The following is a 144,179-nucleotide window of genomic DNA, read 5'->3' as shown; positions in this document are numbered from 1 at the left end:
AATACTATGTTTATCATTTTTGTGACACATGTGACACAAAAGCAGGCACTAATAGGCTGCTGTTGCAGAAAAAGCTTCATAAACTCTGCTAAGGTTTATTTGCTTAACATACAAAAATGTTTAGTCTAAATGGAACAGCACTTATACGTGTCCATCTTGATAAGAGAACTGCTGTAATTAAGTGGTTTGAATCAGGTTAATAGAACTGCAGAAAATAAATCATGTAAGCTTATGAAAAATATCTGTTACAACAATGCAAAGCATCTTACGTCTATTTCCCAGAATACGTGTGTCATTCAAGCATTTATGGAAATGTAAGATTAGTTCTCTCCAATGTCCCATACAGCCCCACCCAAAAAAATGCATATTAAAATACTTTGTAAAAACATTCACGTGAATGCTTCCACTGTACAAAATAAAAGCTCTTACCTTTAGATAAAGCTGCAGCCCCAGAACTCCTCCACTGGCTGCATTGCTTGCAGGTTTTCCTGCTTGAATCAACCAATCACTGAAGGGAAGGCACTCCCATGCACGTGGAAACCACACGAATATACAGTATGTATGCATTTCTTATTAATATGATACTTTCCTAAAATATTTACATGTCAGCGATGACAGGAGCGAATTGGTCTGGGTTGGGCCAGGCCAATACTGCAAACAGATACAACCCCCACACACCCCAATAACGGCCAAAATGACCCTAAAAGTACATCTGTGATTGTTTCCTGATGCAGAGTTTTCCTTGTATTTCAGTTCTGGACTAACCTTGTAAACAGGGTCAGAGTGATATTTCAATGGAGATGTTTCCCCTGTAACGGCAGAAGTGAGCTAAAGCCTGAGATGCTCCGACCTGAGAACACTTGCTGCCTGCTCTCGGTTGATTCATCCTCTAACTTATTTATATGCAATTTGTCCCTTAGGGAATCTCTTGTGTAAAGGTGAGTCTAGACATGGACCTTGTTGCTTACTTGTGTATAGAGGGATCCCAACTGCACCCTACTGATGAGTCCTGTGAAGCTGGGAATGTAAGTCTGGGGTTGTGGGTTCCATTGTGCAGAGGAAATTTGCTTCATATGGCAGTCCCGGACTACTGGATTTTTCCTGTGTAATGACACAAGTGACCTAAAACTTTAGATGCTTCCAAGCAGAGACAGACTGTATTGCTGCCTGCTCTCGGTAGCGTTGTTCTCGTATTTACATGTATGTAGACAGTTTTAGCCTGCTTACTCTTGAGACTTGCTAGAAACCGTAACCTGGCACTAGACAGTTTTACTCATAGCATACCCACGTTCAGTATTAGTATACATCTTAACAGAAATGTGGATCCAAACACCACTAAAACTCCTTCTATGTCAGTATGAAAATATTTTCACCAAAAGTTTCATTTCAGTGAAATATTTCCTTCTAATTATAATAGAGTATAATCCTAGTACATACATACCGTACATACATACATTAGGGCTACATATTTGTGGGATTTATGTAGACATATACATTTGCTATATGTATTTATAACGTATTTATGAATAACAAAAATATGATATACGGTATTACTACTCATACGTGAAATATTATAGGCATTTTTTTGGCCGTGACTTAACTAGATTTTTATATAAAAGACAATGATTATTATAGTTAGAACTATAATAACTCTATAATTATAGACTAATTATAGCTATTTGTCAGGTTATTTCAGTGAAAGTTTGGCTTCCTTGCACTGTACAATAGTTATTAGAGTTCAACATGCACAGCAAACAACAATAATATGTTCATTAGGCACACTGATAATAGGTGTAAATGGGTAAATTTTACACGAATTACAACCTCAATCTATATTTGGCCAGTATTAAATGTACAATTCTTCCATTTAGAAATCTCTGCTGAGAATTTCACAGTGAACTACTAGAGAGTTGAATCATGCAATGAGTTGCATGAGATCAAGTTTGTTTTGATGTCATATTCAACACGACTCACCTACTAACCAGGCTGGATGCCTTGGGGTCATCCTTGACTGTAACCTTTCCTTCATCCCTCACATTCAGTCCCATTCAGTCTCTCGTAACTGCCCATTCCTCACCCAAGAATCCACAAAAACTCTGGTTCATTCACGTATCATTTCCCGTCTTGATTACTGCAACACTCTTCTGGTTGGCATTCCACTGTCTCGACTCTCTCCTCTACAGTCTGTCCTAAATGCTGCTTCTAGGCTTATCTTTCTTGTATGCCGCTCCTCTTCTGCTTCTCCACTCTGTGAAACCCTCCACTGGCTCCCAATTACCTTTAGTTTACTAACATATAAGGCCCTCCATAACACTGTTCCTCCATACATTTCTGCCCTCATCAGCACATACTCTCCTACTTGATCCCTGAACAGATGTCTATTTTTGGGTTAACCTAAAAAATGATGCATGTTGTGCTTCATCAATGTGGTGCTCTGCTCAGGCTGGCTGCTTATCCTTGTCTAACTTTCCTGCACAAGCAAAGCGTGCAGAGTTTCATATATGTGACCAGTGATGTCAGACACAGCGTGACAAAGAACGTTTACATCTCCACCACTTGCGCAACTACAGAGGGCCCATGCCTCAAGGGGGCCAGGTGCGACCCTGCAACCCCTTGTTCCTGTCTTCCTACCGGCACCGCATCAGTCCAGATCAAAAGGGCCCTTTCTAAACTTGTTTGAACCGGCTGGGGAGATAGGAGCATATGCAGGAAGCTGCAGGAGCGGTGAGAGGTAAGCAGGAGTGGATGTGTTATTGTGTATGTGTCATCATGGATGTGTAATTGTGTGTGTGAGCATGGATGTGTAATTGTGTGTGTGTGTGTGCGCGAGCGCGTTTGTGTAATTGTGTGTGTGAGCATGAATGTGTAATTGTGTGTGTGAGAGCATGGATGTGCAATTGTGTGTGAGCATGGATGTGTAGGTGTTTGTGTGTGAGCATGCATGTGGGGTGAGATAGAGTGTATATTAGAATGAATGTGTACGTGGGTGTTAGCGAGTATGAGTAAATGTGTGTAATTTGTGTGTGTTTACATATGTGTGCCAGAGTGTATGTTGAAAGGGGCAAAGAAGCCACAGACAAATTGTTTGGGGGCAATGATGGCACACATGTGCAAAAGTAACTAGGAGCAGAGGATAAGAAATAAAACGGCTGTGGGCCAGGGTTTTGGTTCTGACAGGTAAGGGCATAACAATAGCTTTTCAAAATGTGTGCACCATGTATTTTTTAATGTTTTAGTTGGCAAGAGTACTTAGCCAAGGGAGTCCCAAAGGGCTGTTATCTCTTCTTCAGAAATTGTCCGTGTACAGTGCACATCTAAACCAAACAACAGCACTGCAGGTGAAAATTATACGACTTGCTGGAATTAGCTGTTGAGTTGATTTGGACTCTTGGACATTTAATTAAGACAGTTACACTTCAGTTCATGTGCAACACATGTGGCTTTTAATTCAGCCTTGTTTTCTCTTAAGCATTGCTTTCATCAGCATTTCTATTCAACTACAACTCGTCAGCAAAGTTTTAGAGTTTTGAATACCTATGATGCTGGGTTTTTTTCTCGCATAGGCTGTGAAGCATTCAACTTGAACACAACTGAGTTTCTGTTGAAGATGCAGTGAATATACAAGATGCACATTTTATCTAGCTTGCTATGCAAACTTAAACTGTCAACCCTACTGCACTTTAAGTTTTTGTTTAAATAGACACCTAATTAAAGCAATGTAATAGAGAAGTAAGCACTAATTAAAACGTTGAATTCAAACACTCATTAGGAAATCTAGTATAATTTGGCTCTAGACAGTCTATGTGCAACTCATAATTAAGCATTAGCTTACCTGGGGGGGGGCATGACAGGATTGTGATTGCTGTTAACAATTTATATATATATAAATATTGTTATTGCATTTTTTGTCTAATTTTGGTGTGTTACTTATTTTTAATGAAAGTGTGCTTTTTTTGTTTTTAAAGGTGGGGGGTCATTTTTGGTTTCTGCCAAGTAAATGCTGAATTTTCGGTTTCGGTCCAGAATTTTCATTTCGGTGCATCTAAGCCAGACACTGAAGTGGTAGGCCTACACCACATGACTTTCTGCCTCAGTATATAGTGATAGGTGTTATGCTGTGCCACCGTCAGTGCGTGCCTCAGTATATAATAATAACAGTTATCTTATACCACCATCAATGTTTGCCTCAGTATATAATGATAGCAGTTATGCTGTACCACCTTCAATGTTTGCCTCAGTATATAATGATAACAGTTATGCTGTGCCCCCTTCAATGTCTGCCTCAGTATATAACGATAACAGTTATGCTGTACCTCTGTCATTGTCTGCCTCAGTATATAATGATAACAGTTATGCTGTACCCCTGTCAATGTTTGCCTAACGATAGAAGCTATGCAGTTTGGGGGAGTGCCACAAACAGGATCCGCCCCAGGTGCCAAATACTCTAGGTAAGCCCCTGTAATTAAGAAACTTATTTACTGACAATTAAAACTTGTTTAAGGGTGTTTTTTTTCTTAAAATTGGACAAACCATATATATATATATATATATATATATACCGTATTGGCCCGAATATAGGCCGCACTTTTTTCCCCCACTTTAAGTCTTTAAAGTGGGGGTGCGGCCTATATTCGGGGTCTAGCACCCGACGCCCGGGACATGCAGTCCCGGGCGCCGGGCAGGCAGCGGGGTTAGGATACAGATCCCCCGCAGCGGTGCAGGGGACCTGTATCCTACTGTCTGATACCCTCAGACAGCCTCCCCTGCCGGCACTTTCCACGGGGGGAGTGCCGGCACTTTCCACGGGGGGAGTGCCGGCACTTTCCACGGGGGGAGTACCGGCACGGGAGGTTGTCTAAGCGCATTGCACGGACGTTCACCGGCAGCGGCGATGCGCCGTTGCCGGTGAACGTGCGCACGATGCATTCTAACCCCCCCCGACTTACCAGGGCAGACTCCCAGGTGTCCTGCAGGGCCGGCGGAAGACATTACGCAATACGCGTATACAACTTCCGGTGCCGGCACTTCCGCTGAGTGCAGGCACCGGGAGTTGTACGATGTGCATAGATGTCCCCCTCCGGCCCCGTAAGACACCCGGGAGTCTGCTCTGGTAAGTCGGGGGGGGGGGACAGAGTGGCAGCATATCTCGGGGAGGACAGAGTGGCAGCATATCTCGGGGAGGGGGAGAGGACAGAGTGGCAGCATATCTCGAAGGGGGGAGGATAGAGTGGCAGCATATCTCGGGGAGGGGGGAGGACAGAGTGGCAGCATATCTCGGGGAGGGGGAGAGGACAGAGTGGCAGCATATCTCGGGGGGGGGAGGACAGAGTGGCAGCATATCTCGGGGGGAGAGGACAGAGTGGCAGCATGTTTTTGGTGCTTTTTTAAAGAAAAAAACTTTTTCTTTAGAAAAGCACCAAACTTTTAGGGTGCGGCCTATATACGGGGGCGGCCTATATCCGAGCCAATACGGTATATATATATATAATAGCCTTGTCATCATGGCAATTGCACACTGGGTGGGGCTCAAAGTAAGGAGGAATTAGAAGGCACATGCTGCAACTTCCTGCCCCTCTGCTTTGACCTGCCCTGCCCAGGTCCCCTCTTCTCTGACCAACCACCTCTAGTTCCCCTCTGATCCTCGCATGCCCTTCCTGTTTGGCTTGATGATTATCTTTTTATTGACCTTGGACTGTTCTCAGTTCACTCCTCTGTTTATCCCTTTTCGTCTTAACGTCTTTTCTGCCATCTCACGTTTGACCTTGGCTTGCTACTGCTTACCAGTTCCCCCATCCTTTTGCCACCGCTGTGATGTGGTGGAATTCATCGGACTTAAAAATTCAATTACAACCAAACTGTAAATAAAGTCTGTGAAATTAAAACCGTTTAAGTTCACAAAATGTGTTAATGCTTGGCAAGAAACTATTTTTACATTAAGTGCTATAAATAACTGCCATGGTGGTCACTGTAAGCCATACCAGCTGTCTGAGGTTATTTAACTGGATGGTTAAGAATTTCTGTTATGACAAATATAGAAATTTACACTCAAAGACAATTATATATTGAAAGCACTTCAAATCAGATAGTTACTCACCCCCCTTTACTTAAACATTTATAGTTATCACATTTGCATGCTGTGATATTCCACAAGCAAAAATACCACAAGAGATTTTATCTCTCAGTTGTTATTTTGTATAAAACTGTAATAGCTCGATTTTGGGTGCAAGAGTAAACAAGGGAAGGAAAAAAACACCTGCCACAGCACAGCTCAACAACTGTAATTAAAGGGATTGAAGGTTCAGCCAGCCATTGCAACATTTAGGAAAAAATGGGGTAGGGTATTTCTTTGCATAACACATGTTACTCACTGTATACTGCATGCTTTGCTGATTTATTTAAGAAAGTGAAAATCCCAACACCGCACCAGCTAGTTTGACTGAACTGTTGTCCTTGCTGTCCACAAAGTGGGATATTCATTGAAGAACACCTGCAGTGTAATGATCCTAATCAAAAGTTTCAGATGCTCCCTAAAAAAAAAGTTAGTTGAGAAATGTATTTTTTAAAATAGCGAATCAACAAATACAAATCAAAGCAGCATTGGATATATAAGTATCGAACATACTTTAAGTGAATGCTAATTTCCCATTTCATTACCTATATTGTTAAATATCAGCTTCACCTTTATGTGCTTTAATGCCAGATTAGGAGTATCCTAGCACTCTTCACTAAAGATGCATGCACCTTGAGGGAGCATTTTAACAGAAGAATGCATGAACAGACCTTGCACTCCCAGTGTTTTAAGGAATGTTTGTATGTTAGGGCAAGTGTGTCTGTGTAAGGGCAAGGAATTCATTTCTCCCAGTTATGCTCACCTGCCTCAGTAAAGATTTTAAGGTCCACTTGAACCTTTCACACAATCCATTAGCCTCTTGTTGATACAGGGAATTACTTATGGATTATATGCCATTCTATTGCCAGAGACACTGCATCACATGTGCCATTATTATGGTCCTTGATCAGTAAAAATTTCTCACAACAACTAAGGCTTCAGCAATTTTTATGGCATCTATTTTAGAGAGGGGAACTGCCTCTGGATACTGTGTGGCACAATGGATTATTGTGAGGATATGACACTTCCCTCTTGGAGTGGAATTCTTCAAGGGTCTATAATGTCTATAGCCACTTGGTAGAATGGGTCCCCTATAATAAGTAAGGGCTTTAGTGGAGCCTTATCTCCATGGTTCTTATGCCAAATTCTTTGCCTATCACAGGTCTTACAGTGTTTAGTCACATCCTGCGAGACTCCAGGACAGTAGGAATTCTGCGTTAATGAGCCAATCTCACTCAGTAACTATCAACTATTTACCTTTAGACAAAGCCTTCTTATTCTTTGATGGAAACACTTTTTGATATAAATGGTAATTTTGAAGAATTATACAGTATCTTAAATCTTTCCTTCTTTCATTAACTCTTGACCTTAATTTAGTTAACGTAGGATCACTGATTTGGGTCATCTGAAAGTCCTGTTGATCTTAAATTTGGGTGAAAATTGGTTACATATTGGTCAATATTGGTTACACATTGGTCTATATTTAGTTAATCACTTCCCACAGTTGATACCAGACCAGTTGGTATAGCTACCACTTATCATATGAGGTTATAAGACATTGAACTCTACCAATATCATTACTTAACAAACGGTACATCCGCTGGAATACAATCCACTACTCCTACCTAATTATCTTTCTGTCCTACTGTCCAATCTAACTTAACTTATACTAAAGAGATTCTCTTTTTGTCTTCCCCTGCTAGTACTAATAACAGTTTGTTAGGAATACATAAACCCTGGTAAGGTAAGGCTTGTACCCAGGTATTAGGGTATCGTCTACTCACATTCCAGTCACTTCTTCCTGTCCTCTAGTAATAAGATAGGAAACAACTCAACTGTTTGGTTGATTAGAGATGTTCTGAAGATGAGCACCTGCGGTAGTAAAAGATGGAGTTCCTTGTAGCTGGGGTCGAATAGTTTCATTTGGTTGCAAAAATCGAGTTATCGCAGTTATGCTTTATTTCAATCAGACGGGGAGCCTTCTCTGAGGTTGTTGGCTCCCTTTCTAGAATCCATTACACACACACTGGGTGAACATTTCTCCAAAAACTGCTCTGTGATCATTAGTTGCTGAAGACCTTCTAAATTTTCCAATTGGTATGCTTGAGTCGACTGACCACATAAATGTTTCAGTTTAGTGACAAATTCCAGGTGTGACTCATCTCCTCCCTTGTCTTTACCTCTAAATTTTCTTTGGAAGCTCTCCATAGTAACCTGGTACCTATCGTACAACTACCTCATAGTCTTCCATGTCCTCGAGAAAGGACTCAAGACATGTTATTGGCTCTTCCAACCAACTTTGCAGCTAATATTCTTGAATCATTCTTAGTTATCTTGTGCGTTTCACACATGAAACGTTTGCAGAAATCCATCAATTTCAGCTTCCTTTCCATTAGATGTTGGTAATGACAAATATTTAAGTTTGATACCAGCAAACCCCTCCATTTTCTGATTTTCTCAAACTAGCTATGCTCTCTCTGCATACATTCCGCCATTCAGCCACTTTCATCTGTTCATACTGCTCCATTATAAATTGGTAGCCATATTATGCCTTAAATATCCCGCTTCTGCCACCAATTTGTGTGATGTGAGAAAGTGTTGATTGTATTATTAAATGTAAATAATATAATATACATTCAATGATTAACAGCATATATCTTAATAAAGTAAGTCACTATACATGGTGCAGGACACATTAGCTTGGCTGCAGTTGTGTAGCGCCCAGGATGTAAGTTAAAATGTAAAAAAAAATTCAGTTGGAGGGGTTTCTCTACAGAGAAGGAACTGGCAGCTCCATGGTCTCAGGAATTATTCAGCATACTGAGAAAGGTTGTATGTAATTCTTATTAATGTGTATAAAATTATACATCCAGACTGCGTGCAGTTTTTAATTTTAACCACCCTCAACCCACTTAAATGACAATTTTGTCACTGTTACGTACCTTACTGCTGGTTCCTCCGGGTCCTTGGGTCGACAGCCGCCGCGGAGAAGAGGGAGACCTCCCGCCTCGGCACGGCAGTCTCAGCCGCCGCGGAGAAGGGGGAGACCCCCCGCCTCGGTACAGCAGCCTCAACCGCCGCAGAGAAGAGGGAGACCTCCTGCCTCCGCTAAACAGCTTCCGCCGCTGCGAGGACGAGGAATACCCCGCACCTCTACGCAGCAGCCGCCGCCAACTGGAGTCAGGTCTGGTCCTGCCGCGTGCACCACTCCTGGTACTACCACTCCTTTTATTAGACAATTGCGATCTCGCCAATCACAAGTTGGCCGCGGACCGGAAGTGACGTAACGGACTTGTTGGAATTTGGCAGGAAACTCTATTTTGGCGCCAAATTCTATTTCATATTTAAGGGACTCAGAATCCTCCCATCATTGCCTTCTGATGGTCGTACCTATCTTGATAGTGTTTACTCCTCAGTAAGCGTTCCTGTTTTGATTCCTGTTACCGACTCGGCTTGTTCCTGTTCCCCTGGCATTTGATTCCGGCTTCCTCCACGACGATCCTGACTTCTGGCTTCCTGACCTCGGCTTATTCTACGACGTTCCTGACTTCTGGCTTCCTGATCTCGGCTTGTTTTCGACCATCCTGTGCTTATTACCTCTGATCTCTGTCTGTTGGACTGTGCTCGTGCTGTTCTACCTGACAACGGTGTCTTTTGACAGTCACATTATGGGTAAGGTAGACGATACAAAGGTCTGCAACAGGGTAGATGCAAGTCAAATGATTTAAATAAATCAGAAGAGTGGCAGCTGCAGTTTAATGTTGATAGGCAGAATATAGAATTGGGGACACTGTTCTTTGTGATGACTTAAAGGTAAGTAGACAATGCAATAACGAATTAGAAAAAGCAAGCAGGGTGCTGGGTTGTATCGTGGGAAGCATTAGTAGCAGGAAGAGAGAGGTGGTTCTGCTACTTTACAGATCTCTGGTCAGGCCTTATCAAGAGTATTGTGAATGGGTCTGGAGACCCCATCTCCAGAAGGATACTGACACATTGAAGAGGGTTCAGAGGAGGGCTACAAAAATGGTAAGTGGTTTTGCAGGATAAAAATTACCAGGAAAGACTAAGGGATCTAGCATGGCATCTGGGTACAGCTGCTATGCAGATTGTACATATGGGTCCCTGGGGTGGAGCAATTGGAGAGCAGGGTGGGCCAATGCTCCGTTTCCCCATTCTGTGGAAATTCCATGCGGGGTTTTCCAGGAGGCAAGAAGTCTGCAGTATCCGGTCCGAGATTCCTATGGGGCCGGCATCAGGCACAGGTGCTGGGCATTAAAAATGACTGGAGCTTGATACTCAGAGAGACTGTTGGGGGAAGAGGAAGTTCCCTGCGCTCCCAGGGCAAAGAGAGGCCCTGAACAAGAAGGTAGAGAGGGCTCCAATTGGGAGCTAGGTTTTCTTTTTATGATTTTTTTTGGGGGGATTAAGCGGTTAAAATAAAGTGCTGTTTTGTTCAAAGCTGGTGTTCCCGACTCTGATTGCCCTAGAGGACTGTGCTTAGGACCCCTAAATGTGACATGTATGGCCCTCATGCTACAGGGTTTGTCACAGTGTATAAGTGTATGTGTATATGTGTGTGTATGGACAGGTGTTTGTCAGGGCAGTGTATATGTATATGTGTGTTTATGGCAGTGCTCTACAAACCCTTTTCTGGGTGCCTCACATTGCTTGCTTCACCATTCACCCTTACATGTAAATACAAATGCATAGTTCTGTTTCTGTTGATTATATCATGTTTTTTTGGGGGGGGGGGCAGTCCATTGATTTGAGTCCACGGCCTACAATGCTGTTAAGACGGCCCTGGTTTGAAAGGAGGAGCAATGTTAGAACAAGAGGTTATAGTCATACATAACAGACATACATACATTTTTCCACCTTTCCATGAAGGTGAGCAAAATCTAAAATAATAGTAGTTGAGAAAAAAAACAAGTGGATGGCTATGTGATCTTTTTGAACTATTAAAGAATTTTGTGGACTTTGTATGCCAATGTGGACATGTCTAGTCATGCTTCTATTGCTATGCTTTATGTAGCTTCCGAAAGTACTGCTTAAATATTTGTCAATCGATCTCCCCCTTTTATTTTTAGGTTTATTCTCAGCTCAATTTGGGCAGTTGTTACTGCTTGCTTGTCAAGAGTTTTAGTACGTCAACTTATTTCTGTAGGATTTCATCTGCAAGTGATAAGTTGACATTTAGTGACTGCACTGAGGACTATAACAATAATTTTGTTAGATGATAAGGACTGTTAAATCAGCACCATATTAGAAGTTTTGGAGACAAAGCCTTTACATGTTCTTATAAAGTAACAGTGATGCAAACAGATATGTTAACCCAACAGCAATCAAAGGCCATCTGTCAACACAATCTGACACCACAGAGCTAGCATAGGCCTGTTTTGCTTCAAAACTGTAATTAAAAAACATGACAGACGTTTGTAGAGCAATTACCATATGAAGTCCCTAGTGAGCAATTTTATGGATGTCCACGTGCATGATTATAAACATAAACCCACAACAGAACAGAGAAGAATCGATTGGTCACGCTATATAAAGACATCTTTAAAAATGAAAAGATTGCAGGCCTTCTTTGACCTCAGTAAATTCTAAATTATTAATGTGAATAGAGAACCATGACCGCAAAATCAAGCAATCAGATGTCCAAAATGTACAAAATGTAAAAACAGGTTGCAATAAACCAATATCATTTTGAGAACTGTAAAATTAACTGGTTCTGGTCCCTTACGGACAGATCTGTTTTTTTTTTATTTTCTCCCTTCTTGAAAATGTCTCTTTTAACATTATTTTTGTGTTGTGTTTTAGGACAAGAAGAGCTTTCTTTAGATGCCACTAGTTTGATCATAACATCTAACTATAGTAAAATGTGTTGAAAAATTGAAAAAAGCCCTTTTTCTGACTTTCATTTGAAAAATATTTTACTCATCCAAAAAAGCTAATGAAAAAAAAAGATAAAATATGGCCTGAGTTAAAAAATATCCAATGTTTTATGTCTTTTACAAGTTATAGGGCAATAAGTAACATATTACTATTTCAAAACAATTTGTTTTCAGTTCTAGTCATACTTCACCCATGTCCTATTTACGTCGTCCTTGGAGCCGGTCAGTTCAATTTACAAAACAAAAAACACAACAATATGTGTTCAGCAACTACTCCGAAATATAGTGATATCCACGCATTAGTTTGTTGGGTTGTTTGGGGGCTAAAAGGCCACATTTGAGAGGTATGTTTTTTTTTATTTTGATATCCAGTCAGTCTGTGTCCATGTCCTATTTGGGACATTTAGTGTTTTAAATCTTTCCATGCCAGAATTTTTAGAAGGATACAGCGCTAATATTAGGACTTCTTAATTTTTCATATTTTTGGATTTTTTTAACATTTTGTTGGAACTGCATGGTTCCACTGATGGTGACATCACTGGGGAATTTTTTTTACTTGTTACCACATTTTTATTTATTTTTTTAAATATTTTAGTTTTTTCTTCTTTTTTTATATTTCACTAATCAGATTTTGATTAGTAAACTGGGCTCCATTGACTTGCCTACATTGACTTCTTGGGTACTTGCTTATTTTTTAGTGGGTGCTGCCATCTTGCCAGAGGCAACATGTATGGTGCTTTCTTCAACAACACCACGTGGGAGAATGGTTCACCCCATGATGTGCTGGGCACGCCAATTGTCGTTAAGGGGATGCATTTCCGCAGCATCCCTGGTACATCAATTGTCATCAAGGGGTTAGCGCTGGATGTTATTTACAGGTACACATTCCTTATCTTTGTTGCTGCAACAACTTCATCAAATCTGTTTCTCTTTAACATTTAGTACACAATTAAAATTAATAGGAAGGTCATGAAAAAGTCATCCTGTTGTCAAGCACGAGCTTATCTTGTATATACATTGGGTTTTTTTTCTTACGCAATAAATACAGTATTGGGATATTTGATTTTGTATGTCTCAAACGTTAGCTGAGTGGAAAAAAAAGTCTCCTGAATTATACAACATAATGTGTTGCATTAGATAATGACAGGGTTACAACATTGTACAGTGCTATGGAATTTGATGGTGCTATATAAAACAATAAATAATAATAATATTATGCACCCAAGTCATAGGTGCACAAAACGGTTTCAAGCCAAGAAATGTTTATGGTTGAACAAAAATGTGCATCTTGTCATTTGGAGGGGATAAATATCATAATAACAACCACAAACCATATATTGCTTGAAAGCACACCCCTTGATTTCAAAGATACCCCACTTACCTTTCTTGATCAACCGCAGCAACCATGAATCTTCCAAAAACAGAGGATTTGTTTTTCTCCTCGTCTTTTTTTTCATGTTCCAGGCATATTTGAGGATGGATGCTGCAATCTGGCCTACATGGAACAAAAAAGGAAAACACAGGAAAAACATTTCCCATGCCTCCTGAACACATATATACCATATATGTGTGGTAAGTTAGTTACTTGTTCATGTGAGTCCCACAAATCATAGGTGCATAAAGCTGTTTCAAGCTGAGAAATTTGCACAGTTGAGCCAGAAATGCGCACCTCATGATTTTTGGTGGGTGACAACAAGCCTTACACACCAAAATAAGCCCCACAAATTATATATTCCCTAAAGTACACCCCTTGAAGATTTCAAATACATCACATTTACCTCTCTAAGTGGCCTACTGCAACCACAAATCTAATTGAAACATGATATTGTCTTGCTTTCCCTGGGTTTGGTGCAATTATTTTGGTGTTTAAAAGCCAACTAGCTTGCAAATAATTAACAACAAAGCTAAATGATTACATCAGGGATGACGGAATAGTGTAAGGGGTAGTGCTGGGGTTAGTGGATCCTTGCCCTTGCATTTGCACTTGGGACAATATGTAAATTAAAAGGAACTTCTCAGCTATAACTTAATACTAAGGAATTACAATTCAGATTATCCCACAGATCATCTCTAGAACAATATTATGCTATGTAACAGGGTATGGTCAGACCACAGCTTTTTTGTGTTTGTAATTACATGGTTTTCCAGGTTTGACCACTGTTGGCACCAGTGTTAATGCATACACCGACCATCACAAACATACGCACTCTGCCAACACCATCACAGATCTCTTGCTCCCTTTACCCATGTGGCCACTGTGACTAATCAGCTCCTTCTTTTATATGGTGATTTGTGCAACCATACACACACCTCTTAAGACCGACAAAGCAATTTCATATGAGATGAAGAGGAAGCAGAAGTAATGTAAAGTAGACTCAGTCAGTAAAACCAATAAACAATATATTTTTTCAAACTATATTAGACCAGCTCTGTTCTGATAAAATACAGCTGTAGACAGCGGGACAAAGAAAAAAAAGACATCCGATCCTTATTGGAAAGGTAGAAAGTACAAGGTTTGTAATCCATTTATCTGTGAAGAGAGATATACAGTTAAGTGTGTGTGTTACTCTAGATTATCTACAATGGGACAATTGATAAAATGTCTAAACTAGTTTTGCTATCACACACAAAACTAGGATGACCACATGTCCCGGATTGCCCAGGACAGTCCCGCAATGGGACTTTAAATAACGGGTCCCGGGCAGCCTTAATCCGGGACAATGCATTGAATTGAAGCGCTGAGGGGCGCCGAGCGGTTGCTGATAAAATCTTCAACAACCGGCTGGCGCCCCTCTGTCTCCTCCTCGAGACCTCTAGCTCGGTCGCGGTGCCGGCATGTCATGCGCGCACCACAGCAGAGCAGGGAGAGAGAGGCCTCGCGCTCCCATCGCAGGACCTCTGCAAGGTAAGTGATCTACAAAGGGGGAGGAAAAGGGTAGATAGCGAGAAGGGAGGGAGAGGGGGTACATAGTGAGAAAGGAGGGAGAGGGGTAGATAGTGAGAAAGGAGGGGGTGGGGTAGATAGTGAGAAAGGAGGGGGTGGGGTAGATAGTGAGAAAAGGGGGGATGTAGATAGTGAGAAAGGGTAGTAAGAATATTGAAAAAAGTGAGAATGAGTGAGAGAATGAAAGAATTAATGCATGGATGAATTGTCTGAATGAGTGAGAGTATGAATTAAGGTGTGGATCAATTGTCTGAATGAGGGTATGAATTGATTTGTGAAAAGGTAAAGATGGCACAAGCAGGGTGTTTGAGCCTTGGGGACCAAGATGGCACAGGCAGGGTGTTTATGGGACAAAGATGGCATAGGACGGGCTGTTTGGGGACAACGTTGACTCATGCTGGGCTGTTTGGGGACAAAGATGGCAAGTCCTATGTGTGTTATCTGGGTGCTGATCAGGTTCTATGTGGGCAGTGTGGATGCCTGGGCTGGCTTTGGGGTGAGCAACCTGTGATCTATGCCTGTAATTTAGTTTTTTTTTTAATCTATTCCTTTAATGCTGAGTTTTATGTGAATTCCAATTGATCTATACATGCAATGCGGTTTCCATGTGTTTAATTGATCTATTCCATCAGTTCTGAGTTTACATGTGATTTCCAGTTGATCTATACCTGCACTGCTGGGCTTGTGTGTTCTGTTGATCTATACTGCAATGCTATGTTTGTGTGTTAATGTGTTGATATATACCTGCTATGCTATGTTTCCATACATTATTTACGTATACCTGCAAATATAAGCTTTGCTTGTCTTATAGAGTTGATCTATACATGCAAGTGCTGTTTTATGTGTTGTTTATTTTATCTATACCTATTTTTTTGGTGTGGGAGCGGAGGGAGTGATTGCATGCTAGGGAGCGTGGAGCGGAGTCCAAGGAAATGCTTGCGTAGGGTCAATTTTTTCAATATAAAATGTATCGGCAGCAGGGTCTTATAGTTATATATATCGAAAGCAAAGGCTAATATATATATATATATATATATATATATATATATATTGGCAGCAGGATTTAATATTTATATATATCGGCAGAAGGGGCTAATAGTAAAGAAACTGGCAGTTCAGCTGTTATTTTGAAATAATATTTCAATCATAGTTTTTACATGCGCTTCATAGTGTGTCAAATGTGGTCACCCTACACAAACATCTAACTGGTATTAGCCTAAACAAGCATAATTAATTTTTATTAATTTTATTCCAATATTTCCAGTACATGGATTTCAGTAGATGGAGGCAGGTAGTGTAAAGCATGGCTTTAACATAGTTTAATAACAGACTAATCAGCACCTGCTTGCTAGCCAAATGTTGACAGCACTTTGTATTGTCTGTGCTATTTAAAGTAAGAGGCTGCCACATGTATTGGATTGCCAAACTAATTGCATGTGAAGGATGATACAAAACAAATGTGACATATTTTCATGACCAAATTAAGCAAGAAATGGCTGGCCCAGGGGTATGTGGAAAGTGTGTGAGTGTGTTTAAATGTGTGTTAGTGTAAGTGGGTGAGTGTGTTGCATTGGGGGTGTATGTGTGTGTTAGAGTAAGGTGTGTGTTAGTGTGTTAAAATGAGAGGAGAGGGGGCAAAGGGTCAGACTTATCTATCTCACCCGACGCTCTGCATCTGCCGCAACCTCTCTGCGAGTCCTTCCTCTGGCTCCCCATCCATAGCAGAATTAAATTCAAATTACTCACTCTATCCTACAAAGCCCTCACTAACCCCGCTCCCACTACCTATCCACCCTCATCAGCAAATATACTCCAGCCTGCCCTCTAAGATCCAACAATGACCTGCTCCTCGCATCTTCACTTATAACCTCCTCCCACGACTGCCTACAGGACTTCTCTCGCACAGCACCAACCCTCTGGAACTCTCTTCCCCATGCTGTCCGACTCTTACCAACTCTACCCCCTTCAAACGCTCACTAAAAACTTTTCTCTTCAGAGAAGCCTACCACTGAGATAATCACCAAAACTTCTCTCTCACCCACTTACAACCCTTATCTCGCCCCACATTAACGTAATTCACTACCATGCAGTCCTCACCTTCTGTTTCTTACTCCTTATCCACCTAGATTGTAAGTTCCTGCGGGAACAGGGCTCCTCATTTCTCTTGTATCTGTATGTCAATTGTTGTATTGTACCTGTCATTATCTGTAACCTTTTCACCTTGTACAGCGCTGCGGAATCTGTCGGTGCTTTCAAAATAAAGAATAATAATAATAATAATGTCAGATCAGAGCATGCAATCATCAGATCAGACTTACTGCTCGAACATTGAAAATTAGAATACAAGACGTTATATGTTGTCCTCTGTCACAAAGGTCGACTCTATGTAGTGGGGCATAGAATGTTTTTTCACTACAGGAAACAATTGATAAAACATGCTATCTCCAGTGACATGATCAAGTCTTATTGTGTTCACAAATGCCCTCAATCATTTATTTAGGGTACCTATATGCCATATGCCTATATATATTAACAGCACACCAAGTCTGTCAGGTCAGGTCACATGAGGTTAACATTCTTCTAATTATTACTGGGTAATTCCGAGACCTACGGAATTAAAGCACGTTGCCTGAGGTCACCCGCCCAATGAATAGCAGGAAATATTTAACACAGAAATCTGAGATCTTCTGGTGTCCCCTGTCCAATGGACCAAATCTCCTGATTAGGACAACAAATTACTGCATTTAATCCATACAGACCACACAAAAATGATGTAGCTATTTATTTATAATGGATGGGATCCTAGGTCTGTCTAACAAGAAACACAGCTGGACTAAGAGATATATTTGAAATATTCTGAGGCCCTTGTTATAAATGGTAAACCCACAACTCTAATCCACTTGTCAGTATCACATTTTTGGTCTCCTGCATATGGTCTTGGATTGTGCTTCCGTCAGATAACATGGAATCAAAGGTGCATAGATCTTACTTATGTATAATTATTATTTTCACAGCCTGTGTTAGCGATACCCCCTTTTTAACTTGCAGAACTCGTTTGCAACACTATAAACATACCTGTACATCCATAAACGTTGAGGCAAGATGCCCCTTAGGACATACCGATACGCCTAGCATTCTTTGTATTGGCAGGGACATATCCCTGCTGCTGCAGAAGAGATCAGGCTGTCTGCCCGTAGTCTCCTCTGTCAGCTGAAGCCAGCATTGCTGGCATCCTGTTGACAGACCAGGTATAACGGCAATTGACGCAGACACTGGTATGCCATTATAACACAAGTGCCAGATAAATAAAAGATATAGGAAGCTTGGTGATGTCACTGCAACATGACTGACATCCATAAAATATGAGAGAGATCTCCAAGAAGAACATTGCAAAACAAATTAAATTAATCTACCGCAACCTAGCACCATAAGTAAAAAATTATATTACAAGAAAAACTTTTCACTAGGCCCAAACCAGTAGTATTAACAATAGCACACTATAAAGTTTATGGAGAACATAAAAAGTATGTATGTGGGGTATTACTGTAATCAAGGGATGTCGCTGAACATACATTTGGTAATTGTTCAGCACTGGCACCTACTGTGCAGAAGAAATCCTAAGCAAAAGGGAGTTCTGTCTAAGTATGCAGTTGTTCAATAAAACAATATTCCTAACTGTGAAATTTCCTCAGTTAGCCCTGTAGCTCTCCCTCTATTGCTCCTTATAGGGAGTTGTGTCTGGTTCAAAAAGGTGAGGCTAGCCACCAGGCCAAGACAGGCCATCTGGCATACCGGGCACATGACTCCCATGACAACAGCTCCCAATGCTCACCCAATCTACCATCCCACCCAGGATGCATGAGCATAAAAAAGGCGAGTGTGGCCTCTGGCCTTAAGGTATCAGGGCTTCCTTGTGGTAACAAGTCTGGCCCTGAGTGTACCCACACAAATTATATTTTTTTTTTCAAGTCAAATAGGGCTTTACTTTGAAACTATATCTATAGGTATGTATTAGGAATAACAGATTAAAAATCACAACTAAAATTGAACAAAAAAAACCTTTTGGTGCCAAAGAAACCCAATTTATGTTTAGCAATATCCTCCAAGTAGAGTAGTTTTTTTTAGGTTTATAAGGGCCACACACAATTTAATAATAAAGGGTATCCAGGTAGCCCTAATACTCCACCCTCAGCCCCTAGATATGCCACAACCCAAAAAATGTACACAAGTTCCTATAATGGATTCCACGGGCCTTTTCAAACAATGTAATGGAATCTTCCTTGCCTGTGGAACACTAATCAATACACAGATTAGTGTTTATGGTGTGCGTCCTGGGCTTTCTGTGGCAGCAGAGTGCACTTTGAACCACTGGAATACTGTATATAATCTGTGATGCAACTTTGATTCTAATGCATATTGTGCCACATTTTTAACCACTATATAAAGAAACCACTAATGGGGTCAGTGATTATCTCTTTGCCAGAATCAGCTTGTGCATGACAAAAGGCCAACTCAATAAAGCGTATGTGTTTATCTGTTGAAAGCAATCAGGGGAATTCAAAAGATCATGATTGAGGCATTGGATAAAGAGGAAATGGTGAAGGATAAACAATGAGTTCTTATTTCAAACACTAAACCCTGCCCTCATAAAAAGAAAAGCATGGCTTGGGGGTAAAGGGCTTTGACCTTTAACAGTCTGCTTTTTTTTAAAAAAAAAAAAGAAAATAATTCATTTATTAAGACACTTGTATTTGCCAAAATGTATACAAAGATTTGCAATTCAAACCAATGTTGGTTAGTAATTAGTCCAATCTTTTAATTTACCATTATTTAAAAGAAGTAAACAAATATGGCATGAAGCCATGGTAAAAAAAGAATCCCCTAGAAGGAAAGTGGTAGATGTATACAATAAAGGCAAAGTATAAAACAGTAGGCAACTGAAACATCTTGTTTGGCACCTGTCCATTGTCCATTCTATGTATGGTAGAGTTTGACCAGGGTCCTCCTCACCTTTTGTTTCTGTAAGCCCACTTTATTATGTGGTACGCTTATGTTCTGTTTACCTATTGCACAGTACTTAGGATGGAGTGCTATTCAAATCAATAAATAATAATAATAATTCTATCTATACTAGCCAGAGTCAAGCCCAGAGGCACGGAGCTGTAACCAAGTTGGCTCAAACCCATATAGGTGCACATATGGACGTTCTATGTGTTGCATTCATGTTGTACAATCACTTGCAGCCAGTTCCAGCTGTAACCACTCCTGCTGTGCATGCACAGAAAGTTCTCCCATTGATTTTAGTGGCACTTTCCCACCACTGATTGGTTGCTTTAAGCAGCCAAGAATGGTGCGAAAATAGGACCATGAAAGGGGGTTGTGCTCTGCAGCTCTGGAGCTGCACGCGGTGTACGCTATACCCACAAAAAACTAATTCTTTTTTTAATATACTGTATGTTCTTCATATGTTTGTGCATATTTATCACTATACAGCTATAACACATGCTTTGCACACATAAGGTTAGATTTCTATGGAATGACATGTTTAGTTCCTTAAAAGTAGTGTCCTGCCTAAGCTAAATATTACAGTTTTATAATTAAATCAATTCAAGCATTACAACACCATCAAAGTATTGTTGAATGCCCAAAACACTTCCCAGAAAATTTTGTCTCATTCATATTTTTGCCAGGAATACTTAATTGTCAAGCTACAAACATGATATGTTGATATATTAAATAAAATTTTCAGCCAAAATAAAAATAATAAAATGACAGCTCTACCAAGTTTTATTAATTCTTTTTCTAAGTGGAACATTATCTTTAATATGTTCATTGATAGAAGGATGACATTGACGTTTACATTTTTTTTTCGTTTTTCTGGAATGCCATGTAGCAAAAAAGACCTGAAAGACCTTTTAAACTTTTTGTATTCTTTATAGTTGCTCCCATTAAAATCACCAGACAAAGCAGACAGCGTCATCTTCTATCTGTATGAATGCTTGTTACTGAGATGGATGAGTGGACATCACTGCATGTCCCATATACCTCCTGGGTAGAAGTGGAGTAACCATGGTTTTTTTTTATCACATATACAAAGCATTGGTGGTCTTTGCTCTTTTTTCTGACAAAATGCATGCAATAATGGTTTATTTTTTTTTTGCATTAAGTGTGCTATTATACATATATATATATATTATTTATTGTTTTATATAGCGCCATCAAATTTCGTAGTGCTGTACAATGGGTGGTCAGGACAAAACAAGTAGTATGTAACATAACAATATGACTTACAGAGACAACAGGTGAGGAGGGTCCTGCTCAAATGAGCTTACGATATTATATTTATCTTTTATGGCTAAATTTTGGTACACAGTGGCACAATTATATCTATTGCATTCGATAGCACATAACATGTATTTTAAATAACACCCTTTTGGAGATTATTTTCTAAAATATTTCTAGATGTTAGCTTGATCATTTACTATTAGATACTATAATGCCAGTCAAGCATGTTTTTAGATGTTCAAATTACAAGCATGTTTTCCCCTATACTTAGGAATCATGTTTATCTTTCATTCCAAATGAAGAGAAAAATCATCCAGGACTTTTGGTGGGGAGGGTCTACTGGATTGTTTTCTTGTATTCATTTCTACCACATATATCTTAGGTATACTATAGGTTTACGTCTTGTGTTCTTTTAACCTAATCAATTCCTTTCACAGCAGGTGACATCATGTGACTATATTATAGTGAAGTCAGAAAAGATCACCATGACATCACAATAAACTCAGTGCCAGTGACATATAAAAATGATAAAGGATAAAGGGATAAAGCAGTAAAACTGCTTAATTTTAGGGAAATGGTTACTGTCAAAATAAGGTGGGATTTATTCACTATTCATATATAGAAAGAAGCAAAACAAGCAAGTAGGTACAAATACATACCCATGCACAGCGAGCAAATCACTTCTGATGAAAAGGTTGTTTTGTTGTTGCCTCGTTCTCGGGCAATTAATTTAGTTTCCTGGCCATTTGGCCTGTAAAGAAAGCTCGGAAATCAGATCCAGTGGGCGTTGCCAAAAGGGGAGCTTCCTGACACCTCCTGGACTCACCTTTCATTAATGAAATTTAAAAAAAAAAAGATTCTCCCAGGGTAAGGACGGTCATAGAGGTGCAGCAGCAGCAGTATTAGTAGAAGAGCACTGGGCCTGGGCAGGCAGACATTGGCACATACAGCCCCATGGAGAAGGACATAATTTCACCAATATTATGGAAATGTAAAAAAAAGTTCTTTCAGAGTAAGGATGGTCAAAGAGGCCTAGCAGCAGCAATAGTAGTTGGACATCAGGCCTGGGCATGCAGACACTGGCAGTTGATAAATGCAACCCCTTGGAGCAGGACTGAATTTTCACAATATTATAGACATTTTAAAAAAAAGATCCATCAGAGAAAGAAGACAGAGCAGCAGCACTAGAGCCTAACTCACTCATTTTTAACATTGAGTGCTGGGATCACTAATTTTCAAGAAAGCCATCTGCTCATCCACATGAAGGGAGAGGTGTTTTCTCTGGGGGTTGAGTATGAGGCCTATCGTAGAAAAAAAACATCTTGCTTTGAATACTACTGGGTGAGCATTTGAGCAACTGCTTAGCCACTAAAGAGAAGCCTGGCCAGACAACATCTTTCTGTTCCCAATAATGTCGAGGGTCAGTACCAGGATGTACTGGGAGTTCCTCATGATAGACCTTTTCCATTTCAGAGGCGCTATGCTGACTTTGGGGAGCTTGGGTAGTGCTAGTACCAACCAAAGTATCAAGGTCTGCTGCCCAAATGGGTGATGCTCTGGTGGGTCTAGTGCAGCTGCTTTGCATGTGTGCAAGGGATTGGGAATGGGAAATGTGGCTGGCTCTACTGTGACTGCTGCAACTCCTATATTTCTCCACCAACTTGCTCTTAACCCTTGGGTCACAGAGGGTGGCCAGCTTGTACTCTGGATTGCATGTGACCTTTAAGCTCTTCTATCAGCCTACTGATCAGCTTTGCAACCTCCACTGCTCCTCCCTTAGTTGATTGCTTGCCTTCACGCTGCCCGTCAATCTTATGGCAACTTTCCATCAGTTTTGAAAGCCTACACTGCCCGTCAGTTGGAATAGCTGAACTTACCGACAGGTGTAATATATGTGCTGCATAACACAAACCTACAGAGTAGGCTGCCAAAATGTGAGCTGATGTGTGCGGCTCATCCATAACCTTAGCTGCCTTGAAGACCTCGTCCTTCATCAATGACAGCACAGTCATGCTAAGGTAGTGTGACAAGGGAGGTGGCAGTAGGAAGTGACAGCATCTAACAGCTGCCTAAATGGCTCCCTCTCAATCATGGAGAAGGAAGCACTAGGCAGTCATGTCACCTTATTTGAATGCTGCTTTCACATTCCCCTTAAATGGAAAGCACCAAGGTCTTCAAGGATGGCCTGGGGCAGTGGATGCATGTGCCCCACCTGTCTCTGGGAATCAGTCACACTTCTTGAGAAGGCTGAGGCCTCACCGCACCCTTTTTCTGGCAGCTGCTGCTGCTGGTGGCGGCTGTTGTAGGTCTGCTGTTGTCGCCAATGCCTTCATGTTTCTCCATGTTTTCCATAATTGTATTTGTAATGGTTCTGATGGTGGCGGTAGTAGTGCCAGTGCATGAAGGGGAACCCGTGGCCTAGGTACAGTGCTGCTGCTTCTGCACAGTAGAAGGAGGAACACATTCTACACGGGAACTGGAAGATGTGCTGCTTGACTCCTCCAAGTTTGTTTTCTTATGCAAGCAGTGTACTAATTTATAACACACATCTATTAGGTATATTCTGTCATTTTGTGATCCTTGAACTCTATTATTGTGTCCCTGACAATTCTATTCCAGGACAATATGAAGTCGCTGTAAGCTTGTGTGAAAATAAAGAACTGCTTTAAAGTTAGTTGTGTGTCCGTTGAGCCAGAACAAGGATTTGCCACCCTGTCTGGGAGAAAAGGTAATCCAATCGTAGAAGAAGTAGACAATATTTAAATAAATAATAATAAAAAGATAATAATGATATATATATATATAATTTATGAGAAGAAATGGTGAGCACGGAAAGAAAGAAAAAAGATAACCATGTACATATGACTATAAGCCATAAGCAACTGAATTCCAAAAACAAAATATGGAAGCAATATCTTGCCCAGTAATGTATATCCAGAAATGCTGACACACTTGACTTGAATATGTTCTAAAAAAGAGTGAATAGCTGACCCTATAAACCATTTGGAGATATGGACTAGGTGTGCAAGCAGGACAAGTAAACCATAAGCATTATAATGTAGGGAATGATTATACACTTCTACAACATATGCAATCTTTCTTTTAATGTCTCACTCTATTGTTTATTACAATGGCATCTAATAATATTGCACGTTTCCTAGGTAACATAAGAACCTATAGTAGGTCAGGGGCAGCCATGTTGGGTGTGGAAGGCAGATTTTGGACTGAAGGAAGCACGTGTAGTGACAGGAAGTCGGATAGATGCTGTGTGAATGGTGATATAAGGTAGAGCAGTGATGCAAACCTGTATGAACCCAGTTGGAGAAGGTTGGCTGTAGCTATCTCAGGTAGAGAGTGATTTTGGGGTACATTAGAGATGACAAAATCATGCACATTACGAGGGGGCAGTTTTTTTCTGAGAAGTCACACTTTAATATGGTATATTATATATAATATGGTACACTGACACAATACAGTATATGTTTTATATTATTCATGTACACCCAGTGTAGTGGGCATACATTTCAAATACAGCCACATACCTCAAAAATAACATCTCCCTGAGTAGAATAAACTTTTTTTTCACAATTATACAAGTGATTGGAAAGCATAATAAAGAAACAATTATAAAGACTTAAGACATTACAGCTGCTTCACTTCTTGTTTTGTGTTATATTTATTCCAACAGGGGAGGGATGGCACCTTCTTGTGAGGGGGTGCCAGGTAAAGCCAAGTGGCCCCATTGGCCCCTAGTATGAGCCCCCCATATCTTATATATGCACTAGCACACGTATTTACACAGTCTCACACATACACATTTGCACTTACCCACACAAACTTATACTAGCACACAGTTATATATATTCACTAACACACACTTCCACACTCATGCTAACACTCCCTCACACACATTTATACACATTCATGCTAACACACAGAAACGTACACACACATCAATGCTCACACACACTTACACATTCATGCTAACACACATACACATTCATTCTTGCACATATATGTTCATACGCACACACACATAGACATTCATGTTTATGCCCAAACACTTATACATTCATGCTAACAAACACGTACTTATCCATACACTCTCACTCATTTCTTACTCACTATCTAAGCCTCTGCTTTTTACCGAAAGATTGTATAGCAATGCTTTACATGACTTCTCTATGTTCCCACCTGTCAAGGTCAGACTGGCCCTTTGTAAAGACTTTTGGGCCAGCAAGGGGGAGGGGCAATTTTATCCCAACATTATGTTTATTCTTTATTTTACTGAAATAATGCTCCAGACAGTATATGAATTATAATGTATATCATAGCAGAGAGATCCCTTTAAATTTGGTGTAAAGAATCCCCCATACGCATTTGCCCATTTGATTTCAATGAGCGTGCTTTGCTGCCACTGATTGGATGCTTCAAACTGTGGTGAGATTTTTTCAGAGGTGGGGAGAGGCTTTGCGATAAGGTTTTATTTTAATTCATTTTATTTTACCCTTTTAAAGCATGCAAATTAAAGTACTTTCATATCCATTTTTCTTTGGTGAGGCTGTCTGGAATTTTAAACACAATATATGTGTTTTTAATTAATTAATTTTTTTATACTTAAAAATGTGATCACAACATCTGGCTTTTTAATGTGAGGCTTGGTGCAGACCTGGTTTTACCACTTAGCTAACCAGATCTCAGGGGTGCTATGGTAGACAGAAGGAGTGGGGCTTAAGGATATCCATGCCCGCTCCCACTGAAGCACCACCCGCTTCGACGAATCTCTTATTGCTCTCTGCTTAGTCTCAATTTTTTGTTCATGCCGCCCATACAAAATATTTTTCTTTTTAGCATCTTGGGGCTCTGCAGTCTTTGTGCTGATTGGTATAGAAAACCATTGGTGATTTAACTGGGGATAAATATTTTCAACTCATCGGAGCTTAGTAAGTCTTATAGTGTGTATGGTTAGAAGCTGACACTAAAGCTGCACATACTCATACCAAAGTTTGAATGCAGAGACTAGACCGGGGGCGTCCAACCTGCGGCCCTCCAACTGCTGCAGGGCTACATCTCCCATAATGCTCTTTCAGCTAAAGGGCTGGCTGAAGAGGATGGGAGATGTAGTCCTGCAGCAGCTAGAGGGCCGCAGGTTGCAGACCTTCCATGAATATACTGTGTTTGAACATGAAATGTGGTATTTTAATATAATTATCATGCTGTCAATTTTTTACAGAGATTAAATAAATAGTTTTACTGGTATTTTACAACCTAGTTTAGGATTATAACGTATTGGCACAGAGTTGCAAAAGTGGAGCATTTAGCATTGTAGGTTGTTATAGGGATTGGCCAGTTTTACCACCTTGCATCACATTACTCCCCATTTCTAATGTAGTTCATATGCGCAACTTTCCTTCCCCTTGAGTTAGTGAATACACCTCATACTCTTGTGTCATAGCGGTATATCCAATTTCCATTTTCATTTTTATACGCAGAGCGGCAGTTATGGTTAAACCAACCGTGCAGACCTCTGTGCTGAGCTAACCTCTGTCCTGCTCCAGCCTCCTTCAGGATGTCAGCTTTCACTAGACTGTCTCTAACTTTAAGTGAAGGAATTGGCATGCCTATTGGATCAAGATGGATACCCCCAGTGTGGTGAGATTTTATCTAACTATAACATTAGATTTACAATCTACGAAAACTTTTGCCACATACTTGTCCTTTTGTGCTTAAGCAGCGTCTACATGTCTTAGCATTAATAAAACTCTCTTTCCTCTCTCCTTATCTTTCTTCTCCCTCTCTTTCTTCTGTCTCTTCTTCCATTTTCTTTCTTATTTCTCTTCCATCTTTTTTTACTTCTCTCCCCCATAAAACGTCCTTACATTACATTTAAGCCTCTGATTATATAGTTTTAGTCCATGAGCTGTTGAGCTAACATGTTTCCTCTTTTAAATTAAAATTTCTTTGAGTGTTTAACCCCTTTGTTACCCTATGGATTTACATGGATTTCCTAATAAAAAAATAATAAAAAAAAATATATAGTGAACTCAGTGGTGTCATTGTGACATCACTGGCATTTATAAGCATATCTTTATCCATATTGCAAAGAAAAATTGGGTCATTGTTTATCAGTGGCACCTACTGTGTAGAAGAAATTCTAGGTAAGATTGCAAAAACATACCATACTAATTGTACTAAGAAGCCTTGGTAAAGAAATAGCTAAATGCCTCTACTACATCCCCTCTCACTCTTTTCTTCTCCAAACTACACCCATTGAGATCATTTAGCCTTTCCTGATAGAGTCTCCAGAACACTGTGTAATACTCTAGGTGAAGTCTGACCAGAGACCTGCTTCTAATGCCTCTTAGCTATCTTTTATAGCATCTTGCTTGCTCTTTCGATTGCTTTGTTTTTGCTTAACTTTAAGGCCTCAAAAACAGTTACTCCCAAGTCCCCCTTTTCTGTTGTAGCTGATAACACAGACTCCACAATGCTATATTTTTCTTTTTGGATTTTTACTTTCAAAGTCCATTATATTATGTTTGTCAACGTCAAACTCCAGCCCCCAGTCTTAACCATTCTCCAGCCATTACATGCACCCCAACGTATATGATAGCTGAATGTTTTTTTGAGTTGTCGCTGTTGGAGATGCACAAAGGGATCCTTCACTACCCCCCATATGCATTTGCCTCTTTACCTGACCCGAGTACTTGGCTTCCAGGAGATCTCCTGCTGCGTGCGCACGTGGGACCGCAGTGGACCAAGCGATGTGTAACCAAATATTATACATTTTTACAGTAAGTAGAGAACATGCTTACAAAGCGTGTATACAAACCAGTAATATGCTATGTGTCAGTCAAGGCGTTCAAGTGAAACCGTATTATTATTCAAAGACTGGACATGCTGAGGAATCAGAATGCAAAGTATTAGAATATTTTTGTAAGTGTACAGGGGAAGTCTCACAGAAAAAATATTTTTCTCCTTGAACATAAAATACAGCGCTGTATACAGTAATGTAAGTTAACATTGGAATAACCTGGTTTTATCTCATTGTGTTGTAAAATACCTTGTTTTGAGTGATGTGATATTTTGGGTGACTTTCCCTGCTCAAACACCACATTGAGCTGATTCTTTATTGCATTGCTAATGAAGTGCATATAGAGGGTCCAACTTGACGCTTAAGATCGAGCCATTCTGTTATTTAGCATAGAGTCAGGGTGTTTGTCTAGTAGATTTGGATCAGATAACTGAGCTAGAACACTTACAAAGAAATGGCTGGTATACAGCTGCTTAAAACATATTATCCCAAAAAATGTTTTTAAAAAGAAAATAGCACAATATTTTTGAAAACTTAATTTTAATTAAAATACCAAATTTGTTGAAAATCCCACTAGTGTATAAATTGCTTGGTTGAAATGACCCCTTTCCATTATCATTATTATCATGTCTTTATTTTTCATTGATATCTTGACAATAAAGAGGTTATATCACTCTTCAAACTTCTGTCCCTACGTTTCCATTCTATACATGAACAGTTTACTTTAAAAAGTCAAATGCCCCAGCTTCCTTGAACCTCCCCGTGTTTCTGGGTGAAGCACTCCACGGAGCTGCTTGACCCCTCCGCCTTCTAGGAGGCTAGCATGCCAGTTGTTCCCCAAGAGAGACTGTCCAGCCTGACCGCCTCAGACGAATATTCTTGGAGCCGCAATATTATCATACTTTTGTATCACTTGTAACAATACAGACTACTAGACTGAAAGCTGTTTCATAGCTCTGTGAAACCTGATGTTGCCATTTGAGCAACAATAGTAAGGATTTGATTAATAATAATATGTTTATACTACACTACTTCACTCAATGACTTTAGATTGTAAGCTTGTTTGAGCAGAGCCGTCCTCACTTGTTGTTTTGTATGTCATCTTGTTTTTTTATATACTAATTGTTATGTCCTGTCTACCCTTTGTACAGCGCTGCGGAATCTTATGGCTTAATAATAATAATGACTGGTCAAGGTTGGAATTCGCTATGCCTTGGTATTAAAATATACTCCAGTCGCACACTATAGAGATGCAATATCTTAACCACTGTATTTACAAAGCTCTAAAACGTTAGTACTGTGCTGTTATTATTATCGTGTGTGTAGCTTATTAGAAATAATGCTACATTGATGTAATATATAATTAATGGCAACTTGCTATCTCCTGTGTATCAGCGCAACCTTGAAGTGGAGAGATGTACTAGATGCTAGTGCGTGCTTGTTATGCAGGACACCCCGTTCCTCCCATGGTGCAGACACAGCAACCTGCCTGGGCTTAAATGTACCATGCAGTTCCAGGCTCCTAAACGGTCTGTATTTGTTTTCCGTTTCCAAATGGAATCAATGCTGCAATGCCAGAGCTCAAATCCCCAGCTCAGGCATGTATGGAGCCGCACCGCAAGCTGACAGGAGATTTCCTGCAGCAAGCAAGCAAGCCTAGTCATTAAGCCGAGTCCTTCACTGACTCCGTGTGGCTAAGAAAGGCACTGTCTTTAAGAGGAAAAAAAATATCCTGGTTTCCTCCCCTTGCCTTTTCTGCACCCTCCCGCCCCCTCTCCATCCCCTTCTCATTCCTCCTCCCTGTTGAAACATCTCGGTGAATTCCCGGCTCCAGGTTTTTCAGTCTGCCTCACTGTGACATGGTGAAAGCACAGAGGCTGAGAGGAAAAATCCCCAAAAAGCAACTGGATGATCAGAGGCAAGCAAGGATTCATTTAAGCAGGGCTGCAGTACTTCCAAAGTCACATCTGCACATTATCGCACATGGACTGGAAACCATGGATCTAACAATCAACTACTGCCAATTTAGAACTGCAAGAGATTAGAGCGACACCAGTGTGTGTATATTTCTATATACATATACATATATTTATATAAATGTGTGTGTATATATAAATATATATATATATGTATATATATATATTTATATATACATGTATATGTATATAAGCCTGGGCAGGAGGGGCTCGTGGTTTGTGGATTGCAAGATTTTTTCTTCCTTTTGGAGGTGTTTGGGCTTTTTTTTTTTTTCTTGGAATTTTTATGTGGTTTCCCGAGGATTGGATAGCCAAGGCTTTATAGTAGGCTGACGTGAAGGGGGGATCTGCAATGCCCTTTGCCAAGCGGATTGTGGAGCCCCAGTGGCTGTGTAGGCATGCTGTCACCCTGGCAGAGGGGAGCTGTTGCCGGGATCAGGGAGAGGAGCCGAGGCAGCACCACCCGCGGGGTACCAGGGATGAATTGGGAATAGCCGTGGCATCCTCTGCACAGGTGCCTTCCGATGACAGGGAAGTGTTGCCGGTTGATGGGAAAGATAAAGATGTGGTGCCTCTGGATTTGTGCGCCGTCAGCAATGTGGCTCTTTCACGAATTTTGCGACAGCTGTCAGATGTGGCCCGGCACGCCTGCTCCATATTCCATGAGATTGAGGTGGATGTACAGGTTACGGCGCGGCGCCTGAGGGCCATACAAGGGAAAATCGGCAGTGTCCAGCAGATTGTGAGCAGCCTGGATCCGAAGCAGGAGACAGTGCGTGAGTACCACATATTTAATCTGTACACAACATCTGTCTGTCTGTCTTCCCTCCTCTGTGCTGGTCAGTGGGGCAGCAAAACATAAATCAGGCCCCTCCGGCTAGATAACAATAGCAATTAATTAGTACTGAACTGCTAATATCATGTATAGATAACCTTACCTATCTTATGCTAATAAGTGTCCAAATGCTCCACTATCAGCTGAGATAATGCCAGGGAAGGGAGAAATCTGCATTGCTACTCCAGCAGCAAAAGGCAAGACAACAGCTGCTGGAAGTGATGAGCAATGGGGGGCGAGGGGGGTCTTTTTCTGGAAAAGTTGGCTTTATTCTGTGATGACAAAACAAGGTGAAAGCATTTACAGAAACACGTTCCGTATGATGATATATTTAGAGCTGAATGCTTCCCTAGAAACACAAATGTTGCATTTACATTAACGAACCATTGCTAGTGTGTGTGCAGTATATATATAACTGGGGCACATATATGTCTGCAGCGTTTACACACGCAGAGAAAACGTTCTATGAGTTTTAGCCAGGAGCGTGTTGCTGCTGTCCTTGTCGATGTTACGATATCCATCTGCAGTATCTCTCCATGCTGAGAACACACCGAATTCTGTGTCCGCTGCCTACCAGTAAATCTGCATCCTGCATTTTTGCTCAAGGACCAGATAGCAATATTTCTGGACCAGATGTTGTGTTTATTAGCATGTGCTTCTCGGGTAGGGTGTTTCTCGGTTGGAAATAGCTCTCTTGCCTCAGACTGTGCTATTCGACAGCCCAGTCAACTGGGAACCGTGTGTTTTGATTGAGGTTCTTTATGCAACCTAGGAGTTTCCAGCTGCTGTTCAGCTATTCATATAGGCTTTCAATATCACAAGCGATAGATACTGTACCACAAACTCCATTGTTTTCACCTTGTTTATTCCATGCGGGTTGTAAAGAAACCTGTATGTTAATACAATGTATGCAACCAAACCTGTTTTGTTGTATGACATTATAGATGATGTCAGTGGTCTGTGACTTATATAAGAAGCTTTCCCGAGGCTTCGGATTGTGTGCTTTCAATGGGCAGATGCTGGGTACTGAAATCTCAGCAACTCTAAGGTGGCAACGCTAAACGATCATTCATGCTCCTAAGCAACAGAAAGGAAGAGGGTATGGCTTACATGATGATAGGCTCAGAATAGCCAATCAGAAATCATAGCGATTATGGTAATTTTGATATTTAAAACAGTTCTGATAATACAACATCCCAGGATTTTTGAACAGTGGTGGAAAATACAGACCTGAATCTGTATATGGATTAAATTCAGGTTCATTGCAGATGAAGGCTGTTGTGTTATTGTGAATCACGTAAACCTGCCAGTGGTGGAGAGAGCTGTAAGACATGATTTATTTATTCATTGCAGGCCCAGTAGGACTCGATACAGTGTCTGTGCTGTCACTGCATATAAGTGCTTAGTGCTGCGGTTAGAATGAAGATCTATTAAAGGCATCCATTGAATATGCATATGGCAAGGGACACAGTACTGGTCCCTAGGAGAATGCTTGTTCATTTACCACTGATGCTTTTCAGCAGCATGGGCTGTTTTAAGATGCTCGATCTCAAAGTGACCTTGGATGACTTGTACGAGCTCTTTGGTGAGATGTAGGTATTATGGCTGATTTGCTGCTTTTCAATAAAAGCAGTATGTCCTCTGCTAGTGCTATAAAATGGGGAGATTGGTTTGTTAGTGATGGCTGCATTCTCTGTACAGTGGTTCACTGGAAATGAGTGCTGCACCAGCTGCACTACTCATACAACACCGAGAGCTCATTATTCCCAGAAATCCAGGGAACGGGTATTTGCATCTGCTCCTCCATTCTAAGTTTGTTGATGTGGAAGGAACATTTTGTGGGGATTAGGAAAAAGAAATGTTCCCTGAATGAAAACCCAACCACCACCCCACAACCCCATTGAAATGTTATATCATGCAGGCATCACTGGTGATGGCCGTTAAAGTGACTCATTGTTAACATGAATCTTTTTGCTGACTTGGGTGATGTCTAGGCCTGGACTATCAGCTCCAAGGCAAGATGTGCAGTACTGTCACATGCCATGTTAGGATTTTTGCAACCATGTCCTTCCCAGTTTTCTAGAAATAATGAAAAATAATAACAATAACAATAATAATATAAAAGATATCATAATCACTGAATCTGTGATAGAAAACTCTGGTCTGATTGTAAAATGATGCTGTCGGATCATTTTCACTCATATAACACCATACATTGTGTACTAACATGTTTTGCAGCCTAATTACAAGGGTACAAAAAACACAACTGCATTTCATCACACCAGGAATTGAGTGTCCTTCTACTGGGAACATACACTCTAAAGAGTGAACACCTCCCCTGAAGCTGTTACTTAACAAGACAAACTATAAAGATGTTACCAGTGACAAGTGTATCAGCACCACACCATACATTGTATTTCAGATTATTATCAGTAATGTTGCTTTTGTGAATGTTAACATTAGCACATCCTAGTCATCACATCATTTGAGAAATCTTTATTAAACTTCTTTATTACACGGAGAAGACAAAGCATACAACATAAGAACATATATGTTGCATATGGTTGCATATAGACATGGTGACAAAATAGAGAAATCTTTATGTATGGATACGTGTGTATTATCAAACCTGTAGAGTTGTACATTTTTTTTATTCATTTACATGAATGTATTGGTTTATTTTGTTAAATTAGTTTGATAGATTGATTTAGTAAGCACAATTCTTAAAGGCCCAACCATTACAATTACCAGTCAGTAATGAAATATGAGACAAAATCGACCAAAACAGGATTTGTGTTCTTGGACTAAGAACGCATGTTAAAATACTTGGTGAGTAGCGAATCATTGCCAGGAAGGCCATGCCTTTGAAATCAGTGGGAGCACTTTCAGCGCAGGTGTGCGGAGGGTCTCATTAGCACCCCCTGCAACTCTCTCACGAGTCGTGCTGTAGCTAGCTGTTGGCGAGCGTCCGCCAATTGCATCTCCTGCAGTGCACATTTTGGTGAAGCTCTATATGCATTTGCATGCGAAATAAGTTAATTTAAAGCTGGCACGCAGCTATCATATGCATTAAGGAGCATATGATGGCTGCGGTGACTGTTTAAAAGAAAGCAAGAGATCCTGCTTGTGGGATCAAAGAACATTTTTGGTGCACACCCTGTTTTGTATCTTTTTCCATTTAGCATATAGGACATTCCTTTTGAGATTGTCCAAGCCCTTATTTCTCACACATTCATCTCTTTCCAAAAATAAGATATGCCTCTATTGTTCCCAGCTGCATCAACATATCGCGCAAAGAGGCAGAACATTCACAGACAGCTTTGATTTATTTCAAATAGCTTTGTTCAAAGACTCAAACAACTATTACAGAGCAGTCCAGGATATTCTTTTCATTTGGGTGGAGCTCTGAGCTGGAAATTACCAGCTTCAAATTCTGTACAGTAGCTAATTGTGCTTGTTTTCGTTATACATACCGGCAAATTATAGCTCTTTGTTTTCTCAAACACACACAATTAAATTATTAATGCAGGAACATATTCCTGAAAACCCAGGTTTGTAGTATGAATTGTTGATCTGCGTGCTGGCTCCAGTTTACACTTTGCCAATTCATGCTTGGTTGCTTGGCCACCTTCAGCGAGGGTTCTCGTAAGTCACATTTTTATGCTGAAGCGTTAGTCCAGAGATTCAGGGAGTGTTGGGAAGGTTTGCACCTGCGTACTTTCCCTTCAAATGTACTGAATTTATTGTTCACAAAAAATAGTTGGTAGGCAGATACCAAGATGTTCTCCTCGACTGTCGTCTAGAGGTGGACATACTGAAAAAATCAAATGAAAAAAGAGATCTGCTATAAATCTGGCCTTGCTAACAGTTGTCCTCAGACTTCACTTCATACTCATTGCCATTCCAGACTCCCTGGAAGACCACCGTTCAGCATAGCAGCGTAATAAAGCCTGTAAAAATAACATCATTGTGCCCACACCCAGGAATTCCATCCTTTCTTCACAAACTCCACAGAATTTAATAGGGCTGGGAATTGGGTTTCAGCCATGTGAATGTTTAAACATATGAGCATAATGACAGCTTAACTTTTCTTGGACGAGTTTAAAATACGTCAAGGAAAATAATACAATTTACTTTTAGATCTTTTTGCCTGAAATGCAAAGCTTTATTTAAAAAAAAATTCTGCTGTTAGCTGTAAATAGTAGATCAGGTAGATGTGAAGTTTAAAATGAAAATTGGTCCATGTAAGCTGTAAGCACACACTAATTTGCTGCTAAAAGTAGAGCAGTCGCTATAGTAACCAGTGGCCTGTACCTACTGATTGCTTTGCTTTCACCATCTTGGACCACAGTTGCATCTTGCGGCTTTTAGAATGAATGCCAAATCTAGATAGTAGACATTAGTGTCAAGTGGGAGAAAACCATATTCTTTGTTGTGTGTGTGCGTTTCAACTCCCCCAGGAATGTATGGGATTTATGAGTCTATTTATAAGCTCAGCAAGGATACAAAACAAGGATATTGGAATAGGCAGGTGGGAGATTACCAGGGAGGAAGAAAAAAACATTACGCATAATTGTTATGTATGTATATACAGCACAGTTGATACCAGGTCCTTCTGCGTAATGCCAAGTACACATATGGTTTGTAGGTGATGCTGTTGCATTAAACATTGGTTGGTTTTCACCATGTTCCTCAGTTTCTTGCATCATAAAACAGTTCAAGGCCATCCATACCATTTATTTTGGTACATGGAATAGATATGTAGTCTTGTTCGTGTAAACCTGCAAACCTTAAGTTCACAAAGTTTAAAAATGTTTGTTAAGGAAAAATGGAGATTTTCAATAAGGAACGTTTGAATGTTCCCTCTGGTCTATGACTAAAGGGCATCTCTATAAAACATTTATTTAGTTCCGTGAGTTTACCAAGCAAAACATAGATGTGTTTGCCCTAACAATCATTAATTGTGTTTAAATGTGCATTCAACTCATGAGTACACTCTGAGTACACAACATTTTTTACAATGTAAGGGGTCATACTGCTCCAAGGAAATAAACTCGATCTACCCTTTTCAGGTCTCGCACAATCATTGGAAGTAGAATCACTTTGGAATTTGTTTAAAATGTATTCTTTATTTTTTTGTTTAAAAAAAACCAAACACATTTACAATTGCAGATTTGAGATTGTAGATAGTAGAATAACATCCCCACCACATCCCTTTCTATACTGAAATATGCCAAGCACTGAAGTTGCAGTTGCCCCTGATGAATAGACATATGTGTAGAGCCTGCAGGCACCTTTATATCGTAAGAGTATGGTTACTGGTCTTATGTAGTATGGCTGGTAGCCTCAGACATGTTACATGAAGTGTGGCACACAGTCAGCAAGCAAGAACAATGATGAAAATGATCTTATTCAACAACAGTGCTATCTAGAGAAGAGGAAAAATAATTTACTCCCACACCATGTGTATTATTTCAAGTAAAGTTGATACATCCTTTTTACATAATATTCATCCTACTCACATAGTTCTATGGTCTTCAGAAGACAAATGTGAATCAGTACTCCCAAGGTCTTTTAGGCAAAAGAACACTATGTTCTGATTTTTCCCAGGAGTTTTCCTTGAGGTGTTTAACGTTATTTGTGGTTCATATGTCTAGTATCCTTGTTGCGACCCCAGAGCAGTATTCGTGCCCTTGGGTTCTACGTGCCTTCTGGCTTGAGTTAGGGTGGAGGGTTGTACCTTGAGTGCTTACATCACATACCGTACCAGGCTGCTTTGTGCTTTTTATTAATTATATCTGAACCCCCAGGCGTCTCTGTTTATAGATTTCGAAACTGGTTTTAACGCCAGTATTCAGCTTCTAATGACTTTGCTTGATGCATATTCTCTTTGTCTGAAACAGAAAGGTTGTAGGTGCTTTTGTGATTAAAACACTAGAGACTAGCACTGCAAGGCTTATGTGCACCAAGGCTGCTATTGTGTGTGCGGTGAGAATCTAATAAAACAGCACAAAATTCTGCTTAGTAGCAGTTTGAATGTATAAGAGCTTTGGAGGACTGATCTCATCAACATGATAGTACATAATCCCTATCATCTAGATGTGTGTTTTCTCTTGTGACAGTAAAGAGGGGAGGGCTGTAACATTTGGGTTGTTTTTAAATATTTGCATTAGGACACATATGAGCACAGATTCTACTTTCACGCGTAGTTTATAGTGATGATTACCCATGTGTTTAGACTAGTACAAGAAATCAGAGAAGTTTAACCCGTCTTGTTAGGTTTTACTGCTACTCAAATTGAGCCCTCAGAAAAGGGTTCAAAACAATTTGTCCTCCTAGACACCCTCAGTGTTAAAGGTCCACTTGGCTTTAATAGCCATGTGCCTGTGCTGTTTACATGGGCAGGGCATGTGATCACTTGCACCCACCAGTTGTAGCCAGGATAAAATAAATAAAAGCAATGTAAAGCGCTGCCTTTCACACCTCTTATGGGACAAAACAGCAGGGAGAGCAATAGGGGTGCTAGTTACATGATAGAATAAAAGGAAAGAAATGGCAGTATGTATAATATACACAAACTGTCTAATTGCCCTTAAATAAACAAAAAAAGAAGCATTATTCATTAAATTGTATAATACTTCAGGCCAAAGTGCGTCTCGTTCACACCCTGCTCGCCTTGGATTTAGAGATGAACTCAGCACTAACCCTAATAAAAGATCAGATAGGTCATAGTTATATTTCTAGCCAGCAGCTTTAACACCTGGATTAGGATCAGTAGAATCAGGCTAAATCAATATGTGTGTCATCATATTTATTTTTATATTGAATTACATGAATATCGTGTATAATTTAGCTGTACAAAAAAATTATAATCTCAAAAAATGATCGTCGTTCATATCTCTAATCATTGTTCTCATTTCTTCGGTTCTTTTCCTTTCTTTTGGTTTTCTTTTCACAGGTTTCTTTTTCTTTTTTTTCTTTCACTGTGTTTAATATGTGTAGCCCTTAGCTATGAATTACACCCTTTTATATTTCCAAAGACCTCAAAAGCTCTCATTAGGTTACCGAAGTAAAATATTTATTACCAGTCATTTGAAAGAGGATAACTTGGTTATTCACAGCATAGTGTCTGTTTGTTTGCCCTCCTTTACTTTGTTTTGGAGGTCATCTGCGAAATTCCTTTAACTTGTTCACTGCCAAACCTCTGTCCTGGATCGTACTGACTGCCAATGCAACATCAAAGCTCCCAAAGGGTCAATAACAAATGGAAACATTTGTCAATCAAGCAGGGTGTCATAATGAATGAGAGTGAAGCATTAATTTTTTATTTTTATTTTTTTACTGGATTCCTCTTTTCTCAAACACCTAGGAAGCGGGGAAGAGGTGATTACAAAAAATAGTTCACATTTTTTCCTTTCATGCTGTTTGGGCCCTCCGGCACCTGTTTGGGTAAGAACAAAATAACCATATTTTCAATTAAAATGACTAAGACAGACCATTTACTTTTTACTTTGACGACATTCACTCCCTCTGCCAGGTAAATGTCTTTGGCAAACTACTTATATATGAGTAATCAGGATGATGTCACCTTTACAGTATCCTCTTAATATGCGGTGGACAGAAACTAAGAAAAATAAAGCTATCTGGAATCTTGAGGAACCTTGAGTTTGTACAGCCAGAAGTCAACTAGAAGGAACCCAGGCAGACTGGCTACCAAAATGTGTTGATTGTACCTTGTACCAAACATATCCATCGATAAAGCCTTTTCTCTTACACCTGGCGACTTCCCCCAAAGCCTATATGGGCAGTGACATATTTTGGTTTTAAAAGTTTCCATTTGTTAGTATAAGAATGGTATCTGTCCAAGCCCAGTAACAGCCCAAGTTTTTGTTAGATTTAGCTGTAATACCATTTAATTATTTTTTAGCGCCGTCTTCTGTGCGTTTTTGAAACTTTAGCTGCATCCTGATACATAAAATGACAGACCAAATCACCCCCAGCTAAAAATGCATTTCAAATTACGTTAATCCTGTTGTACAGTGCTACAGCATATGAGGTCCACAGTCCCTGGCAGAAATTCGCTTCCATTGAAATCCGTGGGTGCGCTTTCTGGACATATGTGCAGGGGTCACATTAAACCTCCTGAAACGCATATGCACTGCCACGCAGGAGATGCATTTGGCCAATCAGCAATGCAAATAGCTTGGGGGACAAGTGATTTTGCATGTGTTAGTATGCAAAAGTTAGTTTAAAGGTGACACTCGGCAGTCATGCATATGATGGCTGTCGTGTCCCTTTAATGGTACATTTGCCTTTACGTTGACGGTAGGGTCTGCCTAAGGTTACGGGAGTGCACTAATGTTTGAAGGTATATTTTTATCATGGGAAATAATCTTTTGTGTAGTCAAAGACACAGATCATATTTCACAAAATACCTGGCATTCTAAGTAGATTTTTTAAAGGTAATGAACCAGGAGTCTCTGGTTTCCTTTTCTTAAAGTAGCGCTGTCTTCCTTAATGCCTCCATGCAGCATGAAGGCACACACGAGTAGTACGTATGGGATATGGTGGCAAAGGTAAGCATGCTATGGCTTCCACTTCACATGCAGTAATTCTGGACTGGTCCTGAGTATGTAGGCAAACAATACAGGAGACTTCATAACTTAATACCTTTATTGTAAGAATAACATCAGCGCAGTTTCACAGTATGTTCAACCTTGAGGATGTTTGTGCCAAGCTAAAGAAAAGAAGCTTGTGCAATGTGGGTACATCACATGATATACTTACTAAATAATAGTTTTTGTATTTTACTGATAGGAAACGGAGGAATTTGGCTTCATGTGCTTAAATAGATATGCAAATACCTTTCTTTGTCAGAGTTCCCACACATTCCTTCCCCCCACACCTCACAGTGATCACCACTGTTGATAATACAATAGGGGAGATTTTCTAAGGCAAAAGCTATTTAAAAGTCCAGAACGTGTAAACCTTTATATGCCAGAGGGTTGCTTCACACAATGAAAGAGATTGCATTGCTCATCCGTCTATTGTGCAGCTGGTGAGGATTGTGCTTGGCTTCTCTCCATATTTACTAAACTTACTCCAGATGTCTTGGTAAATACTGTATACGTCCAGTGCTATGCTGCCGTCATTTTAAAGTACATGATATCCATATCTGAGAAGTTCTCAATCCTGGGCTATTACCACCCAGTGAAGAACCATGACAAGATAATTAAATTGCATCTTGCAGTCTAGGCGGAGTCCTCTTTGGTCACTATATTTTCCCCATGTGTAAAAACCTGGTGTGGGATAGGAACATGGACTGGTTAGGATTTGAGTCAGGAAAAACAGGCAGACTAGATGGGCCAAATGGTTTTCATCTGCCATCGGATTCAAGTTACTCCATAATAACTTCCTACAACAGAACTCCAACCCTATGGATTTTGTAAGTTCTTATGACATATAGAGCAGCTGTTTAAGTAGTTAAAAAAATCTTACTGGTACGAGTATCCATTCGATTGCACCAGTGGTGTCTAAACAATCAGCAACCCTTGGTTGGCCTTCAGAATCTTTGACAAGTATTTTAAAGATTGGTCCCTATAAACATGTTTTGTATTTTAATGTTTCTAAACAGTCATATATACTCTTCTGGAAAAGCTTGTGCTGGAGTGCATATATTTTATAATACAACCTCTGTGACTTCCCCCAAGGCTTCTTGGTGGACACTTGCTAACTGACCCATGTTGCTTATAAGAATTTATCAGTAGACACTCAAAACATTTTCTGTAATTATTTGTGAGTGCCTTATTTAATAATTATTATAGTGGATGTTATTGTATTTTGTTAAGCATTATCACAAAATCATAAATGTCTTCACCTCTCATAAATTAACAATGAGAACAAGGACAAAAGCAACGGAGTCCAACTACAAAGAATTTACTAATCAGATACCACCTTCATGGCTCCATAATTTGGCTTTTTCAAACTGTATAAACATGTTTTTGGTTTTAATTGTGGATATCATATTTTTCCCATATTTCTCCAAACTTGTGCAGTTTTTGGAAAGGCACAAGAAATGAACCGGACATAAAATAATAGAAGGAATGTATCATGATTTATCAAGCAGAGACAGCTTTTATTGGACCTTAGGCCTCGTGCTTAAATATCCTGGCAAGAGTTTGGTGAATTGAACTAGAACTGAACTCTGGGAAGAGAGACTAGATTAAGTCGCATGCTGATTAAGTTTCATTTTCAATTGATAAATTATGTTTGTGAAGGGAAAATAAAGACACATTTTTTTGGTAAGACTAAGACCCAGCCCTGTTACCATCTCCCATTTGGATGCGTGATTTTCTCACAATCTGATTTTCTGTGCAACGATCATATCTGGGCTCATATCCCAGCAAAGCAATATTACTCAATCATCTGCATGTTCCTCCTGGACTTTTCCTTCATAAAGGGGTCATTGTGGGGTTGTACATATAAAGCAACTCTGGTGGGAAGAGGGGAGCAATCAGTAGTATCATTTATGTGGTTGGCACGGTAATTACCCCGCTATTACCACGCCAGAATTGTCCTTTGTATATAACCTCCGTTGTACTTTAAAAAAGGGGCAATTATGATGCATTTTTAATTAAGGGACATCAAAGCACGGCACACTTGTGTTCTCCTAGTGCATTGGGTCCGTATGGCCTGGCTCAGACATGACTGACAGCAGACTACTGTGCCTGTACCTGCGCCTGCGCAGCGCGTTTCATATAGAAAGGGGAAATGGCGGACCTAAGTTGTTTTAAAGTAATGAATGTTCCATTCATACAAAACAAAATTGCTTTAAAGGTTGGCAAAATGCTTGTAAAATATATGAGAGAGATGTGTGATTGTGTGCATTGATTATATATTTGCGCATGTACATTTGCAGCCTGTTACAGCTGGATGTACTTTTCTAGAATATTGTGTGAAATGTGCTTAGCAGAACCGCTTTTAGTTATCACTAATTACAAAATTGCATACTATTAAGGAGAAGACATGCCTATGCACATTAGGAAAGCACAGTTCTGCTATTAACAAAAAGAACATATCTTTCTTTTCTAATCCATGAAATAAGAATTTGGTTATTTTTTTATTTATTCCCAATACTTTCAGAGTTCTATACAGAATCTCTGAATATGGAAAATAAATCATGGTTTGGGTCATGTTCCTGTGATCATCTGTTGTTGTCTATACCTTTAAGGACATTCAAAATGTGCAGTGCTAATCCTAACTTTTTGATTTTATAAAATTTGCATTCAATAGCATCCCTAAAGGCATTTTAGCTAATAGTGCTGTTATTATATTGCCGTACAAGCTGCTCCGCTCCAAGTTGAGCAGATCATGTTACTGAAGCAATTAACTCTTCAAAACTCTTAGTATACGAGGGCTTTCAAACAACAGGTGCTAGCATCACAACATTAGGTTTATATATTTTTAGCCCCAAGCATGGATTAAGTTAATATAGCACTGAATTGATCTTTTTGGAAAAAAAAAGATTTTTTTTTAGCTGATTACTTTAAAAAATTGCACATACTTCAACATACCGATGTTGTAAGGCCGTAACGATTATATTACTTTAGTACGTACATGCTTTGGAAAAAAAAACAACAACAACATACAAAATATATCTCAAGGTCACAGATGCTGCTGATTTCAGTGTGAAGCAACAGAATGTGACATGACTAATGAGTTTCCCTATCTTTGTCTCTAGTAGTCCAGGGGTGGTTAATCAAGGAGGAGGCAATGAAAGCAGATACCATAAAAGAATGTAAGGGCGCAAACCCCCATGCAGAAGCCTTACTAAGATTTCTCTATGGATGACTTGCTTGGACAAATCACACTTTAAAGAGTAGATGACCACCATGTGTTATCTCCTGTTAATGGCAATAAATGGCAATGTCATTGAAGTTTGCTGCATAAAATCTATGTTTATGCAATCAATGTATAATTAATGTTCCCCTGGACCAAGAAAGCAAACCCAACTTTGGACCATACCATACTATACCATTAGTATGCCACTTTGTTGGGTACTTAGAGTGAAACGTTGATGGGAATCTTTGTTGGTGTACAGAGGTAATCCTGGTGCCTCCCTGTTTGAAATCCAAAATAGCGCACCATTCTTGCTAGGCGCTTAGTATGAAGTTGCCATAAGGTCAGAGACAGGGTCTTCAATTTTATGTGTGTTTTTCTTTGTATGTACTTGTTAACCACCCCATATTCAGCTTTGAAGAATATATTGCCAGTTAATAAATAAAAGTTTCTCATAATCATATATTAAATAAAATAGAGGAATGGTTTGCAACATTTCCTACATTTTGGCTGTTTCAGCAACACAACTCTTGAAGCTGCCTGTGCAAATATTTTTTCAGCAGCGCATGGACAATGCCTTGAAAAATGTCCCAATTGTGAAAACATAAAGATTGATTCTAGCCATTATATGCTCAGTACAGAGTAAGCAGTCTAGATTTCATGATTTAGAACAACAACTGAATTGGCAATTACAATAATGAAAATATGCCATAAAGACCTTTGCTTCTTATCCAAGGACAGTTGCCATGGACGTTTGCAATGGGGCCCATTTAACAAAAACTAATGAACAATTAAACAAGTTTACTTTATTCTCGTTTTTACTGATGTTTGTAGACAGAGATGCTATGTAGCCCGTGGATGGAGACGGATCCCACTGGAAGGCTTGTTACATTAGCTGAAAATAGACTGCTCTATAGATAAAGGACATTGAACGCAAGTCTTGGATCCCACTGACCTTCTGCCATAACAACAAAAACACCTCTGGGTAAATCCTTATCAGTGAGATTCAAGAAAGGAAGAAAAATAAAAATGTCAGAAGCTGCTAATAGTATGTCCCTTATCTTAATTGTTTGTTGAGGTTCACTATAAGTTTACTCCTACATTAAATGGTGGGATGGCATGTGCAGGGGCCACCCAAGCCTTCTCTGTAAGTTAATTTGACCTCAAAGTGAAGGGAGGAAAAAGCCAAAATAAACATGACTGCTCCATTATTAGGACCTGTCACCTTGTTGATTTTGTGTCCTCAGAGCAGAACCACACCACCTTAACCATTTCAGGTAGAAGATACAATGACAAGTAACATTTTTGTTGCATACTCTTCCATATATATATATATATATATATAAATATATATACATATATTTGCAGTTCAGATTTACTATTACTTGTTTGCAGTGATAAGGACTTTCAGATATCATGCTGTTATATGACATTGAAGACAGTAAACATAGGTTTTGATCTGCATGTCTGTGAAGTGGTATAAAGCCAAAGTTCATTTGAGGTCTGTCCAGCACTGACAGGGTTACAGAAACGAGTGCATGTGAAATATCTGTTCCGTTGCCCGTGTTTATGATTTGCTCTGAGAAATCTGTCATGGTCCTGACATACATCCTTCCATATTTAGTAAAAACGTTGCGTGCTTTCGCAGACCGTTCTGCATAGGATATGTCGAGCCTATAAGCCACACGGATACACACCCTCACAGTAAACTCCGTGTTACCTTATTCTGGACTAAAGTCTAAGATTATAAAACAATACAGTGGATGTATATTAAGTGCAGACATAAAAGAAGTACTGTAATCCTACAGACATTTTGATCAGGGTACAATAGGTATAAATACAGTAGGAAAGGATGTCCTTGTGCCATTGAGTTTATAATCTAAGAAGCTGTCTGTGTTACAGTGCTACGTGGCTACAGAAGGCTAGGCTTTTTTTAGGTAAACAATACGTACAATAATCCTTATAGACAAACAATCACGAGACATTATGTCTCCCACACGACAACGAAATATGAGAAATATTTTGTCATCACCTATATCTGTTGTATCTTACATCTGTTTAAGTTTGTATTAGCACACACCTGCCAGCTCAGTCACCTTAGCATTGCTACACCTGTCTCTGGTTTGATGTAATAATGCAAGAAAACTGAATAAAAAAAAAATTGTTTCTCCAAATAGTTTAAACTGGGTCGTACACATAAATACCATGAGTCTCTATTCGTCCTACTCCTCAATGAGGGACTACCCCTCCACCAAAACTGTAATAAATGGGGATAGGAACCTCGTAACATAACGTTCCTAGTAAGACAATACAATTTCACGGCATTGTCTATAGCCCTTGAGCCCTTTCATCTCACTGCTTTAACTATCCATTATCAAGTTTATTTTGTAAGGATGGTGAGTTAGCCCTGCATTTTGCATAATTCAATTTGGGAATAAATCTCACTATACTGTGCATTATTTATACCCATCTTGGGTCTTTGCAATGTTACTGTTTATTGGATAAATCACCCAATGCTTGTATATCTCTGCAAAGAGTGGATGTTCTCTAATCATGTTGTAAGGAATAAAACTGCAAATCAACCAAATAATATTTTTAATTCTCTATTTAATGGTGAATTAAAGGGACAATTTACTGTCCCAGACACCCCCACTGTAGAAGAATGCATACCAAAGCACTCAGTGAGTACTTTTATATGTGTTTTTCCAATACAGAAAAATATTTATGTAGAATTATATTAGAATTTAGCCCATGTGGATATAAAACATCCACTTTTATGCTAGTGGTTTTATTGTTACATCTTTTCTGTTCATAGCGTTCCTAATTTTTATTCTGAATTAGATATAATTGTATACTGCTTTTTTTGTTTATGTGTTTATTAAAGTTAGTAGAGCTTAGAATGGGTCTGGTCTGCTATAGTTTATGTTATATTATCCATGGATCTCAGGTAAATTATAATAATGGAGGCATAGACACAGAGGTTGGAAACAGAAACCAGGCATGGAGAAACCTGCCGTTGACATGGTAGGAGATATTTTTGGTGGTCCCCTTACTTCCTAATTTAGTTATATGAATAGCCTCTAATGCCTTAATGTGAATGAATGAATGCAGCCAAGCGTGTTTTCACTCAGCAGACCTGGAATGTCCTTTTGCCAATAACAATACACCCTTTAAGTTCCCGATCCCTCATCTTAAGCTACGGTGTGTGAGATACACAAATTGCTCTTTTAATGCTTCTGAGGAAGGGCATAACAAGTGGGAATGAATATAACACATTTTAACACAAACAGTTTACCGTCTGACCGGTTTATTAGCAAACACCATCAATAGACATTTGTCAAACAAGCAGTTATGAAGCAAAATAAATTAATAAATCACAGATCCATGTACCCCATAGACCTGTCTAGCATACTTCGACCATGCTCACCTAGTTTGCTCTAGGACACATAATAAAGGAGGGCGAATCCTTGTATCAGGGTAGATATTACCTCCAACAAAGCCTGTACTACTACCCTTACACTCTCATTTGCTACATTTTGACCTCAGACTGATATACAGATAGTGACTTCTTTCTGTATTCATGTAGCAGAATCTTCAGATCCTCCTAACCCCCCACATGGGGCAGAATGGTTCCAACGTGTGATAGTTATAGGGAGGAAATTAGAGCTTTTTTTAAATGATTGTGCTGATTGCTTTGCTACGAGCTTTATCTCGCTTGGGTTCTGGGGCCTAATTATTAAGGAATCAGCTCTAAGTAAGCTCAACTTCCTTGGCAAGTGTACTTCTCCTGACCCCTAAGTTGTTAGGGCCACAATGTTAGTGTTAGTGAATTGACTGTTTAATACATCGCTAATGTAAGACATAAAGCCATGATCAGTTGGGACAAGTTCTGATTAAAGCTGTTTATAAAGAGCAGTTATGGTGCAGAGGGCCAAAATTGGTATAACTGAGCATCATTCGTTGCAATGGGTTCTCCACCACTATTGCATTTTTGCACAGTGTGTCTTTTCATACAAACTCTCATTCTGAGGCTACATGGCATCATGGGAATTTAGGAATTACATTCTTCTCTTGCTTTTGTCTGATGATTTAATCTACCATCATATTTGACAGGCAACTTCAATTTAAACCTCCACATAATATAAAGACATAAAAATAGTGATTATTAACAAAAGCTAAGTGAAGAGATCCAGACCCTAGGAAGTAGTGGCTTCTCTCAGTCATTGTGCACGGGTTAGTCAGAGAATACTTTGCAACCCCCCTGAGACTAAGATCAGGTTTCCACTTGCTACCAGACACATGAACTTAAAGTAAACAGTGATTTTGACAAACCACATGTCTCTGTAAATTATAAGCATGTGATATGGGAACTAATATCATGTTGGGAAGCATTTTATTCTTCAAATGAAAGGGCAATACACTGAATTGAACTAAGCCCTCTACTTGAGACTCTGTTTTTTAAGGGATCCTAAGTATCAACTCTGAACTCTTAATGCGGCTGTGAAGTGTTGCTCCGGAAGATAGTTGAATTCGGGCTGATAAAATATGGAATATTGGTTTCAATTTTGCGACAAAAGAGAGAATTTCCAAGTCAGCATTTTATGAGTTACATGTAATAAAATCTTGCCAATAGATACTCCAAAATAGTCATTGTGTCTTGCTATGTCTCCTTCTGTAAAATGAGATTATACATATTACATGAAAATGAGTAGCTGTGAGAATCTGACGAGTTTCAAGACGATTGTCAGAAATAATAGATGATGAATAAATCATAAAGGGATGATCATAGTTTGACTCGTGTCTTCAAGTCATATTTTTTAAATAATCGGGAGGGTGACTTTGACTTTATAAGAGAATGCTGCGTGTTCCGGAACCCGTGGCATCAGGCATTGCTCTGTCACTGAAGCCCCAGTGCCCTGTATAAGCCATATGAACTACATATTAACTCTTCAGGCCACTGTCCCAAAATCCCTGTGTTTTTTCCTACTGAATGCTTTTGTAGGCGAAGTCAGACATTATTTAAAATTATTGAAGAACAAAAATATTTTCCAGATGAAGTCATTTCTGTTTTTCAATTACTGCTATTGCCCAATGATGCTACCAGAATGTGTTGCAGGTGCATATTTAAGGACAATCACTGCAAAACTGTCATTAACGATTATTTTATTGAAAAGGAAAAATGTGGCAAAACCCTCATTTTCAATTTTGTCGATTCACTGGCAAATCGCAACAACTCATACCTCTGACACAAGCAGCATCATAATGATACAAAGACTGCAGAACCCCCTCCTCTTGCCATGTCTACGGATGCTGTCTTCTTATTGGCCGATTTATCCTCTGTATTATGACCGAAGCCAATGAGGAAGCCGACAGCGGCCGATAGTGAGATGCGCAGAGCTCCCGGCTCTATCTCTGGGGAGAAGCCTCTGCATCAGAGAGATGGCTGTAGCTTGACAATGCAGCTTCTCCAGGAGGTGGGAGATGGCTGTTATTTCTTCGTAAAGTAATGATGTTGAAAATAAGGTTTTATTTGCAGCCTGCTTTGTGATGCTAGTGTGTTCAGGTAATAAATGCAGACAATTCTCATGACCCCAGGCACCGTTTACTGAGTAACTCAATGAAACCTACATTGTATGGTGCACAACTCTTTCATGGAAAGCACATGCTGTAAAGTAATGTTGGTGCTTATTATAGGTCTTTCATGGAACCTCTCCCACAATGAAAGGGTGGAGGTTTACATTAGAATGCACCCAACACAGTCTTTTGTTTTCCTAAATAAAGCCCATTATTTCACATCAACTAGGTCATTGGATACGGACAAGAATTCAATGTGACACTCTGAAAAAAATCACGCTCCGCCTACAGATAATATAAATATGGAATGGAACTTGCTATACCAAATCATGCTGCATTGTTCGAGTGCATAGAAGGCACCATAGTTTATTTTCAAAACCACATGAATTAAATATCCAGGAATAATTAAGTTAGTCATCCCATGGTCCCATAGTTAATTTATAATAGTAATCAGAGACCAGGCAAGAAGGTTCATAAAGAGTGGAGGAGAGGGGCAAGAACATATAGTGATGGTTCTGTCTTTAAATGCGTTATTTAATGCAGTAGAACCAGTAGGATTTTTTAATTAAAATCTGTAGAGACCAATTTTCTCTGTTGGCCACCCTTTCAGAATTTTTTTTTTTCCTAGATGCCAGTAGGACATATCCACCAAATGTGTGTGTGAACATTTACTGCAGGTATATAACTTTATAACCTTGATTTGCTAAATGGTCTCTTATTGTGGCATTATAAAACGTGTACTTCAAAAGCATGTTTTTACGTTTTTTTTAATAACTGTCACATGATACCGAACGCGTGTGATTTTACATTGAAGTTTTGATCTTGCAGTTCCCCCCAGCTTCATATCAAAGACTGCTTCGTGCTGCAGGAGCCACGTGTGATTCATGAATGAGCACTGGATATTATATTAGGCACTTCATAAAAACAGGCTTCTCATAAGAGGGGAAAGTCATACATTTACAAACAAGTTTATTGCAATGAGGTATACCAACTATTATTAAACTTCTAAACAAAAGAGGTGACACTTTAGCTGCAAGCATTCTTTGCTGTTTAAATGGTGTTACGCACCTTCTACACACAAAGAGTTAATGAAGTTGGTAGAATAATTTACATATGTGCCTAAAATAGGTTTCATATGGTATACTGTATTAAGGTCCTTTGCTGCTATGTCTGTTAAAATCTGAAAATGTTTATTTTATATATTTCAAATGAACTACTCTTAATTTAAATGGAGACAATAACTTATTTTTTCCTGTAGATGGGTAACTGACCAGGTTATTACGACGGCACCTTGGGATTTATCCATCCTGGTGTACTGACCTGATAATGATTACTCTCCATTGCATTTGGGTTCAAGAACACATTTTGGTGGTGCATACTTTTTAATGTTGTACACAGCGTATGGTTGGCATAAGACTAACTTAAGTATGAATGATGTACGATGTGGGCATGAAGGATTGTCATGTTATCATCACTATGTCATCACTGAGTTAGCCTATAAAAGATACCTCACAGGTAAGACTGCTACAGCTTTCCTTGTATCCATTGTATGTGATGCCATACAGGCCTAGGGCTGCAAGGTCCACCGTGCCGCAAAACCAGGAAGCGTTGTATTGCTGCTTTATAGGGCAGTTACAAGAGAGATCTCTATTCCAAGCTGGCACAACCCTCCATAGACTGCTTTAAAAAGGGATTGTCACCTTTAAGTCACCGATGACTGCAATATGATGTCATGTCCCTGTGCGCTGTACTGAGGACTGGAGTCATGGAGGGGACAGTTCCTGGGTCATGACCTTTTGTAACTAGCACAATGTTACTAGGTGTAGTTGAGTCAGTCTCCAGATTGTTGCAGTGGTGAGACTTTGTAGCAATCCTGTTAGGTGGGGTCAGGATGTTTTGCTTCTCACGCGCACTCTTATTTAGTTCACATTCATCATGTTTTGGTTTTCCAGAGAACTAACCAGCAAAAGACCCGTATATTTTCTGTAACAACATTGCTAAATACAAAGAATAGAAATACCCACAGAAGATTTACTAGTGCAGAAAAAAAGTATTTAAGTTGACCTGTTGCACCCTTTCCATCTGTGTGGGACAAAAGAATCCATTATGTTCCTTTTATCACTATAAATACAGGAAACAGGTTTTGTTACAATGTATATTTTGTTGGCATTACCTCTGGTTATTGACTTTCAGCTGATGCATTGTTAAACAATCCCGATTAGCTGCAAAAAATATTTTTTATGGCATATAGCAAGAGAGCCTGGTAAAGACGTCAAATGTATAGATGAAGGAAGGTAAAAACCACCAATAAAATAGTGACATTTAATTTCCAAATCTCCACACAGTTGATTTTAAAAAGAAGGAACGTGAGACTGACCTGCATTAGGACCTGCATCAGACCTCACCTGTGTCAGGGACAGACAAGCCTACCCCTACCCCGTCATTAGACGATGCATGAGGAGTCTTTCAAATTCATTAATCTTCAGGTTAGGACAGAGCTTGAAACATTTTTCTTTACATTTTGACAGATGACAAGTGCCAGCATTAAGAAAAAAATCAGGATATTTGGCACATCTTCATTTATCTGGACAACTGTGCCTTACTGTATACAGAATGTTTAAAACACGTTGCCTTGTAACTCAGACAAGTGACCTGGTTCCACTCTGTGCTGAGGAACATAGGAGTGAAACGTTGCAGTGTAGTCCTTGAGGACAACAGACATACGATTTTTTTGGATAACATAGAGCCTATTGTTTATTGGTAGTGGTCTATTAACAAAGGAAGATCCAAAGACGACATATATGCTCTCTGACCTAATTTAGAGTCCTCTCCAGGATCAGATGAAATAAAATTATTTTTTTAGACAGATGATAGATAAATATAAGGGAATTGGGATTTCGGAGCAGCATTTCTGAATTTAGAATTTTATAACTAAACACAACATTCACGTTCCTACAAATAATTATTTTATTGTGTGAAATTAAACCATAGCCATCATTCTTCAGGAAATGCTTAAATGTCACATGACACAGAATCAGGCCCTGATAGGTGCCATGGAAACTGAAGAGGGTTCTTAAGTTGTTTTTTTTTTGTTTTTAAACTGGCGGATGAGAGAGCAATTAATGTTTTATAAGGGATCCATTTCAAATCTGAAGGGTAGTTTGGCAAGGTCAGCTATGGTAATGTGCAAGCACTACTTGTTCCCCTCTAAAATTTACCATGGCATGCATGCAGAGAGCACTGACATCAGATTCCATGCAGGCCAGCCAATAATGAGGAGTAATATAGATTCATGACAGAATGGCAGGCAGTCAAACGTTTTAGTAAAAATGTGCATTTAGGCATTCATCGCTGGGAGGGGACGCGTCCCTAATAATCATGTTAAACGGCCTAGAATTCAAACGAGTATAGTTTCCTTTTTACTTCCCTTTTAGTTTTCTAGGTATAAGTTACACGGACGTTTGGCTGCCAGACTGTCTGACCACATCACTGTGCTTGTGGTTTAAGAGCTAAATTTCAGTCATTTTATTAATTTTGTGGCATATGCAGGCTGTTCTGTTGTTTCATTTATCCTCATTAGCTGATGCCTCATGAAGGTCAAGGGCAAAATAATCATCATTTTCTTTGGAATGAGACAAACAAGTCAAGCTTGGATAACTGAGATAAAACTAAAACAAACAAAGCTAAAAAGACCTGCTTTAAAAAGACCCTGTGATCATGCATACAACACATTATAGCACATACATCATATGCACCGTTTAAATGTTCATATAAAAAGGTGTCGGTGTTTGTATTGGTACAGGAATGATTAATTTAGTCAATGACCAGTGAGAATCTGAATCCCACTACTGAGCCCACCGCTTCTGCATCCTGGCTCCACATGTGAAAAATACAATGCTGTGTCCTCTGCTAACAGGATGGGTCTGAACTATCCCACACATATAGTACTATTGTGTGATGCCTTTACCTAGAGCATAGGGATGCTGTCTTTGTTCTGTGTTTATCAATATATATATGTATATATATATATAGATTATTCTTCTTCTTCTTCTTTTATTTATATAGCGCCAACAATTTACGCAGCACTTCATACAATACAATATTCAAGGGGTATGACAATAGTAGAATTGACAGACTAAGACAAACCGATACATTAGGTGAAGAGAGCCCTGCTCGCAAGCTTACAATCTTGAGGACGCCTGCAATAATGCTGAGAACGTTCTAAGTCTGTGCCAGTAAGTCTAGTGTCCCAATTCTGCTATGATTTAATAATACCGTCCAGGATTTAAGCTACTGACTAGTTATGCTATTGCAAAATCTGGTTCTGTTTTATAGCCCGTAGGACTGATGTTACAACGGTGGTATGGGTGAGTGTGGGCCAATTTTTTCAGTTATAAATCTCTGGCAGCAGAAAATTAAGAAATTAAGGGTATTCTGGGGGAGTGCTAAATTTGGAGCAATCAGCAGCAACATTCTATTATTTGCTATAGTCACTGCCCTGTGTTTACCACCAAAATACTCTATACATAAACCCCACAATGTGCTATAAATAACTAGAAAATAATGCTTGCAGTACCGTGGACGGCATGATAATTCTTACATATCAAATACCATTTTGACCTAGAGTTTTGTTTATGCTCGTTGCCAAACCTTCTGGAAATTGCCTTCAAATTCAAATCAGCTTGGTGATCATAAAAAAAAATACACGGTATGTACTTACAGTATGACATACTGCAATAATCAACTAGTTACCCAAGTCTATATTTATATATAGGTACAGCATTCCTCTGTAAAGGGCTCATGTACCCTTGCTGTCTCTATAGTGCCATTTGTACAATGCCCCCACACAATGGGAAACCAGTTTGAATGGCTCTTTTTACTAGTTATGTTCCTTTTTTGTTGAGCACAATGCCATGCTGTGCTATCATTATAATCAAAGAAATATGTCAGAGACAAGCCAGAAGAGGCTTCTTAAAGAGCAAAATCCAGCTGTACCATCTGCTGCCAACACCAGCTAAAGATAGTAGACCCCTAGCTACAGGCTGTAAAAAGAGGTGTTAAGTAGCATAAGACTAAGGCTGTGATATAGTGAAGCTTCAAAATGCATTTTTTAAACCCTGCGAATCAAATCTGTCTACAGGTTTTCCAGTTCCCCAGTGTACTGAAGCTATAAATGTTTAAATATATGGATAGAAGATACCTTATTAGATAGGGTATCATTTCTTGTTAGATAGGATACATCATAGGGTCAAATAGCCATAATGCAGTGTAACCTTTTCTATACACACACAGTTTTGTTAACGTATGCCGAGGCATAACAAAAGTGCAGTCCCTTTAAGTGATGACTGTTCTGTAACAGGTTTCCAGGAGCATTTGCTACTCCATTGTTACAATTCTCAGTTTTCCTAGGAACTGTTTAATTGCCGAGAAGTGAGAGAGAGAATCACACCAAATGATATTACTTAACATTTAAATGAAGTACCTGAAGTAACACAACCTGCAGTAACCTTCTTCACAACACACTGCACATCCTTGCTTGTAGTACACTGCATGTGCTCACATCAGATGTCATCAGTTTGATCCGCGATGCTATGACAGCGGCTGTACAGAGGGTTTTTAGTGATCATTTGCATACGTTACTACTATCTTAAAAGTAATTAATACTTGGCTGTACGCCTCCGACCCGTTTTTTTTTTTTTTTTTTTCAACCGTCCACATTAGCGGGGAGTGTTTACTTCTTTTTGAATGAGTGGCAAAGAGGGGGACGAACACCCTTGTGTATTTGTGGCTGAGAACCTTTGAGCAGTCAGTACAGGTTCAGTTAGAGACCTAGGGATACACTTTGATGACATAAGGCACCATGGTGTTAATTCAAGCATAACACTATGTTACAATGTCTGGATTACTGAACTGTTACCAATTTGGAAGGAAGAAAGGTGAACTAATGCATTCTAACAGTAATAGTGTTCACGCTGGTTTCAAATTTTCTCTTTGTTATTTTTTTCTCAGCCTCACAATCAACTCCAGATTTCCCTCTGGTGCCATTCTGATGTTTTCATTGATAAATCTGGCAGCAGTTTGCACTGTTTCAGGACCGGAGAAAAACACTTTGGATAAATCCTTCTCTCCTTTCCCACATATCAAACAAATGCTTGGCTAAGCAGTGGTATATTTACGTTTGGGGCCGCCCTAGGGCAGCCCCCCAGTCACCTCCGCCTCTGTGGTCGGATCTCCGGTACATTCAAAGGCAAGGCTGGTATACGTCACTGTGGCTAAGTAATATTTTCTCCGCGCCTTTATGTTTCAGTCACTTTCGCTTTGTGTACAGAAACATCAGTTGCTTTTAAAGACAAATCCTTAGGCATGTAAAGAATTTCTGCTGGGCAAAACAATCAGGAAAGGAGACTTTTAGAGAAGGGAGATAAGAAATTGGTTCACCTTTATGTCACATTGTCCTACATGTCATTTTTTGTAATTAGCTGATGGCATCTTTTCAGTTTTAGAACCACGACTTTGAGGTGAAGAACCAGTTATGCTCGATCCATTGGATTACATGGATTGTCATGCAGTTTAGGTGCAACAATAAGGTCAAGGCAAGGGATTTACTTTTTATAGCTTGTTTTCGTCATACTTAACATTTTGTCTCCAAGCTATTGTCTCCAAGTGTCTTAGGGGGACTTATGGAGTGGAAGAAAAGGCGCCAGCATACACAGAGACATTGTTACTGAGAAAATTGTGCTCACATAATCTGTTCAATTTTATTACGGCTTTAATCCTTTTACCTGTTTGGACGCAAAGTTTTATGATGTGTCCGCTGCAATTGTCACTGTGAGCAACCATAATGCAAATTAATGGGCTTGTTAAATGGAAACCTTCTGTATGGTGTCATTGATGTGTTTTTGGTCTGTTGTCTCCTGAGCACAGCTGATGATCATTTTAAATAAACATTTTAGAGTTATTTTTTTATTCCAAGGGCTCTGGCAGGATCATTGTAGAGTTTGTTAAGATTGTCACCAGTTTCTTTAAATTGAAGTTGTAAGCAAAGACGAAGAAAGAAGGATACACACTAGAGGTGGATAAGCTGGCCAGTGGCCCAAACCAGACCCCAGGCTCAGGGTGTTGAGCTATCCACAAGCTCATTATCTGTAATGTAAAGAAGAAACCAATATAATAAGTGGGAGAAAGAGATTGTAGCAATGTGGCTTTGGCTTGCATTCCTCCTCTCTGCTCTCTAGGTCAGGGGCGTCCAACCTGCGGCCCTCCAGCTGCTGCAGGACTACATCTTCCATCCTCCTCAGCCAGCCCCTTAGCTGAAAGAGCATTATGGGAGATGTAGTCCTGCAGCAGCTGGAGGGCCGCAGGTTGGATGCCCCTGCTCTAGGTGTTGAGCTTGAGCTCACCAACCTATAATAAACGTAGTTGACTTGTCTTGGCTCTGATTCCATCGCAAGTTTTTAGCTGTTCTCCAGTTGTAGCAAATGGTATTACTTATTGCTATGGCCAAAAGGAAAACAAGTGAACAGAATATTGATCCACAGATTTATGGGCATATTTGACCATCCTGGATTGTTATTTATTTCCATGTGTGTCTTTTGTTTAGTAGTAGTGTTGTGGTATCATTCCAACAGCAGGATCACAATTTGTCTTTGAACCAGCGTTTATTTTCTTATTAAAGGATTCTGTTTTGTGGATTTTACATGTATGTACTTGTCCCTTCCACACTTTAATGGTTTTTATTTGCTGTAAGTGACTATATTGAATATATACACACTGTTATACCACAAGGCTTTGCAAAGTGGTTTCCTAAGTATAACACTACACTTGGACTGTATTGCAGCTGGACTATAGCAAAAGTTGTCTCCTTGTGGGAAAAATCACCTAAATTAGAACTGTCATCATCACAGCTCTTAGCAATTTAAGAATGAGTGAGTGGTAACATAATGGGAAAGAATAACCAGATGGAGAAAAAAGGAAGTTAAGATACCTTTCCCCATGGTATACACATAAGTTGGGATTTTAATAGATATGCATGTGTCTGTATAAACTATACTATATATATATATATATATATATATATATATATATATATATATATATATATATAGTTACATGGGTTAATTTAGTGATTTTTCTGTTTTATTTTTGTATTCAAAGCACCACTAAGCTCTCATTCTTGCAGAAGTCATTCCTTGTCATGCCTATATTGATTGTAATGTAACAAGCTCCATAGTATCGGTACATGTAGTAGTTTTTAACATAGCCAGTGTAGCAGTGGCTGCAGGTAATCTAATAACTGAGATATTTAAGTCAGATACTACTTCTAAGTTTTCATCTTCTTCCGTCAAACTGGTTAAAAGTATCCATGCATGTCTATTGAGATACAGCCTCAATATATTTCATCCACAGCTCATTCAAACAGGATTATTCTCCATAGTTACATCAAAAATTGCTGGTTTCAGCAGGTGGCCAATACACTGCTTCTTTCTATGATTATCCTTGATGATGAGAAAACCATAAGTATAGCAGTTTCCTAGAACAGTGTCTCGCAGTCCATCCCTAAACAAATCCAAACAAAATCTGCTACAGGGAACTGGCACAAGAAATTTAAAAAAAAAGAATTTAATATGTACTGTAGTTTACCCAGTAAACTGATTTTTTTTAGAATGTAAAGTTTAAGCAGGTGGAGAAATTGCACTCCAAACCAGCATGCATATTTTCTCGACATGCAGCTTTTCCTGCCGCCGCATGTTTAATGTACAGTTTAAAATCCTTTCATGGGTATTACAAGCCACCAGAGTTAGCCCCTTCTACCTATTTCCAGCAGAATTTTGATTCAATGATACCATTCCTGCTAACTTTATTTGAAAACAAGAGGTTGTTACTAGAAATGTAATTCTCATGTAGTAGACACTGTAAAACAAATAATAATACAGTAGGCAATTGGTGCAAGTGAAACCCAATGTCTTCTAGATTGTAAGTTCATTTCGGTAGGGCTCTCCTCTTCCTTTGATTGGATCCAGATGTCATGCGCTAGTTGTTATGTCCTGTATGTCTATTGTACAATACAGAACTATGTAAATCAATTAGTAGTAATAATGACACGGTAGTTATACACATATACACATCTAAGCTAAGGTCCAGCATGGCTTGCGGTGGTCTCCATTATGCAATAAAACAAGCTGTGGCAGAATACTAACATTGTTCTGTAGATGTCAGCACTAATTTCCTGGCATTGCAGATTGCTGTGCGACAGAGAGCTAAATACAGGGGCTCTGAACAGCTGTTGTTTAAAAACACTACAAAGCCTTCCATACACATGCAGTGATTTAGTAGGTATTGTCAGTTTACAGGAATGTTACTATTAAGCAATTTTTGACTTGCTTTTGTAGTATTTGCCTAAAGTGAGTGTGGGTGTTGGTGATAATAGGGTGAGGTGCTTCAGATGCACAGTTCTAGATATGCTTGAGGTTGACCACCCAACTAACAAGAGTTCCGGCTTGAAGACTTGTGCTGTAAATACTGTTCATTTAATTGGTGTCTTTAATGTCTCACCAGCAAAGGGAATGGCTTCTGGCTATTTTGGGTGGATTAAAAACCTCTTGAAATGTTCCTGTTTACAACTTCTGACCAAGACACAATAATGTGTCTCCCCTCTAACAGCTGCATTTCTAGAATGTTTTCCCCGCTGTACTGTTAGAATACTCCATGGAAGACTAATGTATTCATATTGACATTCCCTAAGTTAAAAAGTGACCAACCTACCATGTTCATTGGGATTTTTTGCCAATTTTATACCTGTGCTATTTGTTTTTCATGACAACATTTTCAGTTGTGTATATACACTGTATGACCAAAAGTATTTGGGCACCTCACCATCACAGCTTGTTGGATATCCCATTCCAAAACCATGGGCATTAATATGGAGTTGGCCCATCCTTAGCCACTATAACAGCCTTCACTCTAATGGGAAAGTTTTCCACAAGATTTTTGACTGCATATGTGGGAATGTGTGCCATTCAGCCAAAAGAGCATTTGTGAGGCCAGGCATTGACACTGGACAAGAAGGCCTGACTGCAATTGGTGTTCCAGTTCATCCCAAAGGTGTTCAGTGGGGTTGAGGTCTGGGCTTGGACCAGGCCACTCGAGTCCCTGCAAATCTTGTCAAACCTTGTCTTTATGGACCTTGCTTTGTGCACATGCTAGGACAGAAACAATCTTCCCCAATCTGGTGCCACAACTTTGGAAGCATACAATTGTCTAAAATATCTTTGCAAGCTGTAACATTAACATTACCTTTCACTGGAATTCAGAGGCCTAGCCCAAACTCTGAAAAACAGCCCTAGACCATTATCCTTCCTCCAGCAAACTTTACTGTAGGCACTATGCATATGTAGGTAGTGTTTTTCTGGCATCTGCCAAATCCAGATGTTGCTCCCTGAGGTAGTTTTGGAACTTTGTAGTGAGTGATACTAGAAACCACAGGGCCCTGGTTCAAAAATTGCCCATGGGCCCCCCAACTTCACCAAGTAACATGTGCTACAGTGCCACCTTTGCCTTAAACAGCTTGTGGCCGCCACCTTTGCCCCAAACAGCTTGAGTGCCTCCGCCCAAGCAGCTGATCAGTGCCACCCTAACCCCCAAAATGCCTGTCTGTGCCATCTTTGCCCCAGCTTGTCAGTGCCCCCAAACAGCTTATCTGTGCCACTGGACAACTCAATGCACACTTCCATTTGATAAAACACTGCTATAGAAGTAGATACAGATGTTACTTTAAGGGGAACTACCACCATGGTTATTAGTATCACAAATATTGGTTCATTTACACTTCATAAAGGGACCCTTTTAAACACGGCTGATATATGTTGATATACAGTATTCACCAGAGTCATCTTTAAAAGACTATGCTTTAATTTGCCTGAATAGCTAATGGTTAAATTACTTAAATTTGCAGCCATGTTCTAATGCATATCCCCTGATTGAAAGCAACATTTTTATTTTGTATTTGTGTGCTTCTGTTCTCGGTTATTTTATTCCTCTAAGTAGGCTTAGCATTGCAAGAAGTAACTTGATATTTGATTACACACAGAGGGAATTTCCATCGTGACGGATTAATATGTTTGATGTCCCAGTTTGGCTGGGAGCTTGATATTTTTTCTCTATAATTAAAGCTCATATTAGATGTCCTTATTATGGCAGCAATGACCATACCATATCGCAAGACCAGCTGAGTATAAAAGCTTCTTGGACTGGACAGCTAATTAATATCCCAGGGTAGGCAGTTTGCATTTGACTGTCCCCATGCTCTTATTTCCCATGCTTGTTTCTCATGCATTAAAACTTGTTCTGGAAGATATGTGAACACTGGATCTGGGCTTATAAGCAATGCTTGGTTAAAGCTAGTCAAATTACAAAACTAGAGTTTTGAGACAGGTTTTTAGTTCCAGTTGTAAACCAACATAGTGGTCCCTTTAAATAATTAAAAAAACATATATATATATATATATATATATATATATATTGTATATATTTTTTGTGATTAATAAATCCATTGTGTTACAAAGTCCTGGAAAAATTGCAATAAATACATTTATGGCAAACAAACCTGACATTTCCAGTTCGAGCAAGGAGTCTCATTTTAGTGGCATGTCTCATGTCTAGTAAATAAAGCACATGCACTGAAAGGCATGCAGTAAAATGCACTGCAGTCAATGACTTAATATAATAGGGCTCAATTGGACCTCTTAGCTTTTCTCTTGAGTATTTTAGCAGCAGAAAATGAGCATTTGGGTGTGGCCAATTTTTATTTGTATTGTATGTTATTTTATTTGCTCAATGCTGTTTATATATATATATATATATATTTATATATATAGTATACAGAATTAGACTAACAGACAGAAGGTACTTAGCGATTCAGAAATGTGCCATCGTATTTCATGAAACAATGTGAATCCACTCTATTACGCAACAGGCACACCTATAGATTGTATTACAGCGCGACTGCAGTATGAAAGAGGTGAGACTTTTAAAATGATCTTTACTCTTGAAATGAGATACTGGATTCTGCTTTATTTAAGCAGCGCTACATTGATTCTAGATGAAAAACATGAACATTGTAGTGTCAAAAGCAGTTCACACACACACGGAATAAATCGTATGAATCAGCTCATATTTCTTTGCTGGCTCAGTATCGGGGAGTTTTATTATTCAACGAGCACATGTGAGGCCCATTAGTTCATACATCCTAGCCTTTAGTTTGCTGACGTCTAGGGAAATCAGCGGACCATTTTCATTAACGTATCATAAATGATGAGGCACAGGTGTATAGAAAACACAATAGTCCACAAAGGAGAAGAAATATTTCTTAGAACTCTGGCTTACCAATGGTGTTAGACTATAACTCCCATCATATTCATCTACATTTCCCTCAGTCCTTTAAGTCATTATCTACATTGTCTTGGTATGAAGCCATATGTGTTGATATTTCAAATCACGCTATATTCAGTAGAAGGCTCTGTGGGTTGTATATTAAAGATTATTATCACAAGGAAGTTAATATGCACAAAAATCAAATTTACTTAATCAGTCAACACTTTCGTTAGATGGCATCTCTAGGACTAGATTAACTTTTAAATTAGTGTTGATATTTATAGCAGTTTTTATTTAATAAGGCATTTAAGAAACACAGAGCAATTGAGACCTGCCCTGCCTTCTCATAGCCTCCAACCCAAAAATCCAACCAAAGCTACATAGACAAGTTACTTGGATAAAAATCTTTATTATGTTCACAATAAAAGGTATAAATAACAACATTTCTTGAAAAAACTTAAACCAAAGCTCCCCTGTGAATTTGGTTCAGTTGACTGCAGTTGCGTCTATTAGTATAACTCCCGACTAAAAGTTGAGAATGGCAGAGGTCAGGTAGAACAACAGACAGCATTTGAGACACTGATTAATCCTTCTGTGCTCTGGGCTACTCACATGTAACTGTGGAGAGAGGACCTGCATATATATATATATATATATATATATATCCTTGTACACAAGGCCAGTTTTTTTAGTCGCAAGTGAGATAGTCATTGTGGCCGAAGAAACTAATCATCTGTGTTTGAGAATCTCCAGTTACATAGATCAAATGTTGCGTATAAATTTCTCCTTAAGCTGGCAATAAAATGAAACAGCATGTTTTAATAAGCTATAGATGCAAAAAGAAAACTCATGCCGTCTCATTTTGTAATATGCTATCCAGATTAATAGTTTAGGGAATCTTTTTTTTATAGAGTGTCACTTCCGGACAGAGAGAACTCAATCCAGTAAATTGAAACTTCTGGGAAGTTCTTGGGCTCTACGCCACGGGCTGGGGATCATTAAAAGTACACCTCTTCAGAAAATATTTCTGTGCAAGGCTCACTCAAGAAAAACAGAAATACTGTAATGTAAATATTTGCCATTCTTATTTCTTTTCTTAATAAATTCTTAAACACATAAACCACAAAAGAATACAGATTAGATTTTGTATTTCCAGAGCGTCAAAGCAAATCAAGAACTGAGAACATGCAGATATATTATTTCTTCACTTGGGATCATAAACAAAAATATCTCCATTAATGCTTAAGCCACTGAGAGGTTTTTAAAGATGCGGTTCCACTTAGACAATACATTACTTCAATTCTTTAGCATGTTGAATAAAATGTAATAGATCTGCAACTTCCTTTGAAGCTTTAATCATGTGAAAACAATACAGAAACTTGTAAGAAAATGTCTTTAGCTTTTATTGCATCATATGACAAATGTTCCTGACATGTTTACATAATGATTTTTTTTTTGGGGGGGAGGGGGTGGTATTGTGTATTCAGCAGTGCTAGGAATGATGTCTCTAATGCAGAACCTAGTAATAAAAATGAGTAAGTTGAACAGCACCTTTAATGATCAGTAGTTGCACAGCTATTACTAACGTATATTCACATAGTGGGCACACACAATGTCATACTGGTAAAACTGGCCATGTTAACTTTGGAGCATGAACTGAGTGGTAGAATCCGGCTAATTGTTCCAAATCCAACAGTTTGCCCCAGGACAGTGTGTGCTTGGTCACACCACGCCATATGTATAAACAATAATTATGAACAAAGATCCAAGATGACCACACCATATATAGAACAACAATTACTCGTCATCAAAATGGTCCATTGGAACAAAAGGGGAGGAGGTAAGCAGTGATTGTTACAAGGCTTGTGGACGTTTTTTGGTTCAGATTTTGTAAAATGTCACAAAATAACTTCATCGTACCCTTTTGTTTGTGGTTTTGACTTATTTATTCCTATTTTTACGATGTGGAGGAAATATTTTCCGGCACTCATTGCATGCCAGCAGTTAATCCCCAAAACTTTCATCCCACTTTCGCAACAAACTCCACAAAGCATGTTACTATTTGCTCTATAAAATATTTCATCTGTATCCTCCTAGTTAGGCTCGGGTTTGACATTTCTAAACTGAGCGTATGGGCTGCACATTTTTAGAATGATGTGAATATTAAATCCCTAAAATTGGAGCAGCTATCAGACCACTGGCGTGAGATATAGCTCTTTGGCAAAAGCTTGGTTGCCAATAATTGGCCGGTTCATATACTGCATCTGCCAATAACTAGCAATCACCGGCAACATGATTGGTCATCTAACTCAACAGAGTGTCTACTTCATCCAGCCCTGACACGGAAAAGAGTGATAGAAAAGGTTAAGCAAGTAAATATGAAGAAACATTTTAAAGTTCTTGCTCAGGTGCAAATAACACGGGATCTCTTAATAAACTATTTTCTGCTGCCATTGGAAGGAAAGCTACTTATCTTGGCAGGGGTCTCTCATGAGAAATCTTGTTGAGTGTGGCCAAATTTGACATCCTTAAAGAATACTTTCTGGACAGGATATGGTCATTCAAAAAAAAATAAAAGGAATGCCCTCTTAAACTGCAAGCCTTTTTTTAAAATAAATATTAAATAGCAAAACTTTTCTAGGATAACCTTTCTAGATCTCAGAGCTGTTACTACTATCCCTTTTCTTAAATAAATGGTTTGGTAGGAAATGATTATTAGAATGCTTACTTGGTAGGCAGTGTTTGGGTGAATCTTTTACAAGGGATATTTAATTTGTTATTAGATTGAGAGGCCCTATTCTTTAAAATGTTCACTCTAACTCTGCTGGAGTGCGGGTCTAGATCCCAGATATCGGTCATTTTTTTGTTTAAACTTTTATATTAGGACATCAGCACCATTAATTGCTTCATAAATGCTATGATTCATTTTAATATTGAATTTTTTATATTGAAGTTTAATACTCTAGTGTTCTTGTTTTTTACTTTTATATTGTTATCTTGTATTGTAATATTTAGCTGTATACAGTGCACGTCACCTGGCGGAATTCTTCACCTTATAACATTCTTCCCTATCTTGGCCAACAGCTCTTTTCTCGTCATTTATTTTTACGAGTTCTAAAGCCTTTCCAATACATAGTTTGCAAGTCTTGCATGGAATCAGAGAAGGCGATCCTTTATTAGAAACACCTGTTGTATGAGTCTTCTTAAAAAGAAAGTGCCATCATTTTTACTGGTACCAGATAAATATTGGTTATATATATATATGTCATGTTGTCATCTTTTTTTAGCAGTCCTAGTTTATAATAATAATAATAATAATAATGTTTTAATGGCAGACGACTTAGGGAGTTATCCATTGGTGAAAGGTGTCTTGAAATTTGCCTGTTTTAATCAAAAAAATGCATTGGTATATGATATGCATGTATGATCACCAACTCCAAGTCCTCTACCTTGGCCTCTCTTTTCCTTGGCTATTTCCTAAAACTGGCTTTTCTCAGACCCACCTACCCTGCATAACACGAGCACAGATGGAGAATGGGAGCTTGGCAGTTTCTTGCAGCATCTTACTTTTCACGTTGGGAAACAAGAACGTTTAACAAGAAAAATAAAAATGTAATTTACAGAGCACCCTTTAATTAATGACTCTGTTGATTTACTGAGAAAATGTTTTGTAAATAGTATAGTATGAGAAAAAAACCTAGGGACTTTCCATCAAATTTCTACATGGGTGCTTTCTAAAAACATCGATCTAATTAAATGAATTAAGTACAAAGCTAGTTGAGGAGGTCGTGAAAAGGTACAGTCTCTTATAAATGAGTGTGCAAACCCTAAATGCATTCATTTGAGACCATTCTGCAACAGGACCACAGACTTGTGCTTCCTAAATCATCTTATGACACAACTGAATTATTTCTTTAAATGCCTGATTCCACACAGATTTTCTTATTACAACAGTAGCGCAAGGGAGAAAAAATATTAACTCGCCCTTGCAACTACATACATTTCAAAGGACAAAAATGTTTTTTTGTTATGATTGTATTTTTTTTGTCTTTCGTCTAAGACATGTTTGTTTTAATTTTACAAACACGAACCTACTTTTTATTTTATTATGAAAAGCGTAGTCATTTATAATTATCAGGAATGCAAATAGGAACATTGTGAAATGATGGAGAATAATAGAAATTATTTTGTTTTTAGAATATTAATGCGTTGTGATTTGGGGAAAGTATATGCAAAGTATTTAATAATGATAATATCAGACTTTTTTGTTTTCTTGACTTATCATAAGCTCAGTTTAATTTATGTTCCCCTTCCTCTTCTAAGAGCTTAAAGGATTTGGGGAAAGTAGCGTATGGTGTTTTAAGGAAGGCTTTACCGAAAACAACCCTAGGCTATTGAGCGGCACCAAAGAGATTTCAAGGCTTCAGTGAGGGGCTACAACTGAAGGTTTAATGAAAGTCTGTCCTTTTTATCCCTTAACTTTGTGTTTCAAGTAAACTCAGCTGTGTGTCGTTTAAACATAACAACCTTTTACGTGCAAAAAGTAATATATATATATATATATATATATATATACACATGTGTAAGATTAACTTTTTAGAAAAAAGTCAAAGCGTACATTCATACTTGCCACAGTTCAGTAGTACAAGTACCTTTATGTAATTATCGGTCTCTAATGCTAGCAAATATGCAACAGGTTTTTCAACCACAGAAACCATGCTACGCCAAACAAATGTTTAATATCGACTACGTGCACATAATGTAAGTTCTTACAGGTGGATGAGCAAAACAGGCTTGTCTGTGGCAATACCCAGAATGCTATATTATCTATGTTTGTTATGTTATCAGGTAACAGAACAATAGAAGTTTAAGCTTCTAAAATAAGGTTAACTGAAATGTGGGAAAATCAGCTATGCACATAAATCTGGCTGCTCAAATCAGATATGAAATGCAATAATATTATAAAAAATATAAATTATTAATATAAAACAGGTATATTTTGCCTTTTGAATTAAATGCTTGTTTTAGGATCAAGTCTTTTGAGTCATTAACATGTAAATAAGAGAATCTCTGAGGAAGAATTATTATTACTGCCCTTTATTTATTCAGGGTCAACATAATACACAGTGATGTACAATTTAAATATGAGGTCGTTAATAAATACATATACCCTGTCCGTGAACTTCTAATCTAGCCTTATGGCACTTTTATACAAACATCATGGCAAAAGTGATGGTCCCAGTTCATGAGCTTACATTCTGAAAAGAAGATGTATTGTGAATACAATTAGGGCAAGCATATGCTCTTTTATTGATTGGGTTAAGATAGCTCAATGGTAAGACGATGTTCTTAACATTCATCAAAGCAGCTGATGATCATTGTGATGTAGGATGACCTAAAATGTATGGAGGGGGGTATTTTAATGTTGTCCTAGGGCATAGTCGTCTGATCTTAGTATTAGTAATGTTGTTTCGAATCTTCAGTGGTTTGAATGAGGGGCCTCAATAGAGCTCTTATACCCAATGCCCTGAGCTTCTGTACAAGTGTGTTATAATTGTTTCTTTTGTATGTTCATGTTGAATCCCACCAGCTGTCTGCTTGCAATAAAGTTAAGTCCGAGTCAGTGGCTCCCAAAGGGATGACAAGTAGGATGTGTACAGTTGAATGGGACATTGTGAGCTCTCCATTGATCCTTCTGGCGTGGGTCTGGATTTAGGCCATAACTGCACAATACATAAGGGATAATGCTTTTCCTGTTAAAGAGGCTGTGGCGCAGGCGTTTGTGTGCCGAGGTTAGACACACAGTTGCAAAACCAGACAGATTTGCCAACAGACGCTTGTTTGTTTGTATCTCCTTTTTTAATTACTAGCGTGACCAAACGCGGCAAGACCGTTATTTTCTGATCAAGCTGCGTCTTTGAGGTATCAAGAGATATGTAGTTATAAGGAAGTTATAAAGTAGCCCCTCCTTTAAAGTAGGAAGACAAACAAAATATTGTATTCTTGGTCTCGCTTTAAATAGTGAATTGGCCTGCTTTCCGCATCCACCTGTAAGAACAGAAATGATGTGCACCTTTAGTAGATAACATACATTTTTATGGTTACTCGCTAATTTAGGAAGTAAAAAAACAAACCTCATAACTCTACGTTTATCAAATTTAAGGCAGAAATAAAACTCGGATGAAAAATTCACAGGCGTCTTTGGAGAGCTGCCTAAAGGGAATCGTTTCATTCACCGCAAAGTGGTGGTCTGGAGACCACAGTTTGAGAACCGATTGTTTGTTACATGGCTTTGCTGAATTGCATGCGTATATTCATCCCAAATGCTTTGACCTTCCAGAACAAAGACATAATCATCTTGCATTATTGTATAACTTTGGACATGTATTTGCTTTCCTGTGAATGTTCTGTCAGTGCCTGAGGCACGAGGAAGCACGGCTGCTTGCAAAGATTTGGACAAAAAATGATTTTAAGTTGCTTACTTCAAAGGCAATATTTTAATTGACGGGTCTCGGTAGTCCAAATTAAATATTGTATTTTTGGATAAAGTCACTTATCCTTCCATTGATAATTTGACACATTCCTACAAGATTAACTAAAACATTTGGATATTGAGTGTGCGGGGAGAGGGTAGGTGGAATGTTTGATAATGGAAGCATGTAAAACAAAACTAAACATTATGTATAAAGGGAAAGGGGGATTTGAGGCTAAAAGAGGGACTTTTGGAAGGAGTGCAGTAGTTTGGGTTGTCATATGTGTAACATATATATTTTGAATATAGCAAATATAGCAAAACAGATTCGGCTTTTTAGCCTCAGAGGGGCCTGCCTGAGCTTTCAATTGTATTTTTTGTTTTCAAAGCAAATAAAAAATTCTGGGTAAGCATATGTTCCAAGAATTATTAATATTGCAACTCTTTTAATGCTATGTAAGCAGTGCACATTGTTGATTTTTTGTTCTTTTTACTCTCCTATTGGATTCTGGAGCACTGTTTGTGGAACACACAGATACATTGTAGGGCTCTCTTGAGCTTGAACATACTGAGCAGGATCTGCTCAGGAAAGTGTTAGTGAGCCCTTTATATTTACTTTTAGGCTCTTTTGGTAATTGTATATATTACACTATATTATATGTTTCTTTCTTTCCACGTGATATTCGATTTAACTTATTGGTTGTCATCCCTTAAGAGGATTCATATCCCTTCCTATACAGGGTAATTACACAGTGTGCAAGATATGGGTCAGCGCACCTTTTCAATTTTTGTGGCTACCTCATTGTTTGCATTGTAATACATTGAGATAATAACCTATAGATAATGTTTATGCTGTAACTGCACTTTGTTACAGAGTCATGCTGTTTTTCTAACCTATAAGCATAAGCCAATGTCTGCAGATCTCTAAGAGCTAGGAACAGCATTTAAAGGGATAGCCATATTTGCCACTGAACACTATGGATTATTATATGTTGTGATAATTATAAGGAAACAATGTAAATGCATAGAAATAATGAATACTTTTAAGCTTTTTCTCTGTCTCGCTGGTGTTGCATTTTCCATAGAGCATTATGTTGCATGTTCCATTGAGTGATAAAAGCCTGTTAATAATTAAAATTGCTTTTGTAATAATGATTGACATGATAAAGAAAATGAATAGTACCTAGACTCAGATTCAAAGCCATATTTGGTGTATTATAAATTACAGAATGATAGAATATAGGATGCGTTGCTATGAAGTCTAAAGCATGTCAAAAGCAGCTCGTTACAAACTAAATTAAATTAATCAGTATTTTCATAGAATGCTGTTATTATGGAAGACAAGTGTCCTACAGTTGTTTGCTTTTAGGTTTAATGTCTTGATCTGCTCAATATCACAGTCACCTCATTTACCACCCGATATCAACAATACTAGACTAATAAACAGCATATGGAAACGGTTGCACAGCAGATGGGGATTGGATGGGAGCAAGTAGTGGTCTGGTGAAGTCCCTAATTTTGTAAGATGCTCTGGCAATGTGTAGGTGAAAATTCAGTGTGTGCAAGTAACCTTTGACTTTAATCCAAGGAATTTACCACTCTCCACATTGATTGAACACACAGAGTAATGTGAGTGTTGTATAGGGCAGCCGTCATCTTCATTGATGAAGTCACAAGTGCTCGAGCCGCGGTACCTCCCACGAATGATGCAGAAAAAATGATATTGTATAATATGGTATAATCCTTTTTTGCCATTTGCGTTAAATCTGTGCTTGGTATTGAATTTGTATTCCTATAAAATTCTTGATTCATACTGCTGCATCATGCTGGTCTACATCAGCATTCATGTCATGTAGACCTGCTCCAGGTCTATGGAGATGTCTGCTCCCTCTAGTGGTGGTTGCAGAAATGAAAATACCTTAAATGTGTCTGTTTCATATACAAATTGGATTTTCTAAGTGCTTTAGAACTTAACCTCAGGTTCATTGCATATGTTGCAAGAGAGGAATTTAAAGACACTTTAGGCTTTCCAGAAACGTACAATCCTCCATTTGTCATATACATATATATGCATCTGTGGCTTAATGCCTTACACGTATGTTAAGGAAAGAAATGCACTTGAATCCATTTGTTGTGCTGAAACAAGGCAGCTGGAAGCATCACACACAGCATTTGAGTTTATTTTTCATTTTGCATATATTTTGCAATACGATTTAAACACAAAGCAGTTTCCTGAAACTGGGCCAAAACAGGATTTTAGAACTGGTTGCCACTTTGTTATTTCACTATTAATCTATCAAGCTGGCTGAAAAGCAGTGGAGAGAACATGACCACTACTTAGGATGCTGAAAGGCATCAGTGCTCCTTTAACCACCTCCTTTACCTTGACCTCATTCTTCTCTAATCTTGGGACTGTGATATTACTAAAATTTGAAGTAAAAAAAAACAGTGTTACATTTGTGAAGAAACGTTAACAAGGTCAAAAACGAGCTGCATGCGTGAATTTCACTGATTTTTACTTTAATAGAAGGACAGCGCTTTGGGAGCCATTTCAAAAGGGATACCTTGTGTATACACTCTGTTTCACAGTCCATACGAGCTTTCATATTCTTCTAAACTGCACATTGTTCTTTCAGACTTTTCTTTAACAGCTGTTGTTCGTTAAAGGATAACAGTAATGACTACAGAGATTCTCCAATTAGTTCCTCACACTGCATCCTCAGATAACTGGGGGCTAATTGCTCTTGACAATTAATTTGCAGGGTTTATCCCCACAAATCACACTCAACAATGCATCCCAGCAAACAAATGGAAATGTGTAGCTCCAACCTATTTATATAAATAAATAAAAGCGGCACCGTTTATATTTCAAGATTAGCCTTGGGGGTTTTGTACAAGCGGTATACTGCCTGCCAGGACAGGAGAAACTTTTGACGTTACTTTTTATGAGGGATTTACGGGAATCAAAATGTCGTGAACGAAAATGGATGTGGACGTCCTTTGTCTCTTCTTAAGTGATTTCATCTATGATAGAGGATACTTTTTTGATAAGTCTGTGATCCCTACAACCTGATAGATTAAAAAAGGGAGATGTTATTCTGTTGAACACATTGACCATATTTTAGTAGCACATAAAAAGAAGGTTGCTAATCTCAAACTTAAGAACTCTATAGTTTCACATGAGATTAATGTACATGGTTTGGTTCAAATGGTCGAGTATATCAGTCTTTGCCAATGTTCTAAGTGCGATACTCTGTGTGGTCTCTTTATGGAGAACCATCAGCCAGTAGTCTCTCCATCAAGCTGTGTTCTATCAATTACAGAAACAACTGACACAGAAGAATCATAGGGGGAGGGAGGTCATATAGCTGAACCTACATGAAACATCTGCCATTTTTAGAGGTGCGGTCATTAATTGTCTTTACTGTTTTTGTTTTTCATTCATTTGAGTTTGTGGTGCTTTGTTTAAAAATGAATAAATTACCACCCTATTGAGTATATGCCATGTGTTCTTGCACTGCATGTATTGCTTCTAGTTACGTTCCTTTAAATAGATTAGAAATATGTACACATAGCTGGACAGCTGGAGAATGAGGAAGCTTAAGCTCACCGCTATTATGTCTAGATCCTAACATTACATGTTAAAGGACCCAATGCTGACTTTCTGTGCAAAAAAGCAAACCCATGTGAGTATCCAAACATGAAACAGGGACATATTATGTTTAATTGCGTACCAAATGTAGAGGTCCACAGCGGCCTTATTTTCATGTTGAGTACGTGTCAGAGTCCATTTAGCGTGTTACACCCTGCATACATTCATTAGCCATTGGAGTTTCAGATGAGTCTTCTGTCTCCGTTAACTCCTCCCTCAGCTGCCTCCACTAAAAGCAGGGTGCATTTATACGTGCACCCCCATTTTAGTCAGTGTGAGGTGAGCTCCTGCTGAAATAAATGGGGGTGTCTGCAGACAGCGATGTGTATGCTTCTCTGAATGTCTGATGCTAGCTTAAATGCAATTGGCTACTTCTACTTCAGGAAGTATGCTTCCTGCTTACACTTCCTGGTAGTAGTGGAGGCAGCCAGGGGAGGAGTTAAAAATAAAAAATAATATTAGGGACTAAACATTAGTATGTTGTTGCTTTACTTATAGTTTGAGATTGTTATAAGGTAGACCTAAGCGTATCAGGGAAACCCCATATACAGACCACTTATTGTGCTTCAAAGCGTGAGCTACTCCTTCAGAAGAGGGCTCTTCCAAGCAGAGTTGACCACTTTGCCCACAAATATTGTTTGGGAGATTAGTGCTTTTTATTCTACAAAGGGGCGAACCATAAAGGATTTCTTAAACGTTTCATTTTTAACATCCTTTTATACTATTGTTTGTTTTCTTAGGATATCATGGTGTTGCTCACACATCCAATTAGCAAAAGAGAGAGCATAGGTCACTTGCTAGATATTTGAGGTCCATTTAAAAGTAAGCTCTCTGCTTGTGAGTTGTTTTTCTAAGCCCTATTGTCATTAAAAGGAAATCAGCCCCAGGGAGGATTGGTAATGGCTCTTTAACTGCGGCATGGAAATCCTTCATGTTAATAACTCTATATTTATTTTGTCAGTATGCTGCCTTAATGTGTTGATCAGTCTGTCAGCAAAATCTATGTCCCTGGAAAAGTTTGTTGATATGGATACAATCCAAAGATCTCAACAAGGGGACTGTAAGAAAGCATTTACATTTCTACTTTTAGCCTATTTGCCTGTAGGTTAGCTTTCACTATAACGTATTTATATATAACATTTTGAAGGGTCTTCATAGGATTCCTGGTGTCACTGTCACTCAAAGTCTTTATCAGTACTGTTACTTTATTGCCAAAAACAAAGCAAATTTTGTGGCCTTTTCAGCAATAACCTTTGTATGAGATGTTGAACATCATGTGTAGCATCTGTATGTACAGTATGTGATTACGTCGCACTGGATTGCATGTGGCATAATCACTGCTCCTATCTCTTGGAGGCTTCTAGGTCACGATTGTAAGAATAAAGCCAAAGTATCATGATTAAGTAAGTACTAAAAATTAATTAATTATGGGGTTTTCAGATAAAGGATCAAGAATGTATTCCTTACATGCTCTGTTTACAAAAAACTATTGCCAGTAATGATGAGAGTTCCTCTTGAGATCGTTACCGAACCAAAGCCCAATCTTTGGTGTTGAAACTTGTAGCAGTTTATAGTTAAAATATAATAATTAATCTCTGCACCTCAAAACACAGTTGGAAGTATACATAAATTCTGCCGATATTAAGTTTATTACCATAGCAACCCATGCTGACTGGATCGTTCCTTTTGATATTAAAGTGAGAAGACCAATGATCAAACTTTAAACCAGACTCCTTCTATGTAACACCCAACACATTGTCTGGTGTAGTCAATAAAATATTGAGCACTTGGCTTCCACTAAAGTACACACTGTAATATTGATCCATGTAGATATTGTTTCGCTCCTTTGGAAATATGTTTTCATAGATTAGTAAAAAGCATTACATCATACACTGTTGGTATCCTGATCCATGGCATGCTTTATTGGCTAATCATGTACATTTTTTGTGTTTCCCATGGGATATAAGTACTGCTGTTTCTCAAGCAATTTTCTTGAGAAATATGTAAATGTGCTCAGTGAATCATATAAGGATATAATACAGCTATGCGAGAATGACTGGGAATCATAGATCGGAAAAAAACTGTAATGGCCCTCATAACCATGGCATTATTATGGTCATAAAAATATATTTTTTACTGCCTTTTGGGTAAAATAGCAGTGAGTGCAACTTTAATTATGGTCTACACCTCCATACTGTTCTTAAGTGGTCAGGCAGGTATGATGGTACTCAAAAAATATATTTATTAGATAATACCAGTGTTTCAAACCTGTAGGTTTTTGTAGAAAATGTGCTCCTAGAAAACTGACTAATGAGCTGAGTATAACAAAAATAGCCCTCTACAGGGTTAGAAAAATACAGGGCTGTAGCATTTTAGTTTTAAGAGCTCCTCATTATAAAAAAAAGTGTGAATAGGGCAGCTATAATTCATTGCCTGATTTCTGTGCCCTTTTGCTTTATTAGCATGCATATTTCAGATTAGTGACGGGTCTCAGTCTACATCACAGGGAACAGAGTCCAAGGTTTGAAGTATCTGCCCTGACCTCCGCTCATGGTAACAAAGAATACAGTATCATTTGCTTAGGAATCCCCATAAATCCATCTGTCTGTTTGCTGTCTCAGCTTCTGCTTTGTTTCTTTGCCCCCAGTAACAGAATGCCAGCGTGAGGATATGTGCAATGATACAGCTTCCCACGGCCCACTCGCTTTGACATGGCATGGTTCTGGGTGACCTCTCTTCCCCATTCTGCTGAAGATTTATATGAGCTACAGTATCATTTGTTGAGGGTAACCAGCAGCCTATTGAAGATCACTGTAGGAAAGCCTGTTTATAGCTAGTGTTTGGAGCAAACAGGTGTAACAATCTAGGAGACCCATAAAACGGATATTTACAAAGCTGTAAAAGTAACCCCCAGGGGCTATGTACAAAGCTTCCAAATGTTTTGGTGAAAGATTGAATGAAGCCACTTGTTACTTAACGACACACAGAAATATTATTTTATTAAAGCAAAGACTTTTTTTAAGTCTAAGTTGCAAACTTCTTGCTTCCTGGTTGGCAGTATATAGTCTGGCTGACAAGATCTCACCATGTCATCTGTGTTTCTTTAATGAAGGAGAGTTTATGTAGTAGGTCTTATTTGCTGTTGATCTCCTATTTAATTCTTGAGTGCAAATGTTTTCACAGTAATAGTAGTAAAGAAAGATTGGAGACAGTGTTGGATATATCCACTGACATCATACTACTAAACAGCATATAACAATATAATGTGAAAAAAATACCGACTAAGAAGGTTTGCTTATTTAAAAGATGCTAAATGATGTCCCTTTTTGGGACATAATTATATATACATAAATAATTCTTATTCTACTATTAATGTTGTTTTTTACATGTATTTGATACACTACGAAGTTCAACATGATTTACATTACTTCCCACCCAGTAATGCAAAGAATGAAACTAAATAGATGAGATTAAGACCAAAGCAACTAGTATAGAAACCTACTGAAAATCTCATAGATGTTCCTATACTTGCAGTTTCTACTGATGTAAGCTGTCAAATTGGCCGCCTTTATAGAATGTATATGCAATATTAATTTTCTCCCTTTAGCCATCATGGTATTCACCTGGCATCTTGGTTTATAAGGACTCCTACATGAATGCTTCACAGTGGCTTCACCACTGAGAGCTTTTGTGTGTCCGAAGCAAAAATAAGTACAGTGTTAACAGTTACAGAATAGAGATTGTTAGATGATGAAGTGTTCCCCTCCCTTTGTCCACTTTCATTGTCCTTTCATACAAAGAACAGCTTGGCACAAATCTAAATAAATAAGTGACCGATTACTGAACATGAAAGAAGCGAGATTGAGTGTTTGCAAAAAGTCAATTAAACTTGCTTTGATAAGTAGTAAGTTGATGCAATCTTTGTGAGTTATGTTAGAGGCCCACGATTAGAGGGATGCACTATGGTGTGAAAAGTTGAAAAATAAAAACAATATTGGAAAATGTGTGTGATTTTAGACATTTCAAATGCATATTGAAGGCTGGAAAATTCCATTGCAGCAGTTGGGGTAGTGCTTACTTTTTGGGGATAGTGGGCATTCACATATCATTTTAATTCTAATGATAAAGATAAAAAATCACATATACATCACATTATATATCTTTATTAAACAGGAGGAGAATATCTCTATACTTAATATCATAATATCCATACACAGATATGCAAGAAAAAGATGGTTTCTTTGTAGGGCTGCCATCATAGGGTACAGCCGATACAGCTGTAAGGGGTACGGCCTCCAGGACTATGGGGAGCCAGGGGACAGACAGGTATGGCACTGGGGGAGATGCAGTGATATATATACTGATGTAAGAGAAAGGCCTCAAAACTCCAGATGAGTGCATTATACTGCTGGAAGTAACCATCATAAGATGGGTACACTATGGTTATAAAGGGATGGACATGGTCAGCAACAATACTCAGGTAGGCTATGCTCAATTGGTACTAAGGGGCCCATAGTGTGCAAAGAAAATGTCCCCCACACCATTACACCATCACCACCAGCCTGAACCGTTAATACAAGGCAGGATGGATCCATTATTTCACGTTGTTTAGGCCAATATCTGACCCTACCATCTGAGTGTCGCAGCTGAGATATCAGACCAGGCAATGTTCTTCCAGTCCTCCAGGAGTAGCACCCGGTCTTCTGCTGCTGTAGCCCATCTGCTTGAAGGTTCGACGTGTTGTGCGTTCAGAGATGATATTCTGCATACCTTGGTTGTAATGAGTGGTTATTTGAGTTACTTTTGCCTTTCTGTCATCTCGAACCAGTCTGCCCATTCTCCTCTGACCTCTGACATCAACAAGGCATTTTCGGCCACACAACTGCCGCTCACTGGATATTTTCTCTTTTTCAGACCGTTCTCTGTAAACCCTAGAGATGGTTGTGCGTGAAAATCCCAGTAGATCAGCGGTTTCTGAAATACTCAGACCAGCCCGTCTGGCACCAACAACCGTGCCACCTTTAAAGTCACTTAAATCCCCTTCCTTCCTCAATCTGATGCTCAGTTTGAACTTCAGAAAGTTGTCTTGAGCACATCTACATGCCTAAATGCATTGAGTTGCTGCCATGTGATTGGCTGATTAGCTATTTGTGTTAACATGCAATTGAACAGGGGTACCTAATAAAGGGGCCAGTGAGTGTATATATATATATATTACATTAATATATAATATATATTTTTTAAATGCTTTACATTTTGATTTTAGCCACAATTCAGAATCACGGTTAGTTGGCAAATAAGCAATCCTTTTTTTTTCTTTTCTATTACTGCTATTTACGTTGACTTGCATTGAAGACTGCTTGTACTTTGATCTCACCTTACCCTGTGTAACTGAAAAATGATCAAGATAGGCGTATCCACATGATTAATGTGTTTGTGTAACAACTGACCGTATCCCCTCATAATTAAAGACTTTGTTTACAAATCATGCTAATTTAAGCATGTAACAGATTTCATAGATTATTAAAGAATGCACGAAGTAATAAATTGTGCAAAGAAAGGTAAAAAAAACCCCTTGACATTATCTGGCTGTTTGTCTTGTCACTGACATCTTAAACCACCCATGGGCTTGATAGCAGCCAAATGGATCCAAACTTTTTTGTTCCTGAACCGCGGCTTCCTTTAATCAGGTGATTTCATACGAGAAAATTCCTCAACCAGATATAATTACTTGGCATGGTCATGAAAACAACAAAGCCAGCCGGTCAGCATGATTACTTATTTTTAAAGGACTGACTGGTAAAAGGCCACTTGATTAAGGTTGCCCAGCTCTCTAATCAGATGCAGTCCTCAAAATATTTTGTGTGGTTTTTAATTTTCTTGAAAAAGCCACAATTTTAGTATATTATTATGTCATTGATTTGGTAGACTTTGGCTTAAGATTTGTGTGTTTGATTGACACTTAACCATTCCAGTGGTTTGGTTTGATTGACACATCACACTACCATCACAGTGGCACATGGTCATTCCAATGATTGGGTAGTATTAATCTAGCTTAGTGACCAATAGTAATGATAGATGCTTAGGAGTCAGATGTAAATACGGAGTGAAACACAGAACTACATATTTTCATATATGTATCCCCCCTTTTCTGAATACCATGTTGTGGAGTATACACTTCATAGTCTTTATCTCCATCCACTAGAAATTGTGGAAGGTATCACTGAAACATAGAGAGGTGGTGACCTTTTTGTGAACTCTACTAAGAATAATAAGGGCACGTGAAGTGTGCTATGCGCTGTATGGACTACTGAAAAATTCCATACAGTTCGAGTAGAGGGTAAAGGCAGTGGTATTCAGCTGTGTCAAGGTCATTTATACACTTTAAAAGGACAGTATTTGAAGAATTAATAGAATGAAAGCAAGACTGCAGGAGGTTAATAAGGGAATACAAGTGTTTGGAGAAGCTACCAATAAAGAATGCAAAACCTATAGTACAGAATGGGTCCTGGGACATTTCAATCCAAATACAAGTCCTGAGATTTGAGGTAACAGTTAACTACACTTAATGTAGCGGGGACGTTAGCAACCAATTTCTCCATTAGTCATGAAATATTGCATGTGATGCCTTCTGTCTGGGGGCAGAAATTTACTTCTAGAAAAATATCTTGATTTTTTTTAGATAAAATAGAGTAGTCTTGTGAATGCCACTTGTGACTGATTTGCTTGTTTAATCCCTGTTAGCATTGCCAATGAAGCCTAGTGCTTGTGAAAGGTTTATTTACCCACAAGTTCCAAATTCTGTGCTCTGGTAAGGTAAAACATGCTGTGTGGTTCAGTTTAATGAGGGAAGGATCTGGGAAAAAGCTTGTATCATGATTATCAGATAACATTTTTGCCTGTCAGAACTAAGCCACCAATATACCATCACAGTCCTGTTTTAGCATATGGACAATGTCATCTGACAAGCAGTGACTGCCCTTACTTGTAAATGTGCCAGGCTAATGCCAAAGGTGAAACGGCTGCATTGGAATTATACTTGACTTGTGACCTCGTTGAGCTCCCTTTGGAATATAGTGAAGGTCTGGTTACTGCAATGTGATTTAGAGCTTCCATAAAGGTATCTATTTTAGTTGGGTACTCATACCTTTTCTTTTGTTTCCACATACATGAAAAATACAGAGAAATGGGCTTATGATAAACATTCTAAAGTTATCAGCCTCACCTGTTTATGTACCAATAATAGGCCTGTGTTCAGTCCAACCAAATTAAAGAGGACCCCATATGATTTAATGAGAAAGCAAAGGAAGGTAACAAATACAATGTCAAGGTTTGTCTTAAAGTTAAAACCACTGATTGTTCCCCCTGGTTTGTTGTGAAAATGTCCATATTGAAACACACTGAGATTTACCCAATCAAAATCATTATCAAGAGGATAATGAATTTGCATTTGTGTGTCAAGGTATCATACAGGATAATGTCAGGTTGGCTGTTTGCTAGCTAGAAGTTTGGAGATGCAGCAGGACAATGACCTAAACATCAGAGCCCAGACCTTAACCCATTATGGATGACCTCACACCAGACATCCCAGGAATATGGCTGAGCTTAAGCAGTTCTGTATGGAAGAATGGTACAACATTTCTCCTGCATGCTGTGCAGGTCTGATCTGAAGCTACTGGAAGTGCTTGTTTGAGGTGTGTGACCAGTTACTAAATCGAAGGGCTCACTCACTTATTCCACAAGCAATTTCAATGTTTAATGGGTGTGTTCAATAAGGACATGAAAGATTATTGTTGTTTATGTGTTATTATCTTAAGAACATTGGATTTGTCTATACTTGTGACTTAGATGAAGATCAGATCACATTTGATGAATAATTAAGGCAGAAAACCAGGTAATCAGAAAGAGTTCGCTTATTTTTTTCTTGACACTGTATATAAAGAAACTTACTTTATGAAAATCAGAACTACAATAGTGAATACTTCCTAATTAGTTACTGTACTGATGGGCATTTTCTTAAGTATTTCAGTTTTGGTTCAATGTTAAATAATTCTGGTGTACAATGTAGGAGAATCTAAAAAGAAATCCTTCACACCATCAAACCAACACTTCCTATCTTCCATGCAAACAAATTGCATCTCCACAGGGAGTTACCATAACAAAGAATAACCTTTAACCACTATAGTAGGAAGTTCATGTAGACAGTAGATATCTATAGATCTGTGCTTTGTTTTGTTACTTGTCATTGCTATTTTCCATGATGCTTCATGCGTTTTAGTAACATTTTACCATGTCTAACTGTTTCAGTGCAAGTGTTCTTAGATGCATATTTTTATTAAGTCTATTTAATGCGTGGCTGACTTAGTCTGTGGCTGTTTACTAAGCAGCTAACACTGAGTTATATGAAAATATGTTATATTAAAAAGTCAAAGCACAATAACTAGCTCCAGAACCTGTTTCTGTCTGCTTTTCTGTAAGCTTTCGAATCTTAAACCACTTGTTTAAATACCCGTCTAAGTTAGTGTTTATGGGATTCAGAGTAGCCGTCAAAATCAAAATGAATCAGTCAAAAGAGAAGGCCACACAGGATCTAAATAATTACAAGTAATTCCAAAGTTTGGGCAGGAACCTACAATTGGAAGGGTCACAAGAGTTACCCTTTTATAATTGCTCTGATGAGAGGAAATTGTAGAGATGTTTAGTCTTCTAAAGCAAAGCGCTACCTGCTGTGTGTTGGAAGGGAATCGTGTTAACAGTTCTGGAGAGAGCTACCAAATAGGTCTAACTATTTATTTGTTAAGGCAAGTCCTTAGATATCTTTTTTTTCATAAAAGACTAAAAGTTTTATGCCTTCTATAAAATATATATTTTGCGTGGATGTTGTTATTCATTGTAAGGCTGCTGTTAGTGTGATTGTCAGCAGTGTAACGTAAATTCTTCTAAAGCCAGTGCATTGAAGCCTATATGCTGTCTGCTTCAAAGTAGATACATCCTTTGAATGGACAACTGCCACTTTAGGGTCTCACGGGCTGGAAAACAATGGACTGGATTTAATGCCAAATATAAATCTGTCTCTACTAATAGAATATATATTGCATTGGAAAAAAGTTACATACGGTAATAAATTAATGAATTAATAAAGGTGGGCAAATATATTTGAGTTTTTTCTTGTTTGTTTTTTAAACTATTTTTTTCCATTGCATTTAGCATTTATGTGAAGATTATGTTTAGTTGCTTGTGATGTATTTCCAGGATTGAATCCAGCTCAGCGTTTTACAGCGGTAATTTAAAACTGTGAATTACAGATCTTATTACTTATCTCATTGTACATGGTAATCATTAGTTTTCCACCCAATTGGAACATGTTTTCCAATACTCAAGACCACATAATTATTCTTAGGTTCATGGAGTAAGCTATTAATTTCCATTATTTAATTATTGTGGTGGTAGATTTTTTTCTTGTTCTAATTTTTTTTAAATAAAAATATTTTATCCTAGTCATGTATTTTTTGTCAGGTGTAGGGAAAAAAAATAGATTCTATGAGATTCTTGTTTCTATGTACATACAGCACACAAGTGTCCTAAGACTGGGTTTGCTTAAATTTGTTTTGACCCACTAGACTTCTAAATCAGTGGGCAAGAATATTGCAGCTTTTGTAAAACCACAGTGTTCAATTTGTGTTTTCTGTTCATTATACAACTTTTAAGGATTCTCATAATTACAATTTAAGATGTAGAGTTTTTTAAGACTGGAGAAGTGGGTCTCATTAATCCATTTTATTTTAACAATATGACTGCATGATTTAAGTATCAAGCCAGTCATTTTAATTCCTTCTTTCCAGCGAAGTCTATTAAGAATAGCCGTTTTTGACCAAAGCACGCATACCAGAGTATGTATTGTGATTTATTTGTGCCTTGCTCCTTATCATAAAACACCTGTGTTCTGGCCTAAAGTCTATATATTTGTTATTTTTGTGTGGTTCGATACTTAAAAAAATAAGCTTAATTTAAGGGACATATTCATAAAATAATAAACTGTAGGGTGTTACTGTTTGTGTAGAAATGTTTTCTTACCAAGTTTTGAACGTAAGAAGGATTTCTGGACGTGCCATAATCCCACAGTACGTCGCAGGAAACCACAATGCTCTTCATTCATACCCAGTTGACACTAAATTCTCCAATGGTGAACCCTTTTGATCTTTAATAATAAAGTATCCTTTCAGTGTCATGAGAAAGAGATTTTGATTCTTTCACATTATAAGCCTAATGGGACTGGATTCTGACATTTCCAACATGCGCTTGCTGTTTGTGGGTTACAGTGCGTATTTCCACGATCATGCATTTCTCTAGTTTCCATACACTGCTATTTTCATGAATATAAATGCATTTATATAAAGAAAAACACAAATCCTGATTTTAGGTTCACATATTTTAGCAAGTTCAGGTGTGTGATAATGTTCACTCTTAAAGTGGTAATAATGGCGATGGGTTTGGTTTGGTAAAGATCCTTCAAGACAACCTCAAAGCCAAAGACATTATTGTATTATATATATGTACATATCTGTCATTACATATCATACGGGGCATGTAACCTGTTCGCAAAGCCAATTTAAGGATTAAAATTGGCCTGGCACTAAGGCCAGCAGCCGATAAAGTCATGTATGTGCAGCTGCCTGCTGGATACACACACACATGCTGTTTTTTTTCAGTATGTGGCTGTGTATATCCAGCCAGGAAGAACATACTAAAGAACAGGATCTCCTGCATGAGCAGCAATAAAGTAACATGGAAGGCGCTATCGGGGTTCACTGGGCATTTGTCCTGTTTGCCCAAGGGCCAGACAGGACCTTACTGTGAGTTACGTGTGTATACCCTTCATTTCGAACGCCTGTCAGAAAAAAAATATTTTATTTATATTTTTATATTGCTAGTATTGCTCATATTGCAGACATCAATGAGCATTGCAGGACATAAGCTATTTTTAATGGGAAAGTGGATTGGGAGCAGGGCGTGCTGCAACGCCTCTCCTGCTGCCCGGATTTTTCCCCTTAGTGACCCGGAAAAGCCGCAAGCCGGAGCTCCCAGTGTAGGACTTGTAAAAATGAGGTGCAAGAACACCACACTTATTTGTAATGTAAGCCGAAATGTAATATAATAATATGATGTAAACAAGATTGTTAAACTGTATTAAACAAAGCTTTCCATAATAAGCACAACTAAACAGTCCTTTAGGCTGGCCCCACAGTGCTCTCTTGGTACAGATGTAACGGAAGTTTATTGTGCAGCTGGTAGAGATAAATGTAGGAAGGATGTTACACGGAGAGGGGATCAGTAAGCAGAGCAGGTGGGACAATATATGCGTCTGAGACGGGACAAGTTAGGTAGAAAAAAACAATGGTGGTGCACATGGTTTTCCCTTACTCCATGACAACTAACTTTGAGGTCTCTGCAGCATGTCCACGGAACACAGTTTTACCAGGACCCAAAAACGAGACAACCGGAAGGTCCAATAAGATCTCATAAAAGGCAGGATACCTTTGAAGATGCCTGGAAACAGCTGTTTGGAATAAAATGAGTTAAAACTATCCAGGAAGTAGCTATTGGGTATTTACTATTCATGCTTCTAAAAGAGAAAAAAAAAGCAAGCAGTGTCTGTATAAAAGAAGAGGAAATCCGGGATTTCATGTTATGTCATAAATTGCTGGTTTTGTCTGTTAAAATACAGGTTCAGTCATTTAGACAGCACTGAAAAAGAAAATATGCTTGATTTCAGTATGACAGTTATATATAAAAAAAGTAGAGCGTGGAACCAGAAAGATTCAGTTTCTTGCCTGTTGCAGGGACAATAATTCAAATAATTGTGCCACATTTGCAAAGGCCTAATATAAAGATGGCAATAAAAATGTATTTTTTTTAAATTGCATAGCACATAACATGGCAGCAACTCAATTCTGGGCTGAAATTGGATGGATAACAAGTCAGCAGAACCATACTGAACAATAATAATTAAAGAACAATAGGAAAGAAGGAATGAAAAGTTCAGCCTGTCTACCTGTCTGGATGATGTCAGAAGGATTAAAGGGATCTCGGTGCTTTGTTTGCTGGGATACACAGCTGCTGGGTGCACAATGCTGGGCAGGGTGGCAGAGTGCAGGGAGACCGGAAAATGTCTGCTGATTCGGTTAAGTGGCTGCGCATTTCCATGGCTGAGGGGATCAGTGTGTCAAACAAAAGGAAAGCTACTCAAAGCAAATTGATGAAAGCCCTATGAAGATCATCCTTAGCATATTGCTGGAGGGAATGTATGCAAAAAATGAATTAACAGGGAAATAAGCACCCCTGTCCCCAGACAGCAGAGTTAAAAGGGTGTATGAGGCCATCTCATGAACATGCTAATAAGCACCCTCATTCCTTTGCCCACCTACCCCCCAACCATTGCGCTTTCCTGCATGTGGGGCTACCTAATTCTTGTTTTTTTCAATACATATATTAAGCATAAAGAGCTGTAAACATATCCTTTAGATATGAATGATATTTACTAAAGACAGAAAGCAGTGTCTCAGATCCATTCATAATATATTGGCAGTGGAAAATCTGCAGATGTTTGATATTGCCATTAACTCAAATAAATACTTAATAAACATAAGTGATCAGTAGCACAGTGCATCGGAACCTTAGCTCATTCTACTACTTTACTTGAAGATCCATGGAATCCCATCACTTGTATAATCCTGGGCTGATGTGAAATCACTGTGCTCTTTTAGAAAAAAATAAACATGGAAATCGGAGGTGCAGCAGGAGCCTAAACAATGTATAGGGGGCATGCACAAGAAATCTTTGCCTTCTTTAAAATTCAAAATATATTTAAAAGACATGCTTTGTGCATGTGTGGGATGACAAAGAGGGCATCATTTGGTGTCCAGTCCTGGATGTTAAGTATGATTCCTTGCTTGCCCACTGCTTTCTGTCTAGGGTGCAGGGAAAGACATTGATGCCCTTCAATAGCAACCTTGTGAGGTTATCTCTAAAGGGTGGCCTACCTGACCTCAGTACTGTCTGTAAGGTCCCAAGTATTTAAGTGCATTTGTTACCATGCCAAATTATCTCCATTACTAATATCACCAGTAGACATCTTAAACTAACAAAGATGAGTCTCTGAATTACTGCTTGTAAGGGGACCACCCTCATCCATGTGGCAGAGCAGGATATTCTTCTCTCAGTGAACCGAATCAAGGTGAACATTATGCTTTCACGTCTTTTACTGTTTGACATGTTTATATGGTTTTAGCAATTAGGTTTTATTGAGCTATCATAATTATTATTCTTAATGTTTGCAGGTCTTATCCTGCTGAAATGCTAAGTAATCGTTTCATTGCAGCCCAAAGCTTTTTTTTTTTTAAAAAAAAAAGTGTTTGTGACCTTATATGTTACACACGTACATTAATTCCATAGCCCCAGGTTGTCTGATTTTTCAACTTTTTTCTTATTCTGGAGGAAGATTTCCCTATACTTAAATTATAATCATCAATGTATATATATAAATATACCTTTGGGGTTGCTCTAGCCCTTACCTAGGGTGGTGCCCCAATTTTAAATTTTCCCCACATCTCATCAGAGGTCCTTTATAATAAGGCCAGAATTCTGCATGGTCAGACGAATGAGCATTGACCAATACGTGAGAAGGGGAAACCCTTAGCTATAAATAATATGGCATCATGTTATGTGATAGTACTGAGCACCCACCTCCATGCCCCTTGTTTCTCAGGAAAAAGATAGACGTGCCCCTTTATTCAGCAGCTGAAGCCAGGGCAGGTGGAAACCCTAATTGAGGCATCCCAGGCAGCCGTCTGACATGCCTGGTACTAAGACCGACAACTGGGCAGAATAATCTCGTACCACTATTCTCAAATTACTAAACATTCAGTGTTAACATAGAAGGGTAAGCACAGTGCTTCACAGTGATAGGTTCTATGACAAGCAATTTTTTTTTGTCCCCAGGCAACGGTGAACCTCTTTCTGTGAATTGCTTTTATTTCTCTTACTCTATCATAGTTAACCTTCTATGTAAGGTAAAAAAAAATTTGCAATTCCACTAATGGGATATTATATCTTTTCCTACTCCTACCAGTCCCGTATCAGTCTTCTATATACCTTGTAATGGTTGTATGACAGTGGGAAGTAGAAAAGATAGACTTTTAGGGAGCAGCATCAGAAATTATAACTCATTCTTTCCACCAGGTCTAAAATTCCAGCTACTGGTTTGGTTTCCAAACAGGTGTTGACACACAAAATGATCCTTTTCAGTCAGTTATAAAGATTTCTCCACCAGATGTGACTGTTCTTTTTATTTATTTTTTTTTACTTCCCTCCCTCCACCAAGCAGAAGAAACAAGCCCAATGTTATTCTGTGGGAGCCGTAGCAGCCAAGAACAATAGTAATGAAATGCTTTTATACATAAAGCACTAAACTTGGCTCACCGACTTCACATACCATTTAATTTCTCCAGTTTGTAATGGAATTATGACAAATGACTTCCTGTCTGTAAATTATTTAATGGCACATTAACAAAGTTTTTTTCCTGTAAATTCTGATTTATACTGTTGCATGTGAGTAAAGTGATTCAGCGAGCAGGCTACAGAAATTGTTATGACTTTGCTTGGAATTGTTATGTGTTGAGTGGGCCTTTTAATATTATAATATAAAATAGCACATTGTGATCTAATTTTTTTAAATGGATGGCCATGTACCTTTGAGATGTATGAGCTTGGGGATGAGTCATTAACTGTGTACATTTTATTATTTAAGGAACAGCCATGTCATAAAAAAAGTAACAGAGTAAGTTTCTTCAGCCTCCCGTTCCCTGTAGGACAGTCTTATGACTGGGAAATTTTGGTTTCGGCTGTGGAGGTCCTGCTGACATCGGTGGGACGTCCCACTGTTGAGTGGGCTTTGTAATATATCCTAGAACATTGTGATCTAATGTATCTAATATGGATGACCATGTATCATTGCGATGTATGAGCCTGTGGATGGGCCCTAATAAACGTATCTGGGAACTCTCCGGGTGAAGCGCTGCTTCTCTGGGTCACTGCGAGGAAACTCCGATTGCAGAAGCGGTCATGCGATCAAAAATGGCGTGTGTTTCACGACGTCAGCCAGAGCCAGAATTCATAGGTATCCTAATAAGTTAAAACACGGCATTATCCATTGTACACTTCTACAAACCACTAATATGAATGGATTGTTTTTTGACAGAATCACAAATAAACAAATCATAAAGCCATAACAGCACGGTAAATGAGGTTAAGATGCAATGAATCCAACAGAAGAAAAGAAAATTACAGTTCTTTCTAAAAGAGGAAGGAGTCAGTCCTTGACTCAAAGGAAAGGGCATTTTAATCCCTCTATAAAATATACATACCTACTTTTCTAACCATACTTATATATATATATTGATAACCACACAAATATGATACAACTATTCAGGCTGTGGCTGTTTTATAGAAGTAAAAAAAGGCTTTACTGGGTGGGCCGGCTGGGACTTGACAACTACAAACGTCTACGTTTCTGGTTAAGCGTTGATTTCCTTGTTTTTTAATGATCCTGATGACCATGAATGTGGTGTTTGGTGTGTCTGTATTACATAATCACATTTTTGTTGGTTACCACAGAAAGCGCTAATGCGTGGTAGCTGCTTCCTGAGAACAGTGCAATAATGTTTAACTGTATCTGGGCCAAACCGTATGTTATCATTGCATAACCCCTAGAAACCTCCTTCAGGACACTGTAGCCAAGATTATGAGCTCTTTGTTTCAAACCGCTGAATGTATAGCTGCCAAATTTCTGAAAGTATTTATGGGAGGTTTGCTGCTGACCGAGGAATAAAACGAGGTAAACCAAGGTTTAGGCAGTATAATATGTAGATGAAGCAAACGAGATTTCCTGAACATGGGTGGTGGCTCTACGTCTGTTAGGTCTCATTAAAACACCCAGAACCATATTCTATATGTAGTGACCACAATACTTTGTAAAAAAAAGTTATAACTAAATGTTATTCCCTATAGCAAAAATCATATATTTAAAAAAAAAAAAATCACATTTGATATATAACAGCATTGTTAAGATTCCATAATGAACACAATAGTATGTGTGTATCACATCAAATAAAAAATTACGTAGCTGCATTCAACCTGCAAACATATACCGTATTGGCTCGAATATAGGCCGCACTTTTTCCCCCCACTTTAAGTCTTTAAAGTGGGGGTGCGGCCTATATTCGGGGTCTAGCGCCCGACGCCCGGGACATGCAGTCCCGGGCGCCGGGCAGGCAGCGGGGTTAGGATACAGATCCCCGCAGCGGTGCAGGGGACCTCCCCTGCCAGCACTTCCCGGGGGGGGGGTGCCGGCACGGGAGGTTGTCTAAGCGCATCGTGCGGACCGTCCGCACGATGCGTTTTACTTCTGCCCCCCCCCCCCGGACTTACCGGAGCAGACTCCCGGGTGTCTTGCGGGGCCGGCGGGGGACATCTACGCAATACAACTTCCGGTGCCGGCACATCCAGTGCCGGCACCGGAAGTTGTATACGCGTATTGCGTAGATGTCCCCCGCCGGCCCCGCAAGACATCCGGGATTCTGCTCCGATAAGTCAGGGGAGGGGGGCAGAGGAGGACAGTGGCAGCATATCTCGGGGAGGGAGGACAGTGGCAGCATATCTCGGGGAGGGAGGACAGTGGTAGCATATCTCGGGGAGGGAGGACAGTGGCAGCATATCTCGGGGAGGGAGGACAGTGGCAGCATATCTCGGGGGGGGAGGGAGGACAGTGGCAGCATATCTCGGGGAGGGAGGACAGTGGCAGCATATCTCGGGGAGGGAGGACAGTGGCAGCATATCTCGGGGAGGGAGGACAGTGGTAGCATATCTCGGGGAGGGAGGACAGTGGCAGCATATCTCGGGGGGGGCAGAGTGGCAGCATGTTTTTTTGGTGCTTTTTTAAAGAAAAAAACTTTTTCTTTAAAAAAGCACCAAACTTTTAGAGTGCGGCCTATATACGGGGGCAGCCTATATCCGAGCCAATACGGTATATGTTGGAGGATAAATATTAATAATCTTTTTTTTTATTAATGAGTTATATAACCTCAAACTTCCTTTGAGCTGCTGATCATTAGTAAGCCCATCTGTTTTGGTATTTAAGAGGACAGTGCTGCTGGCATAATCTGTATGAAACAAGCCTTATGTTTCCATGAGATATATAACTTCTCTGCCAATAATGCTAATTGAATAATTGCTGGTAAACATTGCAGTAATAATAAATACTGCTGTTAATGTTCGCTAGTTGTGTAGGAAGATAGTTCGTCTTTGGCACTTGATTCCTCGCCTTCCTTTCCACCTCTGATGTCCCTCATTTCCAGGGGTTCCGAATATTTGCTGGGGGTGAGTGTATCACCCTGTTCTACGGCTCTACATGTCACAACAATATGAATGGGAGCAGCAGAAAATTATTAAAGGTCATTAAAAAGAAACAAAGTTCCTTCAGCGTCCCGGTTCCCTGTAGGACAGTCTTATGACTATACCTAGGAAATTTCTGGCTCTGGCTATGGAGGCCCAGGTGATGTCTGTGGGCCGTCCAGTTGAGTCACAGGGTGGTCCAGCTGATGTCAGTAGGCAGTCCTGCTAACAATGCAGACCATCCCGCTGATGTCGCGGGCCACAAGCTACTGGTGGAGGGGGAGTGGGGCGAAACTGAGAGGTAAGCTTATGACAATGTCTGGAGTGCTGCTAAATTGTCATCTTTGCTTCTGGGTTCCCCACTAATCCAGTGTCAAAAACAGGGCACCACTGGGCTTAATCCTGCTTCCAGCCACTATGGGAGAAAGCTTTGGGAGTGACGAACGCATCAGAGGGGGACTGCACATTTCAAATTTACTACTAAATTATCTGGTTTCCAATGGCTGATCTGGCAACCCTGTTTTGACATGCCAGACACAGGGTTCCTTTCCACACTTACGGCTAAATAAAGTAAGCACATGGAGATTGGTTTCTGTAAAACATTGTCTGGTTTTTAATGAAAAGCAACCATATGGAAATATACTTCTTAATTAATGCAGGGTTGCAGGTTGCCCTCCCTCCCTAAATACATACTGATTTAATTATCTACTAGCCTGCAGTAAGTAACACACATTCAGTTGATAACTGGGACAGTAATGCCATGCTGAATTCCGGGGATTCCGCTATTTCTGGCCGTATGATATTCCCATTTAACCAATTAATACGGCATGTTTTTTCATGTGACATTCTTTTAAAGCATAACGTATGTCATTGACGGACGGACGTTCTGGCAGTTTGTTAGCATTTGACCTGCGCATCAGTGGTGGGTGGATGTACTCACAGGAATTGCCATCGTGTTCCAATCACCATGGAAACCTGAGCATCAGAGTCTAAAAATGTAATTATTTACACATTAAAAAATGCGTGTGCTGAACCTATTACATGTACATTTTCTGGCAGGATTATTGTGAATTACTACAATATAACGAGATAACTAAGATGAAAGTTTAAAACTTTCTCTATACTTCCTTTATCTTAAATGTGAACAATTTTGATGTCTAGTGAGGAAGCCCATTCTGTAAATCTTTAGAAGATGCTATTGATCAAAGTACATAAAGAGTGTCGTATGGATTCCATGAGTTTAAAATGCATAGATAATATCATGGAAAAAAAGATCAGGATCTTGAACTTAACGAATATTGACAGAGCAGCTACTTTAGTATGAGTCCGACAAGCTGCAGGATAGTCGACTACATGTGAAGTTCATACAATGAATGAATTTCATTATGTCAAGTGTATGAATTCAATATACTGTTATCTGCCGCCTCACAGAATCGAGCATTTAGTAATATCAGCTGCGGACACAGACTACGTCATTTGCAACACAATGACAGGAGCCCAAAATGGTGCGTGGTTGGAGGAGGCCAGGTTGTGGCTAGAGGCAGAGCTGGGGTCAGAACCTGGCACTTGCCTTACCACCTTGCAACTCAGTAAAGCAGAACGTTAGGGTATGTCATATCCCAGCACACAGTTTCATTGTGTCGCAAAAATGCTGTGATTGAGGGCCAGTGGTATAGTCAGGGAAAGTCCTCTGATCTTCCTAATCAGCCAGTGATCCTGACTGCCTTAAAAAAGGAGCATAGTGGGGCAGATCAGTAGAACTGTGCCTGAAATTTAGGGCTGTCCAGCGTACTTTGGGAGTGTTGAGAGATAGGTATTAGTGACATAGAAACACTGAATTAGATGGCAGATAAGAGCCATTTGTCTCATCAAGTCCAGGGGTAGGCAAAGTGTCGATACAGGAAAACCAGTATCCATCACAAGACTTGTTAAAGTGCATATGGGACGATAAGTATTTTGTTTTCTACCTATTAATTACCCGAGATAAGACCACATACATTACTTTACAAGCCTTATGTTCAGGATAGCCTTTTGCCTACTCAGTATAGAAGTCCTATACCACTTCTACTGGATGGCCATTTCACTTATCCACCACACTGTTTGTGATATCTAAATATTTTCTACCTGTATGTTTAAAAATGATGCCATACCGATTTTTAGAACCACAGTTCACTTCAAGCAATATATGAGAATCTATCCAAGACACCAGTAACCATGAGTTATTCATCTTGTGGTGGAATCATGCCTTTCATCGGTATTTGCATTTAACAATAACAGTATTAAATAATAACCTCAAAGCAAAAGCAAGCATAGGTATTTGACATGCTAGCTGGCCTACTTTTATATCTGAGCGCTTTACTAATGACATCTTAACTAATTGACTTGATGTGTAATGGTAGGGAGCCAGAGGCTAAAATAGGATTAGAAACTCCTAAGACTTTAAAGCTTTGATGTGGCTGAAATCCTATTAAAGTTTGGATAGTAGAAAATGACTGTGGAAATGTTGCATTTCTTCCACAAATGCCTTACAAGGTAAACCTCTTACCAAGAGAAAACAAGTAGCGTCAAGTGGCCCTGGCTATAAAGACAAATATAACCTGCTTTGCCGAAATTATACAACATTTGACCTATACAGTGTGCACCTCCTGGAAGGCAAATACCTGGAGTGGGAGAGAGAGAACGTAAAAAATAAATATAAAGCTGTAACTTTATATGCAATTAAGTGCATACAATAACTAAATACTTATATAGCTTTAGTGTACGTGGGCATGTAGACCATTTTGGTTGTACAATACACTATAGACTCACACTAGCATAAATATTGCAAGTGATAGATCATCACCCGCAGGAAGATTTAATGAGATCTAGACCCATTTTGGTGTGAAGCTATAATCAACATGTTCAGTAAATGGTGCTATCAGGAGTATAGCGAATACATCAGACTACATTGCATGTATGGGATCCATGAGCCAAGCAAGACTTTAGAAAAAATATGTGTGAATGAATAATGCCATTCTTCACGTTATGGCGTATAACATTATTTTACTTTGCTATGAAATAAAGCCGGTATGTACTCTGATGTACAGTAGTAAAGCACATCTCTGTTGACAGCTTCAAATAACTAGGTTAAGAAACTCCTCCTTGGTGTTATTTCTTCTGCAGCCAGTCAACACACGCTAGTTTTTTTTTTCCATTTCATCTCATGCAGTGACCTAAATGAGAATGGCATTCACATCCTTATCTGTAAATAGGGCTGCTCTAGGGTGGGGGTCCTGGTGTAACACATTATAAAGAACAGTGATTTGCAGTATGCACGCTAGAATAAAAAGGGGGGTTACAGAGAAACACACAGAGCCTGAGAGGGGCCAAGGTAAGTGTCCCCTTTCATGGGAACAATCCATAAAAATAATGCCATTGCTGTCCATTTGATGCCCCGACCTTCAGTATTTTGTACCTTTTGCCGCACAAATGTTTTAATATGGGTTACAGAGGGTGAGGACATGGCAGAATCCCCCATCCATTTGGAAATTGGAAACAAGGGGAATTTAAAGAGTTATCATGTGCGTTATGCTGCTGGAATGTCCTTTTAAAGGTAGTTACTAACATCAGATGATAAAATTGGATGCACATACTAGGTTATTTCAGCTGTGTATACACCTTTAGATTATGTGTAACTGTAGCCCTTCTTCACTTGAAACTGCGGGTTTCGCATATGGAGCCCTAAAAACAGAAGCTCCCTCGGTTAAAAAGGAATGGAATGGCTCAATTGTGGAAAGTTCCAGGGAGAGGTTACAAAGAATTACATGAATTTTCCGCAAGAGCCTTGTGCTGTCTACACAACTGCTTGTGTGGCTTTCGTGGCTGCATTCACCAGACTAGACTGCAGAACAAGATATAGATGAATAAACATGTCACGGGGACTTCTAAGACAAAACATCTGTAGATTAACGCGGGAGTGCTGTGTTATTTGCTAGTCACACTTTTAATACGTTTGATAATACTTTGTCAGGTTTCTGTAACTTTTTATTTGCAGACAGTTTACTATAGCAGGTTACAAATCTGTGAATTCATGCCTTTAAAATGAGTTGAGGAAGCCTTTATTCCAAAAAAAGGCAGTTGTAATGAATGTAGTGTTGATAGTACCATAGTCATGAGCTGCTGAGATTTACGAGGAATTTAAATCCCAGATATAAACGTTGGATTCCTAGCCATTATTAACAACATTATGGCATCCTGCAGCAGAGAAATAAGTTAGCAGAGATGCCACTGTCAGCTTTGAACTCCATAACATATCCGAACTCCTTTAAAAAGAGCTCTGTTCCGGCATGTTACTGGATTTAACAATTCGTTTGAAGAGGTTAGACTTTTTTTTAATTACAAACCTATTAACATGAGCCTTACTTTCAACATCCACATCAACAATTGCTAGGTTAAATTTTCTCTAAAATCTATTTTCTGCAACAAACGTGTCTACCTAAAACAATGTGTTACTATTTAGAGCACATGAATTATTATTAATATTATTATTTTTACATTATATACATTTATTTAATCTTTTAAATGACAGCCCCTCCACAAATATCTGTGCTACTATTTATTAAAAATTAAGTTACACTGTGTCACTATGGCATATCAAAAGAAAGAGTTTTAAGAAGCCCTTAACCTTTAAACCACTGAAGCAGTTGCGTCATCTGATGCTTGTTAGCTCGTCTGGCAATTATGTCATTGCAAAATTGTGCTGAGTGGGCAACTGGATGACAGGTCCACTTTAAAGAATTTACTTTGAGATGAAATGACTGGGTTAAAGGAATATAAGTATTAGCAAATCATATGAAATACTTTCATTCATTTACTTTTGAAGATACACAGATGAAAAAGGAACACTCAACTAAAACAATTGCTAAGAGAGTATTCCATAAACCTTAAATAGTTTCCTTTTTTCCGTATACCCTGGGGTTATAGCTGATCCTACTTGCCAAAGTCACTGAATATTTAATGGTTTTGCAGAGAACATAGTCCTACACTATTGTACAGCCAATATAAGGTACTTTTTTGTATATCTTATGCAACACCGCCATCTGTATTCACACACGTTACCCATTCATTGTTTTGGTACTCTGGAATTATGAGTTGTGGAAGTCAGAATCACCGCCAGACATCAGCAGATGATCATGGGAATTGTAGTTCAACAGCTATTGGCTGCTCATGAGATATGGCCAACATCATACCAATGTGCACATAGAAATTCAACTCATGCCAATTTGAAAGGCCCTAGTTGCATATGTATGTAGTGGTCCACCTACCAAATAAACACAAATTCAGGTTTTGTGTTCTCCTTTCGGTTCAGAACAAGTCTGAACATTAACATTTTCAATGCCTCACTTGCAGCTTTCTATTTTTCTCATTGTTAGGATGATTTTTACTGCTGTCAATGAAGCATCCCCTGACTGGTTGGGAATAAAAGTAGAGATACGCCAAGCAGTGTTCCTCACTTTCCTTTCTACCACGAAGGCTTAATGGAGATGCCTTGGATTCTTGCGCATTCACTGTAACCGTGCACAGCTCCTGTACAAGAGGCTTTATGTGATTTTAATTCCACTGAATTAGTGGCCAAGGCTAAGCTGAATCATAATAAATAGCAACCACGCTGAGATCACAGAAAGTAGGAAATAGTACTCACCTTTAACTGAATAAAACAGAGAGAGAGAGAGCGAGTTTAAGTGAGAAAGAGAGATCAAAATAAAATACACTAATGTCGATATGAACATGGTCTAATACAGTAAGTGGAAAGCTCAGGCTCATGCACTTCCAACCGTTATGCATTGTTCAAAATCATTGTCTGTGTTCTCTGGCAAGATGCCAGAGTCACCTAAATTGATAACTTGATAATAGGAAGTTTATATTAGTCATAAAATTAAATGTTACTCCAATAAATACAACATCAATACTGGTTTTTTTAAAAAATTTATAAATATATGATAAAATGCCATAATTGACGAAAGACAGCACTCAGACTCTGGCTTCCTTCTTTAATTGGAATCATGGAACTAGTGCTTCCTCTCTTCAGGAGAACCGGCAGCACTTCCTTTTCAGCATTCTGACCTGTGTTGTAGGCCATCCCTCTTTGTGTGCTAGTTGATGGTTACCTGTTTTGTGATTAGTAACTGACACAACTATAGGGATATCAGTATGGCTATATTTAGTATTAATATGTTCATCTCAGTACATATACATTTGTTAATAAGAAACAATCCCACAGCTGAAATATACATAAAATATATACTGGTGTAAGGATAAATGGAAGCCAGTGTTTACATTTTTTAGTACCATCCTTGGCACTCTGGATTGCTATTTACCAGGCAGCGGCATTTGCATATGACACATACCAGGATACAGCTCATGTATTCCATTGTTGTTATTAGAGCCAACCCCATTATTTAAAGAAGTCACCACTTTCCACTCTAACAAAAGCTGGAATGTTACAAGGTATCAAACCTAGCCTACAAAATCCTTACTAAATGCTGTTGGTTTATAAGCCAGGAACAGTAAAACCAAATCAACTCTTCTGTTTCTCGAGTAATTTATTGCTGGCATTGTGAGGATCCTTCATTTTTAACCTTTGTTTTTACTCTCAATGACCCATGAAATTGTAACTTAACTTTTACACATGGCTAAAACATTCTGCTGTTAGGCTATTAACAGCTGAAATTTTACCTTCTGGCATTTCAGCTAACTGTCCCATGTAAATCACTGCCCTAAAATCAAAAGGTTGTGACCCCCAATGTTGTGTTAAAGTGCAAGGGGCAGTGGCTTAGTTACTTGTATTTTTGGTGGACCTTCCAGATTGTGGCTTATCTTGAGTGCCTCTGTGATCTTATACACCCACACAACTGTGTTTCTCTTTGAGCTTTGACAGGGTAATAACTATTGCATGGGGAAGATTAGATATGAACACGGTAAGTATAGTTCTAGAACCATCTTAGGCAGGTAAAAAAAAATTAAAGAGCCACTATAACTAACACAGATGTCCTGTGTATGGAAGAGTAAAGTGTAAATCATCCTGCAGGCTGGTTGAAGTGTAATTGCAAAAAATGGTTTCCAACAACCTACTAGAGATGGCAGATCCATCAATTTTGAAATGTTCTTGCATAATTTGTATTGCATTATATATATTTACTGAATCACTGTCCGATATAAAAAGGGATATTGAGTAGTGTCTGCCTTCAGTGGTCATTTGTGGAAAGTTCCACCAGAATGTTTCACTTCCAGTAATTTAATTTTAATGACACTTCCTTTAGTAAAGCCCCCTCTGTGTATTACTAGTTAGAACTACCTCATAGGAGAAATACAAGAGGTTCCATCGTTTTAATTTTATTTAGATACATTTTCCATAAATTTCAGGAGTAACGTCTTACCAAATAGAAGGTCTCATGTTTTAATGTAACCTGACAAGCAAACAGCAGCATTTTCAATGCACAAATAACTTTCAGTTGTAAGCTGATGCTAATTCTTCTTAATTAGGTATGGTTTTGCACCAAAGAACCAGAGAAACTCTATGTTCCACACATTTTCTTTGCTTAGTGGTAATGACAAAAACAGAGTAGCTTGTTGCAGAAGAAAACAGTTAATGAGGTTAAGGTTAATGGCTCCTGGCTTTGATCTTTTCATTTCTGATACATTAATCAAAGAAAGGAAGCCATTTTGGAACCATGAACCTGGGGTTAGAGGTCAAGGGTCAACACCTTCGCCATAGAGCTAATAACCAAGGTGTAAGTGAAGGTGCTAGTTAAAAACAGTTGTCTCCAGGAAACAACAAAACTGGCCTTGGTAGATCAAAGATTCACAGCACCATTCCTTTCCATAAAAAGGAGAATTAGAACATATTAGTGGCCCGGGGCACAATTGTTCCAGTGGCTTCAGAAGGTGATTTAGAAATAAGAATCATTAACTCAGTAACAGTTATATGGATGAGTCCTATAGGCCTTTTCTATCATTGGCTGAAAATTCAGTGGCTACAGAGTAAGATAACCTAACCTATTAGGTAATAAAATGTTCCTCAAGGTTGCCTGGTGTGTTTACCTTAGGAGTATACACTTAAAATCTTATATTGAGTACATTATGAATGTGTATATCATTCAAAATACTTTATAGTGGACTAGTTATATATAGTTTAACATTACATGATTACTTGTGTTGAGTGTTTTTCTAACAGGGAAAGGGAACCAGTCCAGATACGTTTCAATCTGTTGTTTTGACCCATCTCCGTATTACTGGAAGTTTTCTGGAAACAAATATGTTGTTTGTCTGGAATGAAGCAATGTTTTTCTCTGATAGAAGTGGTAGCATCTGATTGCCCTCTGCTGGTGACTATCAAAAGTAGTTGTAGTTTGAACTTCAGGCTTTTCTGTTCAGTATCAATACCACACAGAATCATAGAATTTGACGGCAGATAAGAACCATTCAGCCCATCTAGTCTGCCCATTTTTCCTGATGTAAAAACTCAGGTCTTAATCAGTCCTTCATCTTGGCTTAAATTCCAGATAGCCTCATGCCTGTCCCGTGCATGTTTAAATTCCCTTACCGTATTAGCCTCTACCACTCATGACTAGCTGTAATTTGGTAAAAGTTTAAATTATTTTTGCTGTCTGATTTGAATACTGTGAAGTGTTCTGGTTAGATCACATATTAATTAATACTGGTTAATGCCTTTTGGCTTATACATGGGTCGGTTTTGGGTGTTCAGAGTACTTTCACTAAAAGAAGAAAGACTTGACGAGGGTGTAAATGATAGATAATCACTTTTAGTGGAAAGTATCAATTTGCGACTTGCTGTATATATGACCAGCCCTAATTGCAGAAATCAACACAGAAGCAAGTCAGTCTGTCCACATCAAATGCATTTTCACATTTTAATTCTGGATTAATTTTCATCATTATTAGTGGTGTCTTAGTTGCCCACGTTACAGCACAATCTGGCTCAAAACTCTCATTGTAAGAATTACATAACCTAACATACTTTATTTTTATTTAGCTTTTGTCAAATACTGTATTTTTTAAGCATAAAAGACAAGAAGCTGCTAGCCAGAAGACTTTTTTTTCCCTCAAGACAACGAACATGTTTACTGTTCAAAGAAGGTGCTTACTGGGTCTTAGACATGACTTTGTATGACTAGACACAGGTGGAGTTTATTGTGTCTAAAGAGGTAATAAAGAGATTTGAGGGTGCGCTTTAGTTTGGACACTTCACAATTTTAACAAAGTCTCTGCTTACCTAACAAAGATTGACAGGGAGATTTACAGAAAAAAAAACCCAACCAAGTGAGGGCTTCTTCAGGCTCAATGCAAAGCTTCATTTGTGGGGTTAAGCAATACATACAGCTCTTTCCAGTCCCTCGATTTAAGATGTTGTTCAAGGGGTAGATTTACCTAATTGCAATATCCGTGGGCTATCTGTTGAGTTGATACTTTCATGATCAGACAAGAAAATGGACCAATGACACCAATTGTCTGTCTGACACAATAACTTCTGCCACTCTAGAAGCCATAAAAAGAAATAAGGACTAATCATCATTTAGGACTCAGACCTGTGGTCTAATAAAAACATCAATAATAGCGCATAAAAGTAAAGCACTTTTACAGGGATCCACTATGGAATGTTTTCAGATGCGCTAGAAACCAGCTGTGAACAGTTTATGTTCAGAAGAGCCTGAGGCAGCTTTTCTAGATAGCAGGACTATCTTCAGTGCTAATACGACTTTGATCAGTCCTCATCTAGAGTAGTATTTTTTATGTAGCAGATTGCAGGTTCTTTAGTGAGTTTTGGATTTTAGGTTTTGGATAGACAAAGAGACCATTTTTTTGCGGTAGACAAAGTTGATTTGCAGCCACTTAGACCCAGGCATCATTATAAAGTGAATGCTTATGTAAGAATCTTAAAAACCAGCATTTTGAATAATACAACAATATTTTTTATAGTTTTTGTGTACAATAATGCATTAAAAGTAGTTTGTAGCCTTGATTAACTAACACAAGCAAATGAAATGTAAATATAGCGTTATTAATGATATACATGTCGGCTGGCTGCAGATTCTTGGCACACAGTTGGAAATCCTATTCCTTTGAAGAAACTCCAAAATGTCAGTATTTCACTTCTGGAACCAAGGAAAATATTGGGAGAAAATAAAGCCAGAAAGTCAGCATGTCTCACAAGTTAAATTGTTAATATCATGTTTCTTCTAATAGCCTATAGCAGTAAGGTCACAATCAGTCCAACCCAGGCCCAGGCCCAGGGTGGCAGTCCCTTTAGTGTCCTGCCGAACAAAAACCCGGTTACAAGGGAGATCTTTGATCCCCAGCCAGGTGTTGGCCCGGAGTCTCCGGGCGAAACCTGGAGAGTTCCCAGGTATGGTCATATCACGGCACTCCGTTTCTTAAAGGCATAGCTCATTTTAGTTTACCCAAGATTATTTGGGTTCATATGCAATTGTTGAAAATATGGTGAACCCTTAATTTGGCTGCATTCAGTATGGAAAGCTGTGCAGGTTGAAACCCCCTATGTCTAAAAAAGATACCACTGAGATCTTGAAAGCTAATGTCACTACAATTGTTTTCTATGTTGAGCCCAATTAACAATCCATCTCCCCCTGGGCTAATACAGCTATATCCATTTTCCTTAATCTCTGTAGGACAAATCTGACCCAAAGAAAGCTTGCGTATAACTGAGGACATTAGGATGTGTATTTTTTTTATCACGCAATACGTGCATTTTGCTTATTATATAAATGCGCATTAATAAGCAAACCCAGCAGAAATATAATCATACCATGTGGATATAAGCCCTGGTAGCCAGCTTTTAGGCTCTCTCTTATAGTATTATAGCGGCTTATAGTATTTCCAGTCACTAGATCTCTAATGTATACTAGTCGTCTCTCAGTTATTTCTTAGTTTTTAATTTTTGGAGAATTATTGTCCTAAGACCCATGTACAGCTGCCATCTGTCATTTGACTGACTTCTTCTTTCCAGACCTCAGTATCTAAATCCCCAGTACGTCTATTCTGTATACATGCCTTTTATTTCAGTGGGGGTGTTTACAGGATAAATATATTAGTAGACCGTCTAACGCCCTGACACATATGGTCATATATGAAATCCCTGCCATGAGTATTGTGTGATCTTTAATATCCATAATCTGCGATTCTTGTGCATGTGATATATTTCCCATTTTTTGGGAGACATTCCTCAAATGTTATTAAGTCTGGACCCCTGTGAATACACCATACATTTGTATATAGTTATAATTAGCCAATAAGGCTGGAAAGCAAGAAAAGTCGATGAATAGATTTTCTCTTCATTCATTACTGCTGTAGGTTTGATAGACATGGTTAGCAACCCCAATGATCAAGAAACACTTGATTCCAAGGCTCATTGGTCCCATGAGTTGCATTATCATTTGCAACCCTTTGAGGGCCAAAATCAAATGGATGCATCCAAAAAAAAAGATTAAGTAAAGTAACCAAGTCTTGAATTATTATATGGCTTATTAGTGTTTTTGTTGTTAAATATAATGGGAAGCTCTGTAGATAAATGCATAGATCCATGTTTGGTAAGGTTAAAAATAGTCACAAATATATCAAGCTCAAACATTCCCATTGGAGTTTTGTTATTGATCCAGAAGAAGGCAAGCTTCATTAATCATGCACTTTATGAGTGGGTAATTATACATCACAAGTGGTTGCAGTGGAGCTGCACCTCACACAGCAGGCTTCAGTGTCCGCACAATGCCGGCTTCCACATCTTACACACAGAAGGACAGCACACGCTGAGCGCTCCCGTTGCTACAGATCACAGGCTGGAACTTATTACCAGCGGCAAGCAACAGGGAAAATTACCGTGGCTACCTCCTAAATAATAGCGAGACAACACAGACACCTCATCATAGCAGCGTGCGAAGAGGATGCTGGGAATCTTCCCTCCATCAAAGCTATAGATAGAGCTTCAGAAAAATCAACGTAGAAAAAGTATTTTTTTTCAGCAGATTTCTGGAAACACACACGGGTGGGTAGCATGATTGTCAATCACGAAAAATTTTACTAGATGCACACATCATTGTGTGAAGCCACGTGCGAACACTTAAACATACTAAAAGTACCTTGTGTAAAGTAACAGCATCAGTCACGTTTATGTGGGTCTAGGTTACTCAGTCCTTTCATTAGTGGGGCTAGAAATTGGTCCCAGTGACTCCGGCCTAAGGCCTGTGCTTACTTTGGCCTGTATGATGGTGCATTTATATTGCATGGAAAGAAAACACACAGCTGAGCGGGGTGTTTAAATCCAAGCTTTTAAAATATGAAACATTTCATGCTGATAAGAGTCGTGGTTATCTATCCTGGCCCAAGAGTGAACCTGTTTCCTGCAACGAGACATACAGAGTAGTGGAACAGCCTGCTACGTTTGAGAAGAATATTAGAGAAGGCATTTCCATTCCACATAGAAGCTATCTGGGAAGCAAGCCTCCATAACGTGCTGATGGAACGATACAGAGGCAGAAGCTACGCATTAATCATTTATGTGTACACTGCAGATTACGCTTCAGGGGACAGCACTGAGAGAGCCACACAATTACCAGCAAACTTAAGGAAAGCTTTTCACCCAAACCCAGCCCTCGGTGGAATAAAACAGGTCAGTTGTGAATATTAAATTAAGTTCTTGGCTGCTCTCCAAGGTGATCTGGCCTAGTTATGATTCATGTGCTTGAAAGCTCTGCTGCTCGGCATCCTGAGTGGAGGAAGGGGAAAGTGCACAACTTTCCGACATGCTGGTTCATATGTTTTTCATTGGCATGTGCACCTTCAGGGATTGAAAGGTTGGAAGTAGCTGAGAAGTTCACTGACATGCCATGGTACCTAAGAAAATGAAGCATTACTGCTGTATAATAACATATTATTTCAGTGCGCTATCATTTTCAAAGAATGTGCAGAAATATATCTCAACCTGCTTTGAAAAAATTTGGGGGCTATGTATACAAGTTTATTCCAGTACAAAGTTGGCCTTATGACTATAGAAACCAAAGAAATGGTCCATTCAGCAGAAACATTTCAATGGATAGCCGCGGAGCATTTGTTGCACCAGCATCACATTTTATACATAGATACACAGCTTGGCTCATATCCAATTAACACCTTCTTCAAATTACAAAATAGCTTATTATAACAATGCTTCACACATGCACTTGACTTCTAAGCCTTGAATTGTGGCTTATCAATATATCTAGATACATTTTTAGTCCCTGTGATGAAGCTGACACTGATTGTGCCACTGAACACACATTCTAACCTGGTCTGAGATGTGGCAATTGGTTAAAAGAACGCACTAAAAAGTACTTCAAAGACTTACAATATGAAACGTTCTATCATTTTTATCCTGGCCCTGTTCTTTCAGCAGATAAAGCATCGCCAGTAGCTGGACAGCAGGAACAACCGGACCAAATTATTTTTGGCTGAACTTCACTGTCCTGTTTTTTAGACATCTGGTTGGATTGTGCAAAGACAAACAGGAACATTGCCATGTATAACAAAAAAGTTATATTTCAGACCGTTTGTGACCAGAGTGGGTTGGATTCAATGCCAGATATAACTATCACCAGTGATTGAATATCAGTCCTCTTGTAGATTGCAATGGAATAAATGAGCTGAATAAATGAATCTGGGCTAGTATAGCTCTGTTTTTAATCTAATTTTCCCATTACCATCTATGTGGTGATAACTCTGTGATTCAAACACTATATAGATTTATCTGAGACCCTGAATCAGCCCAGTATGTTTTAGACAGATGGGACACATCTGGCAAAGGTCATGTCTTGTAAAGGAATCTGACATTCAAGTCATGTACTATCGCCTTAATCAAAGATGATTTTGGGTACAAATTGGCTGCACGCCTTTAAACACCACTTGCACTTATATATGACAGGTTCTTGTGAACAGATGATGAAGCATATTTTGATAATTGAAGCACAATCAAAACAGTCTCTGATAAAGAGAAACAAAGAAAACCTTTGGGATTATTCTAGAATAAAAGGTTAGATAGGAACTGCCAATTTATGCAAAAACCCCCATATAGAAAATGTCCACTTTGCTCTGTACTCTAAATGATCCTCTTCCCCTATATTAATAGAGTCCAAAAGACAGATGTCAAGTGGTTAATGTGTCTCCAAGGTGTCTCAGGCAACCTTTGGAATAATCAAAAATTAAGAGTTGTAGTTTAGCGACAGCTTACATATTGTCCAGCTTTGCTGTAAATGGTAAGAATTCCTGTTCAAAATCTGGTCTTCTGATGTTTTAGACTACAAGTCCTATCATGCATCATGGTCTTTAAATGGACGACTGTTGTTTTCAATAACATTAAAAACACAGTTAAATGCAATTATATATATATATATATATATATATAGTTGATTTAAAATCATTGTATACGTGGTTTGGAGAAGGTGTTTAATTCACGACTAACAAACTTTTTAGAAGGTGTTTTTTTTTTTTTTACCCCAGAGGAATCACCTAAGTACAGGAGTGAGTTAACCGCCTTGAGTGATTGACTGTAAAGGCTGGGGGATTACTGCTCACTGCTCTGATTTGCCATTCTGCTGGACTGTGAAAAGATTAGAAGGACCAAATTCTTGGGCTGAACCATCTGCATGCCTGGCAGGGGTGTTACTAGGGTTTAGCAGATGTTTTGACATAAACATTCCATGCCTATCCCAGCAGGTAATTCCGCTTGACCCCCTCTCCCGCTTGAGACAGGTCAGCCTATGCAGAAACACACACAGGCAACACTCAATGATTCTCTCTGGGACCTAGCGCATATTATGGATAAGACTGAAGAATTCTGATGGTCATTGGAATGCTTCTTAAAAAAAAAGGCATAAATGAATTCTCCGCCATGGCCCTAGGATGCTGTTTACTGAGGAACAGAGGTACTTAGCTTTAAGCACGTAGATGTAGTTGATTTCTTATAGTATTTTAGAAGTACTGCTTCAATGCTATTTCACGGATGCCTGCATCACTTAACAAAGTTGCAGAACATCAAAGAGTCTATTGACACATCTCACTGAACTGCAAACTTACATACAAACATACAAAGGTGTGAATTATGTAATGCCGACAACTGATGGGAATGAAACTGCGAGGCTAACACATCAAGATGTTTGTTATGCTATGCTTTTATATCTGATTACAGGGAAACAAATCATTCAGCTTTTCGTGATTTCAGTTCGCTAGTATCCCACTTAGCAAGGAGGGGGGAATATTAGATCCCCTTTGATTTACTTTGATGCTGTGGCATGTTGTTTGATTCAGGCTATGTTAGTAAATGTTGTAATCATTTGTATGGTGCATCCACAGTTCAGCAAGAACGTGTGCTGATGCAGTGGTGCTGCTTACAAACAGGGATTGCACACCACTGTCACAACAGCCATTTTTTATGTCCCGTCAGCGATCCTTTGGCTGAGCACAGTGGGAGTAAAAATCCACCGCCTACCTCAGTGGCACAAATCACCCAAACTGTGCTAAAATTGAATTCCAAAACACCTAATTCTTCATTGATGAATGCATCCCAGCCAGCTTATATAGCGCTTGTATTCTTGTATACACTGTAAAAATATGTTCTACAGTCTATGTGAATACATGTGAAATATGTATATATATATATATATATATATATATATCACATAAAATCAATAACCAGCCATACCCTATATATCAGTCACACCTCATCGTAAAGTAGACGCCCTTCTTTCCTACCATCATGGTCCCTGTCATCTCTCTGGATATCTGCTCTCTGCATCCCCATACATTGGTTCTGTTTTTCTTACTTGTCATATCTGTTGAGGACTAATGAAGACAATAATTTGTCAAGAATGCATTAATGCTAAGAGGACTCCACACTATGGCAGTCACATCACCTTACGCTGCGAGCGCTGCCAGAAATGTTGGCAGTACAAGATATCAGGATCACTGTAAAATCAACTTTCATTTGTTTCCGGCGTATCATATTATTACGCTAGGTCTTCGGCTGTATATGCTGCAGGTCTCAAGCTTGTAAATTCAACTCTACTTAACATCTATTGGATTTTATGGCACTTTTTCTTTGGAGTCGTTAAGTCAAGTTAGAACTTGTGGGCATGGTAATAAAAATTGTTATGACGCAGAGGTCTTAGCTTGTTTTTACGCTTCAAAGACAACAACAGATTTAGTAAACTCGAGTCCTGCTTGACCTATTCCTGTTAATTTTTTTATTTGCTGTACTCATTCTGTGTTTATACTTTTCCAGTCCCCCACCAATGTTTGGTTTTCATTTAGTCTGGTTTAAAGGAATTTCTATAATTGACTTAAAAGGAGGCACTGATAGGTTGTTGCCATAGGAACCGATAAAGCTTCTTAAAGGTTCTGTGTTGTTCTTATGTGTTTCAACTTTCAATGGAAAGAGTAAAGTGCCAGATCTGCTAAGGTTTATTCGCTTACTAGAGAATGTAACCCTAAATACCGTACAGACATTTTAATCAAAAACATAGGAAGTCATAGTAGCCAACGAAGGCTATGCATGTTAAATGGTTACATCATCTACACAATTATAGTTCTTTAGTACAATTATTGTACTTTATTAAACCAACGCCTTAATATGTATAGTGGCTTTGTGAATATGTCCAATATTTGTTATGCTAGATGAAATTATGATGAACTCAGACCTCCAGCATGCAGAAATATGACCCGGAATCTCTGACAAAAACCCACAGACGTACTGTGTATGATAACAGAAGCTGTGGTTAAATATGGATAAAAACAAGCTTTTCTTGGCATTGCTTGCATAGGAATATTATTGGCCCATTTTTACTATCCAGACTAAATAGACCACATTAAGGTCAAGTGGTTGTGCATGGCACGTGTGCACAGACCAGATTATATTTATATTTATTGTTTACTTTAAATGCAGGGCTAGACTGAGGATGGCTAAGCATACTTGGCACCACCAAATGACGTATGTGTGGCTGGATAAATGTCCACCATGGTTCACTGTTGTCTGCAAACACTCATTTTTGCACTGCTCGCCATCCCCAATCTGCCTTCTGCTACAGCCAAATATTTTAAATTTTGACTCATCAGTCTAGAGCACCTGCTGCCATTTTTCAGCACCCAAGTGAATAGTTGAGTCGTTTTGCCTTTCTTCCACGTCGGAGATATGGCTTTTTGGCTGCAAGGCATGAAGACCACGTCTGACCAGACTTCTCTCAACAGTAGATGGGCGTACCAAGGTCCCACTGTTTTCTGCCAATGCTGAGCTGACGGCACTGCTTGACATCTTCCGATTGTAAAGCGGAGTAAACATGATGTGCCTTTCATCAGCTAGATTAAGGTCAACCACTGTGAGTTTGGTTGTTCCTCATTCAGCTTTACTCTTCCTACACAGCTGTTTCTTTTTCTACTTAATTATTGTGTTTTAACTTACATGATCATTAGCACATCTTTGGTATAATTGTTTAATCATGCACCCAACTATACGCCTGCAAAATCCCTGACTTTGTGCAAGTGTACCTAGAACTATTGATGCTGTTATGAAGGCAAAGGGTGGTAATACTCTATATTGATTTCGATTTTTATTCTGTTCACTCACTTTGCTTTTTGTTAAATGATAAAAATAAACTATTAACATGTCTATTTTAAAAGCATCCTTACGCACTTTTCACATCTGCCTAAAACTTTTGTACAGTACTGTATTTACCAGAGATTACCAAGATAGTCTCAAAGAAAATGGGTCATTTATATGGTATTTGTTTTTTTGACAGATGTTGTGCTATTTCTCTTATCTGATTTTGCCTCTAGAAATCTTTTTTAAGGCTTGCATTGATAGACCTTACTATGTTATGTAAACAAAAATAGATTGCCTCTTAAGAATATGCCCTTAGGTGTTGAGCCTCGGGATATCAAGGATTTTATACTTGTAGAAATAAGAGATATAATTATACGTTTCCCTTGCTTTATTAGGTAAATAGACAATATTTCAGTTTAGAACAGCACTGCACTACAGCAAGAGATAGTGAATAAATGTAGTGGTCCAGTCATTGCAGGGCACATTTATTTTAACACTGTAAACCTACAGGTTTTAACCTCAAAAGCTTGACTGTGATGGAATCCAATATTCAGCCCTGTAGTCCCTTTGTCAGTCCTATACAAGAATGCATTCTTTTACTTCTTATCTATTAATGGAGGCATTGCCGTTAAACATAAAAGAATGTTTTCATCAGCATATGTTTACTTTTTGGAGTTCACAAGCTGCATTAACTGATGAAGAGGTTTGATCTCCACAATTGCTGGCATTCCTTCTGAGACAGGTGCCATGAAACTCACCACAAGCAGATTGTCAGGTTGTTTAAAATTATGTTGGGCAAATGGGAGCATTATACAAGAGACAACGTTGATTTGGTAGATCAGTATGGAGTAATTCACACCCACATATTGACGAAATATGTACCGGTATGTATTTTGAAAAAATATTCAGAGCCTGTTGGTGATAAACACATAGTAACCTAAGGTTAAGGGTTTATTGCAAGCTAGAAGACCCAGACTGTCAAAGACAGTTTTATTTTATTCAAAACAAAAAAGTGTAATCTTTCAAAGACTGAAAAAGTGCCAACAAAGTGTTATTTTTCTACTGCCAAGTTCTCTAGCGAGACATTGCTGACTTTACTAGCTCCAAACCAAAACATGACAACCTCAAGAATAAACCACATTTAAAATCTCGAAAAATGAGAAGCAAAAAATGTATTTCTCCCACAAGCAGTGTTCATCAAGCCTGGATACTCTGATCATTGGCAAGCAGGACAGGGTATTAAAGTGCCTACATTCCAGGACTTCACTTCTGGCCTTAGATGGAAGTAAAGAGTCATATCCAAGGCATTACTGAGGAATATCCATTCACGCATCTTACAAACTGGTTTTTTAAGACTGGGCAACAGCTTCCAGGGCTTAGGGTTGTGTAACCACTGTGTTGAATGAGGGAAAATTGTACTTCGTTTAATAATTGTTTCTGAGAATAGTGTGTTTTTGCATGTAACAATACTTGGAATGATGTTTCTAATTCAGTTAGTTAAAACAAAAAAGTGTTAAATTCAGCAGAGTAGTGGAGAGCCAATGACATATCTTGCCTGTCCCCACCACCTACATTCACATCCACTATTCTATATGCTGAATGTTGGGATATGATGTCATATACACTGCATTTTAAGGTTCACTATGGAGAGTATGTGCGGTTAAGACTAGTGATCCACACTGTATATGGGACGATAATAGGAGAGATCTCTGATCTCCTCAACTGGCCCATGGAGCAGTGCCACTATGGGGAGCCTAGGCCACCCTAAGCCTAGTCTGTACCAGAATAAACAGACATCACAACACAACAAATGAGCAAAACATATCATTCAGTATATTAGGTATACTTGTATTAGTTGTTTGAAATGAGGGATGCATGTAGCTTAGTCAAGAACTGTCAGGTCTAGCCACAAGGCTAATGAAGGTTTCTGGTGTATCGGGGCATCAGTTTCTTTAAATTCAGATGTTATCTTAGCTTGATTTTACTGTTTACTGTCCCTTTGTTCTCTGATTTGTAAATTGTGTTCATCCTTGCCTCCAGAAGGTCTCTGGTCTCAACAACCCTGGAGTCATTAGTTAGCTCCTCAAGTCAAATCAAAAAGTCACCTACGATTTGGAGAATTCCAACATAAGTCTACAACAGTACACAATCTTGCATTAAAGGCAAAAAATAGAATGCTCCATAGGATACTTTCCTGGATTTGCAGATGCTTTGGCTAGATCAATACTACCCATTTTTATGGTTTCGAAAGGAAAGCGCCACGTATTATCCACAATGACAGGCTGTTGAGTGGGGAAGTTGAACTTAGCCAATTGTTGATGTAACACAGTAGAAATGTAGGTTTGTTTCTCACAGACAAGGAGCCATACATACCACAGTCAGTTATTTGATTGCTCTAAAGTAATGGAAAGACTGGCAGAAAGACAGAAATGATTTTACTGACTTTAGTTTTTTTTAAATTTAGTACACATTATCCATAATGTAGCAATTGAGTGCATGAATACTGTAGTTTGTTTTTATACCACAGATAATTAAAACAGTAACGCGCTACATGCAGGGTTCCAAGGGGAACAATATTGGTCTGCTTCTTCTATTACAATAGCCACAAACCCAAATGAGAAACACATCCCATCATATCTAACTTAAAGCCCTGGCACTGGCTAAAGCATTAAGGCAGGATAGGAAACATGCCATGAAATGTAGCGTAGGCATTTCTTGCAAACATCACGTGTAACTTGTTCCAGTGATGTAAAAGCAAGTACTGAGGTTGCTAGGGTATGGATGCTGCTGCCCTTAGCAACCAATGGTCTTGCAGGTTCCAGTATGTGGATGCCAACCTCCATCTTTGTGCTTCTGTCACCATCGCACCTCCAAATCACAGGTGACAATTATTTGTAGATTACTCAGTAGCATACGGGAAAAAAAACATTTCGCCATCAATGAATTGGGGTTCATTTTTTAAAATCCCTGTTCGGTGTATGGCAGGATTATTCCCTGCTTTGGACTGCTTCTGATTGAGCAGTGACTGTCACTAGGTAAGAAAGTGCAGTGCTGCATGTGTGCGTATTGATGGAAGTTGTAGAGTCTTTTATATATATATATATATATATATATATATATATATGTGTGTGTGTGTGTATATGTACCTAACAAGCAGCAGTGTAGTGGTAATTACTGTTGAATGGCAGCTAGCAGATCTCCTATCCTCCAATGCATTTCAGTGATTTTGTAATGGTATTTATAATATGTGTATTAAAATATACTTTTGCACTTATATTCCGTGTATATCCCGCAGGTAGGATATATCCCACTGGGGCACTGCTCTAAAGGAAGATATTAGCAGCACAAGTGACTGGTTTACAACTCTACATTATATGTAGCACCATAAATTAGCCTTTCCTATTAACTTATCACTGCTTATTGTTAAAGGGATACTCCAGTACTCATATGTACTTTAGTGGGTACGATAGCTAAATCTCATGTTTAAACCATGCAAATACAGGGGGGGGTAATCAGAATCACCTCTATGCACCTGCGCTGTTTGCCTGCCACCACCTCTTTGGCTTACAGGAGATGCATTGGGCCAGGGAGCTCTTGAGTGTGATCTGCTGCCGAATACTGTGGATATCCTATATGTACCAAACCATTCTAATTGCTGAATGAGCACAATGGGGCATGGACTTCATAGTAGCCATAGTGTTGTAAGTGTTGTTGCTGGTGGTAATATTTATAATAATGTTAATAATCATGTGCAAGGAATGCCATTGATTGCATACTTTTTTGAGAATTAGTAACAACCCAAACAGAAGCTGAAGTTCCAGAAGCTGTGAGCAGATAGGTGCCAAGGAGATGAAGGGAAGTGTCTGATCTATATTTAATGTCCTTGGACCAGGTTTCTTTCTCCTCCTTTCAGCTCCATTAAGGTTAGACATTGTGTTTTTCTGTCGTTCTAATGTTTGTTGATTCTGGGGATAAACCCGGCCATTTTAGCAGTAGCTCAGGAATACAGCAGCATGTACCAATAGGTGTCCATTCCTCATGCTGAAAGACCACTGTGACACGAAGAGGAGGATGCAGAGAACCATAGCAACCCCTCTCTTTACAGGTATCCTAGCAACAACACAAGAACCAACTCGAAAGGATAAGCATTATTGGAAGTGCAAGAGGAAAAGCCATTAGAAGGCTAGAAAAAAATGTATAATTGTTGAATGCTCTATGAATAGGAAGAGCTATAATATAGGATATACATATAAGTGTAGACAGAATTCAAAAGCACAAATGTGATGCCAATCGAAACCAAATCTTTTATGTACCTGCCAGTAAAACCATGTAAATTCCTCATTGTAACATTAGTTAGCACTGATATATATGTACTTGGTGAGTGATGTTTGCAACTTGCAAATTTTGATAATAATACATAAAAGGGATGCTGTGATGCAGAAGACTGCAGTTTCTCGGGGTTGTACCTGCCTCTTGAATGCTAATAGGCCATGCTGCTTTATCTGCGATATTCCAATAGTTTCTGATAACAGAGACGAGGAAATGTGTGTTCGCCGGCTGCAATAATAGCAAATAATTAAAGAATACAGCTTTCTTTTATGAATGAAGGTATGACACCACAAACAAAGACAGGGGAGATATATGCCACGCAGTGTAATGCCAAGGTTACAAGTGGATTGGATAAAAACCTTTATCAGGTTACTGCACGCCGGCTGGGCTCCATTCCTCACACATCCCTGCACAGACGTGGGTCGGATGGTATGAATTGTTATGGACACAAAGGTCTCAGTGAGACTGCCTATCAATGTGACAGGCAATCCTTTACGCATATATATTAACATTATCCTGTTTTTAAAAGAACAACCTTCCAAAGTTACAATTAAATATACAAATCCATGTTTTTAGTAAGTAATTGCATCCCAGTAAATGGAAGTGGGTAAATATGCTGATCCACTTATTACTCTTCTCTAAAAGTTTAATGACACAAGGAAACACAGAAACATTTTTTAAAAATAATGTTTACATTTGTATGGCAACAACCGACCAGTGCGTGTTTTTGTAACAAGCATAAAAAATTAAGGATCAAGCAAATTTTATTATGATACGTTATTTCAGGGAGGAGTTCAGGCAATCCACAGTAATTGGGAATGCTGTTTTTAATACTACATTTATTTGAAATGGAAATGCCTAAGCGGCCCTGGCCCTTAGCATCCGCTAAAAGATGCCACAAAAGCAGCCATGTGTAAGTATGCAGTTCTACATTGCATTAAAGGTATTCAGCATAATAGGTGGAACAGCACCTTTAACCGTTTGATCATTTGGCCAAATGCCTAGTTATTAGTTCTACTAATGGTTCGTATTATACGCAAACTCCTGATTTTATTTTTCATCTTGTTTAAGATAAATCAAATCTAGGTAGTCTGATCAATGCACTGCAAGCATTTTTTCATTCATTAAGCATTTTAAATCACCAGGCATTTTTTTTCTTACTTACATGCCTAAATTCATGTACTTTTAATTACAAGCTTGGTTTTTGTAGAGCAGAGAAGGTTGGCTCTGCATACATTATTGAATGCCTCAGAGTTATTAATACATAAGCATGTACTATTCTTCGGTGCTTCCTGTCACACTGAGTTAAAAGACAGAGGCTACAAGGAGATTAAGGGGAAATAAAGAAGTCTAAAAGACCTGACGCCGCGGCATCTTTTTTAGTTTTGTTATCAATGGTAGGATTTTCATGTACTGAAGGAAAACGGACACATGTTCTGCAAGCCAAGGCGTAAATGCATTGGGGGGAATTCTGGGGAATTTGCAAAGGAGACACAAATGATCATTTAAAGGATTATTTAGCTATAAACATTATGGCCTTAAATATAAGATTTTTAAAAGGCTATTACAGACAGGATTTGTGATCAATACATACAAATGTGAGATTTGGAGATTGTTCTGCTTGATTTATGACATCGTGAGTAAGACTGTGAGATGTATGTAACAGATGAAAATGAATGCTTTTTTGGGCAACCATAAAATGCTAAAATGTTTGGTAAAAAATGTCTACCAGACAGAGCTGTGGGGGGAACCCAGAAAAGACAGCAAAATAAACAGAGCGTAAAGACTTCTTGCTTGCCCTTTGTATAGTTATTATTAGAACAGATACGCTTGAATGATCTAAGAGGCGTACTACCTTCCAGCGTTTCTGTACAGCAGGAGAACTGCACGGCTGCTTCATGTGAGGTGTATGCCCCACGCACAAAAATGTTTTACCAATATTTACCTTTACTGATGACATCATTTGGTTTTATTGTATTGTTTATGATTTTTTTCATGGAATGGCAAAACTTTTGCATTTTTTCCCAGGCTTTTTTTTTTTTTTTTTTAGCTCTTTCAAAACAATTTTATTTATGAGAGTAGTTAACAAATCTATCTGCAAATCACTTGAGGCAGCATAATTAACTGACTGTCTTGGAATGGCAAAACTTTTCAGGTATATCTTATCAACCACTAAGCAAGAAATGTTATTTGTGTTTACTTTAGAGTGAACAATGTGCAATACCATTAACAGCTATTTGACTGCACAAGAAGCAGGGGAGGATGAGCATCTTGTGGCCGAGGGGCAAGTAAAGAAGGGTTAGCCCCCCACACACCTCAGCCCCACCTATAGGACATACACTTAGCTTGTCTGGAGCAATGCACATGGTGACCACAGGGGCATGTAACATTGTGTTGTGTCACCCCACTGAGTTCCAAACTGATTACATCTTAAGCAGCCCGTCCCTGATGGGAATTACATCAAATTAATATCGGTCTCATATATAACTGTATCCTGTGTAAGCAATAGCATAGCCAGTATTGTGGAAAATAAAGCATGGTGTAAAGACATGGTTTTATATATAGACAATATTATTTTATATCTAGTTTTTCTTGTAAATGCTTTTGTCTAATACCCTCCAGTGTTAAATTGTAAGACTGAATACAGATATCTGGCATTACAATAATTGGAGTTTCTCACACATATTACGCAGCCATTTTATATTTGCCAAGTGAAATAAAGAATAATAATAAAATGAAGGGCTTTATTGTTTGTTTTTGCAAATGATTATTTGGGTGCCAAATAGGCACTCTACCTCATGGGAACCTGACAAGATGTGACAAAAGTCCTGACAAAAGTCAGAGGATTGCCATTGAACCATTTCTTCTTCCCTTGAGGTGCCTGACAGGTGCCGTATATTAATCAGGTTCTCTGTGTAGTGACACGGATATATAATTGGGAAATAAGGCATTACGATTTAGTAATCCCTCCCCTTGGGGACTAATGAAGCATGGTATAAGGCCAGGCCAGACTCCATTAGTGTAATGTCTGACATTGTTGTGACGAAGGAAAGCCTGATCATTTACAAGTGAAGGAAGGGAGAGTGGAATGCTATGTTGATGAAAGGATAGTCCAGACAGGGAATATATACACATGAATACACATGCCCAAAACCTGCAATGGGAAGAAAGGGCTACTTTTTTTGGTGCGACTTACCATTTAACAGTTGAAAGAAAAAGGATGAACTAATTGATGTTTTCCAACCTATTTTGTTGGTTTTGAGAATAGCTTTCTACCTAGGTGCTGAGAGATGCTGATTAAGAAAGTGATCCCTGACAAGATGATCCATAGCATAAACATACTGGTTGTAAAGATATTCTTCGGCTTGCACCATACTAGAGCATTTATTCCTAAATAAACATTTATATTTTGTACATGTGCTGTGTAGTATGTGAATCATTCCAATTCACAATTTTTTTATTTAAAATTTTATCATTAAATTAATTACATTTTATCATTAAAATGTCAGTCTTTCTTCTACCTCTTTTCCCTTTTTTCTTTCTTTTCTCTCTTTTTTTAATTATCTGCACACAATACTAGCCAGCAGCACTTCACCCCCTGCACACAACACTATACAGTAGACAGACTGGGTTTTAGGGAGGCTCTAGAGGTGGCTTGCCCAGGGGGCAGATTATCATTGTAAGTGAACATGCATGAAATATTGTGTGGGTGTGCAATCTAACTGTACATCGGTTGCAAACCATATGGTGAATAAGTAATGTATACGTTATATGATTGTCATGCTACAAAATATAAACTAAGAAGTAAATCTAAAAAAATAAACCCCTTAGGGTCAAGTAAAAAAAATATAACATTTTATATATTATATAAAACTTGGGGCTCCTGATGTCACTAGGTAGAGGGCACACAGAATATAGGCCTTGGGAACAAATGTCCATGTTCTTTTGGGACATTCTCCCTTGCTTGGTTCAGCAATGGATTGAATTGAAATGAGAAAAGCCTTATAAACCGACTCAAGAAGAAAATACACAACTCTTCCTTGAGTATGGCATCATGGTCTGAGCAACAGTGACCTTCCACTCTATATGTACAAGATACTATTACATTGTCTGCTAGAAACCCAAGCTGACTGCTATTGATGTTTCTTGATAAAGTTGCCAGTAATTAGATGTAATTTGCAAAGTTAATTCAAGAAAGCTGGAACAGGTGACACCCGTATGCACCTCTGTGTGTCTCTCTATTCTTGCTATATGTGTATTAAACATAATGATCATGATACAGCAGATAATGTGCTATTGCTTCTGTGGTAAAGTGTATGGGAGAGTGGTTGATGGGATATATATCTCACCTGGTTACCTCAGCCAGGCATGGTAGCAACCCTAGGTGCTCTCAGGTGAGGCTTCCTAAGCTCGTTACTGGGGAGGAAGCCTTAAAAGAGAGGGCTGTTAGGTTTGCAGAGAGGGGGAGAACCTGAATGAAGGAGCAGCTACAGCCAGCGCTGCAGCCCACCAGGTATGAAGCTTTAACCCATACAAAACTGGTTGCTTTGCTTTGCGTCAGACCTTAGGCTGCTAGAGAGGTATCCTGCTGTTTAGTTAGAGCCGGACAGGCTTATAGTTTGTTTTGTTTACAAGGTGCTCTGTGACTACAACGTCTAAATAAACACGCTTTTACGTTGGAAACCTGTGTGAAACTGTCATTGCCGCCCCATGCGTGAGCTGTCCCCTACAATTGGTGGAGAATGCGGGCACAGTTGTGCTAGGAGCAACGGCAGGACAAAACACAGCATCTGAATTTTGTGGACATTTAAAGGGCCGGAAGCATATGTCCTGAGTGAAGGCTGCAGCACTGTAAGGCCCATCCGGCACAATGGAGGAAGTGATAAAGCAGCTGATACAGGCTAACCTGAGACATGAGCAGGCCTTGGAACAGCAACGGAAGTTTCATGCAGAGGCTTTTCACGCCCAGCAACATGCACAACAGCAGACTATGGCCCAACAACAGGAAACGAATCGCCTGTTAATGGAGCAGATTGCTGCGCTCAGAGAGACTGTTGTGGCTCAGCCCCAAGTGGAGGCAAGCCCCCTTGAGACTGTCAACGTGAGGAGGGCCGTTCAGCGGGGCTTACAAAAAATGACACCCGACGACGACGTTGAGGCCTACCTCACCGTATTTGAGAGAGTGGCGGAGAGAGAGAGACTGCCAGTTGCAGAGTGGGCAGAAGTGATTGCACCCTTCCTGACTGGTGAACCGCAAAAGGCCTACTATGACCTCGGGGAGCAGGATGTCCGGGACTTTACAAAACTAAAAATGGAGATCCTTGCTCGCCTGGGTGTTACGCCCGCTGTTCGGGCCAAGAGAGTCCACTGTTGGAAATACACCATGGACAAGCCTGCCAGGTCCCAGATGTATGATCTGATTCATCTTGTACGCAAGTGGCTGGAACCAGAATCCACTACACCAGCCCAGATTGTGGAAAAGGTGGTAGTGGACCACTACCTCCGCGCCCTCCCGGCGGAGCTACAACGGTGGGTTGGGCATGGAGACCCCAGAACTGCTGAGCAGCTGGTCAACATGGTGGAAAGGTTCATAGCAACCGAGGACTTCCTCCGTGAGGTCCCTGCGGCACCAACACCTTCCAAGACTGTCAGACCCGCGACATCTTTGGGTAAGAGAGTTTCAGCTGGAGGTGTATGGAAAAATGTGAGAGAGAGCAGGGCTCTAGAGGTTGGGCAAGGGCAAAAGACTGATCCTGAACCCCTGGGACCCCACAATCCTAGAAAGGGCTCCCTACTAAGGAGGCCAGGGACCCCCCAGTGCTGGAGGTGCCATGAGTGGGGACACATAGCCGCCTATTGCCCTCTTAACTCAGAGCCCATGGTGTGTGACGCTAGTCGGCGTCAGTCCCTATTTGCAGAACCTGTTTGTGCAGCCATTCCAGAGTCAGAGACTGAGCCACATTTTTGTATGGTGACAATAAATGACTGCTCCGTGAAGGCACTTTTGGACTCGGGTAGCCTGGTGACTTTGGTTCGGGCCGGCCTTGTGGCTATGGACTACGTGCCGAACAAGCACATAAGAGTGCTATGCATCCACGGGGATATTGTCGCTTACCCTGTGGCCCCCATTAAGTTGGTGACCCCATCTGGAACTGTGACCTACGAAGTCGGAGTTGTAAAAAGACTTATGCATCCGGTTATATTAGGCCGCGATTTCCCATTGTTCTGGGAGTTGTGGAAAAGGGGGAACGTTTCTGCAGCGGGGGAACAAACTCCGGCAGAGTCTGTACCCTTCCCTGTAAATAATGGGTCATGTGAGACGGCCATTGGAAACAATGATACCAGTAAGGGGCATGATGAAAAGGATGTAGGCCCACCTGAAATGTATAGTGAAGATTCTTTCCCCTTGCAGGTGTTAGCTGGGGAGGAAGAAGAAGAAACTTCCCTACCCGGCCAACAGGTCTTAGATTTAGAAATGTCTCGGGGTAACTTCGGGACCGAGCAAGTGAGAGACCCCACTCTGGGAACTGCACGGGCAAATGTCACCGTAGTAAATGGGGTACCACAGGAACCCGAAGCTGACCAGAAATTTCCACATTTTGCCATGAATGGGGATCTAGTGTACCGGGTCACCAAAGTTAACACGGAAATTGTGGAACAGCTTCTGGTGCCGAAACCATACCGACACCTGGTGCTGGACATAGCTCATAACCATGTGTTTGGGGGGCACTTGGGGACTAATAAAACGCAAGAGAGGGTCCTCCAAAGGTTTTATTGGCCTGGGGTGTATGAAGAAGTAAAAAGGTATTGTGAGTCATGCCCCACATGCCAGAAAAGTGCCCCAACACCACACTTCCGTAGCCCCTTGGTGCCACTTCCCATCATCGAAGTACCATTTGAGAGAGTTGCCATGGATTTGGTAGGGCCCATTGTCAAATCTGCTAGGGGACACCAATACATTTTGGTTGTATTGGATTATGCTACCCGGTACCCAGAGGCGGTACCCTTAAGAAACATGGCCTCCAAAAATATTGCTAGGGAGTTGTTTTACATGTTCTCTCGCACGGGGATCCCTAAAGAAATTCTTACTGACCAGGGTACGCCCTTTATGTCACGGGTCATGAAAGACCTGTGTAAGTTGTTTAAAATCACTCACCTCCGTACCTCAGTGTACCACCCTCAAACAGACGGGTTAGTTGAGAGGTTTAACAAAACCCTCAAGCATATGCTAAAAAAGGTGGTAGAAAGGGATGGCCGGGATTGGGACTGTCTATTACCCTACCTCATGTTCTCTATCCGGGAGGTGCCCCAAGCGTCTACAGGGTTTTCCCCCTTTGAGTTAGTCTATGGCCGACATCCAAGGGGTTTGTTAGATATTGCCAAAGAAACTTGGGAGACCGAGGCCACCCCATATAAAAGTGTTATTGAACATGTGGCTCAGATGCAGGACCGAATAGCGACAGTGATGCCTATAGTTAAAACGCATCTGCAAAGAGCACAGGAGGCCCAGAGCAGAATTTATAACAGATCTGCCAGGTTGAGGGCCTTTAATCCTGGGGACAGGGTCCTGGTTTTAGTGCCCACCGTTGAAAGTAAGTTTTTAGCCAAGTGGCAGGGTCCCTATGAGGTTGTAGAGAAGATGAGTGAGGTGAACTACAAGGTCCATCAACCAGGCAGGAGAAAACCCTTCCAGGTTTACCACGTAAACCTGATCAAGCCTTGGAAAGATCGGGAGTCTTTGGGGGCAACCCAGGCAGGGGTCAAAGAAGTGGGGCAACCCGTTCCCCCAGTAACAATAGGAGAGGCACTGTCAGTGCCCCAGAAGCAGGAGGTGAGGGAGTTCCTGCAGGAAAACAGACGCAAGTTTTCGGACCTACCTGGGCGTACCCACCTCATAAAACACCATATTAAAACTGAGCCTCACAGTAAAGTGAACCTGAAGCCATACAGGATACCAGAAGCACGTAGGGAGGCGGTATCCTCTGAGGTCAGGCGCATGCTTGAATTAGGTGTGATTGAGGAATCCACTAGTGAATGGTCAAGCCCCATTGTGCTAATCCCAAAGCCCAATGGGACGTGGAGGTTCTGTAATGACTTCAGGAGATTAAATGAGGTCTCAAAGTTTGATGCGTACCCCATGCCCCGAGTGGATGAACTGGTTGAGAGGCTTGGGAAGGCAAGGTACATCACAACACTTGACCTTACAAAGGGCTATTGGCAGATACCGTTGACTGAGGAGGCTAAAGAGAAGACTGCCTTTTCCACTCCAGAGGGCCTGTTCCAGTATGTTGTAATGCCATTTGGGTTACATGGGGCCCCTGCTACCTTCCAGAGGCTGATGGATCTGATTTTGAGACCGCATCGTGATTATGCCGCTGCTTACCTGGACGATGTGGTAATTTTTTCGTCTGACTGGAAAAGTCACCTCTGTAAGGTACAGGGCGTGTTAGACTCCATTAGTGATGCAGGCCTAACCATAAACCCTGAAAAATGTGCAGTGGGTCTGGAGGAAGCAAGATACCTGGGTTATATCATTGGTAGGGGGCTGGTTAAACCCCAGATCAATAAGATTGAGGCGATACAGAACTGGCCTAGGCCAGTAACAAAGAAACAAGTGAGGGCTTTCCTTGGCATAACCGGGTACTACCGTCGGTTCGTGCCCAACTTTGCCTCAATGGCAACACCATTGACAGACTTAACGAAGGGTGATAAGTCAGTGATGGTAAAGTGGAACCCCGAGGCAGAGAAGGCTTTTCAGAGTCTGAAGTCTGCCCTATGTGACCAGCCAGTGCTCGTTTCCCCAGATTTTAGGAAACCATTTCTGGTTCAGACAGACGCGTCTGCTACAGGTTTGGGAGCAGTTTTGTCGCAAGTGGTTAATGGGGAAGAACACCCAGTGCTGTACCTGAGTAGGAAACTGACCCCAGCAGAGGCAAATTATGCCATAGTGGAAAGGGAGTGTCTCGCCATCAAGTGGGCGTTGGAGTCCCTGAGATATTACCTGCTGGGCCGGGAATTCGTGTTGGTGACTGACCATGCTCCTTTGGCATGGATGAAACAGAATAAGGAGAGAAATGCAAGAGTGACCAGATGGTTTCTCTCCTTGCAAAATTTTAGATTTACAGTGGAGCATAGACCAGGGAAGTTGCATGGGAATGCGGATGCGTTGTCCAGGGTGTACTGTATGGTTGCTGACGCTGTCCAGACCTCTGGTCTGGAGTCGACGGGGGGGATATGTGGTAAAGTGTATGGGAGAGTGGTTGATGGGATATATATCTCACCTGGTTACCTCAGCCAGGCATGGTAGCAACCCTAGGTGCTCTCAGGTGAGGCTTCCTAAGCTCGTTACTGGGGAGGAAGCCTTAAAAGAGAGGGCTGTTAGGTTTGCAGAGAGGGGGAGAACCTGAATGAAGGAGCAGCTACAGCCAGCGCTGCAGCCCACCAGGTATGAAGCTTTAACCCATACAAAACTGGTTGCTTTGCTTTGCGTCAGACCTTAGGCTGCTAGAGAGGTATCCTGCTGTTTAGTTAGAGCCGGACAGGCTTATAGTTTGTTTTGTTTACAAGGTGCTCTGTGACTACAACGTCTAAATAAACACGCTTTTACGTTGGAAACCTGTGTGAAACTGTCATTGCCGCCCCATGCGTGAGCTGTCCCCTACACTTCATATAGCCTTTTTTTTTTTTTTTTTTTTTTTTGGCTAAAGCTAAAAATGTCTTAATTCTGTGTTCTTGACAGCTGTATCGAACCTGGATGCAGAGAGCAAGCTGAGTGTGTATTACAAGTCTACCTTACACCAGCAGAGGAATATCTTCCTGCCATCCACCCGACCTGCATGCGTGGAAGAGCTGCACCGCCATGCCAAGCAAAATCTGCGCTCCGTGCGGAGGGGTGAGTTGTTTATTTCATATAGATCTTTGGACTAGATTTACTAAATGACTCAAAACCATTCTAAATAACTATTTATGGCATTAAATACTTTTATACGCAGTACCAACATTATCATGGTTGTGGTTGTTTTATAAAAAAAAAAATATTTTTGTTCTAATCATGTGTCTGAAGCTAGGATTTGTAGAGGATAAAGTAGGAATTATGTAGATCACATCAAACATCCCATGACAAATTAAGAAGATAGAGTATACGGAGGCATCATTTGGAGAATATGTGCTAAAATGGTGTAAAACAGGCCAATATAAAGTGGAGCATAAGTAAAAAAATATATATAATGGACAAAAATGTTGTTTGGACACAGCTATTTGTATGGTGATGTATGTCAGTTGAACACCTTTGCGCTCTGTAACAAAGAAACAACAGTATATTGATTTTGTGATTACTTCATGTGAGTGGTCACCGTGCCAGTTACCTTGCAAGGCATGACTAAGTTAATCCCAGCCTTGTAGGGGCAATTATACCTCAAGTAAAATGCATTTTATAAGCTTTTCGATTTTCTGCTGCTGTAAATTATAAAGAAATGGGCATCTAAATGTGTATGTAGTTATTGCAGTAAAAAGAAAACAGCTTAGAACAGGGTTGTCCAACTGGATCCCAAATACAGCGGGATTGTTATAACTCAATGGGCATTGATTTCTGCAGCGCATACAGGAGGTTGAACCATTTCTCAGAGCAGCGAGGTATCGTTGGTATTTGAAATGAACAGCTGAATGACTGATTTGTTGAGTGAATGAAATTGCTTATATACGGCAATGTATTATATGCTATATTCTAAATAGACAACATGACTGTGTCAATCACAAGTGCATCACTTCTTAGTGCGACATCACACCAGTTAGCTATCTTTTTCCTGATTCATTTATCCAATCTGAAGAGAACAGTAAAGTCATAGCTATGGTTTTGTTTTTACTTTTGTCATAATTGATGAATAAATGAATGTATTAAGGAAGAAAAGAAAGGTAGAGCCAATAGATTATGTCGTAATAATAGAGTTGTAATCTGTATCTTTACAACTTAATGTGTAGGCTGATTGATGTCTTTACCAGCAAAGGTTACAAAAGACAGCTTTTTGTGTCCCTGTAAGAAGTGACAATGCTTCTGAATATTGAAACAGCTATGGTACAAACTTACATACAAAAGTACAAAAGTACACATTTAACAATTTCTACCCCCTGAAAAGTCACTTTAATTTACTGCCATCTAGTGGGCAAAAATGGAATCTAAAGATTGAAATGGATGCCAATCATTTTGTAAATATAAAATTATACACACTCAGAATAAATTGTTATGACTGTGATGAGATTTGTTATTGTGTTTCCATTACTTTTTTAAAATAATCTGAATGTGCTCCTTGTGAAATTCGTACAGCGGATTTATTTCCACTTTGCTCCCTAATTCACAGATCAGAGGGCTCGAGCGGATAACAGGGAAAGGAGGTTTGTGGGCTCTGTGTTTACAGCTCCCCCATTCCCCACATTTCCAGCAGCTCATACTCTGAAGAGACGAGAAATTAAGGAACGCCACCCTGTACCAGTAAGATTGTTTTTTTAATCTCTTGGAATTAATCACTCACACTGGTATAACGCACTGAAAAAAACAGGAATCTCGCATGTACATCCTTAAAATGTGGACCTTCTCTTGCATAACGCATAGTTAAATCAGTAAAAATCTCACTGATTTTAACTATGCATTATCCGGGCCATTTCAGGAGAACGTCACTAAACCATGTCGTTTCTATACTTTTACAGGTGCTATACACAGATTCGATTGGGTTCCATTTGATTATTACTCTTTAACAGAGGTGTTTATTGCTAATACTCAGTGACTACAAGTGTCTGATTTCGCAGTGACTGGTGTATCTGGGTTATTTATTAATATGAATATAAATCCATATAGCTTTGATACATGCCTGAGTAGGCTATATATAATTTAGATTCTCTTGTGCATGGTGTGTTTGTCTAATTATGCTATATGCCTTCAATGTATAGACAGAGATGTGTGTGAGCTATATTGACTCACAAGTGTTAGTTAGTAAGCAAGTTACAGGAGCAAGGATAAAGCCACATCCGCACGAGAGGAAATTTGTTGATGGATAGATTGATAGACAAAGAGAATGTGACAATATAAGATCATAAATAAGATTTAAAGTGACTCTATTAGTTTTTTCCATTTGTATAAGCTAAACAAAGTAATGGTGTTCCTTATTGAAATAATCTAATAAGGCTACCTAATTTGCATACCATGGGAAATCTTAATTTCTTCAGCATCTGTTTGATTATTTACCCCTTTAAGTTCTGTATGTCCTATCATTACAATTAATGCTGACCCTGCCACATTCATATTTGAATTGAGTTGAGAACCCCTTTAACAGAGCATATTAAGGTATTAAGTTAAAAGCATTTTTGTTTTCTTTTGGCAGTATCATATACATTGTAAAAGCATGTGCCATACTTACATATTTATTTTTACCATTTGCATGTTTTAATTTATTTTCCCACATTTTATATTCTTAGTTTAACAGAACCCGTCCGCCCTCCCCCACTGAATGTTGCCATTTGACCCCATGGAGTAGAAAGGTATTGGAAGATCAAACACATTGTGTTCCTCTGTTATAGTGCTATCCCTTTCTTTAATACTGCCCTTTCCCACTATCTGTCTTTACGTCTTAACTTTCTTAACTTGCTAAATGACAAATTGAGTACAAGTGCCTACTGAGATGGTGATAGAGACGGGAAGTCTTGAAGTTCTAGAAAAAAAAACACAAATTAAAATGGGGATAAGCCAAGCCCAGTGAGTGAATGGCATTGCTTTGAGTGTACAAGGAAGAAAAAAGGTAACCTAGAAACAATATTGGAATCATTCAATGAATAAATATTGGCATATGATATAAATGAGGGATATAGAAGCCAAGGAGAATGAAAATATGACAAGAAAATGAAGAATTCGTAAAGTTTTACCTGTATATGCAGTACTGTGTCCCTTTAACTTAAAAATGTATGGATATTCAAGTGGTAATATCTGTTAATCAGAATTTTTATTCAGCAGATGAGCTACTTTAACTGGTACCCTTAAGCTCTTTAAGCTGGTGTTGATGTGTCATGATTACATAGGTATTTTATCCTCGTGATATTGGCAGCTCAGGCAGGCATTAGTTGGGTTTCCATGCATCAGAGGTCTGGTAGTCTTTTGTTAATCAGGGTAGGAATCAGCAGCAGCATTCAGTCCGTTCCCCTATAGGAAACCTTTTTCCTTCAAGTTACCTTGGAAACATAAGTCCTTTGTGCTTGAAGTTTGCATGAGCTATTCATGTTTGCTGGGAATGAACACAAAAGCTGCAGATGGACAGAGAAAGCGAGAAAGATGTAGACTTTTCTGCAAAGTTACATTAAAAATGCCATTTCACGTGGTAAGGTAAGTGCCACAATGCAATGCTTTTATACCCAAATGTGTTTCGCATTTGTGACAAGGGCAGGGTGCCACAAAATCTCTGCGCTGAATGAGAAAAGATTATGGAGTGTCTGCTTGCAGAGCTGCTGTCAGAGCACTCTGTAGACAAGCAAGCACCAAGTGTAGCTGTAGGTAAAGGAGCTGTCATCTCAGCAAACGTATATTATGCGCAAGCTTGTTCGACATCCAGCGATGTTTGAATTTAGTCCTTTTATTGCCCTAAACGATTGGGACATACCACAGGTTTCTGTCTTGTGTAAACTCAAGTAGCTTGTACTCTCACAAGTAGAAGAAGACAATTTCTCACCACGAGCTTTGGTTTTCTGTGCTGTATTTCTCTTCTACCTGTTAATATTCTGTCCTTGTTTACTAACGGTGTAATGATAAATAACACTAATATTCATTCTCTCTTCTGTTCCTATTTTTAAGCTCTTCATTTTTGCCCTTGTTTAGGTGTATGACATTTAGATGTTCTTACTTTTTATGTTTGCTTCTTTATACTAGTAATGCCAATAATAAAAATGTAATCGGTTTCACCATAAACTGATTATATATATACTTTACGTAATTACGTTAGTTTGGTTTGAATGATTTTGCATTTTGTGAACATACAATTAACAGGATTTTTGTTGCAAAATAGAGCTGATGCTAAGTGCGTTCATTTTACAGGCACATCCCCCGCCAGAGGAAGATGATGTACTTTTAGGGCAGAGGCCCAAAAACCCAATACCCAATGTCCCATCTACACTGGATAAGCAAACCAACTGGAGCAAGGCATTACCCCTCCCTACTCCTGAGGAGAAAATGAAACAGGAGTCCCAAGTGATCACTTCCTGCATTATCCCAATTAATGTCACAGGTACAATCCCACTGGCTCTGCACTGTGCGGCTTCACTTGCACATTGGTACATTGACGTTACATTTGAGGGTTTTAATGCAGTGGTACTCCTTTTTCTATTTATGTTTCTAGACTTCAAAAAATCAGACACAACCTTCTAGAAGAATTCAGATGTGTTTTGTCTGCATGGCCACTGTAGACACTTAACACTGATTACTGATTGCTCTATTAATACGGAATCAAAAAAAGGGTTCTGCGGTTGTACGTAATCATTTAAAAACGGTACATGACTATTATACCTTGTCCATAATACTCATATCTATGAACTATTTGGGTTTGACCCAGAGTCTCTAGGTGAAGCAATGTTTCCCTGGGTCACTTGCCTCATTCTCTGGTGCGGCGGGGCAGTGTTTGGCCATACCTACTCCTGGCCCAATCCTATTCCCAATCAATTTTATGATATTTGGCGCTAGCCTCACCCTTTGCAGGGATTACTACACCCCTTTCGTCGGTATCCTCACCCATCACAAAGCCACTTCCTTTAGAAGGAGGAAGATCTCAGATATGATAATATTCTAAATTACTTAGTTCAAACAACCCTTTTTTAAATTTTATACAGTACATCTCAATAGTGCTACAATATTTTTTGCAGCTTCAATGTGTTTTCCGCTGGTGTGAATTGTTTGAGATAGGCATGTGTTGTTTACATGCATAGATTTTTTTTTTTTACCAAAACAAAAGCAGTCTTTTAAATGAAACATAATAGGAAGTTAGTGTAGAAGGTCATCTGATCATCACATGGAGATTCAAAACAGAATAAACACAGAGTTCCTGGTTTAGTATTGTGTAGCCTGGCTTGTTTGCTTTGGAATACATTAAAATCTCCAATGGACATCATTAAGGTAGGAGAACCATGGATCACCAATATCACTTTCTTCCTGAAATGTACTTAATTATAATATTCAGTTTCCTTTTTCTCTGAGAAAGAGCTTATGCACAATGTAGTCCAACATACTTTTTTAAAAAAAATCTGTCCATAGACCATCCTATGTATTTTTATGTCAGTTTGAGTAATGAGAGTAACTATGAGTATTATTAACTGACAAAGGTTAATGAGTAGTATTAATCAACCTTTTCTTTAGCCATTTTATAATATAGTTAAAAGAATGTGCTTTACTTCTGTTCTATAACAACACAGTTTTCCTGACCTAATGATTTCACCATGACAGATCTCAGTTGAATAACTACATAGGCAAAATCTTTATTGAAGAATGATGGGAGTCACCCCCCCCCCCCTTCAAAGGCTTAACCACATAAAACAGCAAATATAAGAAGCCTTTTCCGGTCCTATAGCAATACGAATCTCATCCAATCAGTGCCTGATCCTCGTGTCACACTAAAAATTAAACATTACATTCGAAAATATGAATTAGACAATGGTAGTCAATATTTTGCCTTGTTTATAATTCTGTGTGTAGTTGCAAATCCTTGATATTTACAATGCATATTCAGTCTTGCTATTTGGTGAACCTTATTCTGCAGTGCTGTACCAAGGTGTACAAGTACATGAGTAGAATTAAGCAAAGCTGTACAATAAATTATTTATCACTACTACTATCTCTAATATTCAAAATACATATTCTACAAATATCTGTCTAATTCTCTATATGGATACAGAGGAGCTTATGATTACTGCCAATGATATTCACTTCCTGTTGAGTTTGATGATCTCATAGTGCCTTGTACAGACAGTAGGAGTGCCAAGGTTGCCTGCTGCTGGAAGGAGCAGCTATAACCTCGTATGACACATATTACATATCACGAAATACTTAATTACAATACTTGTATTTCAATTGTTTGTCAATCATGTTAACTTAGCATAAGATGTTGAACTATTAATGATATTAATAAGAATAATTTATAGTTTTACTTGTGCAGGGGTGGTCCTTCTATTTTACACTTTTTTCATTCAGAGAGCGGAATGCACATTGTTTATGTGAAATCCTAACTTGCCACAAATATGAGGACTAAATTATACTATTTTATTTGTTTTTCAGGTGTTGGGTTTGACAGAGAGGCTAGCATACGCTGCTCCCTGGTGCATTCACAATCTGTTCTACAGCGGAGACGGAAACTGAGGAGAAGAAAAACCATATCTGGGATTCCAAGAAGAGTTCAGCAGGAAATAGGTGGGGAATAAAAAGGCATTCAATAACCAAAGATCTCTAACACATAACTAGACATGTTCAATGAGTATGTATGACTAAACGAGAGGTTTCACAAAATAGGTTTACTATAAAAAGCAGTGGTGGTGTGCAAGGGCAAGGGGGCAACTATCTTTGGTATGATGACACAGCAAGTTGTATAAACATGGCATCTAAATCTCTTCCTGTGAGTTTTATATTCTCTGTAATTGTCTCAATTAGGTATAATTACACATACATCATACTTTCAGATTATATGGTGGAATTTGCCACATTGTTAATCATTAAGGCTATAGACCCCTAGCAAATACATTGTTTAAAGATATTATCAATAAAACCTCTAGCAAATGGTTATTTTCCACCCTGTAATGTATGTAGCTAAAGTTAAAAAAAAAAGTTGTTCAAGAGGAATAATCATAAAACTTGTATAAAGATATCATCAATAAAACATTCTTTGTACATTAAATACAGATCACAAACACTGTACGCCAATACATATATAATAATAATTATACAATTATAACAATATTTGTTTTGTTTGCCCTAGATTCAGATGAATCTCCAGTAGCAAGAGACCGCAATGTCATTGTTCATACCAACTCTGACCTTGCCAATTCTGTAAACAGAAGATCTGGAACCAGAGATACAGAGTGCCAAACAGAAGAAATTCTTATAGCCGCTCCCTCCAGAAGAAGGATTCGTGCTCAGAGGGGTCAAAGTATTGCAGCATCGCTTTCTCATTCAGCTGGAAACATTGCAGCACTTACAGAGGCTGGTGATCAGATGTTCACCAAAACGTTATCAAACCGCATTCGCTCGCGAAGTCTTCCCAGAGAAGGTGCTAGAGCAACCAGTGATCATAGCCGTGGTGCCCAGTCTTCAAGCTATAAAGATGATTGCTATATAGCCAGTTCTGATAGATCACTAAAGAAAGATGATGATAGTTTGACTAGCCAAACATCTCCAGAACATCATACTTTAGGTTTAGCATACTCCCAGCACCACCATAGCCCACCATTAAACCTAAACGAAAGGGGCAGGTCAAGGCTTTCAAGAATGGCGGATTCAGGTAGCTGTGATATATCTTCAAATTCTGATACATTTGGGAGCCCTGTTCATTCAATTTCTGCAGCAGGAGTATTGCTAAGCACTCACATGGACCAGAAAGATGATCATCAGTCATCTAGCGGGAACTGGAGTGGAAGTAGTTCAACATGTCCTTCACAGACATCTGAAACAATTCCTCCAGCTGCATCTCCACCACTCACTGGGTCTTCGCACTGTGATTCTGAGTTATCTTTAAACACTGCTCCCCATGCCAGTGAAGATTCTAATGTTTTTATCATGGAACCATACAGCGATGACCACTTGGACAGTATTAGAGGTCACAGAGCCAGCTCCTTTACATCTACGGTAGCTGATTTGCTTGATGATCCAAACAATAGCAACACCAGTGATAGCGAATGGAATTACCTTCACCATCGTCATGATGCATCATGTCGTCATGATTTTAGCCCACAGCATTTGAAGACAGATGGCTTGGGTTGCCCAAGTTTTACCAGTATGGGCACATATGACAGCTTTCTTGAAAAGCCAGCATCAGAAAAGGCAGATACAGCCTCTCATTTTTCGGTGGACACAGAAGGATATTATACCTCCATGCATTTTGACTGCGGTCTTAACAGGAGTTACAGTTGTAACTATGCACCCACAAGGCCGGAGAGTGACCATGACACTGGTGTTTCTTCCATGAATACAGACTGTGTTTGGCAACGTTATGTGGATCACAGAAGACATGCATCAGAGAACATCTCATTTAAGAAACCAAAGGCAAAGCCGCCACCACCAAATCGCTGTTCATCTTTGAGGAAATCTGACAACCACACAGATGTTCTTGAAAAGAAAGAACCAAAGATAACAAGTGGGCAGTCAGTGCTTCACACCTCAAGGGAAATGATGTTGCCACTTGAGATTTCAAATACACCTTCAAAAGTGGAAAACTTTGCTCCACCTAATGAACATGAAGTAACATGGGTCAGTCAAGATGACAATGAATTAAAGAGCACCCCATTTATCACCCCAGATGTTGCATCATCTAAAGAAGAAGGTGGTGATCAGACTCACTATGCAGATCTCTGGCTTCTTAATGACTTGAAAACAAGTGATCCTTACAGGTCCTTATCAAACTCAAGCACTGCTACGGGTACTACAGTCATAGAATGCATTAAGTCACCAGAGAGCTCAGAGTCACAGAATTCTCAATCTGAATCACGAGCCACAACCCCCTCTCTTCCTTCTGTGGAGAATGAATACAAGTTAGCTTCCCCAGAAAAGCTAGCTGGTTTGGCATCACCATCAAGTGGTTATTCCAGCCAGTCAGAAACACCTACATCATCCTTCCCAACCCCTTTCTTTTGTGGGCCTTTGTCACCTGGAGGCAGCAAAAGAAAGCCAAAGGTTCCAGAAAGAAAATCTTCTTTACAATATCCTCCTTCAAAATGCGGTAATATTTTGTTAAGCAAAGAACTAGAACTGCCAACTATACCTCCTACCCATCTTGACCTAAGTGCCCTTCATGTGTTACATAAACCATTACCTTACAGGCCCCAAGTGCATGTTCTCAGTCATACTAATCAGAATGTGGCAGAGGACCAGCTTAACTCAAATCCCTCCCAAGCCCTTACTGTAACACCCTCAGTCTTGAAATCTGTTCATCTTAGATCTGTCAACAAGTACCATAGAGAAACCTGTAATAAAGAAAGAGACAACAAACTTTTGTGCATACAGGATCCCACAATTATTGTGGACTCTTATGTTCCTGATAAAATGAACGTGTTGTCAACTACAAAACCAATATTGCGTCAGTTTTCTACAGAAGAAGCCATGCTACCATTTATTGATGCCTCACCAGTTGATACAGGCCCAGAGAATATGTTTTTTGAACACACTGGTCTTTTCACTGGACATGGGATTTACAAACAGGAGAAAATAACACCGCTGAATAGTTTAACCGAACCGGAAAAACACCAAAATCCACTAGATGAAGATGTAATAGAAGAAACTATTTTTACAGCAAATCCAGAAACCATTAGAAAATCTTTTCAAGAGTACTCAATGAGTAATAGTGAGCTTGTTGTTGAGCAAAGCTTTTGCACCCAAGAAAATGACCAAGCTAAGATGGAACAAGAGCAAGTACAAACTGAGCCTTTAAAAATATCTGAACCTGGGAGAAGCACAGCTGAATTTAAAACGCCAGATAAAAGTGGCAAGATGCTTACTGAGCTCAACAATCAGTCTGATATAAGCAACAATGACAAAGTGCCTGGAAATTTTCCCAGCTTTCAAATAGAGATCTCCACTGTATATTCACTCAGTGACGAATGTCCAGAGCAGGAATCTGAAACTGCATCAGGTATTCCAACCAAAAGTGCCTCGGAGGATATGAAGACAGATGATGCATCAGAGATCATGGATGACATCTCCTGGAAAGGTAATTCTATATATCTGCTTTGATACAATAACTACCATTGAAGGTTCTGTGTGGGGACAATACACAAATAGATAGTATTTCAATGGAGTGTACCCATTCTACTTGAAATGTATATATTAAAAAAGTTTCAAAACAAGAAAAGAAACTGACTCTTATACTCTACTGCCAGACTTCAAGCTTATTCTTAAAGTTGCTGTGAAAGTGGCACATTTCAAAGCAGAGTTTCAAAGAGTCCTTTGTGTGGCTAGTTTACAAAGGTATTTCCTGTACTAAATTAATCTACAATACAAATGGTGTCCCAGTGTGTTTTACAATATATCAATAAAGACTAAAAATACCCAAACAATAAACGTAAAGTAATTGGCTTATTAATCCTAATGACACTTTATTGTGATCAGGTATTATACACACTCATTCAGCTTTGTTTCATACTTACTATTATGTCTCATTAAAGGCTGACTTGTTTCTCATAGAATCATCACAGAGTGAAGACTCGATAACTTCACCATTAAGTGAGGATTCCCAGGCTGACACAGATGAAGTCTTCGTGTCACCGAACAAACCTCGCACTACTGAGGATCTTTTTGCCGTTATTCACAGGTAAGTTAACTGGTTTGACACAAAACAATCAAGTTAGTCAATGGGATAAACCCTTGTTCTGTTACTGTTTTGTAGAAGTATAGCAAAATTGTAAGCTGCAAATGCCTTGTCGGTTATTTGCATCACTTAACAAACATTACAAGCAGCACAACCCTATGTCATTAATACATACACTATATGGACAAAAGTATTGGGACACACCTCTTAATTATTGAATTCAGGTGTTTCAATCAGATCCGTTGCCACAGGTGTATAACATCAAGCACCTAGCCATACAGTCTGCAATTATAAACATTTGTGAAAAAAATGGGTCGTTGGAATCGCTCAGTTATTTAATTAATGCCACCTTTGCAATAAGTCAATTGGTTAAATTTCATGCTTGTTTGATATTCCATGGTCAACTGTAAGTGGTATTATCGGAAAGTGGAAGCGTTTAGGAACAGCAGAAACTCAGCCACGAAGTGGAAGTCCACATAAAGTCACAGAGCGGGGTCATCAAATGCACAAAAACTGTGCAGCGGGCGCTTCATGGAATTGCCAAGCAGCTGAATGATTCCATGGCCAAGCAGCTGCATGCAAGCCTCTCATCACCAAGTAGAATACCAAGTAGCATTGGATCGAGTGGTGTAAAGCATGCCGCCACTGGACTCTGAAGCAGCAGAAACATGTTCTTTGAAGTGACAAACCACACTTCTCTATTGGGCAGCCTGATGGGCAAGTCTGGGTTTGGATGATGCCTGTAGAACCTTACCTGCCTGACTGGATTGTGCCAACTGTAAAGTTTAATATAGGAGGGATAATGGCATGAGGCTGTTTTTTCAGGGGTTGGGCCCTTTACTTCCAGTGAATGGAATTCTTAATGCTTCAGCAAACCAAGACATCTTGGACAATGCTATGCTTCCAACTTTGTGGGAAAGGTTTGCAGAAAAGACTTTTCTATTCCAGAATGACTGAGCCCCAGTGCAAAAAGCAAAGTCCATAAAGACATGGTTGGATGAGTTTGGAGTGGAAGAACTTGACTGGCCCACACAGAGCCCTGACCTCCACCCCATCGAACACCTTTGGGATGAACTGGAATGGAGAATGCAAGCCAGGCCTTCTCGTCCAACATCAGTGTCTGACTTTGCAAATGGTGTAATGGTCAGGTGTCCCAATACTTTTGTCCATAGAAAGAGTGAAATAGAGAGACTCAGAGAAAGATAAATTCCTACAGACACCTTAACAGAAATTGTACTTTTGATAATTCAGGAAAATTAGAGCATATTATTATTTGTAAGACAAACGTTATACTAGGTATTTGTCTCTTTAGCTCTTACTTGAATGTATTTTTAATTGGAATTTGTGCTTGTTTTTGGTTAAAAAAGCAAGCAATTTGTTTTCTTGGTCTAAGATTCTCTACTGTGAGACATACTAACATTTCAAGCTAACTGCATGGTGACTAATCCTTTACCTTGTTGTGGTTACATTGTGACCTATTGTGTACTCATTTTAATACAGATCCAAGAGAAAAGTACTTGGAAGAAAGGATTCTGGAGAGTCTTCTGTTAAAAACAAATCAAGAGCTTTATCTGCCAGCAGCACTGCCACCCCAGCAGGTTCCCAGAGATCTCCAGGTCTGATCTACAGGAATGCCAAAAAATCCAATACATCAAATGAGGAATTTAAATTGCTACTTTTGAAAAAAGGCAGCAGGTCTGATTCCAGCTACCGCATGTCGGCTGCTGAAATACTGAAGAGTCCGGTAACACCCAAATCACTTGGTGATTTTTCACCTGACTCTTCTACTAGCTCCGAAGAGTCTTTACAGTTATCACCTGGTGGTGATGTATTTTCCCCTATATCCCCTTGCACTCCTCGGGTCATGTCTGAAGGTTTTTCTGCTAAATCTGGCCCTATGTCTGCAGCCTCCAGAGTCGGGAGGTCCCGAGTGCCCCCAGCTGCAAGCAGCAGCCGTTACAGTGTCAGGTGTAGACTCTACAATGCACCGATGCAAGCGATCTCAGAAGGTGAGACAGAAAACTCAGATGGCAGCCCTCATGATGACAGGTCCTCGCAGAGCTCGATGTAGGAAACTCATCAGTATCACAGAAACAGTATGACACCCACAAATATTTTCAGCTCTCTTTAAAATTATCCTCATAACAGCTCACTAAAAAAAGGATAAAATCTTGGGCAAATAAAAGGATTCCCTCCAAACAATTTTCTCCATAGCCATCTCCTAGGATTTGGACAAAGGAGATGAGAAGTTGGTTTGTATTGAATTTGTATTTGTATTGAAGATCCTACTTCCCAATGAACTTTAAGAAAAAAAGTCATCATTAGCAATGTATGTGTGTATATATATATATATGTGTATATATATATATATATATATATATATATATACAGTGATTGAAATGTCGGGATCTGAAAAAACTATCCAAATGGGCGAAGCTACACTAAGGATTATATTGGTAGAACATTGGTACATTGATGAACTGAAAAACAAATATTTGTGCAATTTTGATGGATTGCACTTATGTGGTTTATTTTAGATAATTTTTTGTTTACCTTATTATAATATCAATTATAGAGATTATTCAAATCCACTATGAGGGACTATGGGGATGCATACATAAAAATAACATTGCAATAGAAACAATGTTAATACTGTAAAAATCATAATCTGTAACTTGCTAAAGTGCTTCCCTGGGAAACCGAGAAGATAAAAAAACAACAAAAAAAAGCAAACTAAAATGGAAATCTCGAGAATAGATATTTTTGTATATTAGTAAATAAATAAAGAGTAACATTTCAAAGAAATTAAGAAACCCTGTAAATATAATATTTTTGATAATGTTGTAAATAAGAATATCAAACTAAAAGTGGATATGCATCCGATAAATGAAAATATGAAAATAAGGCATTGGACATTTTTGAGAGTGTTACTGCTAAATATGGTGTTGCAGCACTGAAAGGGTTAAGACGAAAGCATGTGATAAAGTTGCTGTATTCTGTGAATACCATCGTTTTACTCTGAGTCACAGGAATACATGTCCATTATTGACAAAAATGAGAGAGCCTCAAATTTCTTTTTGTACATTTTTAGAGCTCAATGGCATACTGTTTTTAGGGTTTTCTTACGGAAAAGCAATTTAAAAGTACTGTAGTTTTCATATTATTTTTTTTGGCAATTAAGTTTCTGTTAGACAGCAGGGCAGAGCAAATGCCAAATAAAAAAAAAAAAAAAACACAAGTTGTGCCAACCAGAACAGATATTATCATGAGATCACAGTTGACTATGTGACGAGTATGTTAATATCTGAACGTATTGACTACTTAATATATGTAAAGTCAAAAGACTACAACATACTGCTCTTTTAGGATGCTGGAAGACATGATCCCATTTAATACATACTGTAAGAGTTGGATACATGGCAGGTAGAATGCTTTAAAGGTCACAGTTTTAAAATGGAAAACACAGAGTACGTTTACACTGAACAGGTACATATGCGCTGTTATTGCATCTTATCCAGCACATTTCGGGGTGCTGCGCATATTCCAAGGGTCTCATTGTACAATATTTTGTAAAATATCACTGTTTAAAGGTTTCTTAATTGAAAAGCAGCCTGATAGAAGTGCCATTACAACAAAGAAACTGTGACAGAATGCGAAAGAGCACAATTCTGTTTAAAAAGAACTATACGTATAATAAAGTAGACCTGCTGACAATACTCACAGCACTGATTCATGCAGAATAATGAACCTGATTGGGAAAATGATACAGAGTGGAATTCCAAAAATAGCGTATTTAGTCTATAATGCTAGAATGGGTATATATATATATATATATATATATATATATATATATATATATAATGTAACTGTTGGTCATGTGACATACAACCTGCACGAGTTGACATTCGGAACGACTCTTTCTAAACGTGATTTATTTGCACGAATGCTGTAGAGGTTTTATACTGCTAGTATATACTAACCCTAAAAGAAACAATTTACGGCAGTAAGACAAAGCACAACACTTTGCATCAAACGTAAATGTATTAGGGTGGATATATATATATATATATATAGAAGGTTGGTTTAAATGTTTTAAAGGCCTGTCCTGTCTGGTCATACCTAAATGTAGATATCATTTTCAATGTGTTTTTTTTTAATCTATCTAAAATAGACATTTTACTGTTCTTGAAACAAGGTGCCAAGTTAGTACAGTAATAAATAAAACACAATCAGAGTGTCCAGCTAAACAAAGATGGGCTAGTTCATGAGATTGTTTGCTAAAAAGAACTGCACCGCAGCTCCCTTTCAAAATGATTATTTAACCCCTTGTTCGCCAGAGGGAGCCAGTATCGAGCAACTTTCTAACATTAATTAGCATTAATTGCTTGGTTTTTTAAAATTATTATTACTGTTTAACTTTAAACTTGAATAGAAGGAAACAGAAAGTGCATCGGACAGACAAAAGCAGAGTTGCGGAAGCTAAAGTACTTGAATTTTCGCATGAAAAAAAGTGATTTGCACTTTTGATAAAGTCAAATTGATGTCAGTGGATAAACTCTTTTTTATGAATTAAAATGGGAGTAATGTTTACATTGCATATGTTTATGGAAGTGCTTTGAATGAGCGCAGTAAGTTGTCGGGAGGGTGTCGGGCATGGTTTGGTTCAGACTGAACAGGAATCGTGATTCATCATACGTGACGTGCAGGGAGATGAGGCTGGGACAATGCTAACCAGTGCAGAAGAACGTCAGCATTTATCAGTACTGATACATTCACAGCTTTACACTTTACAATCTGTAAAGCGTGCATATGGGCAAATAATAGAGAGGCAGATATATATATCTATATCTATATATATATATATATCCTTCCACTGGGAATTATACACCTATATAAGCATTTTTAACAACTGACACTTTGCGGCAGATATTATTACAGGGAAAATGTATAAATAATCTCACATTCTTACCCAGCACTCGAAAGGTCAGAAAAAGGACACGTCAGATGTCAGTATGTATTTTATATAAATACCCTGCGCTGTGAGGCATCCATCCTGCAAAACTATCGCTGCACTTCTAAATGAGATACATCGGGCCATACTTAACAAAAAAAAAAAAGATTATGTTCATTGAAAACTAATCAGCGGCATCACTTTTTTGGTTTCCTCTGTGTTTTTTCCATATGCTACACGAGGCTTAAAATTTGCCCTTATATATAAATAAATATAGCTGTCCTATGTAAAAATGAAAAGAAAAAATTAAAGGCAATTACCTGTTTAGTTCACTGTATGTGCCACACAGCTGGGGCACTTGACTTTTATCATTTTCAAAATAAGGGAGTGAAGTGAGTTAAAGAGGTTTGTGTCTTGTCTACACTAGAGGTTTGGTATGTATGTCTGAAGGCATAGCGTGTGTGGAGGGGTAACACAAGAGATTACTAAGAGTTGAGTGCACAGTATGGGGAATTTTGTTTCTTACTGTAATTTTCACACCGGTAATAAGACAACACAAAAAAGGGGGAAGTATTGTTTGCAAGATACTTCTTTATTATTCTTTCCTATATAATTTTATTTTGGTATATTGGTTGTCTACACTTTTGTACACTTCTTGTAATTTTCACACTGCCAGGCAATCAGCATGACGATGCAGTGCATTAGTATCCTACAGTAAAGCCAAATTGATACCCAATTAGACCAATTAGTTAAGTGTTAAATCATAATGTTTTTATTTGTATGGTGCTGGGAGATGGACAGTTTTACTGTCGCTCTAAAGGTACATCTACTAAGTACTTTAAATCAAATGTTTTCAGATCCAACTTGGAACATGAAACATTTACATGCAGTCATTAAAAGCTACTGATGAAAAGCATGTGGCCAAAAGTCTTATTATAATTAAAAGAAGATGTTGCCAGTACTAGTGTAATAGGATTATTAATGTTATCGTTCTGGCTTGTAAAGCCGTCTTAGTGGTAAACAATGATGGTTTTAGAATAAAATAAAGATTATAGACTGATTCTTTTGAAATAAAACATTTTATAATTTAAGAGTTTTACTGTAATCATAACTTAATTCTACCATCATGCTTCACAAAGTTAATAAAATTGAACCACTTCTTTAATAATGCATATTATATCTCTCATTGCCAACATATTTGTGAAATGTGTCAAAAATAAGAAATGATTAGAAAAAAAAGAAAAAAAAAATAGAAAATCAGATCTGGTTATCTGGCAGTCTATACACAAACTTGGTCTCTCCAGCTGTTTACGAACACCTGTTTAATTCAATACAAGATCCAATACCTTGTATTTTACATAGAATAAGGCAGGAATGGCATTTGTATATTTGACTTGTTAAATATATTAAGAATTTTGATTTCTCAAAAGTACACCTAGAAAAGAAATATTTGTAGTTGATAATTTGAGTTTAACTAAATGTATGCATGCTAAAGAGAACCTCCCTAAAAGTACCATAACTATGGAAACTTACCTATCTGTGACTTATAGAGTCATTGGAAAGGGTATGCAATAGAACATTCAGTCACAAGCCTCCAGCTTACAACACATAATGGATCTCTATTATGCCAACATTTCTATCATGTAAAAATATGTAACACCATGTGATTAGCTTTTCCTAGGTTTCTTTATCTGCAACAAATTAACTCTAGAGACTAGGATATTACTAAACAATTGATCACTGGAAGCCACTGGAAATCATCAGATTTCCATAGAAAGAGAGGTTATTAACATAGTTTTGTTTATAAAGTAGAGCGTGTTGCAGTATGTGGTAATTTGTGTGATAAAGTCTCTTGTTTTTCAGCTCATTTAAATTCTTAATATTATTATATTACATGACAGAGGCATCACTAACGTCTACAGACGCTATCCTTTTAGCTTATCCCTCATTTTAACCAGTTCCTTTGCAGTGGAGAGCTGGCAACCATCATTCACGGGGATGCCCGGCCAGATGGCCCAGAAAGAGTCTGGCCCAAAACAGATCGCTAATTTCCCATAATCCAGTCCTGTCCAAACACATTCAACAAAAGGGACTGTAGACACAGCCCAATAGGCTAGCACAGAAACAACTGAGTTACAGAAGGCATTATTTTAACCTAAGTTGAAAAACACTTTTGTTTTGAGGTTTGTCGCTGCCTAATTAATATACAGTAGCTAGGCCTTAACCATCTATACAGATATATCCATTCTTGGATTGGCGTTAGCTCCACCATGCATACCTTCTCATTCTTTCAAAATTATTGCGTTACAAAAAACACATAACTAGGGAAACATACCAGACTCGTGATAGCTTTTAATACATGCACAGGCGATATGTATTCCGGAGAGTTTTCAATTCATAAATGATGTGATTTTGAAAAGTTTTTTTTCATGTGTTTTTATGCATTACCAAGGTTCTGCAATCAAAATGTTTTAAGGTTACAAATTTAAACTGGAGGCAACTTGACATTTTTAATCAATGGGTTTAAGTACTGATTTGTCCCTTAAAGCAGGCTATATGTAAAACATATCTATAAAATGGCGCAGCATCAATCCTTACAAGTGATTTACGTTGGATGTTTTGTTGACTGATTCTCTGTGACTGCCTTCAATGACCTTATTTACCATCCTTCCAAATTGATGTTCTGTTTGCACTGATGTTACAGTTTTTTTCTTTAATTATGCAACTTTGTTTTCATTCTAACACTTTTTTTTTTACTTTATATTGAAGCAAGTAGATTACAAGAAGGATTACAGTATAGAAAAGTACTTTTAACTTGCCAAATTTGCTGTGTGGATTGCTGCAGCAGTGGCTGGAGAAATAATCTCTTAATTTGTGAGGCAAAATGATTTACAATGTATTAGGAATTCATAGGGCATATTTCTGAAGAACGGTTCTGGTCGAAGGCTTTAAGTGTGGACGGTCACCTTGCAAATCATAGAAAGGTATCATCTGACTGTTCCACACTTAGTATTTTGCCAAATACATTTTTTTAAAAACACTCAAAGTAGTAAAGAAGAACATTCTGTTGGGTTCCAAGGTGATAGTTCCACATTTATCCCCAGAATTGGCCATTATAGACAATGCCCATATTGTCTCTGGCCCCCTGGCCACTGACGGGTGAAATCATAGATATGCAGCTTACATAATAAGTGTGAAGTGTTTAAGGAACATAGATGAAGTTTAAAGTGTCAGTGGTTTGGTACAAGGACAGTACTTGCTGGTGGAAAAGGCAGTGTTTAATGGACTTGCAACCATTTGTATTTTTGTAATATCTGTAAATATGGACTTTTTAAATTGTTGCAAAGATGGTTTCTTTTGTAAAATGTTTTCAGAGTTTACATTAAATCTAAGCCTTTGTATATTTTAGAGCTGTGCAACACTTTAAGTCTTGTATTTATTTTTTAGTAAAAATGGTGATAATTTCTTTTGTGAACCCCTCTAAACTGTGTCAGAAAAAAGTTTGATTACATAGAAAGTGTGTATAGAAGCTGCAAATAAACGTGACTGCAATTAAAAAATAACCGTGCTTCTGTTTTTATTTTAACAAACAAATGTTTCATATGTGTGTAAGTGGAAGACAGCATATGTTCCAGGGTGAGCACACATAAGATAGGGTTAAATTCCTTAACAATACTATACTTTAATATAAGAGAAATTACACATTTACAGAAGTAGGATATACTTTTCTCACACCTGGTCCACCCATGTTTGTGGCTAAAACTCCTGTGACCTTCATCAGCATTCTTACCAAAGGTCATAGGAGTTGTAGGCCAGAAGTTAATCTGTCAGTAATAAACATATTATGGCAATTTAAAGTCCCAGTAAGATGTTTTTTTTTGCTTTTGTGCAGATCATGTGCAATATTTTGTGTATGGGTCCATGACAGGGGCAAGCTGGACAGGGGCAGCCTGGCCGGGGGGGGGTTCCCCTGGGCTGGTTCAAAATTGTTCACAAAGAACCTTGACCGGGCCAGTCCAGGTGAAAGTATTTGTGTGTTAGCCTGTATGTGTAACTGTGTATTAGTATGGATGTCTATGTGTAAGTGTGTGTTAGCCTGAATGTGTTAGTGATTGTGTGTTAGCATTGATGTGTAACTGTGTATTAGTATGTGTAAGTGTGCGTTAGCATAGATGTGTTTGAGTATGTTTTTGGTGTATTAGCATGGATTTCTGTGTGTGTATGTGTAAGTGATTGTGTGTTAGCATAGATGTGTAAGTGTTTGAGTGTTGAGTCTGTATATGTAACTGTTTGTAGCTGTTTGTGTATTAACATGGATTTCTGTGTGTGTATGTGTAAGTGATTGTGTGTTATGCTCCTTATGCTCTGTTCTGATCTTCTATTACTGGTTTCTAGTTCTGCTCTTTGCTTCAGCTCTGTTTCCTTTATAGGTGTGCCCCACCCGTTATGTTTGGCTCAGTGATTATGTGAGGCTGGAACAACGGTGGAGTCCGATATGCAGGGACGTAACCCCAGGAGGTGACAGAAAGCTAAATGCAGCATAGTATAAGGTGCAATGAAGTAGCGGTAGTCAGGAACGTAGCCGAGGTCAGGATAATAGAGAGCAACGAGGTCAAAGTCGGAAGCCAGAGTCAGGAAATTCGGAAACGCCGTTTAGTAGCCAAGGGTCGGGGACAGGGGAGCAGAGTCGAGGAAAAGCCAGGTTCGGTACACAAGATAACTCTAGGAGATAAATAACACGCACAGGAAGCTCAATAGGGAAACAAAAGAAATGCATCTCTGCAGCCTGGATTGAGCCTGACAAGGGGAGAGGAGGCTCCCCAGAAGCCCTGAAAAGACAATCCCTGAGCCAAGTGTGCAAAGTGTTGCATTACCTGCCTGGATCTGTGTGTTTTGTTTGCAGGTTCTCCAGAGCCTGGCTTAGCTAGGGTAGCCAGCATGGTGCCGTCGTTAGCACCTGACGGGGACTGCTAGCGACGGCACAATGCCGTCGTTAGCAGTCAAGGGGTTAAAGTCCCATTGCGGGACTGTCCTGGGTGGTTCCAAATTCGGCAGGGGGGCAACAGGGGGGGGCAAGGAATAACCTAGGCCTTGCCCCCCTGTAGCGACGCCACTGCACATGGGCCAGTACATGGGTACAGCTGAAAAGGGCATTGGGAACACCACCAGATGCTCCAAACACTAGTTGCTCATAGACAGAGCAGACGCCCAAGGCTAAGTCTAGACAGACAAACCTGAGCACAGCCTGGATTGATTATAGGAAAGCCTGCGACTCAATGCCACACACTTGGATCTGTGAATGCCTGGAGATATATAAAATCAACAGGATACCAAGGACCTCCCTCAAGAACTCAATGGGAGCGTGGAAGACAACACTGGAAGTCAACTCAAGACGGCTAGCGCAAACGACCATCAAATGTCCCATATACCAAGGTGATGCGCTGTCCCCACTACTGTTCTGCATAGGCTTGAACCCCCTCAGCCAGGTAATTACAAGGACTGGATACAGGTACAAGTTCAAGAGTGAACTCTTGACATCAAGCTGTATGCCAAGAGTGAACAAGACATTGACTTGCTGATCCACCTGACATGGATTTACAGTAAAAGACATTGAGATGTTATTCAGACTGGAGAAGTACGGCCTCTGAGAGGGAATAAACTTAGGACTGATGGAATGGAACTATCAGCAGGGTACATACAGTTGCAATCAAAATTATTCAACCCCTGTTGCAAATCAGGTTTATTGTCAACATTTACAGACTTTCAGCTGTTTACAATGAACAAAGCAAACAAAAGCAATGGAAATAGCTCAACACAACAAATGCTTTAAGTGGTTTCCACACATTTAACTGAAAATGCAGCTTCTCCAGTCTCACAATTATTCCACCCCTTCATGGCAAGCATCTTTTGTACTCCAAAATGGGAGATTGTGGAGAATAGCAGGGCAAGATCCTGTGGGACTTCAAAGTGACAGCAACATATGGAAGTAGTATGAGAAGCTGGAGAAGTACCAGTGCCTGAAATAAGAACTAGATGTGGAGAGTAAAGGCCAAAATGGTCCCAGTGGTCATAAGAGTACTCAGGCTGTGACTACTAAGCTGGGAGAGTGGCTCCAACAGATTCCAGGAACAACTTTAGAACACTGTCCAGAAGAGAGTAGTACTAGGAACCGCTAAGATAATGCGCAGAACTTTCAAACTCGTGGGCCTCTGGTAGAGGACTCAAGGTTGAGGAAGACACATACCATCCTTAGGGGTGAGAAGGAATCTTTTATATGTAGCATTTTTTGCCATAGGAATTGCCAGTCACATTGAACAGGGCATAATATACGGTCCAATTGGTCCCTGTCCTGGCTCACTGTTTGAATTCCTACAGCGACCACCGCTTTGTACGTATTGCCCCTCTGCTCGGTTCCTCCTTTCATTGCCCTGTCTGCTGTACCCATCTGCTTCCTTCCACTCTGTACTGCCCCTTCTGCTGCACACTACTCCTCTCTATTGCCCTCTGCTCTCTTTCTCTCTGTCCCCTTATGCTCTATCCCATTTGTGGAGAGAGTGTAGGAGAAAAATGGGTAGGAACAGAGTGGGTCAGAGAGGTGAATTAAGCAAAGAGAGAGAGTGAGTTGAGAGAGGGTTTTGGAGAGGGTTTGTTATATAGAGGGTAAGTAAGGCGAGGTGATGTGGGTTTGGGGAGGTAGGTAAGAAGAGGTGAAGTAAGAAGAGGGTAGGTAGAGGAGAGGAAAGGGTACAAGATATATCTGGGGACATACACAACTGGCACTCTAATGGTTAAACAAAAACTGCAAAAGACCCCAGGGATGTCACCATGACATTATTGGTACCAATTGGCCATATGAGATTCCTAAATTCTTTAAAGACCACAAAATAATTTGTATACAAAATAATATCATATTATCCAGGCACCACCTATACTTGTGAACAGGGGTGTACCTAGAGTATTTGGCACCTGGGGTGGATCCCGTATATGGCACCACCCCCCACAAACACTTCAAAACCGCATGGCTCCGCCACTATATACTGAGGCAGACATTGACGGGGTACAGCATTACACCTATCACTATATACAGAGGCAGACATTGACGGTGGTACAGCATAATCCCTATCACTATATATTGACCCAGACATTGATAATAGTGCAGCATAACTCCTATCACTATATACTAAGCCAAACATTGATGTGGTTTAGGCCTACCACTTCATTGTCTGGCTTAGGGATGCACTGAAACAAAAATTCTGGACTGAAACTGAAAATGCAGCATTTACCTGTCCGAAACTCAATATGAACCCCACCATTATAAAAATCTCACACTTTTATTAAAGTAAGTGACACAGCAAAAAAGGACAAGGAAATTCAATAACAATATTAACATATATATATATATATATATATATATATGATTGTTAACAGCAATCACACTCCTATCATGCCCAGGCATACCCAGATTTCAGCATGTACTAGCCGACTTGGCATGATAGGAGTGTAATTGCTAACAGCAATCACACTCCTATCATGTCCAGGTTCTAGCATGTACTGGTTGCCTGGGTATTATAGGAGTGTGATTGCTGTTAGCAATCATATATATATATTGTAGGGAACAGCTCACGCATGGGGCGGCAATGACAGTCTTCACATAGGTTTCAAACGTAAAGCGTGTTTATTTAGATGCTGTAGGCACAGAGCACCTTGTAAACAAAACAAACTCTAAGCCTGTCCGGCTCTAACTAAACATCCGGATGCCTCTCTACAAGCCAAGGTCTGGCACAAAGCAAAGTAAAAGGTTTTGCATGGGTAAAGCTTCATACCTGGTGGGCTGCAGCGCTGGCTGTAGCTGCTCCTTCACTCAGTTTCTCCTCTCCCCTGCAAACCTAACAGCCCTCTCTTTTAAAGCTTCCTCCCCAGTTAGGAAGCCTCACCTGAGGGCTCCTGGGTTTGCTACCGTGCCTGGCTGAGGAAACCAGGTGTGATATATATCCCATCAACCACTCTCCCATACACTTTACCACAATATATATATATATATATATATATATATATATATATATATTAACATTGTTATTATTATTGTTCACATGTGAACTCAGCACTGGAGGCATAGAATCAGACATACAAATCCCGTATTTGCAGGTATACAATAATAATGTATGGAAACATAGCAAGATGATAGGTTGCACAACCCAAAGCCAGCCCTGGCGTCCACACTGCCCACATAGAACCTGACCAGCACCCAGATTACACACATAGGATTTACCATCTTTGTCCCCAAACAGCCCAGTATGAGTCAACTTTGTCCCCAAGGCTCAAACATCCTGCTTGTGCCATTTTTGCCTTTCCACAAATCCATTATAAATCTATCATACACACAAACACTTACAGTCACTCACTAATTCACACTTTCATTCACATAATTCATTCACACAATCATTTATTCGTTCACTCATTCACACAAATTTACACATTCATTAATGCATTCTCACTAACTCATTAATTATTTCCCTCATTCAGACA

The 144,179-nt window shown here is 39.1% G+C and overlaps 1 protein-coding gene across 2 annotated transcripts; it reads left to right on the top strand.

Annotated features, from left to right (window-relative positions):
• Nucleotides 1-29,940: 29,940 nt before the first annotated feature.
• NHS (NHS actin remodeling regulator) lies at nt 29,941-132,893 on the top strand. 2 transcript variants are annotated; one of them, XM_053454834.1, is made up of 8 exons: nt 29,941-30,798; nt 119,914-120,066; nt 121,529-121,659; nt 124,243-124,432; nt 126,469-126,600; nt 127,163-130,105; nt 130,579-130,705; nt 132,203-132,893. In XM_053454834.1, exons 1-8 carry the CDS (start codon nt 30,375-30,377, stop codon nt 132,771-132,773), a joined length of 4,671 nt encoding a protein of 1,556 aa, XP_053310809.1. In that variant the 5' UTR covers nt 29,941-30,374; the 3' UTR covers nt 132,774-132,893. The 2 variants fall into 2 exon arrangements, with proteins under 2 accessions (XP_053310809.1, XP_053310810.1); XM_053454835.1 differs by lacking the exons at nt 29,941-30,798; nt 119,914-120,066; nt 121,529-121,659 and adding an exon at nt 123,263-123,537.
• The last annotated feature ends 11,286 nt before the right edge of the window (nt 132,894-144,179 follow it).

Source organism: Spea bombifrons, chromosome 2 (genome assembly GCF_027358695.1).
Source record: "Spea bombifrons isolate aSpeBom1 chromosome 2, aSpeBom1.2.pri, whole genome shotgun sequence".
Lineage (NCBI taxonomy): Eukaryota > Metazoa > Chordata > Amphibia > Anura > Pelobatidae > Spea > Spea bombifrons.
Note: the sequence above shows the minus strand (reverse complement) of the source record. Positions and strands in the feature narration are given on the sequence as shown.

Bases quoted from the DNA above. Each gene is read 5' to 3' on its own strand.
- NHS (XM_053454834.1), top strand. From the start codon at position 30,375: ATGCCCTTTGCCAAGCGGATTGTGGAGCCCCAGTGGCTGTGTAGGCAT. The intron at 30,799-119,913 runs GTGAGTACCACA...TGTTCTTGACAG, and splicing joins TCCGAAGCAGGAGACAGTGC to CTGTATCGAACCTGGATGCA. The intron at 130,706-132,202 runs GTAAGTTAACTG...ATTTTAATACAG, and splicing joins CTTTTTGCCGTTATTCACAG to ATCCAAGAGAAAAGTACTTG.